The sequence below is a fragment of the Sciurus carolinensis genome, chromosome 15 (genome assembly GCF_902686445.1).
Source record: "Sciurus carolinensis chromosome 15, mSciCar1.2, whole genome shotgun sequence".
NCBI classification, from domain to species: Eukaryota; Metazoa; Chordata; class Mammalia; order Rodentia; family Sciuridae; genus Sciurus; species Sciurus carolinensis.
The window spans coordinates 54,683,726-54,805,621 of record NC_062227.1 but is presented as its reverse complement, the minus strand read 5'-3'; the positions used below and the strand labels follow the sequence as shown (position 1 = coordinate 54,805,621).

The 121,896-nt window shown below is 36.8% G+C and overlaps 1 protein-coding gene and 1 non-coding gene across 2 annotated transcripts; one reads left to right on the top strand and one right to left on the bottom strand.

Annotated features, from left to right (window-relative positions):
- The first annotated feature begins 17,103 nt into the window (after positions 1–17,103).
- Pias2 (protein inhibitor of activated STAT 2) lies at positions 17,104–106,892 on the top strand. The gene is given in 16 exon segments (XM_047526228.1): positions 17,104–17,281; positions 37,238–37,712; positions 55,292–55,376; positions 63,139–63,189; positions 63,337–63,427; positions 70,020–70,154; positions 71,731–71,836; positions 74,298–74,371; positions 80,700–80,860; positions 84,643–84,653; positions 84,656–84,760; positions 86,072–86,146; positions 86,149–86,242; positions 94,960–95,099; positions 100,283–100,320; positions 103,210–106,892. Coding segments are annotated over 16 exon segments (1,845 nt in total). The 5' UTR covers positions 17,104–17,257; the 3' UTR covers positions 103,390–106,892.
- On the bottom strand, positions 67,770–67,843 carry Trnag-ccc (transfer RNA glycine (anticodon CCC)). The gene has a single exon. It is a non-coding gene; the product is annotated as a tRNA-Gly (tRNA).
- Positions 106,893–121,896: the final 15,004 nt, after the last annotated feature.

Here is a 121,896-nt window from a genome sequence, read left to right as displayed (position 1 = left end):
GGCTGCATCACTGTAGTATGCTGATTTTAAGTCCTTTGGGTATAAACCGAGGAGTGGGATAGCTGGTCAAATGGTGGATCCATTCCAAGTTTTCAGAGGAATCTCCATACTGCTTTCCGAGGCTGATTTTAGAAGCAATGAACTTCTTAATCTGGCAGAAGAAAGGTCTAGTCAGCACAGCATTCAGGAAGTGGCATGGATATTGCTGGCGACTTTTAACCAAATTTATTGTGATAATCTGGAGCAGACAGCAGAGCAAAAAGATTTTAAAAAGGTGAACTTGAAAGGCAGGAGTAAAACTAGGGCTAAGGAAGTTGCAGCTGTTGAAGACTTTACCGCCACAAGAGGAATGCTAAAGACTCTGCCTAGAGACACTGAGGAAGATGGCTAGAGGGCATCTTAGGAGCTGGCAAGACCACACCCATCTCAAGCTCAAGGAGGTAAAGGTGAAGATTCTCTTGAGAAGAGATCAGTGGGGCACGCTTCTTGCACAAAGGAGCCTAGGAAGTTTTTTCAACATGCTTAGCCACCCAGACCCTCAGAGGCTGCTGCAGCCAGGGCCCCTGGAGGCTTGGCTACTGTTCCAGGTGGTGGCAGACTTTGGCATCAACCACGTGGTGCTGGTTCTTCTAGAATGCAGGATGCTGGAGTTGGGGGATCATGGAGGTTTCCACCAAGGTTTCAAAGGAAGGCCTGGGAGGCCAGGCAAGGTGCAGCAGGGTCGGTGTTCCTGGGGACCCCCCTGAGAAGTCAAAGTGTGGAGCTGTGAGGAGGAAGCGGAAGCTTAGTGGAGACCCCTGAGATTAAGAAATGTCGGTAACACGGGACATCGTCCTAGGAAAGCTGCAGGAAATGAGCAGAGACAAGCCAACAGGAAGGCCACTTGGGCTGCAACCAACAAGGGCACAGGGGCAGAGCTACAGAAACCCTTTGGAGAGAAAGTCACAATGCCATGTGCCCCAGATGCTGAACGTGGAGCTACAGACTTGTTTGCCCTGCTGGATTTTAATCTTGTATTGGTCCCGTCTCTTCTTTCTATGCCCCTATTGTTGTAAATGGAGATGTTTACTCAGTACCATTATATGTTGGATATTTGTAAATTGCTTTTAATTTTATAGGAGTTCACCATGCAAGATTGCCTTGAACCTCAAAGACTTTGGATTTGAACTTTGAGTCATCTTGGAACTGTTGAAACTATGGGGATTTGTGGAAATGGACAAAATTTATTTTAAATTGTGAGATGGTTGTGAGCTTTTGGGGACCAGGGGCGGAATGTTATTGTTTGGATGTGAGGTGTCCACCAATAGCTCACATGTGAGACAATGCAGGAAGGTTCAGAAGAGAACTGATTGGGTGGTCAAAATCTTAACCCAATCTATGAATTAATTCCTTTGGGATTTTTTGAAGTGTTAGGGTGTGACTGGAGGAGGTGGGAATTGGGGCGTGGCTATGTGGAATATATTTTGTATGTCTAGTGGAGTCTGCTTCTTGATCACTGTGATGTGAGCTGCTTCCCTCTGCCACTCTCTGCTGCCATGATGTTCAGCCTCACCTTGAGCCCCAAGGAATGGAGCCAGCCTTCTATGGACTAAGACCTCTGAAACCATGAGCGCTCTAAACCTTTTCATTTCTACAATTGTGCTGGTCCGATGATTTAGTCACAGCAGCGAAAAAGCTGACTAAGACGGGTGTAGCTCAGTGGTAGAGCACAAGGTTAGTATGCATGGGGCCAACACCAAAAAAAAAAAAAAAAAAAAAAGTAACAAAATTGTATCTGGTGTGAACATTTCAAAACTGCAGCATTTAATGTATGTGAAACCAAGCTCAAACTTTCTTTTTTTTTCAAAGTACATGATTTTATAAAGTTTTGAAAAGCAAAGTCCAGCTTCTGTTGGAAAAAATAAGGTGTTCCACATTTTCTTTCAGTTATAGCAATAATATTTTATAAGGCAATTTCTGAGGTTTTTCCCTTTTTTTTCCCCAGAAAATAATTTATTTGTTCTTATCAGTTATCCATGACAGTAGAATGTATTTTGACATATTATGTATTCATGGAGTATGACTTCCCATTGTTCTGGTTGTACATGATGTGGAATTATATTGGTGGAGGCTTTCCTTTTTAATCACAAGCATTTCCTGTCATTGGTTACACTCTTCAAATCACTCATTCATTCTTCAGTCCCCATCCCCCACTCCCTCCTAGGTAACCACCTCGGAAATCTGTGTTCAAACCTCATTTTTGTCAAACCAGAGCTTCTCTAGACATGCAAGAATGAAGAGAAATTTTCCAGAATGACAAGAAATATATCCTTCTAACTGCAAACTTGTGACAGTCAGTATAAGCATCTCTGAATATTTATTGTTCAAAGTTGATTTTTTTATGTTGCAGAAAACATGTATCCTGTCTTTCTTTTAAAACTGCCAAATGTGTTAAATGGGAAGAAAGAACATTTTAATCCTACATTCTGTGCTGCTATATATCTGTCTCTGCCTGCAGTCGTTGATAAATAAGACTAAAGAACTTTAACTGAATCTTAGTCACGCCCACCCCCATTACTGTGCCATTCTTTCTCTTTTTTTCCCTCCGTGTGTCATTTGCTAATTTAAACCACAGAACCAGTGCTGTTCTTGCAGTCACAGGTGGCAGTTCAGAGCTTCTCTCTGGAGTGACAGGCCAGAGTTGGAATGCTGTCCCAACACTTACAGCTCTGTGATTCTAGCAAAGCTGTTGAACCTGATCAAGTCTTTTCTCTACCTGTGTAAAATGGGAGCAGCAACACCCACCTCAGTGTCACAAGGATAAATGAGGCCATGTGGGGGAAGGGCAACCTTGGTCAAGTTTCCTTGACTGAGAGATTGTTCGCTTTTTTGTTTTGAGGAGAATGAATCATCAACAAAACAAAGAAACAACTATGCTAGCTTTTCAAATGCAGGGAGTTTATTTACTGTAAGGACAGTGGAATAACTTATGTCATTATGTCAAGGAAACACTGAATAAGAGTCAGGAAGGGCAGCCACTGGAGCAGCTTCAGGGGCCTCAGCAGCTGTTCCCTTCACTTCAAAGCGTCCTGCCATTTGCATGACTCATCTTCAAACTTCTTTGGCCCCCCACATCACTGAGCTCAATCTTTCAAGAAGAATGTTTGTTTCCCGTGGCTGACAGATGGGCTTTTCTCAGTTACTTTCAAATCAAATCAGTTGTGATGAGGGTGTAGGGTATATACAGATTGTCAAGGATCTATCAGAAGGAATGGAAGGCTCTGTGTACCCTCAAAAGTACTTGGTTCCCATGCTTGGAAATGCCTGGCACACTGAGAGTGTTAAGTGGGTCTTAGTGATTATTATTGCTATTGTTGATAGAGTTCTCTGTCATCTTCACCCTCCATATTTGATTATATCATGTTTACCACTGAAATGACATTCTCCCCTTTTTGAATGAAAATAAAAGCATTCATTTATTTATTCATTTAGAAAATGTTTATTTATTACCTGATAATGACCCAAATAATGTTCTTGGCAATGGGGATTCAGTAGATATCAGTATATTCAAGCTCCCTGCCTTGATTGACTTTATATCCCTCCCCTCACCTTCCCTCCTTGTTCCTACCCCCTCCCTCTTTTACCCTTCCTCTTTCCTTCCTGACTTGGTTTTACTGTTTCCAGATTGGTCTGAAACCCCTGGGCTCAAGTGATCCTTTTACCTGTCTCCCAAGTAATTGGGACTTCAGGCATGTGCCACTATTCCCAGTTAGATTTTTTTTTTTTTTTTTTTTTTTAATGAGAGACAACTTCATAAATGTAGTGGAAGTCCTTATAGATGCTATACCCTTCCCCTCAGAAGTATTCCCTGTCCTGGTTTTGATATAAATCAGTCATACTATGTTTTAAATTTTCTATCACAAATGTACATATCCATAAATATACAGCATTTACAATTCTGAAAACAGTTTATAAAGCGTTCAATAACTTTTTCCAATTTGATTTTTTTCTGTTGTCTTTTCTCCCCCCACCCCCAATATTGGAGATTGAACCCAGAGGCACTCTGCCACCAAGATACATTCCCAGTTCTTTTTAAATTTGATTTTTGAGATAGGGTCTTGCTAAATTGCCGAGGTTAGACTTCAACTTGTGATCCTGGTGTCTCAGCCTCTCAAGTGTTGGGATTCTGGGTGTGTAACACTGTGTCTGACCCAACGAGATTTTTTTCACTTAACATTGTTTTTCAGATTTGTCCATGTTTTTATACATAGATATGTTTTCTTTATTTTTTTCTTACTTAATATATAACTATCCGTTTGCAGGAATATATAACAATGTATAATATATAATCACTCTTCTTATGGATGAGTTCCTTTGTTTTCAGTTTTTCATTATTACAAACAGTAATGCAATAGACATTTTTGTATTTGTCTCCTATTGTACATACACAAGCGTGGATGTCTCTCTTCCTTTTTCAGGTCACAGCACTGATAAAAAATAATCAAATTTGTGTGGCATGTTGGTAAATTGGAGGGAATTTAGAAACATCTCTCTGGAGCTTGGTGAAAAAGATGGTTACTTTTTCCTCATAATTGTGAAAAAAAAATGAAACACTGAAGTATTAAGGAAATTAAAAATGTGAAAAACAATTTTTTTATTTTGTATTTTGGGTACTGGGAATTGAACCCAGGAGTGCTTAACAACAAAACTACATCCCCAGCCCTTTTTATTTATTTATTTATTTTTGAGACAAGGTCTTGCTAAGTTGCTGAGGGCTAGCCTTGAACTTGAGATCCTCCTGCCTCAGTCCTGAGTTACTGAAGTTTCAGGCATATGCCACCAAGGCTGGATAAATATGAACTTTGAAAACTTTCAGATGAAAAATTTCATAAGTTTTAGTGAAAGGTTTGAGTGCATTTCTGAAGCAAATTTAATAATTTAATGCTTGAAATGTCTTTATTTCCTGGTCAATCCATTTTAATGGCAATGTCTTTAATTTTTTATTTTTATATATTTTTTTGATACTAGGGTTTGATCCCAGGGATACTTTACCACTGAGCTACATCCTCAGTCCTTTTTATTTTGAGACTGAGTCCTGCTAAGTTGCTGAGGGTCTCAATATTTGCTGAGGCTGGTCTTTCAAATTGTGATCCTCATGTCTCCACCTCCTGAATTGATGGAATTATAGGCATATACCATGGTGCCTGGCCCAAATTCTTGATAGAAACAATTAACAAAAGAGATTTTATTTAAGCAAGTATTGAAAATGTCCAAAACTATTTTAATTCAAGAGTTGGAATTAGGGGCTGGGGAGATATCTCAGATGGTAGAGTGCTTGCCTTGTAAGCACAAGGCCCTGGGTTCAATCCCCAGCACCAAAAAAAAAAAAAACAATAGTTGGAATTATATTTTAAATATTGAAGAGATTTTTCTGTCACTGACAAATACAGTTTTGAAATTTCTTTTAATAAACAAGACAGGTTTATTTTTTATTTTGGGGCTAGGGATCAAACCCAGGTCCTCATGCATGCTGAGCACATACTCTACCACAGAGATATACTCCTGGTCCTAAACTATTGCAAATACTACGGTGTTCCCAAATGCCCCACCCTGTTCCCTGGTTTAATGCCTTATTTTAATATGGCATAGTTGTCACGACTAACAAGCAACTACCAATATATTATTATTATTATTATTAAATAAAGTCCGTACTTTTTCCAGATTTCCTTAGTTTGCAACTAATCTTCTTTTTTTTTTTTTTTTTTTCTGGTACTGGGGATTTAACCCAGATAGGCTTTTTTTTTTTTTTTTTTTTCTCTTCCCAATCCCGCGGCCCTGGGGATTCGAACCTGGCCCTTGTGCATGCTAGGCAAGCTCCCAAGGAGATAGGCTATATCGTCACACCCCAGATGGGCTTTTACCACTGAGCTACATGCCCAGTCATTATTTTTTTCTGAAAATTGTTTATCAGTTTTATGTTTAAAATTTATTTTTATTTCTACAGTCTGAATTTTGATTCATTGTACACAAATGGGGTACAACTTTTCATTTCTGTGGTTTTGCACAATGTAGAGTCATACCATTCATGTCATCATGTATGTACATAGGGTAATGACGTCTGTCTCATTTCATCATCTTTCATATCCCTCCCTGTCCTCCCTCTCATTTCCTTCTATGTAATCTAAAGTTCCTCCACTCTTCTCTTACCCTGCCCCCATTATGTATCATCATCCACTTATCAGGGAAAACATTTGGCCTTTGGTTTTTTAGGATTGGCTTATTTCACTTAGCATGGTATTCTCCAATTCTGTTCATTTACCTGCAATTGCCATAATATGATTATTCTTTATGACTGAGTAATAATCCATTGTATATATGTACCACAATTTCTTTATCCATTCATTTGTTGAAGGGCCTCTAGGTTGATTCCACAATCTAGCTATTGTGAATTGAGCTGCTATAAACATTGATGTGGCTGCGTTACTGTAGTATGCTGATTTTAAGTCCTTTGGGTATAAACCGAGGAGTGGGATAGCTGGGTCAAAAGGTGTGTCCATTCTGAGTTTTCTGAGGAATCTCCATACTACTTTCCAGAGTGGCTGCACCAATTTGCAACTCCACCAGCAATGTATGAGTGTACCTTTTTCCCCACATCCACGTCAACATCTATTATTTGTGTTCTTGATACTAGTCATTCTAATTGGAGTAAGATGAAATCTTAGAGTTGTCTTAATTTGCTTTTCTCTAATTACTAGAAATGTTGAACACTTTTTCATATACTTTTTTTTAATTATTATTTTTGGTGGTGGTTGCTCCTTAAGGGCAACTTTGTATGCCCAGAATATAGCACAATCAAGAATTTGATAACTGGGGCGGGGGGTGTGCTTCTGGGGTAGAATGCTTGCCTACCATGCATGAGGCCCTGGGTTTCATCCTCAGTACCACAAAAACATAAAACCCTGATTGTGGACTGGCCCTGCCCAGTCCACTGCAGGGCACATTCCTCGTCCCACCACCACAATTTGGTTCCTTCTCTGGACTTAGATGGGCATCCTAAGGATGGAAGGAAGAAAGAAAGAAAAAATATTTTAATAAACTGATTTATGTGTAGAAAAGAGCAAGAAGAACCAGGGAGGGAAACCCAGGAAAGGAAAACCAAAGAAAGGAAGCCAACACAATATATTGGTATGGAAGCCAGAAAGACAGCCTGAGACTTGGCGCACAACCCAATAACATAATACTCCAGGTCGGGACAACATTGCTGCCGTTGAACTTCTTGTGATGTAGGAACGGAAACCTGTTTCCTCATCAGAAAAGGCAAGGGCTTGGATTTTGGGTCTCAGGTTGCCTTTCAGCACCACCACTCTGCCTTGCCCATTCTGCATTGTTGTCCCCTAGGAGACCCCTTTTTATTAATTAATTTTATTTTGAGACAGGATCTCACTAAGTTACTTAGTTGCCCAGGCTGGACTTGAAGTTGAGGTCCTCCTGCCTCAGCCTCCTGAGCCGCTGGGATTACAAGGGAGCAACCACCTCGCCCAGGTGATTCTAATGTTCTTTTTCTGTTTCGGGATTCCAGGTGGGATACCTCATTACAATTAGTCTGTCTCCTTAGGTTGCTCTTGGCTATGACAATTTACTTTGTTTTTGTTAATCTTGACCCTTTTGAGGAATACTGGTTGGGTATTTTGTAGAATGCCCTGCAACAGGGATTTGTATATATTTTTCTCATGAAAAATTTGGGTTATGAGATTTGGGGAGGAAGTTCATGGAAGTAAAGCACCATTCTTATCAGATAATATTAAGGGCTCATATTATCATCATGGTTTGTTATACCTAGACAGTTCATCAGAACCTAGACAGTGGTGCAAGTTTCTCAAGACAACCTCCCTGATAGGGAGGTGAATGACCAATGATCTTGAAGAAGCTCCTCATAACCCTCCTGGGTTGGATTTACATCATTTAGTCTTGTTTTCTGTCATATGTGGTAATTTTTGAGTGAATATCATGCATTGTGTATGAATTATGTTAGCTTTCCCTTTCATTGTTTTTTTTCTTAAGTTTATTATTTCCTTGTTTTCCTTGAGTTAATTTTTCTGTTCTATTTATAGAAGTTGTCTGGATTAACTGATTGCCAATGCTTTTTCTTCTTTTCTAACACAATTTTAAGGCTTAAGTTTTCTTATAACTGTGATGTTAGGCAAAACCCACAAATTTCAGTATGTATTCAAGTAATTAAAATTTTTTTGTGGTTTCTTTTTCGACTTCTAAGTTATTTAGAAGAGTACTTAAGTTCAAAATAACATATGGTGGGTTTTGTTTGTTTGTTTGTTTGTTTTGTTTTGTTTTTTGGTACCAAGGATTAAACCCAGGAGCCACATATCCAGCCCTTCATATTTTTTCTTTTGAGACAGGATCTTGCTAAATTGCTGAGGCTGGCTTTGAACTTGTGATCCTCCTGCGTCAGCCTCCAGAGTCACTGGGATTACGGGCATGCACCACATAAATGATGATTATTACTCCCCCCCTTTTCTTTTTTTCCTTAACAAAACTGGAGATTAAACCGAGGGCCTCACACATACCAGGCAAGCACTCAACCATTGAGCCACATCCCAAATCTGTTTTTTAAAAGTTATCTATTTATTACAGATTTCTAGCTTAATATTACGTGGACAATACACTGTATGATTTCAATTATTTAAATTTATGAAGCCTTGCTCTATTGTCAGTGCATGTCTGATTTATGTAAGTAGCCCACCTATGATGGAAATAATGAATTTGTGCACATTAAATACATTGGGTCAAATTTGTTAATTATACTACTCAAAAAATCTGTATCTTTAATGATTTTTTTTTTCTTTTTGGGTCAATTGTGGAGATTGGTGTAATAAAATATTCTATATTTCCTGATTTATCTGTTTTTCATTGTAGTTCTGTATGCTACATTGAGGCCATGTCACTACATGCATACATACACATTTAAAATTACTATATTGTACAGGTGAATTTGAAATTATTCAAGGAAACCCCAATATGGCATCTCCATCAGATAATTATAGGTCATGTATAGTTTCTCCCACACCAAAGGAAAATTTCTGTTAGGTTTCTAGGCAAACAGCTAGAAAGTTAACTGAAGCTCAAATTTTCATGCAAAATGATAAAGAATTTTATTAACCCTTTAGTTTTTTCATCAGTCTGAAGAAGACTTAAACTTTTATCTCTTAGCTGGGTGTGGTGATGCACACCTGTAATCCCAGTAACTTGGGAAGCTGAGGCAAGAGAATTGCAAATTCAAAGTCAGTCTCAGGAATTTAGTGAGACCCTAAGCAACTTAATGAGACCCTGTTTCAAAATAAAAAATAAAAAGGGTTGGGCATGTGGCTCAGTGGTTAAGTACCCCTGGGCTCAATTCCTAGTACCAAAACAAACAAACAACAAAAAACTCAACCTCTATCTCTTTACTTCTGCCTTGTTTTCTTTTTCCATTGAGGACTCTGATTAAATGCTTGTTAGACCTTTTTAATGTTATCTTCTATGTCTCCATTGTTTTCTCATGTATTTTCCATTTTTTAATTTTCTGTGCTTCATTCTAGTCTTTTAACATGTTCTTGTTATTCAGTCTCTCTATAACCATGTGTAATATATTATTGCATTTATATATTGAGTTCTTTCTTAAACCTATTACTTCTCGAGTTTCTATTAGCTTATTTTTTCAAGCTTGTGTAAAATTTGTTCCTATATATGATCTGGGTTGTTTGTTTATTTGTAGTGCTGGGTGTCAATCCAGTGTGAAATGAATGCTAGGTAAATGCTGTACCACTGAGCCACATTCCAAGCCGATCTGGTCATTTTTGACTACATATGGGTAATTGTTTTAAAAAAATCATTCACAGGACATTTCTGATGTTTGAGCTATCTGTATCTGGTGAAGATTTTTGTTTGTTCTGCCTGATGCCTGTAGAATACCACTGTAGGACCAGTTTACTCAACATTCAAAGTTTGAGATTTTTTGAATTCTGTAAAACTAGATTGCAATTTGCGGAAGTGCTGATTTACTCCTCGTTTATTTTACCCTATGGGATTACATATTAAATATAAGGGATACTTATTAGGCTTTCCAACTTCTATTGTCACTAGCTTTAGATTCTTTTTCTCTTGCTGTCCAATACTGTAAAAACCACAGCTCAGTTTATAGATCTATTGTATTTTCATAATGGTAAATTCCTTCTGGAAAAATACTTGTCTTAACTCCCTGGAATCTTGTTATCTAGTTTTGGATGAATAATCCTTATGTTGTGTTCTGGTTTGGATACATGATATCCCTGAAAAGCTTGCATGTTAGACATTGCAAGAATGTTCAGAGGTGAAATGAAAATAGAATCACAACCTAATCAATGGCTTAATCCACTGATATCTATTAACTGCATGGTAACCGTAGGCAGGTAGGGTAAGGCCGAAGAGGGTAAGTCACTGGGGGCATGCCTTTAGGGTTTATATTTTGTCCCTCGTGGGCAGAGTACTCTCTGCTTCTTGGTACAATGTACTGAGCTGCTTCCTTCCCCAATGCCCTCCCGCCATGATGTTCTTACTCAACTTGAGCCTAGAGCCATGGAGTTGGCTGTCTATGGACTGAGGCCTCTGAAATGGTGAGCTCCAAATAAACTTTCCCTCCTCTATGTTGTTCCTGTCAGGTCTTTTGGTCACAGTAACAAAAAAGCTGACTAAAACATCGTGGGTATTGCTTCTGCTTTTCAAAAGCTAGGTTTTTATTTTTAGTCTTCAGCTGTTGAATTGAATCAAATTAAAAATATTATAAACATATGTGCTTTCCTGGGACGAAATTTACTGTTTGTAAGTGATATTAAAAAAACCCCTAACCTTTGTCTGGTTTTGGCATCAAGCTTATAATAGCATGGTGAAAGAAGTAGAGAATACTTCATTTCTTAATTCTCTTGAGTGGTTTGTATATATTTCTTTTATGTTCTTATACTTACTCAGATGAAAACTAAAGTATTTGTTTATTGTAAAATACCTGCAGGATCTATAATTGTGTCTATTTTCTAAATATAAGTATTTATGTCTTCTTTTTTTCCTTCAAAATCTGGTAAGAAATTTATATATTTTTATTAAAATTTTTATTTTTATGACTGCATTTTGATTCATTGTACACAAATGGGGTACAACTTTTCATTTCTATTGTTGTACACAATGTAGATTCACACCATTCATGTAATCATAAATATATGTAGGGTAATACTGTTTCATTCTACTAAAGAAATTTGTATTTTTTCAAGAGCAATACTTCAACTTTGCCTTCCTTATTGTATTGATTTTCCATTTCATTATTTTCTACTATTGTTATGATTTAGAAATAAGGCGTCCCTCAAAAGCTCATGTGTAAGACAATGAAAAAAAGCTTAGAGGTGAAATAATTGAGTTATGAGAGCCTTAACCTAAACATTGCATTAATCCATTAATCCCCTGACATGGGTTAACTGGGTGCTAACTATAGGCAAGTAGGGTGTGGCTAGAGGAGGTAGGTCATTGGGGGCATGCCTTTGGGGTGTGTTTTGTCCCTGGAGAGGGGAGTAGTCTCCCTTTGCTTCCTGGCCTGATGTCTTGAGCTGCTTTCCTTTGCCACACCCTTTCCGCTATGATGCTCTGCCTCACATTGAGTCCGAGGAATGGAACCAGCTCTCTGTGGTCTGAGAGCTCAGAAACCATGAGCACCAAACAAACTTTTCCTCCTTAAAATTGTTCTTGTCAGGTCTTTTGGTCACAGTGACAAAAAGCTGACTACAACAACTGTTATCTTTCTTTCATTCTAACTTCAAATTTGTGTTACCTTGATTTCTTTCTAACTTTATTCACTGGCTATAAATTTCCCTAAAAGCGTACTGTACATATGTTATACATTTATTTTGAAGAAGGTTCTAGAATATAGGTTATTAAACTCATAGTCAAAATCTATACATTTTAGTAGCAGTGATAGGTTAAAGTATGGGAAAGGAAGAGACTTTGCAAATAAATGCATTGAGATATGTAAAAAGAGGTATGTAAGGAGGAAAACAGCAAAATAGAAAAGAACTACAGAGCAATCAAACATTTCAGAGAAGGGTTGACAGTCAATATTATCAGATAATTTTAAAGTTAAAACATAGAGTAAAAATGACACTTAAATAGTTATTAACTAGCCAGTACACCAGTACAGGCATACACCAGTACCCACGTAATCCCAGTGACTTGGGATTCTGAGGCAGGAGGATCACAAATTCAAAGCCAGCATCAGTAACTTAGGCCTCAAGCAACTTAGTGAGTTCCTGTCTCAAAATAAAAAATGAAAAAAAGGCTGAGGATGTGGCTCAGTAGTTAAAAGCTCCTGGATTCAATCACTGTACCAAAAGAAAAAAAAATATTAACTACATTCATTGCAGGTAAGTCTGAAAAGTCAGATAACTGGAACTTTTGTAAAAAGTTAAATATGTGGTTTCTATATGTCCCATCAACTCCTTTCTTAAATAATTGAGAGAAATCAAATCATAGGCCAATAAAATGTCTTGTACAAAAATGTTTACAGCAACTTTATTTACAGTAGTGAAAACCTGGAAACAAGATGTTCATTAACAGAAGAACAGATAAACAGATTGGGATTTATTCATGCAAGAGTTAATACTACTCATCATTAAAGAGGAATGAATTGATGTGTGTAATGTATCAAATTCAAATATGATGCTGAATGAAAAAAATGGAAGAGTACACACTGTATGATTTCACTTGAGCTGTTAAAATAAGAAAAACTAGCCTGTAGTATCAGAAATCATATCAGTGTTTGTTTCTCATGGGAGGATTGACTGGGAAGAGGCAGCAGGGATCTTTCTAGGGTGATGGAAATGTTCTGTATCTTGATAAACATTCTAAACAGATTAAAAAGTTTACTTAAGGTCTGAGGATTTCACTATATGTAAACTATAATAAAAATTAATGGTCAAGATATTGTTGAATCTTGTTGGATGGTAACATGTCCAATGTATTATCCTTGCAACTCTTGTTTTGAGACTTTTAAGAGTATAATGCCGAGAATATAATTTTAAAAATTCAGTGTTTAATTTCCTCAATAATTAGTTTTAGTAAAGGTTAAGACCACACACCATCTACAAGGTACAAAAGAGTGAGGAAACGTGGTTAGAAATAGATGTGTGCCTGGCAGAAGAAGAAAGGTAGCTTGAAAACCATTTGGGAGGCTTAAGTGTGGTTTTAGGGGGAGAAAAAGTAAACGGGAAAAAAAATAGATGTCAAAATCAGTAAGTTCTGGGGCTGGGGTTGTAGTTCAGTGGTACAGTAATTGTCTGGCATAAGTGAGGCACTGGGTTCAAATCTCCGCACTGCATACAAAGAAATGAATAAAAAATAAAGGTCTGTCAACAACTAAAAAAAAAAAAAAAAACAAACAGTAAGTTCTGATGTATTCAGAGGTAGGGAGGGAAAAGATGAAGACAACTGGTGCTTGGAACCAAATTCAGTATTCCATGCTTGGTTCAACTTGGTTGCTCTCTTCTAATGTTACTCAGAATATCATATGGTTCCCAATAATTCTTCTCAAAAGAATGCTTTTTTCCTGTTTATCTGAATCAAAGTCAACTAGTTTAGACAAAGTTTAGATATAAACTCAGCTAGTTATTTAGATATAAAAAATATCTTTTACCAAGTTTATAAAGTAGGCTCACATAACTGATTTCATTTAATCCTCCAAAATCCTGAGATCAGCTATGATCATTTGTTTTAGAGATTAGAAAAAGCAGGATGAACCTGGGCTCAGTGTTGCACACCTGTAATTCCAGCTACTCAAGAGGCTGAAGCAGAAAAATTGATAGTTTGAGGTCAATCTGGGCATATTAAGACTCTGTCTCAAAACAAAAAAAGATGTAGCTCAGTGGTGGAGCTCTTGCCTAGCATGCCTGAGGCTCTGGGTTCAATCTCTGATACTGCAAAAAAAAAAAAAAATTTAAATTAAAAAATGATGATGAGACTGCTCAAGTTACATAGCTAGTAGATGGAAAAGCCACTTTTGATAACTTTTCATGCAGTATAATCTTAGGACACTTCAATCACAGGACTTAAAATGAGTCTTCTACTTGGATAGATTTTAAGCAGGTGGACTAGCTCAGTAACTGCCTAAAGATTCAATCCACAAAGTGTTAAAACATTCTATTACTGGAATTGTAAAGAGGAAAAAATTGTATCTAATGGGATTCCTCTGGTAGAAGAGTTCTACTTGTGGCTAGAAGTGGTACTTTCATATGAGGCCTATCCTGGGTGGTGAGACAACTGCCTGTTGCCCCTTTCCCATTTTCCTCCAAGGGTATGATGCCACATTCTAAAGAAACTGGACCTAACAAGTGCAGGTATTTTGTTCTGTTTTTGCAGCACTGGGAATCAGATATAGGAGTTCACGTATAAGCACTCCACCTCTAAGCTATATTGCCAGCTCTTTTGAGAGTCTTGCTAACTCATCCATGGTGGCCTTGAACTTGTGATTCTGCTTTAGCCTCCAGGGTAGCTGGCAATCTAGGCACACATCACAACACCGGGTCAGCATTTTTTTTTTTTATGCGTAGGATATAAAATCTGGATGGCGCTGAATTGCTCAATAGTGAAGAGAGGGTGTCCTATTTACCCTTTCCATTCAGGCTTTCCTTTAAAAACAACTAATGGGAATATGATCCAGAAAAGTTACCAAATTAATTAATAATCTGGTTTGGGGACACAAACTAGCACCCTGTATCAGATTTTTTTTTTTTTTTTTTTTTTTTTTTTTGTGGTATTGGAGATTGAATCTAGGCCCCAGGTATGCTAAGGCAAGAGCTCTATCACTGAGTTATAGACCCAGTCCTTTTTATTTTTTTATTTTGAAACAGGGTCTCACTACGTTGCTGTCGCTGGCTTTCAACTTCCAATCCTCCTACCTCAGTCACCTGAGGCATTATAGGCTGGAATTATAGGCCGGTGTCATTGCACCTGGTTGTCCAATGATTTTTGTCTGTTAAACAGTGTTAACTTGGGCCTAAGGAAAACAAACAAGAATAAGTCAAGCCAAGATCACAAAGTTAATGGTGAAGTCAGTATGAGAACCTAGACACTATTCATTCATTCCTGTATTCCTTAACAACTATTTCTTAGACATTTATCAGTCATTACAGTCTAGTGGGTTTAATTTTTGATAAGCATTTTAAAGAATTTTATTATACGTAATAATTGCACAAATATTTACATGCCTACATAGTTAACATGGAAACAAAAAGTTCATTATGGGAGGTCATAATGATGCTGGACACTAGGAACTTTGACTTGGTGACAACAGAAATGAAATCAAGTCACAGGAGTACAAATATATAGCCAAAGCCTTTATTGGAACCTTCACTTGGGAAAGGAGACAGAGCTCCCACAAGAAAGTGTCAGGGCAGCTCCCTGGAACAAAAGAGTTAATTAGTGGCAGGGGTGGGGTTTAGAGAAGTTAATTAGCTTTAAGGTGCACTTTCACTTGAGAAAGCACTTTAAGGCAACCATTTTTGCCCTATATGGATGAATTAAGTGAAAGCATCCTGGCTTTAATGATGTACCTGGTACTGTTTGAGGATGGATAAATGAGGCATGTTTGGTTATGTGACAAATTGTGAATTAAGTGGGACCTTTTAATTACTGTCAGACTAGAAGCTAAGGCCCAGGAGTGCATTTGCTCTTTGCCCCTATGGTGGTCTCTGATATAAGACTGTCAGTCTATGAAAAAATAAAATTACAAAAAATTTAGTTTAAAGATCTTAATTGGCTTTTCTCCATGATTTTCTAGGGCTGCACTGCAGTCAGCCATTCAAGTGTAGAAAACAAAAGTGATCTATGGACATTTTATTTGGTTATAGTATTTTTTGGTCTTACTGGAGTCAGCAGGTCCTTCCAGTGACTGAAGCTCAAAAGACTCAGCAATTGCAGAAGTATGCTCAGATCAGGCCTTACAGTTAGTTTATGTACTGGTAGTTCAGTGGTAAAGACTCAATAAGGAGGCATTCTAGGGCCTACATTTAATATAACAAGGGGGATTTTAATTAGAATTGGTAATGTGGGTGAAGGAAGGTCTCTCTCAAGAAGTGACACTTAAATAAAGTGAGACCTGAAGGATGAACAGGATCCAGAGAGCTGAAATAGAGTGGGAATTCTTGGCCCACGGACCGGACTGATATTGAGGTCTTCTTCAAACAGAAGGTAGAGGGGAAGTCTGTTGGAGGAACTGGAAGAAGTTCATGTTGCTGGAATGAGGGGCGTGGGAAGAGGCAGTCGGTAGGAGCCAGATTAAAGAGGGCCTTCTAAATCATACTGTCATACAGTCCTTTGGTGGGGGGGTTCCACCCACCTCATCCAGGGAATCTGAGCTGGACTGTCCAGCTTGACTCAGCATCTTCTTCATCCTTCATCAGCAGCTGGACCATCAAGCACCCTTGCATCCAGTTTGGTCGATGCCTTCTTTGCTGGCTCTCAGATTTCCCTGACCCCTTGACTTTTTATCAGGGCCCTCCCGGGCGCTCTCATTTCACTTCCCCCAGTTCCACCCCTCCACTCTCAACTTTGCAGTCCCTGACATTCAGGCGCCCTTCAAGGTCAGAAAAAAACCTGGCCAAGTTAATACTTGAAGGACATTAGCAATTTAAAGAGGCCTCACCCATCCTGCACCATTAGCTCGGAAGAATGGCTTACCCAACACCCCCACTTTAACTGTTCCGCCACGGCTGCTCTGGGGAAGGTTTTATTTGTGACTGCCTCCTCGGTGCATAGCCACCGTGGGAAGGGCACCGTTAGAATCTTCCCGAATGTTACTGTCACACGTCCCAGGCACCGCTCCTTTCTCGGCTTCATCCCCAGGCCGGGCCCTCCTCCGGGGCCCGTAGGTAACCCAGCAAACGCGACAGCGCCCTAGGGAGCCCGCGGGGGTCCGCGCGGTAGGAAGGCGACGCGCGGCCGAGCGAGACCAGGCCGCGGCCCCGACGCCGGAAGCGTGCGGGGCGGGAGCGGGAGGGCGCAGTCGGCGCACAGGGGGCGGGGCTCTCGCGCCGGTCACGTGACGGCCCGGCGGCGGCGGCGGCGGCGGCGGTGGCCGCGGCGTCTTTAGCGGCGCCCAGTGCAGGATGGTGCTGGAGGCGGCGGCGGCCGTGGTGGCGGCGGCGGCGTTGTTGGCGGCAGCGGGAGGGGGAACGGTGGCGGCAGCGGCGGCGGCGCCCGCGGGTGGTATAAAATGGCGGATTTCGAAGAGTTGAGGGTGAGCGGGGACGCGGGAGCGGGGACCGAAGGCCGCGGCGGAGGGTGGGGAGGGAGGCGGGGAAGCGCAGCGTCGACGGCCGCCGCCTTCTCGTTTCGGGGGGGCCGGTTGGCCGAGCCCCGCGGCCGGCGACGGAGCGGGCCCGAGCGCGCGGGGGAGGGGAGCGAGCGGGTGGAGGACGCGGGCTGCTGGCCTGGGCCGCGGGCGGCGGGCCGCACACCTGGCGCGGGGGCCGGGCGCCCTCGGGAGGCACGTGGACCCGACCCCGCGCCTCGAGGGCAGCGGCTTTTGGTCCCCACCTTGGCAAGGTTTGAAGGTGTCCGTGGCGATTCCGAAGCCCGCATACTTGCTACTCACTTGGTGGAGGACCGTTTTCTGCGACGTGAAGTTGGCGTTTAGGAATTTTGCTCTCTCCTGCTTTTATGGCTGATGCTACCGATTAGTCAGATCTGTCACGAGTAAAGGCCTCTTCCTCCCACCCGTGCTTCCCATTTAGTGGAGAGAAGCGTGATCTTTTGGGAACACTGCATTCATGATCGACCTTAAACCTTGGTATTAGTGTGGTGGTAAGAAATCTGCAAAGTCCGTGTATGTGGTCTGTGCACTCCTGCTCTTCAAAAAAATGTTTCCTCTTAGCCCTAGAATAAGGTCATACATTTATCGTTGATACCTCTATGTAGTAAGGGTTTGGAATTGGCTTGTGAGGGGTTAAATGGAAAAAGATTATTTTTCCCCACCGGACTGATAACCTTCAGAGAATCCGTAACTGAAACAAAACTCTGATAAAACTGTGATAAGTGAACTGGACGGATCTCTGAGTTATTGGCAATATTATGGGATATTTTCAGATAGAAGTCCTCATTTAAAAAAATTTCAAAGTAGAGATGAGTGTGAATTAAAATAAACTGCCACCAATTTGCATGAAACACGTGTGATGTTAGGGTTACTTTATAGAATCCAGCAAGATTCACTTTTATATGTTTTTTTTATTGTTATGGGGAGGGTGTGGGCGAAAGATGTGGCCTAGTCACCTGGTAGTTCATTGGAGCATCGTCAAAAGTACAATATCATTTTCCCTTCGGTTTCAAGAATTGCTTTCCATTGAAGAGAAAAGTATGTTGGTGTATGTTATCACCCACATAACCTCAACATGGTGAAGGATGTTCCTAGTTCATAAGTCTTAAGGGTTTTAAGTTGCTCAGAATTTCAGTTGTAGAGCTCTTAACACCTGTGGCAGGCCTTCGTCCTCACCTCTATAAACTCATGCATTAGCTTAGGAGGTTTGAGAATACTGAACTTTGAAGTTAAATTTATTTCTGTCTGCAGAATTGTCTTTTTGTCTTTTGTATAGTAACAGTAAGAGGTGGATGCAACTTTTTCCTCCAAGTTTTTTTTTTTTTTTTGGTGGGGGGAGGCAGGCAGGAGGGCAGGTGAAAACTTTCCAGGACTTGTGTTTGACTTTTTTTTTTGTACCTGGGATTGAACCCAGGGGTGCTTAACCACTACACCATATCCCCAGCCCTTTTTATTTTTTAGTCTCACTAAGTTGCTTTGGGCCTTGATAAGTTGCTGAACTTGTGGTCTTCCTTTCTCAGCCTCCCAAGCTGCTGAGATTACAGGCATTCACTGTCGGACCTAGCTCATGTTTGACTTTTATAAAAGTTTTGGTAAAAGCTTAATATAAAGTAGAGAATTAACTTCATCTGTATAGGGCAGAAAGGGCAGTCAGTGCTTAGGTTGGAGTGGAACTAGTATCAAGTGGCAGAAACCAGAGATAATTTTTTTCTCTTTGTGCCTCCCTTACTCCCTTTTTCTCTTTTGCTTTGTGGATTAACTTCAGCTTTTTCTATACATAAACTGTCTTTGCATGTCCCTGCATTTGATTGAAGATGGTCCCCTTCTTAATTGACATTAGGTTGTGCTAGTAGGAACAAAGGGCAATTGCACTCCTGGCTCACAACTGTCAAGAGGTCCCTCTAACTCCATATACCAAATGTGCCTCATTTATCAATCATCCTGAAACCATACCAGGTACATGAATAGAGTCAGGGTCCTGATTTAACAAAGATGGTTGCCCACACAGGTGGAAGCACGCCTAAAGCCTATTAACATATCTAAACTCCACTCCTGCAAGTAGGCTGTAAAGCTAGCTCCTTTCTCTTATTCCAGGGAGACAACCTGACACTTGGGAGCTGTCACTCCTTTCCCCAGTGAGGGCTTTGCCTGTATATTTCTATTTCTGTGGCTCAATTTTGTTTCTGTTACCATTGAGTCAGAGTTACCAGAGTTCAGCATCAAGACAACCAGCAGATTTAGGAGAGTTTTCAGGGAGAGGGGGAGGGCACTGACTGAGTAGAAGCAGAAAGTGTTATCTACTTCTCTTTGGGTTAGCTTCTCAGAATAGATTGGTGTTACTGTGTACTTAAACATGAGCTGTATCCCAGCTTTCCCCACTGTAAACAGTGATGATGATGGCTTATATTCATTATGATATAGTATTTATTACATACTTGGCTCTGGTTTAGGTACCTCATGTGTACATTCTTTTATTTTTATTTTTTTTGGTGCTGGGGAATCAAACCCAGGGCCTTGTGCTTGCAAGGCAAGCTCTCGACCGACTGAGCTATCTCCCCAACCCTGTACATTCTTATTCTCAGAATTCTAGGAAGAAATTGAGACACAGAGATTAAGTAACCTTAGTAAGTCACAGTTTGAGCCTGGAAATGCTAGAATTTTTAACCTCAGTCATCTAATTTTAGTGTCCTTACTCTTCAGAGACCCTGCTGTATTGCTTTGTTCAGGTACCTTGAGTCTAGGTGGAACTCCTAGCCATCATTCCACAATTTATGGACTAAATTAAATGATAAATCACATACTTCTTATGTGACATAATAGTAGAAGGAAGACAGGAGAGCTGACTAAAAAACTACTTAAAGGGGAAGAAATATCTAGGATTCTTAAAATGAAGGTCTCTGGTTCAGAATATATTCTGATGGTCAGAGTGATAGATAATTAATTTATAGAACCAGAACAAATTATGAGCAGTAATTGTTTAGCTATCTTGTTGGCAAGAAGTGGTCAGTTGATCTGGATGCCACATGTACGCTGCCGATATTGCTGCTGGGAGTATTTTGTTACCCTTCAGGGTCATTCCCTGCAAATCAGTAAAGGACTGGAATAATTGGAACTCATGCTGAATCTGTACTGGAGGTTGAGAATTTTGGGAAAGATTATTCAGTGTGTTTTAGTGACAACCGGGAGGCTTATTTGATGAAGCGATCCCTGAAGAACCTTTAGGGTTGCTTGACAATTTCAGTTTTTGAAATTTCTATGTGAGCCAATAGCAGATTGTCTGGTTACAGGTCAGTGTGGCAGCCCTACACTTTGTAGCCTTTCAGTCTTAGTGTCTAGTAGAGTACCAAGTCCACCTCTCTTCCTGTTCTTCTGGGAGAGAATCTGATCCACAGAGTTTGGTTAATAGACATAGCATACAAACCTGACTTAGGAGATCATCCTGATGGGTTGAGGGAAAGGAGGAGGAAGTTCTCTGGAAAGGGAAGTTGTGGCATGTGAAATCAAAGATGGTTATAATACTGTGTCATGCGTTAGAGACTTTCAAGGTGTCAGAGAAGCTGGATTGCAATGGAATATTCCTGCAATCCCAGCTCTGAAGGAGACTGAGGCAGGAGGATTCCAAGTTTGAAACTAACCTAGGCAATTTAGTAAGACCCTGTCTCAAAATTTTAAAAAGTGCCGGGTACGTAGCTCAGTGGTAGAACACATTCCCAGCAAGCATAAAGCCCTGGAGTCAATCCCCAGTGCTGCCAAAAAAAAACCCAGAGAAGAAATTTTTTAGTTCGCCAGCTTCTTGTTTACAGCTCTTGTGTTGTTAGAAGTTAAAGTGAGGGTTAGCTAGTTTGTGAATTGACAAGTTTGTCAGTTATCTAGTTGTGCATTAATGTGGCACAAGATTTTTTGGTCTGCACTTCTGTCATTGTTGCCTTGCTTCCTCCCCTCAAAATAGTATAGAAGAGCTAAGCCCAGGAGTTGTGGAGAGGCAGAACAGTTGTTTTTTTTTTGTTTTTTTGTTTTTGTGCTGCTGGGGATACAGGGCCTTGTGCTTAGGAGGCGAGGCGAGCACTCTACCAACTGAGCTATCTCCCCAGCCCCAACAGTTGGGTTTTGGAGCCTCAAAAACACCTCTTCAGCCGGAGCAAATTTTTTCTATCCTTGTCTTTCTCCTCCTGTTGTCATAATTTCAATACTGTGAGTTACTGGTAGCAGTCATTCTTATAAAGGTCCTTGCTATTGTTTAACCTGGTTAATTCACTCTCCCTGTTTCTTTACACTCAGCAGTGGGGATGGGGATCTTTTTTAGTGACTTTTTTTTTTCTTCCTGAAAGGATCTCCTGTATTATTTATCTTGTTCTTTCGTAGATTGAGAGCTTATTCTCTGTTTGTACTTGGAAAAGGAGTGTAAAGTTGCATGCCAGAGTCTGGGTGTGTAATTGAGTTGATGAAAGAGCAAATGATTATGACTTGCTTCATAGCTGTGGGTAAACCAATTTGCCAAAGTGGGTAAGTTTGCCGTTTTACCATAATTTCAGTATCAGAGTTGGGCCTTTTTGGTACTGGGGATTGAATTCAGGCCACTCTATCACTGAGCGATATCCCCAGTCATTTTTGCTTTTTATTTTGAGACAGTGTCTCTCATTGTACCATGCCCAGCTAGGTACTGAATTTTATGAAATTGAACAATTGAATAAAAGTGATGAGTGAAGTCAATTTGTATTGTAGTCCAAACTGTTTTATATTAATGCTCATTTTGAATCCACTAGAAACATAGCTTTTTCCTAGACATTTTGTAAATATGGTTTCAAATACAGATTTTTACAAATAAGATCTTTGTGACTTTGTAGAAAGTAATATAAACCTACCATAAACATTCAGAGCTCTCTATTTGGCTTTCTACAGATCAGCTTACCGATCTTAATTATGTCACAGGAAGTACCTTTTTTTTCAGCATCAAGAATTGATGATTATAAATTGTGTGAACATGGACAAACAAGTTGACTCTAATCTGGAAAAAAGATTTTAAGACTATTTTTAACTCTTTTCCTCTTCTGTATGTCTACATCTGTGAAAGAAATACTTGTGCAGACAGTATGGAAAGATTCAAAAAGCAAAGTTCCTCTTCCATTTAATTACCCTACTTCCTTTGTAACTGCTTTTAATCTTTTTTCCCCTGATAAATTTCAAAAGTAAAAAATACCAGGTATCTTTTCCTATTCTGATTGTTTTTTGATTTCTAAGCACTATTTCTTGAAGTAGATAAGAAATTTAGGTCATTTTCCACCTGCCCTACCACTTTGATTTTTGTCAGTTGCATTTTTATATCTAATCTTGTTACTGGTTATTTCTAACTTTTGTAATAGTTAATTATCTGTTTCTTAATCTATGAATTTGATAGTAGCTCTTCAGTTTCTAGCCTTTCTGGGAAAGATATAACACCCTTCCCTTTCCCATCATTTCTTCTCCCTTCACACATCTTCCCCCTTTGCGTTCTTGTGTCTACAGGAAGATTCTAGAAATTGGGTACTAATAATTGTTCTGTAAGTATGTATGTTGACATAAGTATTAGTCCCTATAGAACCAAGTACTATGGATCCATAAAGGAACTTAACTTACGTGCTATTAAGCCTATGGTCCTTAAAGGAACTCAGTAACAAGCTTGAGAGAGCTCAGTGAAATTATTTTTAAAATTTATTATTATAATGTGATATCATCTTGTAACAGCTCCACTTTATTTTGTAGACTTTCTGAAGTCTTGTCCTTTATTTTCTTACTGGGAAGTTTGCTTTCCAGACCTCTTATTAGCTGTCATCCTGGGATTACTTTACATTGTACTCCTGGATAAAGTCTGTTCTTATTTGGATCTCATGTCTTTTTATTACATGTCTTCTTTATTTTACTGAAATGTAGCCCTGAGTAGTTGTTTGAGGAAGTTATGCCAGTGATAAATTTCCTAAGTTCTTGAATGTTTGAAAATGACTTACCTTGGTTCCTCATTGAAGACTTAGATATAGGATTAGTCACATATTGCTTAACATTGGGATACATTCTGAGAAATGCATCCATAGGCGGTTTCATCTTTATGTAAACATTGTAGAATGTGCTTTCACAAGAATTTACTATACATCTAAGGTGTATGGTGTTTATACATACATATGGAATACCCTGTTGCTTTTAGGTCCACAGTGAACAGAACATGCGATTAAATCAAGCACAAGAGAAAATGGTGCAGTCAAGAGATGGAGAAGCAAGAGATGTATGTGTGACTGTTGCTGGCATAATACAATGTACTGTTGGAAGCACCTGTTTTAAAAAATAAGTAGAAGTGTACTCTAAAATAGTGATTAAGAAGTATCTGTATAAAAGGTGATGGGACAATTTGTTATTTTTGAGAAAAACATGCTTTTGGATCTTTACACTGTACAAAATCAGTTCCAGGTGAATTAAAACATCAAATGAAAAAGGTGGAAAAAAAAAAAAAAAACCCTGCAATTTTTATAAGATAATGGAAATATCTTCAGGCACTCTGAAAAATTTCAAGATTCAGAAGCACTATAAAAAAAGACTGATAACTGCAATAAGATTAAGAACTTCAGGGCTGGGGTTGTGGCTTAGTGGTGGAGCGTTTGCCTAGCATGTGTGAGGCACTGCATATAAATAAGTAAATAAAGTGAAGGTCCATCAACAAATAAAAATATTTAAAAAGAACTTCACATAATGATGAAGGGTATAGTTAAGTATAAAAAGAGTAACAGTTATTATCATTCTCAAGTAGTATGTACTGCACAAAATTGTGTGTGCTATACTTTCATACAGCTGATGGCCTGGCAGTGCAGTAGGTTTGTTTATACCAGCATCACCACAAACCTGAATAATACATTGTGCTGAAATGTTATCATGGCTTGAAGTCACCAGACAATGGGGATTTTTTAGCCCCTTCATAATCTTATGGACCACTCCTGTGTATGCTGTTCATTGTTGACTGTATTGTCCTTATGTGGAGCATGACTATATAAGTTGATAGTACAACAGTTTTTCTCTTCAGACATTCAAAAACTTTGCTTCAGGAATTTAACACACCCTTTTTTTTTTTTTTTTTTTTTTTTTTTTTTGTGGTACTGGGGATCCGGGCCTTGTGCTTGCGAGGCAAGCACTCTACCAGCTGAGCTATCTCCCCAGCCCTAAAACACCCATTGTTAATGAGAGGTCCCTTGCAGATCTGATGGTTATCCCTTTGTAGTAAACTCATTTACAATCTTTATGTTGACTTCCATTGTTTTTGGTGTTGTGGAATGCTTAGTGGTGGGCCTGTTTTCATTCTTTCTGGAATGTTTTCAGTTCTAAAAATCTTTAGGGCTGGAGATTACCTTATACTTTGATAATATTTCCCCTCTTTGTGTTTTTGGGAGAAGTGCAAGTGTGTACTGAGGATTGAACCCAGGGCCTTGGCACATGCTAAATATGCACTCTGCACTGATCTACACCCTGAGTCTTTCTGTGAGACTCCTAATAGGTGAACATTGGATAACTCGATAATGGAATATTGACATTTTGTTTACATCCTGGGAGATTTCCTTGACTTTGAAGTTTTCTGTGGAATTAATTTTAGTAGTTATATTTTTTCTTTGTTAAGAGTTCTACCTTTGTTTTTCTTGTTTTAAGAAATAGTAACTCATTCTAGATTTATGGGGCAAATACTTTGCTCAGTTGCTGAGTTTGACTTTGAACTCAGATCCTCCTGCCTCAAACTTCTGAGCTGCTGAGATTACAGGCATGTGTAAATTTCTTTATTTAGAGACAGGGTCTGGCAGAGTTGCTTAGGGCCTTGCTAAATTGCTGAGGATGGCCTTGAATTTGTAATCCTTCTGTCTCAGCTTCTGGAGTTGCTGGAATTGGAGGTGTGTGCCATTGTGCCCAGCCATTTTTTGAACTTAAATGATAGAATTGTGTAGTGTATAGATTTCAGTTTCTTCATATTGAAGTTCATTCTCTGTATCTGCTGGTTTTGCACCCACAGATACATCCCACGGTAGATTGAAAGTATTTGAAAATAAATTGTATATGTATGAATATATTGTTTTTCTTTTCTTGTCATTATTCTCTAAACAATACTATGTGGCAACTATTTGCATAGTATTTTTATTAAGTATTTTAAGTAATCAGTGTTGTAGATTACATCATGCAAATACTGTGCCATTGAACATAAGGATTGAGCATCTTTAGATTTTAATATCTACTGGTGTTCTGGAACCAATTCCCCATAGATACTGAAGGATGACTATATTCTGTAGTGTACTGTTGCTTCTAGCTTTTTAATATTTTTCCCTTCATTATTGGGATTAAATCTAAGGCCTTATACATATTAGACAAGTGCTATACTGCTGGATTGTATCCCCAGCCCTGTTTTTGACTTTTTTCCTGTTTGCAAGATTCATCCATTATCTGTATGAAGATGTTTCTTGACTTACTATGAAGCATTGATAAATGCATCATAAATTGAAAATATCATTTAAGTTAAACATTTATTGCATAGAAAATGCATTCAATACACCTAACCTGCTGAACATCGTAACTTAGCAAGACAATATACTGTAGAGTGTCAGTTCACCCTCAAGATTGAGCTGCTGACTGGGAGCTATAGCTCACTGCCCAGCATTGTATATTCATACAGCATATCCCTAGCCCAGGAAAAGATCAAAATTTGAAGTACAGTTTCTACTGAATGCTTATCTCTTGCATCACTGGAAAGGCAAAAATAGGAAATTGAGGTCTAGTAATTAAGGACCATCTGTGGTTGTAGTTTGTTCTTTCCCTTTCACAAGCTCTGTAGTAGAGTTCCAGTTGCTCCACATCTTTGTTCACTCTTAATTTTAGATACTCTTGTGGGTATGTAGTGGTTTTGAGTTCCCCTAATGGATAATGATAAGTCCCTATCATCATTTTTGGCCATTTAGATATCTTTGTAAAGTGGCTTCCCAAGTCTTTTGCTCATTTCTATATTGAATCATATGACTTTTTTATACTGATTTATGCTGTAGGAGTTGATTATATTTCCTGGATACCATCTGTCCCCCTCTGTCTCTCTTTTTGGGGTGCTGGGGGTTGAACCCAGGGCCTTATGTATGTTAGGTGGGCCCTCTACCACAGAACCACATCCCCAGTCCCGGGATACCATCTCTTGCTGGTTGTTTTGCAAATATCTTGTGTCCTCAACCCTGTGAGTCTATTCAGAGTTCTACTTGACTTCTCAACCTTCATTGTCTTTTTCCCATTTCCATATACCTTCAGGGGAAAAGAAGCAACAGGAGACTCAGCTCTTTGGGGCTTGCTTTCTTTGTGGTGTCTCAGGTCCTTGACTCACTTGTAGCACTTTATGCCTTCCAATGCTTTATATTATGTTCAGTTAAGTTCTCACAGGGACAGTTGGTCTGAAGTCAAGTTATTCAGTCACTGAGAGAGAGAAGCAGGAAAAGTCCTGTGGAACTTGTGGTGGTTCTTCAAGGAACTTTTTGGCTTATTGGTCCTCTCTCAACTTTTAGAATCATGTTTTCAAGTTTTTCTGTCTCTGTCTGCCTCCCATCCCTCCCTTGGAGTTTTGATGGGAAATGCATTGAATCTGTAAATTTTTTTTTTATTGTTGTAAATTTGTGAATGTGTAAATTTGTAAATTTTTTTAAACCATGAACATTGTAATCTCCATTTGTTTAGGTCTTTTATATCTTTCGGTGAAGTTCTATAATTTTCAATTAAACTGTTGCAAGTATTTTCTTGGGCTTTATTTCTAGGCACTTTATAGCAGATTATAAATATTGGCTTTTTATAATTATATTTCCTACATTGCTGGTGTATAGAAGTACAATTTGTATAACAACCTTGCTGCACTTCTGGTTATGGTAAATTTTCTATAGATTTTCTTTGGATTTTTCTATGCAGATAGTCCTGTTTGTGATTAATGACCTTTGTTTTCTCTTGTTTGATTCTTACGCCTCCCCCCTGCCCCCTTGTCTTAATGCGCTGGCTAGGATCTTCAGTACAGTGTTGAATAGAAGCTATGATGAGGGCTTCCTGATCTTGGTCCTGATTTTAAAAGGAATACTTTCAAAGTTTCACAGTTAAGTATGACGCTACCTATAGGTTTATTGTAGAGAATCTGTTTAGGCTGAGGATTTTTCTTCCTTGGTTTGCTAATTTTTTTTTTTTTTTTTCAATCACAGATTTTCTGCAGATTTTGAGATTATTTTTCTATAATCTGTTAATGTAGTGAATTACATTGGTTAATTTTCTGACTTACTTAAACCAACATTCTGTTTGAAGTATAAATTCAATCCTGATCTGTTTCTTTTTTTCATTATTGAATTAAATTTGAAGATGCTAAATTTAGGATTTTTATTTCTAATAATAAGTACCACTTGCCTGTATTTAAAACACATACCTTTTTCTCTTCTAGAAAAATTTATATTAAAGAGAATGATGTGTTTCTTAAATGTCTGATAGAACTTGCTTGTAAAATTGTTAGTAATGCTGGGCATGGTGTGGTACACTCCTGTAATCTGTGACTTAGGAGGCTGAGGTGGGAGTACTGCAAGTTCAAGGCCAGCCTCAGCAGTTTAGTGAGACTTTAAGCAACTTAATGAGACCCTGTCTCAAAATAAAAAGGGCTAGGCATGTGGCTCAGTGGTAAAGCACCCCTGGGCCTCAGTAACCACCTCGCTTCCTCTGCACCCTGGCAAAAAAAAAATAATTGTTAACTAGACCTTATGTGTGCCATGTAAGCCCTCTACCACTGAGTTACTTTCCTAGCCTCTGGTGGTTTCTTTGAAGGATGCTTCTTAACCACTCTAGTTGTTTTGATTATATAGTTCATATTTTCAATTTTCATACCTGTTTTGGTAGGTTATACTCATAAAACTTGGTTCATTTCATACACTCTTGAATTTATGGCATTAAGTTGTTAATCTCTTACTTTGTAGTACTTGTAAATAATATCCCCTTTATCTTTTTTTAAATACCTTCTTATTTTAAGCTAAGACCTTGCACATTTTCAAGACTTTTTGGAGAATATTTGGCTTTGATAATATTCTTTACTGTGTCCTTTTCCCATTTCATTAATTTATTTTTTATGATTCTTGTTTTCTAAAAAGTTAAACGCCACCTGTTAACTTCAGCATTTTAGTATAGACTTTTAAGATCAAAGATCTTTATATTGCTTCTGCATCACCCAAGTTTTGATATGTAGTAGTTTCACTTGTACTTTTGTTTTTCTCCTGTGAATTCTTTTGAGTTATTTAAAAATTTAATTTATAAGCATGGGGAGTTCTACTAGTAAATTTGGTTATTGATTTATACACGCATTGTGTCCAGGCAGCATGGTCTATATGATACCAAGTCTTTGAAATCAATTGAGACTACGGGGTCAATTTTTACTTTTTTTTTGTACTAAGGATTGAACTCTGCTGTGTTTAACCATGGAGCCACATCCCTAGCCCTTTTTTTGTATTTTATATGGAGACAAAATACTCAGGGACTCACTGAGTTGCTTATGGCCTCACTAAGTTGCTGAGGCTAACTTTGAACTCTTGATCCTCCTGCTTCAGTTTTTCGAGCTGCTGGGATTATAGACATGCCCCATTGCCCAGCTACTTTTTATAATTTTTGTTAGTATTTTAATTATGTCATTAAATTCTTATGTTTTTTTTTTTTTAAAGAGGTATGTTTGTCTTCTAATTGTTTTATTTAGTTATGTCTTGTAGTTTCAGCAACTGTTAAAAATGTTAAATTGTTACTAGGACTTGAAAATTTAAATTTATTATATTTTCCTACTGAATTAAACTTTTTTCTTTCTTCCTTTCTTTCTTTCTTTCCTTTTTTTTTTTTTTTTTTTGTACTGGATATTGAACCCAGGGCACTTAAGCACTTATCCACATCCCCAGCTCTTTTTAATATTTTATTTAGAGACAGGGTCTCTCTGAGTTTCTTAGGGCCTTGCTAAGTTGCTAAGGCTGGCTTTGAACTGAGATTCCACTGCCTTAGCTTCCCAAGCCTCTGGGATTATGGGCCTGTATCACCTTGTCCAGCCTGAAACTTTACTCTAAGTATTAAATATGTACCTAGAAATGCCTTTGTAATAAATACTGTTAGAAATTAACGTATCTAGATTATTTTTCTTTTGGACAGTTAATTTTATCTGATTTTGAAAATTCCCTCTCTCTACATTTGTGTTCTTTTACTTTGATTTTATCTCGTGAATATCATGCTGTTGAATTAAAAATTTAAGTCCGGATACTTTTGGTCTTTGTAATTTTAAATTATTTTAATTGATAATTGTCGGTTCACTTGCAGTTGTAAGAAATAGTAGAGCCATCCCATGTATTCTTTATCCTGGTGTCCCTGATTAGTAACATCTTGTAAAATTGTAGTACAATGTTAAAACTAGGATATTGGCATTGACAGAATCAAGATACTATTTTTATCCCCTTAATAATCCCTCATAGTGTATTTTAGTCACATGTATTTGCCTCCAGTACACTACCCCTCAACCCCTACTCTCTGCGAACCATGAATCTGTTCATGGCGTGGTGACACACACCTGTAGCTCTGGAGATTGAGGCAGGAGGATCGAAAGTTCAAAGCCAGCTTCAGCAACTTAGGGACCCTGATCAACTCATCAAGACTGTCTCTAAATAAAATCCAGGAAAGTGCTGGGGATGTGGCTCAGTGGTTAAGCACTCCTGAGTTCAATGTCTGGTACCAAAACAAAACGAATATTACATAAATTGAATCATGTAGTGTGTAGTCTTTTCATTTTCACTCTTTACATTCAGCAGAATTCTCTGGAAATTCTTCTGGACTGTTATGTGTGTATATACAGGTTGTTCCTTTTTATTGCTGAGTAGTAGTCTGTGGTATGAATTTACTATCATTCATCTATGGAAAGGCATCTGAGTTAATATAGTTTTTGGCTTAGTTATGAATACAAGTTTCATGCACAGTTTTTTTTTTTTTTAATAACCTTTCATTTCTCTGGGATAAATGCCTAGGAGTACAATTACTGCATTTTCTGATTGTTTTATGTATAGATTTTAAAGAACTTGCTAAATGTTTTCCAGAGTTGCTGTACCATTTTACATCCCTTCCAGCAATGTATGGAGTGAACCAGTTTCTCTACATCCTTGCCAGCATTTGGTGTTATCACTGTTTTTCATTTTAGCCATTCTGGTAGGTATCCAAGTGATAACTTAGTGAGGTTTTAATTTGCACTTCCCTAATGGCTAATGATGTTAAACATTTGTATATGCATATTTGCCATCTCTATATCCCCATTGATGAAGTGTCTCTTGCATGTCTTTTGTCCTTTTTAAAATTTTTGTTTTTTTCTGTTGAATTCTGAGAATTCTCAATATATTCTAGATACTCATCTCCATCAGTTATGTAGTTTGCAAATGTTCTCTGAGCCTCTTGACTGCCTTTTCATTTTTTAAAATGAGTTTTTTGCAGAGTACAAGTTTTAATTTTGATAAAGCCCAATATATCATTTTTCTGTTATTACTCTTATAGTGTTTAATCTGAGAACTCTTGGCCTAGACCTTCATCTTAAAGATATTTCCATTAAAATTTTTTTGTAGTTTTTTTTTTTTACATTTGTCTTTGATTCATTTGGAGTTAGTTTTTGTAGAAGATGAGATGTAGATGGAAGTTTGTTTTACATCTATAGATGTTTTCAGTACCATTTGTTGAAACCATCTTTACACATTTTATAACTTTGTCAAAAATTAGTTCGGCATACTTGAGTGGTTCAATTTCTGAACTTTCTATTTTGTTCCACTGAGCTATGTATGTATCTTTTCTCTAAAACTAAACAGCCTGATTACTGTAACTAAGTTGTAAAATAATGCATGTACTGATCCCCCCCACCTCCTCTGGGGCTTAAACCCAGAGCCTTGTGTCCTTTACCACTGAGCCACATCACCAGTCCTTTTTATTTTTTCAGACAGTGTCTTGCCAAGCTCAGTTTGGTCTCAAACTTGTGATCTTCCTGCCCTAGCCTCCTGAGTTGCTGGGATTGCCAGTGTTCACCACCACACCTGACACTTCCTAGGGTTTGGATAGGTACTATGTTAAACCTGTATATCAATTTGGGGAGAATTGATATCTTTAGGTTAAGTCTTCTAGTCCAAGAAGAAGAATTCATTTGTTTGGTTCTTAGATTTCTTTCACCAGTGTTTTGTGTTTTCAGCATGCAAGTTCTATACATGTTTTTAAAATTTTTACATACATATTTTAATTTTCTTTGGGGTGATTATGAATGGGGTTATGTTTTTAACTTGTTTCTACTCATGTTTACTGTTTGTTTATAAAGATGTGATGATGTGGCTAGTTTTAGTTTTGTGTTCCGTCACCTTGCTGAACTCACTTATTAGTTCTAGGAGTCATTTCGATTTGTTGGCATTTTCTATATAGACAGTCATGCCAAAAGTAAAGAGTTTTACTTTTTTTTTTTTTCTTTCCAACCTGTTGGACCTTTTATTTCCTTTTCTTGTCTTTTTTTTACTAGTTAGAACTTGTAGCACTATATTGAATAAGTGGTGAAAGTAGTCATCCTTGCCTCATTCCCAACATTAGTTATGGTGAAAGCATTAATTTCACCATTAACCATGGTAGGAGAGCTAACTTTTTCTTTTTCTTTTTTTCTTTTTGTCAATGCTGTTTATAAAGTTGAGAAAGTTCCCTTCTGTTTCTATTTTTCTGAGGGTTTTTGATCATGATTGGGTGCTGAATTTGTCAAATACCTTTTCTGCATTGATTGGTTTGATCATACATTTTTTTCTTTTTTAGCTGATAATATGTTGATTTCAAACAGCAAACCATTCTTTCCAACCCTGGCATAAACCCCATTGGTCACGTGCATTATTCTTTTTATATATTGCTGAATTTTATTTAATATTTTGTTAAGGATTTTAGTATCTGTATTTAGGAGGATGTTGGTGTGTGGCTTTATTTTTTGTACTGTCCATTTTGCTTTGGTTTTAGGGTAATACTGGGTTCAAAATGAATTTGGAAGTGTTTTAGCTCTTTTCTGAATTATACATAGATATTATGTAGAATTGGGGTTTATTTTTCTTTGATAGAATTCTCCAGTAAAATCACCTGGGGCTAGGAATTTCTCTTAGGAGTTTTAAAATTGTGAATTAAGTGTCTCCTTAATTACAAATTAGAAGTGTATTTAAAAGATCCGTTTTATCAACTGTGTTTTGGTAGTTTGTATTTTTCAGGAAATTGGTCCATATTACCTGTATTGTCCAATCAATGAGTATAGAGTTGTTCTTCATATTCCTGTATTATCTTTTTGATGTCTGCATTTTCTGTAATGATGCTCCTAATCTTGTTTTTTTAGTAGATAGTTTTATTTCTTTTGATTTGTTGGGGTTATCAAAAGATGCACTTACTTTAACCCATTTTATTTTGTGTTTTCCTAATTTGTGTTTTGTCTTTGTTTTCCTATGTATTGTTGGTTTCTTTTTCCTCATTGCCATGCTTTTCCCACTTAACTAGTTATGAAATTATGTTTTTGCTTTCTCACAGTCTCTTGATATTGTCTCAATTTATCTTAATTTTTTTTTTTTTTTTTTGGTGGGGAGGTACCGGGAATTGAACCCAGGGGTGCTTAACCACTGAGCAACATCCCCAGCCCTTTTTATATTTTACTAAGAGGCAGGATCTTGCTAAGTTGCTGAGTCTGGCCCTGAATTTGCTATCCTCCTGCCGCAGCTTCCTGAGCCACTGGGATTACAGGCATGTGCCACCATGCCTCATTTCTCTTAAAATTTTGATGTGTGTCAGTCTAAAATTTTCTTTTCTCACCTGTAGAACACTTTAAACTGCTTACTACCCTACTAGTTTACATTGTTGCCCAGAATTTTCATTCTTTCTGCAGCCTCATAAATTTGGTATTGTACAATAATTGTTTAGGCTAAATCCTCTCTCAGGTTTGTCATTTTCTTTGCTCTTCATGGACATTTCCCCTTTTGCACCTGTCCCCATCTCTGCCTCCCAGGGCCTTAGACGTGCTAGGCAGATGTTCTGCCAAGCCATATCCGTTTCCCCTCCCTTCTGCTATCTCATTATGCATTTTTCTAGCTTATTCTGGTTCATCAGTGGTTGGCTTTTTGCTTTACCCCCTGTGTGTTAGGTCTGCTTTTCTTCTGGGAACTTCTGCATCAGCTGTGTTCTGTGCTTGGGAATGTTTTTCCTCAGATATCCCTTGGGCATTTTCTTACTCTTTGTTCATTCAGTTACCCTTTCACTGTGATCCTCCTACTATAAAATTGCAAATCCCTTATCTGTTAATTTCCTATTTGCTTTCACTGTTTATTCATTGATCACCACCTGCTGTATTATACATGCTGTTTATTTTAAGTTTGGTCTCTTATGCTCTCCATCTACTAAGTCATTCATTGAAATTTTACTGATTTGTTTTTGTATTGGGGATTGAACCCAGAGGTGTTTTACCATTGAGCTACACCCAGTCCTTTTTGAGATATTGTGTGGCTAAATTGCTTAGGACTTGCTAAATTGCTGAAACTGGCCTCAAATTTGCAATCCTCCTGCCTCACCCTCCCAATTCTCTGGGATTATAGGTATGCACCACCATGCCCAGCAATACAATTGATTTTAAAATGATATGAAATCTGAAACAGTATTTAACAGAAGGGTTTTGTTGGTTTAATGCTATTGATCCTAAATTTCAGTGGATTCTCTATTTCCAATATAAACAGTCCTGTTTGTAAATGTGACTAAAAACCTTTTATTGATTGGTTGTATCACTTAGAATAATATTGAGTGATAAAACAATGTACATTTTAAAGACCTTGACTTTATGACAATGTTTATTTTTTGGGGGTGAGGAGGTGGGTACCAGAGAGTTAACCCAGGGGCACTTAACCACTGAGCCACATCCCCAGCCTTTTTAAATTTTTTGTTTTGAGGCAGGGCCTTGCTAAATTGCTGAGGCTGGCCTTGAACTCACATTCCTCTTGCCTAAGCATCAAGTCTCTGGGATTATAGATGTTTACATTCCTGGCTTAGTTTTCATTCCTCCCTCCCTCCCTTCTTCTCCTCCCCTCCCCTCCCCTTCCCTCCCCTTCCCTCCTTCCTTCCCCCCTCCCTCCCCTCCTCCCACTGAACCCAGGGGTACTTACCACTGAGCTACATCCCTAGCCCTTTTTATATTTTATTTAGAGGCAGGGTCTTACCAAGTTCTTCAGAGCCTCACTACATTGCTGAGACTGGTTTTGTACTTATGATCCTCCTGCTTCCCTCCTGAGCTGCTGGGATTACAGGTGTACCCCATTGCACTGGGCTTAATGTTTCTTTTTTTTTTTCTTTCTTTTTTTTTTTTTTTTTTGCGGTACAATGTTTCTTTTTTAATAGGATATTTGCTATTGATTCTGATAGCTACCATTATAGATACCATTAGTCATGTTAACAGTTTCCTATTATAGCTGTTTGAGAGGTTTATTAGAAATGAATAAAATTTTATCAAATGCCCTTCTAGCATTTATCTAAACAATTCGGACTTTTCTTTCTTGAACCAATGCATCTTTTTTTGTTGTTGTTATTTCCCCAATATTCTCTAAGGGCAATCAGTGAGTTTTTAAAATACTGTTATGAATACAGTTTATTACATATTTAGTATTTGAATCTAATGCAGTTATTTTTATTTATTTATTTTTGATGCTTATTTCAGATCTTAGACTGTTGGGATCACATTCTAGATTTTTTTCTTTGTTCTTCTGACAAGATCCTTGTACTCTTGGATAAATTTCTTGCCTTTTTTTTTTGTATGATAAAATAGTTTAGGTTGATTTTGTATGCATTTTCTACCCCTGTCCTCTAATCCAGCATTTCCCCCAAGGAGCCGGGTTCCTTTAATGGAAAATGTCACTTGGATCACAATCTTCCCACCCCACTCCCCACCTTTAAATAGACTGTCATATTTTGTTTAAGTCTATACTACTTTGAGATTTGTAGAAAAGCTTGGAAGGTAGAACAGAGAGTCATTGTATGACAGATACCTACTTTACCCTGTTGGTTACATTGTTACATTTCCAGAGATAAGAGAATTGCCCATGTACTCAGTACTGAACTTCAATAGTGATCAACTTGTCTTTTTTTCATGTAGATCCTTATCTATCTGCTTCCTACAAATTATTCAAAAGAAAATCACATGTTTTGTCCTGTGTGACTGCAAGGATAGCGATTACCCTGCCCAACTTGCTCTTGCTAGGCAAGTACTCTGCCACTGATCTCCTACCTGTGTAGAGATCATCTAAACCAAGAGCTTTACTCAATTTATGTTAAATCATTCTTATATTCCTTGCATAAACTGTATCAGGTATACATACAGAAAACATTGTTGATGTGTTAATATTGGTTTATAAATGATACCACACTCTTAAATAAAGATGTTTATTGTTTTAATATTGTAACAGTATAAGCAGTATTAATATGATTTGTCACCTTCCCTCAGTAGTTTCCCCTCCCCTGTATTATACCTTGTGTTAGTTAACTTGCCCTTGCCGTGATAAAATGCCTTAGATAATTAATTTATAAGGAGAAAATATTTATTTTGGCTCATGGTTTCAGAGGTTTTGGTCCATGTTCACTTGGCCCCATTGCTTTGGGCCTGTGATAAGGCAGAACATTGTAGCAGGGGAAGCACATGGTGGAACAGTTTTGTTGTACATGTGGCAGCCAGGAGCTAACAGAGGAAGGAGCCCAGGGCATCAGAGGCATGCCCTCAGTGACCTAATTTCTTTCTACTAGGTACTACCTCTGAAAGATTTCATCATCTCTCAGTAGTGCCACAGTAAGAGGAGGGTCTTCTGTGAGTAGGTTTCTGGAAGGACTTCGTTCAGCTACAGGTCTCTCTCTCTCTCACTGGATGGTATATGTGTGCTGTTGGTCAGTCTGACCCATGTGGTTTACCTCTAAATTCAGAGCTGACTGAAAATCACATTAGCAGGATTCATGAGGAATCAAGTGGTTAAAAATATTTATTAGATCTTTTTTTTTTCTTTTTTTGGGTGCTGGGGATTGAACCCAGGACCTCGTGCTTACAAGGCAAGCACCCTACCGACTGACCTATCTCCCCAGCCCCTATTAGATCTTGTTGAATAAATAGAAGATGAGATGTGAAGCAGGGACTGCCTTTATTTTATACCCAGGAGGAGTCAGTAGTTTGGGATGGAGGGTAATCTTGTCCTTTAGTCGACTACCCATTCCAAAGGTCTTTTTCTCATTTCAGTATCCAGCTGGGATTTTTAATCATTTTGGAAGTTTGACTGCTAAATAAAATGAATGTGATTTTAGCTTTAATACTTTAAAATGTCATTTTCTTATTATGTTGTCTGTATCCTGATGTTTGAGTTGGGGTCAAAAAGTCTGTTGGGTTTTGGATCATGGTTATGTCTTGATTTTGTAAATTTACTATTTATACATGTAACCACATCTAATTTTTTGTTAGGTTAATTAGTGATAATTTTGTGACCACATGCATTATTAGGCTAGGTTTTGAAATGAACATTTAATTGGATATAGAATCCATACTCGTAAATATGGATTTAGTTAAAGCATAATTAAATAATGAATAAGCTAATAGACACCAAAAGATTAGATTACCAGAATGAAGAGTATAACAAAATATATGTAACCTGAATAATTTTTATGGGAGAATGGGTTTATGGATATTAGTGATTATCATGTGAAAATGCTGGTTACTAGCACATGACAATAGAGGAAAAAATGAGATTTTATAGTATATTTTAGGTAGGATTTTTGTGTTTGAAGATGATGGTTGGCTAATTTTTTTTTCTCTTTCTTTTTTAGAATATGGTTTCTAGTTTTAGGGTTTCTGAACTACAAGTGTTACTAGGCTTTGCTGGGCGGAATAAAAGTGGACGCAAACATGACCTACTGATGAGGGCACTGCATTTATTGAAGAGTGGCTGCAGCCCTGCGGTTCAGATTAAAATCCGAGAATTGTATAGACGTCGATATCCACGGACTCTTGAAGGACTTTCTGACTTATCCACAATCAAATCATCGGTTTTTAATTTGGATGGTAACTCCTCACCTGTAGAACCTGACTTGGCTGTGGCAGGAATCCACTCATTACCCTCCACTTCAGTTACACCTCACTCTCCGTCCTCTCCTGTTGCTTCTGTGCTGCTTCAAGATACCAAGCCCACGTTTGAGATGCAGCAGCCATCTCCTCCAATTCCTCCTGTCCATCCTGATGTGCAGTTAAAAAACCTGCCCTTTTATGATGTCCTTGATGTTCTCATCAAGCCCACAAGTTTAGGTAAGTGTTTTTCTGGACAAGGAAGTGAACAAAACAAAGAGGCCTTCAACTACTGATTAGTGATTTGCTGTTAATACTACAAAATTGAGATATGAATGTCAAATGTTTAAATGTATGGGTAAAAAAAATTAGCAACCATAAGTGAAGTCTGACATAACTATTTGTATCATTCAAGTGTTTTTTTTTTCTTGTGATCTTTAAAATTGTGATAGACTACACATAATATAAAATCTACCATCTTGACTATTAGTAAATGCAGTTTAATGGTATTGAGTACGTTAGTAATCTTGTGCAGCTGTAACCAGCAGCCATATCCAGTACTCTTTATCTTGTAAAACTAAAACTGTACTCATTAAATGATAATTCACCATTCCCCTTTTTTCCACCTCCTGGCAGCCACTGTTCTGCTTTTTGCTCTTTTTTGGTGTTGGAGATTGAACTAGAGCCTTACGCCTGCTAAGTTTGTGCTTTTCCAGTAAGCTACTACCAGAACCCCAACAGTTCTACTTTCTATCCCTGATTTTGATTAGTCTGGCACTTCATATAAATGGAATCATGTAATATTTGTCTTCCTGTAACTACCTAATTTCATTTAATATGTGTCTTAAAGGTTCTTCATGTAGTAGTGTATGTCAGAATTCCCTTCCTTTTTAAGGCTGAATAATATAACACTATAACTTGCTTTTTGTTTTCCTTTTTGATACAGAGGATTGAACTCAGGGGCGCTTAATTACCAAGCCACATCCCAATCCTCTTTATTTTTTGAGATAGGGTCAGAGTGGCTTAGGACTTTGCTAAATTACTGATTTTGGTCTCAAACTTGGAATCCTCCTGCTTCAGCCTCCCGATTACAGGATTTATAGGCATGTACCACCACACCTGGCTACAGTACTATAACGTTTTACATGCCCCACTCCATTACCCACTCCTTCAATCTCACTCCCTTAAGCCTATTGTTCTAATGTTTACTTCCATTACCACATTCAGTTGCTTTTAATTTGAGCTGTTGTGAATAATACTGCTATGAATGTGAATTTACAAAAATCTCTTTGAGACCCTCCTTTGAATTCTTCTGGTTATATACTCAGAAGTAGAATTTCTGTATCATGATAATTTAATGTTTTGAGGAAATTGCCATGCTATTTTCCATAGCAGTTGTACCATTTTATATTTCTACCACCAGTGCACAGGGGTTCCATTTTCTACATCCTTGCCAACATTTCTTTTTCCTTTTTTCTTTTAATAGTAGCCATCCTAAGGTGACATCTTACAGTTTGATTTGCATTTGTGTAATGATTATGATGTTGAGCATCTTCATGTGCTTATTTACCATTTGTATATTTTTGGAGAAATGTCTGTTCAGGTCTTTTGCTCATTTTTGGACTGGATTGTTGTTTGTTGTTGAGTTTTAGGAGTTTTCTTTATATTGTGGATATATCCAGATATCAGAAATATAATTTGCAAATATTTTCTCACTTTCTGTGAATTACTGGGTTTTTTTTTTTGTCTTTTGATACAAAATTTAAAACATTTACATGATATCCAATTTATTCTTTTATTTTGTTGCCTATACCTTTGATGTCAGATCCAAGAAATCATTGCCAAATCTCATGTGGTGAAGATTTTGCCTTATGTTTTTCTCTGAAGTTTTATAGTTTTAGGTTTTACTGGGCTGATTTATTTTGAATTTTTATATGTAACATTAGGTAAGATCCAACTATTTTCTTCTGTGTGTGTATATATCCAATTTTCCCAAAATAATTTGTTGAAAAGACTACCTTTCCCCTTTTCAATGGACTTGGCAAATTTGTCAAAATTCATTTGACATAATGCAGAAGTTTTCTTTTTATTTTTAACTGTACCAGGGATTGAACCCAGAAGGGGCTTCACCACTGAGCCACATCCCTGACCTTTTGTATGTTTTTTTATTTTAAGACAGGGTCTCACTAAGTTGCTGAGGGTCTTGCTAAATTGCTGAACTGGCTTTGAACATGTGATCCTCCTGCCTTCCAGCCTCTTGAGTTGCTGGGATTACAGGTGTGCGCCACAGGCCTGGCATCAAGTTTTTATTTTTGTGTTTTCTGTTTGAGTGGTCTAGGTGTCTGTCTTCATGCCAGTACTAAACTGTTTGGATTACTGTAACTTTACAGTAAGTTTTGAAATACAAAGTGTGAGTTCTCTAACTTTGTTCTCTTTCAAGATTGTTTTGAGTGTTCAGGGTTTCTTGACATGCTGTGAACATGTTAGAACAGGTTTTTCTTTTTATGGAAAAATCTCACTGGGATTTTGAGATAGATAACATTGAGTTGCTTTGGTTGGTATTGGCATCTTTATAATATTGTATTGGCATCTTTATAATATTGTGTTCCAGTTCATGAATGTGGGGTATTTTTCCATTTATTTATGTCATCTTTAGTTTGTTTCATTAGTGCTTTGTACTTTTTGTCATGTAAGTTTTTCACCTCTGTGGTATTATGAAGTATTTTTTCTAATGCAAATATAAATGGAATTGTTTTCATAACTTTCCTTTTATATTGCTCATTGTTAGGAGTATAACTGATTTGTGTGTTGACTTTGTATATTGATACTTTTCTGTATTATATCTTTTTAAAAATGTGGAATTGTGGGGCTTAAATAAAAGATATCAGTAAACAGATAATTTTACTTCTTTCTAAATTGTATGCCTTTCATTTCTTTTGCTTGCTTAATTGCTCTGGCTAAAATTTCTTATAGCTCGTGATTTATTGTTCAATGTGAATTGCAACAGATATAGATCTCTTTGTGATTCGATGTTTTGATTTTTTTATTTTTATTTTTTTATCTTTATTTTATTTATTTATTTTTGGGTGCTGGGGATTGAACCCAGGGCCTTGTGCTTGCATGGCAAGCACTGTACCAACTGAGCTATCTCCCCAGCCCCTGATATATTTATAAATAAATCTAGTTTATGTTTAATATAGTTTTAAACTGCTTTCCAAAAAAAATAAAAATACCCTTTTATAATTGTTTTTTTCCCAAAGTAACACAGGGAGTTTGACACAAGTTTAATGTCATCAACTGCTCAGAAAACTTGAGAAATTTTACGTTGTTACTTAAGACTAACAATTTTTTCCCAGTTTATTGACTTCTGTGTTTCCAGAGCATAATTTTAGTGCCTAATGAAATTATTTATGGAGGTATTGGACTTATTGATGAAATAAATTGGGAAAAAGCATTTCGTGATTAACCTGGAAGATTGTTTTCATTTCTGTCCTGGGAAAACCCTTTTTGTTTCAGATAATTTGAAAACCTGCTTTCCCCTCTTTTAGTAGTATACACCTTGATTGAGTCAGAAGGAAGTTGTAAGGGGCAAGATTGGTTAATGGAGTTGGTATGACCTGATTGGTGGCAGAACAGGATGATGAGATAGATTTGTAGATATAGATGCACACACAAACGCACACACATTTTTCCTCTTTATTTCATATTTATTTTAGTAAAACTGAACCAAGTAAATAGAGTAATACATTTTGTTACTTCTTTATGTTCATTCTGAAATAAGGATTCATGATTTGTGCACATTTTATTATTGTACAAAGTTTTGTAAGAATTACTGGATTAGGGAGGAAGAACATTTTAGACTTTTGATAATATATTGCCAAGTTAGTTTCTAGAATACTGTACCAGTTTAGATTCCCACAAGTAAATAAGAAAATATTTCTCATTGCTCATTAATTCCTGCCTTTATTGGGAGCTATTAAAAACAAATATTTGCAAGTTTTAAACCAACACTTATATCTTGTTTAATTTTTTCATTTTTAAAATTAACAGCAAACAATTCAAATGTAATTACCTAGTTGTTTTCTTTATAATGGTATTTTCATTGTTAGCTTCTTTCAAAGTTTGGTTTATCTGATTAAAATACTTTTATAATCTATTTTCTTTTTTAAAAAATACTTTTAGTTATTGGTGGACCTTTTTTTTTTTTTTTTTTTGCGGTGCTGGGGATTGAACCCAGGGCCTTGTGCTTGCAAGGCAAGCACTCTACCAACCGAGCTATATCCCCAGCCCATATTGGTGGACCTTTTATTTTATTATTTGTGTTTGATGCTAAGAATCAAACCCAGGGCCTCACACATGCTAGGCAAGTGCTCTACCTCTGAGCCACAACCCTAGCGCAATAGTCTATTTTGCGTTTTTTCCTTTAACCTGATTTTTGGTAATAACAGTGGTTAATACCAGGGTTCATTCACGTGTTTCTTAGCACTTATTGCAAAAATTTTTGTGTATATTTTGAGAAAGAGTCAGACGAGAGTTATGGTTGGTGCTATGGTTTTGAGTCTGAATGTCCCCCTCAAAAATCCTTGCTTTGAAAGTCTTAGTCCCCAACTTGGCACTTATTGGGAGATTGTAGACCCTTTAAAAGGTGGAACGTAGTAGGGGGTCTTTAGGATATTGGGGGCATGCCCTCAAAGGCATCCATGGGACACCAGTCTATTCTTTTTTTCTCTCCTCAACTTCGTGTCATGAGGGTGATCTGTTTTGTTCTTTCTTGGGCTGGCTCAAAGTGACATGACCAGCCAATAATAGACTGAAACCTACAAAACTCTGAGAATAATCTTTTCTTTTTTTTTTTTTGGCGGGGGGGGGGGGGGTTGCTGGGGATCGCACCCAGGGCCCTGTGCTTGTAAGGCAAGCACTTTGCCAACTGAGCTATCTCCCCAGCCCCTGAGAATAATCTTTTTACAAGTTGATTTATCTCAGGAATTCATTATAGTGATAGAGAGTTGGCTAACACACTTAGATAACCTTACTCAATGGGACTTCCAAAGAATATATAGCTAAGGAGAGGACAGAGGATAAAAGGGTCTATAGGGTAGTGGTTACAACAGAAGGTATTACAGAAACGTTTGTCTGCCTGGAAAGAAGAAGACTGGGTACTAAAAGAAGATGTAGCAGTGTCTTTTCTCCACTTGCTGGAAGTACATTACTGCTCTGAGAGGTGAACTCTGGAAAGACCTCGTGCTTTTCTTCACTTTTTGGCTTTGTTCAGAAATAGGAATTTTAAGATATTTCTTGTATTCGTCGTGGAATTTCTCTTCATTAACCTCAGTAAGGTTAAAGGAAAGTAGTAGACTATGTACAAATTTAATGAAACATTCATATTGAGATATAACTTTTTGTTTGGCTTACATAAAACAATGGCCAGAGGTATTTTTTGTTGAAGAGTGGCTAAGAATAATCTACATTTGCTTATAGTTAAACTTAGGTTGCAAGAAATACATATAACCTCCTGGCTTATAAACTTCTTCCCCCCAAAACCAAAAATTATTTCTGTTTTTCATGATTCCCACCCATCGTTATTATTTTTTTTCCATCATTATTTTTATGAACATTTCTTACCTTTGTAAATAGACAATGAAGTAGTTTTCTTAATTACAGTATATAGTCTTATGATGTCAGATTAATAAAACAATGAGCAGTTTGCTCTTAAGTTGGGTTTGGTGGTGCACACCTATGATCCCAGATATGTGGGGGATCACTTGAATGTGAGTTTCAGAGCAGCCTGGGCAACATAGTGAGACTCTGTCTCAAGGGTAAGAAAAAAGAAATCATTTAGACTTTGAGGTAGAAAGCTAAAGTGTCAGTAGAATACCATGTATTTGGTGCCGTGGTTTGAATGTGGGTAGCATCCCTGATGGTGTCCATATCTTGAGGATTGTTCCTCAAAGTGGTATTGTGGACCTTTGAGAACTGGGGCCTTAGGTCATAGGGGTCATGCCTCAGAAGGGGATTCCAAGACTCATGCCATCCTCTTCCTCTTTTCCTTTCTGGCCATGAGGTGAGTGAGTGGTTTACTCCCACTTCCAGACCTCCCTCCGCCCATCTACCATGTGCTGCCTCACCACAGGCCCAAAATAATGGGGCCTATGATTTGTGGACTGGAGCCTCCAAAACTGTGAGCCAAAATAAACCCTTTTTCTTTGTAAGTGAATATCTCAGGTATTTCATCATAGTAACATGAAGCTGATTCATAATCTGCCAAAGAAAAATAGAAAAAAAATAAATTTCTAATAACATTTAGTTGAATATTTTTAGTATCATAACTTCTATAGCAATAATGTAAATAAGTTCAGAAGTTGCCTTAAGTTTTAATAGTTTGGCTTTGTAGTGTTGAAAATACCTATGAAAATATTTTTAACATTGGTATAAAATAACTTGTTGACATTTGGGAACTGAGAATTTAAAAGCCTTAGGGGTCAAGAAGGATTCTCAAATCCATGTTTCAAAGCACATATTCTTTCTTTTGCAGTGCTGGTTGTTGAACACAGGACCTCCTGCAGAAAGCCTGTGTTCTTGACATTGTCAGGCTAGGCTGTACAGACTTGGTTCATACAGTGAATTAGGTGATTACTGGAATTTTGTTGTTGTTGTTTGTGGTACCAAGAGTTGAGCATGCTACACAGATGCTCTACCATTAAGCCATATCCCAGCCCGTTTTATTTTATTTTGAGACCAGGGTCTAGCTAAGCTGTCCAGACTGGCTTCAAACTTGCAATCCTCCTGCCTCAGACTCTCAAGTTGCTAGGGTTACAGATGTGCACTACTGTGCCCATCTTTGTTATTGTTTTTTTTTTTTTTGCCTATCAGTTAAGGTGCTGTGCTTAACAGTGGCCAGTTAGGCAACTTAGCAAGACCCTTTCTTAAAAAATGAAACGACAACAACAAAAAACCATTATGGGCTGGCGATATAGCTCAGTTCGTAGACTGCTTGCCTTGCAAGCCCATGGTTCTGGGTTCAATCCCCAGTACTGCCAAAAAAAAAAAAAAAAAAAAAAAAAGAATATACATTGTTAGGGCTGGGTGCGTAGCTCAGTGGTAGAGCACTTGCCTAGCCTGTGTGAGGCACTGGGTTTGATCCTGAGCACATAAAATAAATAAAAGTATTGTGTCCTACAACTGAAAATATTTTTTAAAAAAGAATATACATTATTATATAGTTTTGCAGTTTGGAATGATTTATGTTCAAAATGGTAAAATAACCTGGCATTTAAAATGTGTGGTATCAAGAAAACTTGGGTGTGTCTAGTAATGTCTAAGTTCTTTGTAGCTGAAATTTTTCTATAAGAAATGGAAAATTTTCTAATACAAAAACAAACAAAAATCTTTTCTATTTTTCTCCCTTTAAGTAGCTATTCTGATTTTCTCTCAAAAGCAGTCTTTTTCTCTTCAGTTTTTCTTTTTAAAGATAATTATGTATGAAATCCTTAAGTATGTCTATACAGAAGAACAGATATAAAACCTGTTAAATTGAAAGAGTCAAGGTTTAAGAACTGTATGATGGGAGATGTTGTGGCCATCTTAGGAAAATAAGATCTACATTATGACAGGTTGTTGAAAACTGAAAGAATTTGAATAAAGCTTTATTTAGTTATTTAATTCATATCCTTGATCTGTGGTAGTTTTTCCCTCTTTTTCTGGGAGGGAGGTACTGGGGATTGAAGCCAAGGGTGCTTAACCATTGAGCCACATCCCCAGTTTTATATTTAGAGACAGGGTCTCCCTGAGTTGCTTAGGGCCTGGTTAAGTTGCAGAGGTTGGCTTTGAACTCTTGATATTCCTGCTTTAGCCTCCTGAGCTGCTGGAATCCCTCTGTTTTTATATGAAAGCATTTAAGAAGTTCATTGAATTAAGCAAAGGGGAATGAAGGAAAGGGAGGGGGAACGGGAATAGGAAAGACAGTAGAATGAATCGAATGTAACTTTCCTAAGTTCATACATGAATACACAACCAGTGTAACTCCACATCATATACAAGCACAAGAATGGGAAGTTATACTCCATGTATGTACGATATGACAAAATTACTGTCATGTATATTTAAAAAGAACAAATTAAAAAAGTGAAAAAATTATATATAAGAGTATTCATAGGATCTGTGCAGAATTGATTTCCCCGATCTCAAAATATAGATAATAGAAAATAAATAGAATTGTAAAATATGCATGCTATAGTTTACATTCTGCTTTTATTTCTCATGATCTGTATTAAAATTATAATTCAGTTAATAGATTTACTTTATGCTAAGTTTAGCAAGCTTTTGGCTGCCGTTTTGTCATAAAATTTAAAAATGTCAGCATTAATACAAATCAGATTTTATTTACATGCACTACTGTTGCTGTAAATTCTTAGAGTTCAGTTACAGTAGATATATGATGATAAAATACCCATTTTTCATAGGACCAGGAGGTAGTAAACTGGATTGAAAATTTGGTAGCAAAGAAATGATAGGTAAAGTAAAAAATATGCCAGAAAAATAAAAGAACACAATAAAGATAATGTCTATTTGATATAAACTACTCACATTAAGTTGTAAGTTTAAAAAGATTATATGTGTCACATGACTAAAACCTTCTAATTTAAATGTTAGTTTTCTTGATTGTGGGAAATTTTCTAGGTAGTTAACTGTAGTAATCCTGATGGAACCTCAAGTACTGGCATGTATCTTGGCAAATTCACTGAGGATGTTGTACCCAGCTTTGCAGGTGTAGATACCTGCTGATTTTGGCACAGTGGATCTGACTCTAGAGAGATTTATTTATGTTAATTAGGCTTATCAGACTGAAATGGGAAATGGCTCTTAGGCACAGAATTTTATTTATTCATTTTATCCTTTTTTGCGGTTGTCATATCTTTTTTTTTTAATTTATTTTATTGTAAACAAATGGGATACATGTTGTTTCTGTTTGTAGATGGAGTAACAGCATACCATTTGCGTAATCATACATTTACATAGGGTAATGATGTTTGATTCATTCTGTTGTTTTTTCCTCTCCCCCACCCCTCCCACCCCTCTTTTCCCTCTATACAGTCCCTCCTTCCTCCATTCTTGCCCCCTCCCACCCCCCATTATGTGTCATCATTAGCTTATTAGCGAGATCATTCGCCTTTGGATTTTTGAAATTGGCTTATCTCACTTAGCACGATATTCTCCATTTTCATCCATTTGCCTGCAAATGCCATAATTTTATTATTATTTATAGCTGAGTAATATTCCATTGTATATATATACCACAGTTTCTTTATCCCTTCATCCATTGAAGGACATCTAGGTTGGTTCCACAGTCTGGCTATTGTGAATTGAGCAGCTATGAACATTGATGTGGCTGTATCTCTGTAGTATGCTGATTTTAAGTCCTTTGGGTATAGGCCAAGGAGTGGGATAGCTGGGTCAAATGGTGGTTCCATTCCAAGTTTTCTAAGGAATCTCCACTCTGCTTTCCAGAGTGGCTGCACTAATTTGCAGCCCCACCAGCAATGTATGAGTGTACCTTTTTCCTCACATCCTCTATCACTATTGTTGCTTGTATTCTTGATAATTGCCATTCTAATTGGGGTGAGATGGAATCTTAGTGTAGTTTCGATTTGCATTTCTCTTATTACTAAAGATGGTGAACATTTTTTCATATGTTTGTTGATTGCTTGTAGATCTTCTGTGAAACCTCTGTTCATATCCTTAGCCCATTTGTCGATTGGGTTATTTGTATTCTTTGTGTAGAATTTTTGAGTTCTTTATATATTCTGGAAAATAGTGCTCTATCTGAAGTATGAGTGGCAAAGATATTCTCCCACTCTGTAGGCTCTCTCTTTGCATTACTGATAGTTTCCTTGCTGAGAGAAAGCTATTTAGTTTGAATCTATCCCAGTTGTTGATTCTTGCTTTTATTCTTGTGCTATGGGAGTCCTGTTAAGGAAGTCTGATCCTAAGCCAACAAGTTGAAGATTTGGACCTACTTTTCTTCTCTGGTCTGATTTCAAGGTCCTTGATCCATTGTGAGTTGATTTTTGTGCAGGGTGAGAGATAGGGGTTTAGTTTCATTCTGTTGCATATGGATTTCCAGTTTTCCCAGCACCATTTGTTGAAGAGGCTATCTTTTCTCCATTGCATATTTTTGGCACCTTTGTCTAGTATGAGAAAATTGTATTTATTTGGGTTTGTGTCTGTGTCCTCTATTCTGTACCATTGATCTACCTGTCTATTTTGGTGCCAATACCATGCCGTTTTGTCACTATTGCTTTGTAGTATAGTTGAAGTTCTGGTATTGCCATACTCCCTGTTTCATTCTTCCTGCTAAGGATTGCTTTAGCTATTCTGGGTTTCTTATTCTTCAGATGAATTTCATGAATGCTTGCTCTATTTCTGTAAGGTATGTCATTGGGATTTTAATTGGAATTGCATTGAATCTGTATAGCACTTTTGGTAGTATGGCCATTTTGACAATATTAATTCTGCTTATCCAAGAACATGGGAGATCTTTCCATCTTCTAAGGTCTTTCTCAATTTCTTTCTTCAATGTTTTGTAGTTTTCATTGTAGAGATCTTTTACCTCTTTGGTTAGATTGATTCCCAAGTATTTTATTTTTTTTGAGGCTATTGCAAATGGAGTTGTTTTCTTCATTTCCCTTTCAGCTGTTTTGTCGGTTGCGTATAAAAATGCTTCAGATTTATGCGTGTTGATTTTATAGCCTGCTATTTGCTGAATTCATTGATGAGGTCTAGAATTTTCTGGAGAAGGTTTTTGGATCCTCTAAATATAGAATCATGTCATCAGCAAATAGTGACAGCTTAAGTTCTTCTTTCCTATTCGTATCCCTTTAATTTCTTTGGTCTGCCTAATTGCTCTGGCTAGAGTTTCAAGGACAATGTTGAATAGAAGTGGTGAAAGAGGACGTCCCTGTCTTGTTCCCCTTTTAAAGGGAATGGTTTCAGTTTTTCTCCATTAAGAATGATGTTGGCCATGGGCTTAGCATAAATAGCCTTTACAATGTTCAGGTATGTTCCTACTATCCCTATTTTTCTAGTGTTTTGAGCATGAAGAGATGTTGTATTTTGTCGAACGCTTTTCTGCGTCAATTGAAATAATCATATGATTCTTATCCTTAAGTCTGTTGACATGATGGATTACGTTTATTGATTTACAGATGTTAAACCATTCTTGCATTCCAGGGATGAACCCCACTTGATCGTGGTGCATGATTTTCTTAATATGTTTTTGGATACGGTTTGCCAATATTTTGTTAAGGATCTTTGCATCTATATTCATCAAGGATATTGGTCTAAAATTTTCTTTCCTTGATGTGTCTTTGCCTGGTTTGGCTATGAGGGTAATATTAGCTTCATAGAATGAGTTTGGCAGGGTACCCTCCTTTTCTGTTTCCTGGAATACTTTGAGAAGTATTGGAATGAGTTCTTCTTTGAAGGTCTTGTAGAACTCGGCTGAGAATCCGTCTGGTCCTGGGCTTTTCTTGGATGGTAGGTTTTTAATGGCTTCTTCTATTTCATTGCTTGATATTGATCTGTTTAAATTGTGTATGTCCTCCTGGTTCAGTTTGGGAGGAGCATATGTCTCTAGAAATTTGTCAATGTCTTCGGTAGTTTCTATTTTGTTGGAATACAGATTTTCACAGTAGCTTCTCATTACGTTTTGTGTCTCAGTGGTGTCTGTCGTGATATTTCCTTTTTCATCACGAATTTTAGTAATTTGAGTTTCTCTCTCCTTCTCTTTATTAGTGTGGCCTAAGGGTTTGTCTATTTTGTTTACTTTCTCAAAGAACCAAGTTGTTTGTCAATTTTTTGAATTGTTTCTTTTGTTTCAATTTCATTGATTTGAACTCTGATTTTAATTATTTCCTGTTTTCTACTATTTTTGCTGTTATTCTGCTCTTTTTTTCTAGGGCTTTGAGCTGTAATGTTAGGTCATTTAGTTGTTGACTTTTCATTCTTTTCTGGAATGCGCTCCATGCAATGACTTTTCCTCTTAGTACTGCTTTCATAGTGTGCCAGAGATTTTGATATGTTGTATCGTCGATCTCATTGACCTCTAAGAATTTTTTTATCTCCTCTCTGATGTTTTTGTTATCCATGTTTCATTCAGTAGCATATTATTTAGTCTCCAGGTGTTGGAGTAATTTGTTTTTATTTGTCATTGATTTCTACTTTCAGTCCATTATGATCTGATAGAACACAAGGTAGTATCTCTATTTTTTTGCATTTCCTAAGGGCTGCTTCGTGGCATAACATATGGTCTATTTTCGAGAAGGTTCCATGTGCTGCTGAGAAGAAAGTGAATCCGCTCTTTGATGGATGGAATATTCTATATATGTCTATTAAGTCTGGGTTATTGATTGTGTTATTGAGTTCTATGGTTTCTTGGTTGGTTTTTGTTTGGAAGATCTATCTAGTGGTGACAGAGTGCATTAAAGTCACCCAGAATTATTGTGTTGTAGTCTATGTGATTCCTGAAATTGAGAAGGATTTGTTTGATGTACAAGGATGCACCATTGTTTGGGGCATAAATATTTACTATCGTTATGTCTTCCTGATTTATGGTTCCCTTAAGCAGTATGAAATGTCCTTCTTTATCCCTTCTGACTAACTTGGCTTGAAGTCCACTTCATCTGATATAAGGATAGAATCCTGCTTTCTTACTGAGTCCTTGTGCGTGGTAGGTTTTTTTTTCCATCCTTTCACACTTTAGTCTTTGGATGTCTTTTTCTATGAAATAGTCTCTTGCAGGCAGCATATTGTTGGGTCTTTCTTTTTAATCCATTCTGTCAGTCTGTCTTTTGATCGATGAGTTCAGGCATTAACGTTCAGGGTTATTATTGAGATATGATTTGTATTTCCAGTCATTTGGCTAATTTTGGTTTTTAAGTTGGCTTGGTTTCTCCTTTGAGTGGTTTTTCTCTAAGGTAGTTCCTCCCTTTGCTGACCTTCATTGTTTTTTGTTTCCTCCTCATGGAATATTTTGTTGAGAACATTCTGTAGCGCAGGCTTTCTATTTGTAATTCTTTTAACTTTGTTTATCATGGAAGGATTTTATTTCATCTTCAAATCTGCAAGGTTAGTTTTGCTGGGTGTAGGTTTCTTGGTTGGCAACCATGTTCTTTCAGAGCTTGAAATACGTTGTTCCAGGCCCTTCTAGCTTTTAGAGTCTGGGTTGAGAAGTCAGCTGCTATCCGTATTGGTCTCCCCCTATATGTAATCTGATGCTTTTCTCTCCTATCTTTATTTTGAATGTTAGGCATTTTCATTATAATGTGCCTTGGTGTGGATCTGTTGTGATTTTGTGCATTTGGTGTTCTGTAAGCCTCTTGTATTTGATTTTCCATTTCATTCTTCAGGTTTGGGAAATTTTCTGATATTATTTCATTGAATAGGTTGTTCATTCCTTAGGTTTGTATCTCTGTGTCTTCCTCAGTCCCAGTAATTCTTAAATTTGGTCTTTTCATGATGTCCCATAATTCTTGGAGATTCTGTTGATGATTTCTTACCATCTTCTCTGTTTGGGAAACTTTATTTTCAAGATTAAATATTTTGTCTTCATTGTCTGAGGTTCTGTCTTCCAAGTGGTCTAGTCTTTTGGTGATGCTTTCCATTGAGTTTTTTATTTGGTTTATTGTTTCCTTCATTTCAAGGATTTCTGTTTTTTTTTTTTTTTTTGAGAATCTCTTTCTCTTTTTTGAAATGATCTTTGTTTCCTGCAGTTGCTCTTTCAGCTTATTGGTATTATTATTCATTGCCAGCATTTGCTCTCTTATCTCATCCTTTGCTTCACGAATCATCTTAATCATGTATAATCTGAAGTCCTTTTCTGACATTTCTTCTAACATACTGTCATTGGATTCTGTTAATATAGAATCTAGATTTGTTTGGATCATTTTCTTCCCTTGTTTTTTCATGTTGTTCATGTATCTTCCCCTCTAGCAGTGCAGATCTGGGGTATTGCAGATTTCCCCCTATAGGCTTATGGTGGCCCTATAGGTTTCCAAAACCCTTTCTTTATGTGGAGATCAATATTAGCAGTGCCCAATTCAGACACTATGCAATCCTTTTCAAGTAGCCCCTATGAGGACAATAACAAAATTGACATAATAAACAGAATGAGTTCAAATATTATCTTTAGTAAAACAAACAGATTTGCAATAAGGTCTGCAGTTTCAAATAGAGGACAAAGAGGATGCAGAGGAATGTAGAATGTGGCTGTTAATGGGATAAGAAAAGAATATACAGAAGTTCTAGATAATAGAAAGGGTGAGAGTGTAATCAAAGAAATTGGATGTTAGCATGCAAAAAAGAGAGAAAGAGACTCTGAGGGAACAGGTAAACAAAAGGAAAAGAGAGCAAGAAAAGTAAAGAAATAAACACTTAAAATTTTTCAATAAGGAGAAAAAGAAAATCTACAGTATAACAGTCATATAGTAATGAAACCTCCCATAGTTCAGTAGCCTGATGCATTAGAGAGGTACCTGACAATGAGCTTCAAGCCTCCAGCAGGCGTCTCAGGATGGGTCTTGCCCCACCTAATGATCGGAGCTAGGGCTTCCAGGATTATCCAAGATGGCCGCTCTGGTTTCCAAATGTGTTGGCAAATGGGGAGCTGCATCTCAGGGTGTGGCCGTGGTCAGCAGGAGGTCCTGGAGGCTGGATGCAATTGGTCAGACAGGGGTCCTGGAGGTCGGGTGTGTTTGGTGTGGTTGTGGGATCCTGGAGGCTGGGTGCAATCAGTCGGTCTGGGGTCACCGTGATAGGGTGCAGTCAGTTGTCTGGGGGTCCTGGCGGCAGGGAGCAGTCAGTCGATGTGAGGGCCCAAGAGGCAGGGAGTTATAGATCGGGCTGAGGGATTCTGCAGGTACTGTAACAGTGAACTTCCAGGCAACCAATAGGCAGCTGGTGCTCCACTGGCGGTTGGCGATCAGTTTGCTGACTGTTGTGGGACGATCGGGAGGTGAACCTTGTGCGTTGGGTGATGAATAGGTGTAAGGCATGCAGTGGACAGGCAAGAGGCAGGCAAATGGTGGATGATAGGTGCCTGACAGTGAGCAATCTGCACTCAAAAAACGGGTTGATATGCTGGCAGACTGCAGGTGATCACAGCAGACAAATGGGGTGAACAGCAGTGGATTGATAAGCAGCAAAAACTGCCTTACCAAGAAACAGATATCCTCTGCTTGAAACCGGAGTTACGGAGTGACAAGGAACGCAGCCTCCCTCTGAGTTGGGGTAATTTATAACAAATAAAATGTATTTAACTCATGGTTCTAGAGACTGGGATGACCAAAAACGTGGCACTGACATCCGGTGAGTGCTGTTTTGCTGCCCGGTTGTCATATCTTTATGTCTACAATGCCATTATGTTTGCTTTAAATAGTTAAAATATCTTTTTAGAGTTTTTTTTGGGGGGGGGGTGTGGGTACCAGGGATTGAACTCAAGGGCATTCAACCATTGAGCCACATCCCTAGCACTATTTTTGTATTTTATTTAGAGAAAGGGTCTCACTGAGTGCTTAGCGCCTCATTTAGGTGAGGCTGGCTTTGAACTTGCAATTCTTCTTTCTGCCTTTGCCTCCCCAGCAGCTGGGATTATAGGCATGGGCCACTGAGCCCGGCTACAATATCTTTTTAGAAGATCCAAGAAATACCAAGCAGCATATTTTGCATACCACTTAACTTTCTGTGATTCTCATTGCCACAGATTGAATTTTGCATTTGTATCTTGTTTTAATCCTAATTTACTTTTTTATTTCTTATAATGTGTATCTGTTAACAGCAAGTTCTTATAACTTTTGTTTACCTTAAAAGTTATTTCACTATGTTTTGAAAAGATACTGAATTTTTATCAGTTGTTTCCTTTAACCACTTTTTTTGTTGTTGTTGTTGAGGGTACTAGGAATTGAACCCAGAGGGATCACTGAGCTACATTTCCAGCTCTTTTTATTTTTTACTTTTTTAGACATGGTGTCATTAGATTGTTTAGGGCCTCACTAAGTTGTCCAGACTGGCTTTGAGCTTGGCGATCCTCCTACCTCAGCCTCCTGAGCTGTTGGAATGACATGTGTGTGTCACCACGCTGGGCTCCTTTCACCACTTGAGAGAGGTCTTCTGCCTTACAATTCCTTCTGATGAGAAAGCAGATGTTATTTGTAATATTTCCTTTGTCTCTTTTTAAGATTTATGGTCATTGATTTTTAGTAGTTGGATTGTGATGTGACTAGGTAGTTTTTTCTTTGTATTATTTTTGCATGGGTTTGATTTGAAATCAAATCATTTTCTTCCTCCTTCAAATTTATGGTTATTCTTTAATTCTGCAAGTGTTTTTTTTTTTTTTTTTTCTGTTTATGTTTGTTGTTGTTGTTCAGCTGTTCATTTTTGCTTTCTTTTCTTTCTTTTTTTTTTTTTTTTGTGGTTCTGGGGATCGAACCCAGGCTTTGTGCTTTCAAAGCAAGCACTCTACCGACTGAGCTATCTCCCCAGCCCCATTTTTGCTTTCCAAGTACTTCATTTGTAGTTAGATCTTTTGAGGTTTCTGACTGGAGAGACTGGGCGCTTATGCCATGAACTAAAATAGGAAAGGCAGTGTGTGTTCACTTGTAGTCTCAAAATAAGTTATTGAATTTGACAGCTTACAGAGGTCATTGGTCACTTTAGCCATAGACTGAGAGTGACAATTGGGATCCATACCAGAAAGAAAGGATGAAGTGTGAGAACTGAAGAAATTGAGAGACTTAATAATGTGCTTATGTCTTTGTGTTTTATGCCCCACAATTGTGATGTGGCTTAAAATTGTTTTATTTTTAGGCCTTCATCATAAATAGCTATCCCTTTCTTCCCTCCTTTTAAGAGTAATCTGAGAAAATATGAATCACTTTATAATAATTTCTAGGGAGCATAATTGCTGCAGTAAACTTGTTATGCTAATATTTTTCTTCGATTAATATGACTTACAGTTGAACCCTCTGACATTGTTGAATATTCAGTCAGCATCCTGTTTATTGTCATGTTCTAGGAAAAGTTTGGCCAGTAATATGCAAGGAACCGTTTTGCCCATTTTCAAGTGGTATTGCAGTACGTGCTAGGGAGCAGAAGACTCGAAGTTTCTGTAATAGCTTTTTAAATTTGTTTTGTTTTGTTTTAATGGGTACTAGAATATCATTGGATAATTCATCACTATTAATCTGTTACACAAATATGTCATGAATCTCACTATGATAATTATAATGCAGCAGTAAAACATTTGAAAAATCTATTTCAGAACTTTGTGAAGTCATAAATACATTTCAGTTTTTAACAGTACAGTTAAGAGGGATGAATTCACTAGGTGACCTTTTTAACTAGGCAATCTGTAAGCAAATCATTATGACATACCTTCGAAATTTAATCTAAAATTTTGTCTTGTGTGTTCAGAGGTACCAAATATAAAGCACTGAATACAAAGCCCCCAGGGGAAGAGTTAATTCCTCTGATTTTATTAGATGGCAACTATAATAAGGATGAAATGTAATCTTGAAGGATTTTGGTATATTTTGATAGTATATTACAATCTATGTTTTAGAGTTAAAGAAGGGTTAAATGCTTAAAGTAATTGAAAGAGTGATTTTACTCAAAATTCCAAGATTAGTTCAGTTTAGTAATTGTTGATTTTTAGAGTATTTTCATCAGAAACATTGCAGAATTGGCAGGTACTTGATCAGAAGTAACTAGTTATTTCAGGTGCTGAGATCCTTTGATTTGTTATTGAAATGTTCTTTTTTCCCCCCCAGTTCAAAGCAGCATTCAACGATTTCAAGAGAAGTTTTTTATTTTTGCTTTGACACCTCAGCAAGTTAGAGAGATATGCATATCAAGGTAAGAGGAATGCTTGGAGTATGTTTCTCTGTGAGTGTTGTGTATTAGTCTGTTAGGGCTGTCATAACAAAAGAGCACAGACAGGATGACTTAAACAGCAGAAATTTGCTCCTCTAAATTCTGGAGGTTTCTGTTCGAGAGCAAGGTGTTGACAGGTTTGGTTTCTTCTGAAGCCTTTATTTTTGGCTTACCCATTTTGCTGTATCTCCTGGCATGACCTTTTCTTTGTGCCAGGTGTATCCCTGGAGTCTTTTCCTTTTCTTCTGACCACCAGCCTTATTGGTTTAGGGACTCACTCTTAGGACCTCATTTAGCCTTAATTGCATCTTAATTGGATCTTGTCTTCAAATGCTCACATTGGTAGGGCTTCAACATGACAATTTGGGGGGCATACTGTCCAGTCCATAATAACAGTTGAACTATTTCTCTTTAAGGGGAATATACTTCGAGATTAGTCAAATATTTAATAAACTCTGTATATTAGGGAAAATTTTAACCTTTCAATTTTGAATTGAAACCTTAGTATCTCTTAGGTTGTTTAAGTCACGTTTGGCAATACATGTTTTTTCCTGTTTTGTCAGTGCTGTGAATCAGACAACAGGGCCTTTTGCATATAGGCAAGCATTTTACCACTGAACTACACCTCAACCTGGCAGTAATATTTTTAAGTGAAAATGTTTTCCAAATACAAAACAAACATTTGTGATAATAACCCAAAGATCAGATGACTGTAAACTTCATCAAATCCAACTGAAGCATTTTTTAAAGTGGAAGTGAACATAATTAATATTTACTCTTCAATAAGAAAAAAAATTAGAAGTTTAGAGCAAAGCTAAAAAAAATTACTAACCAAAAATTTACTTGAAATATGAAAGCAATTATGAAAAGTACTGTTAACCCTTGCTTAGTTTGGAAAATAGGAGAAACTTAAAAGAACATGTTTGTAAAGAGTAAGTGAACTAAGAGATGTAAAAGGAAAGAGAAGGAAATCTGTAGGGTGAACTTTTTAAATTAAAAATATAGTCATCTTGAAAACTGGAAACTATATGTACACCTCTTCCCATTTGCAGTCATTGCTGAAGCAGCAGCAGCCAAAATAAAGTTATCTTTTTACATTCAAAGGTGTTTTAATGCCCCTTGCCACATTCATCAGAAGATTATGTCCTCCCTCTTTCCAAAGAGCTGAGACAGAAGTAAAACTTTCCATCTGTGCCTATCCAAAAGGATAATGAAGTTCAATTTGTGTGAGCATATGTAAAGGTCAGCAGTTTGGCAATGTAGTTTAGATTTATAGGAACAAATGTGTCATCTACATTGAATGGGGCGACAGGAAAAGGCTAATGGCACAGAGCTGTTCATGTGGGCATTCAACCCAGTGTGGTGATTATCACCAAGCTAAATCTATACAAAGACAACAAAAAGATCCTGAAGGTCAAATCTCACCAAGTAGGAAAGGAAAAGGGTAAGTATAAAGAAGAAACAGTCGAGAAGATGTAGGAGTGAAGTCATCTTTTACAATTTTCACTTAAAAATTGCTAAAATGGAAAAAAGTCATGTTTATCTTCTTTATATGATGCTTTAAAAATCACCTTATTAAAAGATTCAGTATAAGGGCTGGGGAGATAACTCAGTCGGTAGAGCACTTACCTTGTAAACACAAGGCCCTGGGTTCGATCCCCAGCACCCAAAATAAAAGATTCAGTATAAGAAAACTGAAGTTCCTGGAGTTTGAACAATTTCCTGAGACTGTAGAGTTAAATGTAGAGTGAAGAAGAGTCAAACAAACTAGAGGTCTTCACCTCCTTTTGACTATTCATTAGAAAAAAAACATTTAGATAAGACTTCTTTTTTAAAATAAGGGTGCTGTGGTTTAGCAACTTTGGGGGAATTCTGTATTTAATGTAATTTTTAAGTTTTTACAACCAGACTTGGCTATCTTTAATTTGTAAGTTGCATATTAAGTCTCCAAGGTGATGGATTCAGATTTATGGACCATGCAACTCTTAAACATGTAACATCTTAAAAATGCAGTGTTGTTATGTAGAAGACTCTGGGACACAACTTTAGATTCTTTGACTAATTTTATCACTTTTATTAAAATTATGTGTCTTAGCAAAATTCTCAATGATTTTATAATCTGTCTCTGGAAAGTTTGAGGTCTCAAAGAGTAGGCACACAATGGTAGAGTGACTTGTAGTGATCTTGGGGGACATTAATAAATCCAATAATGAATAAAACAGACAAAATTAAAAATATTTTATATCATCCGTTCTTAATTTTGTTATCTTTTGATAAACCCTTGCTTGGGAGCAGCATTTAAGTGTCCATTAGGCATAAGGCATATTTTATATGACACGATCCTTTTCTACAAGTTACTTGCAATCTTATAGGAGGAAACCAGCTCATTTGCATAAAGTGTTCATTGCAAGGTGTCATATGAAAAGAACCCATTTAGTAATGACAGATGGGCTGATTTATAGGAGGGAGGAGAAGATAACTGTTACCCTTGGTGGTTTGGGAAAACTTTACTGGGATGTTGACTGGCTTTGAAAAAAGGCAGGAGGATTCCAAGTTCAAGGCCAGCCTCAGCAACTTACTGAGACCATCTCAAAATAAAAAAATGTAAAGGCTTTGGGATGTAACTCAGTGTTAAATTGCCCCATGGGTTAAAGTTCCAGTTTCCACCCTAATGCCCCCCTAAATCCCTATAATAAATGGAAGTGTAAGCTTGCTGCCTATTACCATGCTTTGATAATTATCAGTAGTTTGGCCCTCTGTATCTCCTCCCCTCTCTTTTTTTCCTGAAGTATTTTAAAAAAGATCACAGGCATTATATAATTTGATCCAAAAATATTTCAAGATGTAGCTCTAATTTTCAACATGATTACTGAAATGAATAATTCCTTAATACAAATAATACTCAGTTCATATTCAGATTTTCTCAGTTGTTTTAGTTTCTGAACAAGGTTCATATATTACTTTTGACGTTAATTTCTCCTAAAGGATTTTTACAATTATTTTGAAGTAATTTTGATTTATAAAGAAAATTTATAAAAATCTTACTTGTACCCTTTCCCAGATTCCCTTAATGTCAACCTTGTATAACCATAATACAATTCTCAAAACCAAGAAATTAACATTGATGCAATAATATTAACTGAACTGTAGACCGTTCAGATTTTGGCCAGTTTTTCTACTAATGAACTCTGTTCTTGGATCTAATTTGAAATCACATTAATTGTGATATCATCTTGGTTTCCTTTTTACTCAGTAGTAGTTTCTTAGGTTTTCCTTGTCTTTTTGTCTTCTGACTTCTGAAGAGTAGTGGTCGGGTATTTTGTAGACTGCCCTTCAGTTTGGGTATGTCTGCTATTTTGTTACTTTCAGATTGCAGTTATGCGTTTTTGATAATACCTCAAAGTTATATTCCCTTCCCAGTGTACCATACCAGGGACTACATAATAGTGATAGGTCTTATTTATAGTGGTAATAACTTTGGTTGTTGGTTAAGGTACTGTGTACCAGATTTCTGCACTGTAGTTACTGATTATTCTTATTAATAACTACCTTGGGGGAGATACTTTGAGAGTAGGCGTATACTGTTGCTCCTCAGACTTTTGCTCTATCTAGTTCATCATTTGTGAACCTTGTCTTCAGCAAAATAGTTGTGTTCCAGTGATGATTTTCTATTCTTATTCTTTTCTACATTTGAGCTTTTCTTTTGTAAGGAAGAACTGTCCCTTCTCCCTTATTATGTATGTTGTATTCATATTAGCATGGAATCATAGGTGGTTCTATGGATTTAACTCAGAGCCGTAGGGATTTATATTGTGCCTTAGATTGTTCTACCTTTGCCTATTGGAGTTCTTTCAAATTGGCTTCAATGCCCTTTTCATGTTCCTCTCCCTCCCAGATCCACTTTCAAGCACTTCTGTACTTTCTGGCATCCTAAGATGCTCCAGGCTTATCTTCTGGCTTTGTTTTGTTTTCCCCCTGGAATTGGGAATCGATCACTTCTCCATAGCCATGGTTCCCATCATAATTAAGATTGTCACACTTTCTACTTTTCAAAAAACAACAACAAAAATATGGTTCATTTGTAGCATATTATGCATTTTGGATTTGCATGATTGCTTCTTGTGGTGTCATTTAACTGTTCCTATCTCCATGGTTCTCAAACTTGCTGCATATTAGAGTCAAATGGGGAGCTTTAAAATATCCAGTCCATGCCAAATACCCAAGTTTCATCTCAAACCAATTAAATTAGAACCTCCAAGGATGGAACCCCAACTCCAAGGATGGACAGTGATTTTTGTGGTGCTGGAGATCAGACCCATACACATGCATACTGTGTGTGTGCTGTACCCCATCCCCAAAGCAGTGATTGTTAAAGCTCTCTAGGGGTTTCTAGTGTGAGCAAATGTGAAAACCACTGTGTGTCTGACTCTTCCTCTTTGCCTGTAGAGATAGCAAGGTCTAGTATTAGGGTTTGAATATATTCAGGTTCAACTTGCTTGGTTCCTTCCGTCCTTCTGTCCATCCGTCCGTCCGTCCATCCATCCATCCATCCATCCATCCATCCATCTGTGAGTGGCCTCAGCCCTCTTCTTGACTTCAGGACTACTTCTTCCATCTGTCACTACCACATTTCTAACCATTCTTTCTCAGGTCCTCCCATTGACTTATCTTACACATTCTCAGAAATCAATTTGTGATTCTCTTCTTGATACTCTATGGTAGTTTCTTTTTATGTGCTTTGTTATTTTTATATTGGAAGTGGAAAATGGCCACTCTTTCTCTCCAGTGTCCTTTCTCATTGAACCTACTTTAATGACCCACAAGCACATCAAACAAAGCACATCTAAAATTGAACTTTCCTATCTTTTTAGACTTGCTTATCTTCTTTTCATGCATCGCATATTTATTGACTTTCTGCTATGGTCCAGACTATACTCCATACACCAAGTATGTAAACTTGAAAAGTAAATTGTCTTCAAGTACATTTTTGCTTGGTGTATTTCCTGCCATAGTCCCCATTATTGGTAGCATTGGGATCTGCCAGGACAGAAGGCCTCTTGGTATTGTCCCACTGTTTATTGACCATATCCCGTTAATTTGACATGCTGTGTTGATTTTTCTCCATCACTTTCCAGACTTATAACTTAATTATGGAACTCTCCTTTTGAGGAAGGTATTAGAATTTTTAGAGTAATACCAACTAGAAAGTGAATTCTGGCCAGGTTCCGTGGTACATGCCTGTAATTCCAGTGATTCGGAAGACTGAGTTAGGAGGATCACAAGTTCAAGGGATAATTTAGCAGGACTCTAGGCAACTTAGTGAGACTCTGTCACACACACCCACACACAAAAGTGTGGGGTGAAACTCAGTGGTAAAATACCATTGGGTTCAGTCTCCAGTACCAAAAACCAAAACAAACAAACCAAAAAAAACAAAAAGTAAATTTTGACCTAACCACCTAGGTCTGTATGCTCCTCGGCTAGTGACTGAATCTCATTCATTCTTATTTACCTAATATGTAAAATTGAAATAACAGTCACCACCACCTCATTGGGTGGTTTGAAGAGGGGTGCTGCAACTTCTCCTTACCCTAGTGAGTAGCATCACCAACTATCCTGTTGTACCATTCCAAAACCTAAAAATGCCTCTCCTCTTATTTACTCCCTGTGTCTAGTCAGGCTTTGAGGTCTGCCAGTTTTTATGCTGAAGTATCTCTTAGTAGTATTTGTGTTTAGATAGCTTTAAAGTTCTCATCTTTTGCCTGCATAATTGAAATAGTCTCCTAACTCTTCCTCTCCTACCTGGTCATGCAATCTTTCTAAAGCCTGTCTGTTTTTTCTTTTTGTTCAGAAACCTGTAGTGCTGCCTCATGAAGTCCACACTTCATTGCCTGTCTGCTTTGCCCAACTTTTTTTTTTTTTTTTTTTTTTTAAATCATCTTACCTCCTGTTACCTTTCTCTAGCAATCTGTATTCTGGCCAGGCTTTCCACTTTTCTAGGCTCATCTCTTGTCATTTCTTTTTTCTTTTCTTTTTTTTTTTTTTTTTTTTTTCAGATTATGTTCTCCAACCTAACAAGATTCTGATAGGCATTTCTAGTTGACCCTCATCTTTTTGTTGAGAATCACAATACCAGTGGGGTCACTAAACAGAAATAGGCAGAACCACTGTTATACAGATCCTATTTGATTGGTTTTCTGATAACTGCCTTGAACTTTCATGACAAAAATTAAATTTCCCCATTTTCTATAGCACTTATCACACTTCAGTTTGGTTGTATATGTCTGTTACCTACTGTCATGAATCCATTGAAGCAAATACTGTGTTTTATTTATCTTTGACGCTTCAGTGCCCAGACTGAAATGTTTCTTGATTTGAATGAGTAGAATGATATGCGTTGCTCAGAAGATGTCAGTATTGTCTAGGATATGGGAATGTTTTAAAGAGATACTTGAGAACAGTGGAGCCTTTTAGTGGGAGGAAAGGAAACAGTGGCACCCAGCTGCTCACACTTAACTGAGCACAGCTCTTTACTTGTGTTTAATCATCACCATAACTTTACATGTTTAATCATCACCCTAACTTAATGAGGTAGATGCAGTAGTTTTCTGTCTTTACAGATAGAGAAACCAAGACAGAAGGTTAAGTAATTTGTCCAAGGTCATTTAGCTCAGGACCATAATGCTCTTGTGGTCATTGCTGTGCTTCACTGCCTTCCAGCAAACCTGGAGAGTTGGAAGCAGTGAACAGACTGCCTCAGTTAGAACAAGGTGAGGGCCAAACTTTAGGTTTCTTAGGACATGACTACTCTCTAATGATCATCTCCATGACGGAGTGCAAGATTTGGGTTTATGGCTAAGGATGCCTCATTAACTACAAGGTATATAATGTCACCTGGGGATCTTGTTAAAATGAAGATTCGAATTCCATAGATTTGGGATGGAGCCTGAGAGTCTTCATTTCTGACAAGCCCCTAAAAAATAATGGTGTTACTTTGCTATGGATTCCATTTTGAATGGCAAGGGTTTAGAGGGTTTGGTGTCAGAGGTATTTTATATGGGACTCTGTTTCTCATCTATAAAGTGCAAGAGGTTATATGTATGTAATATGGATACACAATTACGAAGTTGCCATTGTATAGAGAAGCTGATATTGTAAGCACTGGTTCTATGTTAGAATAACCTGGGTAGCTGAAAAATGTAATGAGAGAACAATACTCAAATCAGTAAGAATATCTGGTGAATGGAATTTTATGTTAAATAGACAAATTTCCAAGTGTTTAGAGTCTTAGATTGAAGAACCACTAAGTGTATAGATTAATTTGTTAAATTCTTCGAACCTAGGATAGTCCTTTTCATGTTAACAAATTTGTTGTCTGTTGAAGTAAATACTGCATTGTCAGAGTTCTTATGACTTGAAAATACCTTAAAATTGCTGTAAATACTTACCTAGAAGTAAACAGGGGTTGTTTTCATTAGAGTATTTGGTTAAGTCTTATGCTATTGGCAAGCTAGTTTTCATATTTGAAGGAGTAAGAATAAAAATGGTCAATACTTTTTTTCCCCCCCTGGTGAAAGTATTTCTGTGGAATCTTAGTCTATATTCTTAACCCTTTTGTTTTGTTTTGTTTTGTTTTTCGGTACTGGGGATCAAACCCAGGGTCTTGTGCTTACAAGTCAAGCACTCTACCAGATGAGCTATCTCCCCAGCCCTCTTAACCCATTATTATTTCTCTTTCCAACAGGGATTTTTTGCCAGGTGGTAGGAGAGATTATACAGTCCAAGTTCAGCTGAGGTGAGTTTGAAATTTTGTTACTATAATTTTACATTTGTTACCTTTGTATATGTGGCCCTGAATTTTAAAACACATTAGCATGTTTGGGTTCATTGTTTAAGGGTTTTTTTTTTTTTTTTTTTTTTTCCTTCCTTTTTTTAAATGCAGACTTTGCCTGGCGGAGACGAGTTGTCCTCAAGAAGATAACTATCCCAATAGTCTATGTATAAAAGTAAATGGGAAGCTGTTTCCTTTGCCTGTAAGTTGCTTTTTATTCATGAGATTTTCATGTAAATGTAATATACACTGAAAAGGTCTAGAAACAGTGATAGATAGCTACATACCAATGAATAGTTCTAACATCCAGATTAAATATTGTTTTATCATTGAGAGGTCCATGGCTCCTTGGAGAAACAAGTGACTGATTTTAGGTCTTGGAGAGATGGAAAAAAATGAGCCTGGAATTTCTTGTTCTAGAATTTTAGGAAACTCTGAAAGACTCTTGGGATCATATTAAACAACAGGACTTGGGCACTTAAATATATAGGACGGCATGTTGTGGTGGCTATATGGATTAGCTGAGACTAGCCAGTGGACATGTGGTAGAAAGCAGAGTCTGTTGAGAGTGGCTAGCCACAGAGGTCTAGAGTTCCAAGCCTGGGACTTGATGAACACACTAGAGGGTTAGGGGAGTGCAATGATATTTCATTGACAACCTGTTATTTAACAGAGAAGCAACATATGGACTTACCTGGAATATATGCCCTGTGAATGTGTGCAGCCTGTTCCTGACTTCATAGATAGCTTTGGAATCTTTAAACACTTAGTCAAGTCTTAAAAACAACACTTCAGTTGGTGAACTGTACTATAGTTCCCATTGAGGCCTGAAGTGTATTATTAAACTGGTCAGTTGTGTAGAAGGCCAACAAAACCATTAGGGGAATTGGGAGGAAGAGTATGGTCTCTTTGTCAAGCACTACAAAGTGTTTGCTCTCACTGAAGTGAGAACAGAGACCCCTACTAGTGTGCCGAGGTGCCATTTCAGCAGATCAGACACCACTGCAGTTATTGAGGAGATGGGGAAACTGTTTAGCATTCTTGCTGAGCATGTGACTTGGCTCTGGAGTAAGTATGTGAATAATACCTATGAGCTGCTAAATAAGTCACACAGTCTAGGACTCTGGGTTCTACCAGAGCCAAGTGCTTAAAATTGAGCTCCCAATTGAAGATAATCCGTGACTCAAGCTGACCCCAGTAGCTGAAGGAGTCTGACTTTTCTTAGTTGTTAGGAATCTCCTTTGTCTCATTCACAGCCTGTGAATTTAGAAATGTGAGAAAACTTATTCCATGAATTTTACAGAGCTCGAAGACCACTGTGTCACCGACTCTGTGTGAAGATACCTATGAGACTGAAATCAATTGAGACAGTCCTCTGGGGATACAAGGGGAAAAAGAGACTGAGTAGATATGCTCAGGAAGAATTGCTTACATGGTCCCATATGTGTTGAAAGCCAGTTGGGACGTGTTGCCTCTCAGGTTTCTAGCCTTCAGCAGTATGATTCTTAGGAGCTGTCTTTTTTCTGAATGAATTGGACAGAGATCTGAACTAAGGAAAGAAGCAGCTTTATTTGGACCTGAAGGATTTGAATCTGAAGGATTCCAGGGAATGGACAAATAATGTGTCACAGAATGTTTGACTCTGTGTACTTTCTGTGGCCTTTTCATATTCATTTTTCTTTGTCCAGAATATGCTAAGATTTCTTTGACCTCTCTCTTTCATTGCTATTTTTCTCCACTATCCTTGAAGAAAGATATCACTGGAGTTCTTGGTGGTGTCTACATACTTACCCTTGAAGACCTATCCAGAGTCATTATATGACTGTGCCAGTGATGCTGTGTCTGAAATATGTGAGGTTCTATTTAAACTCTTTGGCATTGCTTCAGAAAATATGGAGGCTGCATATGTGTACACACATAAATTCCACAAAATTTCCAGATGGGACTAGTCAGTGTCATGTTTTGGGATGATAACCCTATGAATGAGGTCCTTACCACTACAGCTCTGATTTTGTCACTCTTCCAGTTCTTTTGAGAGAAAGAAAATTAGGCAGCTGATTATTTCCTCTTTACATTGTTAGTTATTGCTGATTTATGCCCTGCAGCGCCAGTTAACCCTTGAATGCTTATCCTAGCCTATTTGTGAATACACTGACTACTATTTGAAGCACTCTTTGTCTGATGAATTTGTACTTAGTCCAGGGTACTTGTGAAGAAGAGGAAGTACAGCACTGGGAAAAAGGCAGAGACATATTTCAGAATTTAAAGGTAGTGGGGAAGCCTTGCTTGACCTGGCTAGGGCCATCCCCCAGAAAATCAATTCCAGACTTTTCTGAAGAGGCTTTTTGCCTCAACCCCATGAACTCCTATGGAACAACTGACATAAATTCACATGCAATTGATGGAAAACTTCTTGGAGTGCCTTTCAATCACACATGCTATTCATTAAGGTAATGAAATTCATAAAGAGCATGAAACAGGATTGTAAGGTTTATGAGAATCATGTGAGTATACTGCAGCTTCAAAAGAAGAAAGCAATAGTGACAGTATGGGAGTGACATTGAACTTTTGAGCCTCAGGGATCTTGTTCTTGTTGTAAGAACCATGAACAAGTCACAAAGAAGTAGTAGTCCTTGCCTGTGACCCTGGTTTATTAAACAACAGATCCTGGAGGGATAAGCTTGACATGATCATGGAATTTCTCATCAGAGCTCCAAACATATTCAAGTTTGTCTATATCCTGAAGCAAGTCTTTATGTGTATGACCTTATTATAATGTCTAGTTATTATGATCCCATGGCACTTGTCCTCTGTTTTGCATATACAAAGTAAATGGAATGGGAAATAGTAGGATAATCCTAAGAATCAGATAATGATGAAAATAGCTTGTTTATATTTTACCTATTTTAAGATGATGATTTTCACCAAATACTTTGATGCATTGATTTTCCAGATTCTCTTGATTCAGGGAGGAAGTATGCAGCTCATAGTGGGGCTTGCAGGGTGATGGCCTGCAACTTGCAAAGACAAGAAGCTACTTTAGATGCTGCCCCCATCTTTGACTCCAAGGACTGCCAGTATACAGACGGATAGCTAGATCAGAAAGTTCATGGGTTTTTTTGGTCATAAAAAGGACAAAGGCTTTTGCGTAGGGAGTTGTTTTGAGTAGCTGAATTATTATTCGTTTTAAACAAATTATAAGAAATTTCTGTGAAACCTTCAGAACTGTAAGATTGGATGGGGAAGGGTTGACAGGGAGGAGGATTTCTTTGAAAGATTCCAAAGAATGGAGATGATGTGTGTTATAGCTCAGCTGGCAAAAATCTTCACTTCCTCTTGGTGTAGTCAGAAAACTTACCAGTGCTGACCTCCTTTTCCTAATAAATTCTGAGTTTATGGATTTCTCTTATTTTTTTTGGTACTGGGGATCAAACCTGGGGGTGCGTAACCACTGCATGTATATGGTGGGTGTGTTTTGGGGCAAGCTTGGGTTGAGGCTAGAAACAAAAGCAACAAGATTAGAAGTAAGTTAGTAATTATTGAAGCTGGTTGGTGGGTACCTACTGTTCTCTCTGCTTTTGTGTATGTTTGATAATTTCCAAAATATAAACTAAAAAGTAAATGAGTATTGATAGTATTAATATATAGTGATAATTAGAAAATTTGGGAGGTGATAAAGGAACACAGCATTGTGGAGTTTGTCACAATTGAAAGTAGGGTAAGATGTCATTATAGCATGTAACATGAAAAGTTCTTTGAGTATCTTTTCTGAAAGTGTGAGGCTAAGATCCACACAGTCTTCGACCAGTGTTCTCTAGTAGCCTTTATTGAGAAAACTTGTGGATTTGCTCATCAGATCACCTATAAATAAACTTGATTTTATTCTTGCTTTAAATATGAAAAGTTATTAAAAATTTGTGAAGGCTGTACATTTGTATTTTACAAAGTTTCAACTATAATCAGGTCTTGGATGCTTGGGTGGGTAGAAGGTTGCTGCTGATTAGAGGGGAATACAATTTGATAACTTAGAATTACCATGGAAATCAAACTACTCAAATGGGGTAGAGAACAGACTGCCTTAGGCAATTAAGGCTCGTATCATACATAATTTTGAGTTTGCTTAACAGTCATACTTACATTCACTGTTGCCCTATTCATCCTTTTTTTTTTTTTTTTTTAAATACATTTTTTATACCTTTATTTTATTTTTATGTGGTGCTGAGGATCAAACCCAGGGCCTCAGACATGCTAGGCAAGTGCTCTGCCACTGAGCCACAACCCCAGCCCCCTGTTTTTTTTTTTTTTTTCCCCCTCGGTACTGGGGATCGAACTCAGGGCCTTGTGCTTGTGAGGCAAGCACTCTACCCAGCTGAGCGCTCTCCCCAGCCCTCCCCTACCTGTTCTTATTGCTCCCTTCCATGCTGTAAAGATGTGACACAAAATTCCATTTTACAGACTTCACATAGAGTTAGTTAGGTCATGAGTTATTTTTATCATTTATTTATTTATTTATTTTAAATTTATTTTATTTTATTTTATTTTTTTGTGGTGCTGGGGATTGAACCCAGGGCCTTGTGCATGGGAGGCAAGCACTCTACCAACTGAGCTATATCCCCACCCTATTTTTATCATCTTGAGAGACCCTGTGCCATTGTTTTTATTTGGCTAACATACCAGTAGATACACCAAAGGACAGAATTATCTTCTAGGCCCAAAATAGGCAAGTCAAAAGTTTGCATTCATAATTGCCTAAATACTGGTATTGTTATTCCTTGTGTTCGTTGCTTACTGAATCTGTTTCTAGAATTTTTATAAGAGGACTTTTTAATTATCCTTTTTTCCTGTTGTATTTTACATGAGTAAATTTAGATGTATGTACCCTTCCTATTCACACTCACACTCACACTTAAGTTCTCAGTCTTTTATTCTGTTCCGCAGTTTTTGTTTTTGTTTTAGTACTGGGAATTAAACCCAGGGGCACTGAACCACAGAGCCACATCCCCTGCCCTTTTCATTTTTAAATTTTGTGATAGGGGCTGCTAAGTTGCTGAGACTGGCCTTGAACTTGCAATATTAGCCTCCTGAGTCACTGTACTCAGCTGCTCAATCAGTTTTGATGATATTCAAAATTTTGTTGCATGTTGTAGAGTAAGAGTTATGATGTAGATTCCCAGTTAATTACTATTCTTCCTCTATAAGACAGTGAAGGATTTTCCTAAGTTGTAGTAGACAACTGGGATGTGTTCCTTAGTTCTACTCTATAATATCACCAGTACAGAGTTCTTTGTAAGGTATTCAATTCAACATTGCTGAAATACTCAAAGGTCTTATGGTTGCTGATGTGGCAGCTGTGAGGTTATGTCATTGCCTGCCTTTACTTTTACAACTTTGGTGCTATTCCTCTGGCTTGATTGATTAGCTGCGTGCCCTCAGCTTCTCAGTCAACAGGCAGTTAAAAGGTATTTTAAGGAAGGAGGGTGAATTCTGGTTGTTGTCTGAAAGCCTTTTGTCGTCATTCTCATAAGATCCAGATTGTATTAGCATAACTCATGTAGTAAATGATGTTAGAGACTTGCAAGGAAATCTGAGGTGTTAGCAAAAAGAAAAGCAGTTTTAAGAGATTGTTTTATCTCTACAGCTCTCGTTCACATGTAAGAGAATATCATTTGGAAAAACATGCTTTGATGACTGTGTGAAAATTGATTCAGAAGATTCATCTCTATGTCCTAAAATAATATGTTAGTCAATTCATTTTGCTTATATTTCCTTGCTATGTGTACAAAAATAAGTGATAACACTCAGTTGCATCATTAACTTAGTGTTTTTTCCTTTTCAGTGGTACATAATTAAACTACATGAAAGGTATCAGACCATTAATGAAATGTAATGCCTGCTTTTCAATACATAGATGTTACTGAAGCTAAGAAACTTTGATTTTATGCAATATGTATTTGAAAATATATAACCTGAAAATCATAACGTATAAACTCTTTCAGTAATTGCAAATTGAATATACATGAATCAAAGTGCTTATGTTGCCAGGCACGGTGGTGCACACCTCTAAATCTAGCCACTCAGAAGGTTGAGTCAGGAGGATCACAAGTTTGAGGCCAGCCTCCACAATTTAGACCTTATCTCAAAATTAAAAAGGGTGTTGGGGATGTCAGACCCTTGAGTTCAGTTCCTATTGCCATTAAAACACAACAAAAATGAATTATGTTTATTGTTAAGAGAAAATCCAGTTTGATGCCAACTGAAATAGTGATGAATTTTGTTCATTGGCTTGACCTGTTTTTTTCTCCCCTGCTGTGTTTTATTTTGTGGTGCTGGGGATTTGACCCAGAGCCTCATGCTTGCTGTACTACTGATTTACATGTCTAGCTCTTTTTAGTTTTTGAGATGGGATCAGAGTTGCACAGGGAGGCAACTTGATGATCTTCCTGCTTCAGCCTCTCAAGTAGCTGGAATTACAGGTGTGCACTTGACCTGGTTTAAGTTTCCAAAGTTTGTCCTCCCTCTTTCCCCACCCATTAAAACATTTTGAATGGGATCTTCTACGGTGACTTATTATAAAGAGGTGGGATTTTATCTGTAAAATTTGGTTTCTTGTAAAAAGGAAGAAGATTTGTATTAGCATCTTTAATTTTAATTAGGAAACATTGATTTTTATTATTCTATTTTTCTGGATCATGTGATTTCCAGTTTAAAATTGTAACTGAAATTAGACAAGATTCTGTGTCTATTTTGGAGAAAATGTTTACAGAGAATTTAAAATAAATTTCTTATGGTTACAGGGCTATGCACCACCACCTAAAAATGGGATTGAACAGAAGCGCCCTGGACGTCCCTTGAATATTACATCATTAGTTAGGTTGTCTTCAGCTGTGCCAAACCAGATTTCCATTTCTTGGGCATCTGAAATTGGAAAGGTAAATATTCTCTCATCCCCTGGAAGTTGCTGTTTTTTGTTTTTTCTTAGGTTAAACTAGCTCCACTTTTCTGATTGTAATCTCTAAAAAGCAATCATTTTCAATTCAAGGATGGTAGTATAGATATTTTTAAGGTTAAAACCTTTTAACTCTGAGGTTTCTTTAGTATCATCTCTATTTTCTGGGTAAGAAATATATATGTTTATAGTCCTTATGGTAATGATTTAATCACAGTTTGTATGTGTGTAGTAGTATCTTAAAATCCTGGAAGCTTTGGATGATTAGTATCCATGAAGGAGAAGCAAAGGACAGAGCATGATCAGTCTTTGGTGGAAACAATTGAATGTACTTATGTGATCAGAAACAATATGTTCCTGCCTTTACATAAACAGCCACATAACATGACCATCTTTTAGACAAGTGTTCACTTAAAATTATTTTCTCTATACCTTCACATTGATAAATGTGACTTTGTGCTGATTTTGTCTCAAAATGAATTATATCAATTATAAGAATGGTTAATACAACAGGGAATATACATTTTAGAAGTACTTGTTAACAAATAAAGAGATTTCAGTTAATATCTAAGTATCACTTTAGTTCCTGTTTCATGGAAGTAAAGTGTAATGTTTTGTGGGTGAAAAGTTGAGGCACTTGTTTATATTAGGAATTTTGTTTCACTACCAGGGTAGTTATAGAACTGGAAATAACTTACAGATTTTTAAATAAATTATTATTGACATTGAAGACTATAGATTTGCCATATAATGGGAATGGTATTTGTTCTTTGTAATTAAAGTGATTAATGAACCTAAAATTTGCATAGCATATTGAGTATTAGGTATTTAAAAGAACACTGAAATGAATTTAAAATATTTTGTTTGGCATTATCAAAAGTATTTTATTTACTGTGGAATCAATTGCATGAATGTGGGTATGTGGGCGAAATGTTAAAGTAGAATTATTGAGCATTTGGTAATAGAATTAAAACATTGGAACTCTTGATTGTGAAGTGTTAATTCATACCACTATTTGAACTCATTTCTGCATTTTTAAATGAAAATATGAGAGCCTCATTATATAAATAGATAAAAGGATTCTGACTGTAATTAATTTTTCATAGTGGCCTCTAAGGTACAAGTTCTGTAAACAGTTTGAAAACCACTAATTCATGCTATTTACCATCTCATACCATCCCATACCAACCCATGGATGTTTTAAAGTGATAAGAGAAATACCTTTAGAATAAGTGAGGCATTATCTTCCCTGAAGTAGTCTAGTTGATTTTGCTCTCTTCCCAGTAATTGACTTTTTTTTTTAGAAGTTACTTTTTAAAAATAGTTTTTAGTTGTAGACGAACACAATACCTATATTTTATTTATTTATTTTTAATGTGGTGCTGAGAATTGAGCCCAGTGCCTCACACATGCTAGGGAAGCACTCTACCACAGAGCCACAACCCCAGCCCTAGAAGTTATTTTGAATGTTATTTTTAGAAACATAGTTTCTTAGATAAGCATTTTATGTAAAGAGAATATTATCTGTAGCCTTTAACACAGATTATCTTTCTTTGTAGAATTATTCCATGTCTGTGTATCTTGTACGGCAACTCACATCAGCCATGTTACTACAGAGATTAAAAATGAAAGGTATTAGAAACCCTGATCATTCCAGAGCACTAAGTAAGTAATGCTTGAAAGACCAAGCACATGAGATATGGTAATGGGATTCAAAACAAAAAGTCACATACTTATCAGTATTTATAATATTTATTACATTTGTGTAGTTATTAGCTTGCATATACAGTAACTCGTATTCTTTACCTCGTTGAAAAAAATTAAACATATTACCTGAGACAGTAATTTTTAGTTGTCAAATGAGATAATAATAATTTTTCCATGTTTTTATTGGTGTATAATAGTTGTACATAATAATGATTTGTTACATATTCATACATGAACACAATATAACAATATAATTTGGCCAATATCATTCCCTAATACTTGCCTCCTCCCATCTCATCTCCCATCCCTCGTCCTTTTTCTCTACTCATCTCCCTTGGATTTTCCTGAGATTCCCAGCCACCTTTTCCTTTTTCCTCTAACTTCCACACAGGAGAAAACACAATGAACCTTGACCTTCTGAATTTGTCTTGTTTTGCATAATATGGCCCTGAGTTCTGTCCGTTTTCCTGCAAATGACATATTTCATTTTTCTTTATGGCTGAATAAAACTCCAATCTGTCTATATACCACATTTTTTTTTTTATCCGCCCATTCATTGGTGGGCTCCTGGGCTGGTTCCATAGTTTGGCTGTTGTGACTTGTGCAGCTGTAAACATGGATAAGCATGTATCACTATAGTTTGATAACTTTGATTCTTTAGGATAAATACTAAGGTGTGGTATAGCTGGGTCCTATGTTCCATTCCTGTACTTTTGAGGAACCTCCATACTGATTTCCATAGTGGTTGTAACAATTTACAATCCCACCAATGGTGTAAAGTGTTTCTTTTTCTCCACATCTTCTCCAGCATTTCATTTATTATTATTTATATTCTTTTTTTTTTTAATATTTGTAGTCATAGATGAACACAATGTTTGTTTTATGTGGTGCTGAGGATCATACCCAGTACCTCACATGTACTAGGCAAGTGCTCTACCACTGAGCCATAACCCCAGCCCCTATTATTGATGATCGTTATTCTGACTGGTGTGAGATGAAATCTCTGTAATTTTAATTTGAATTTCCCTAAATGCTAATGATGTTGAATGTTTTGTCATGTATTTCTTGGCCATTTGTATTTCTTCTTTTGAGACTTGTTTAGTTCATTTGCCCATTTATTAATTGGGTTATTTGATTTTGAGTTCTTTATGTTTTCTAGCTATTAATGCTCTTTCAGTAGCAATATTTTTTTTCTTTCTGTAGGTTCTCTCTTCACATTCATAATTGTTTTCTTTGCTCTGCAGAAGCTTTTAAACTTGATGCCATCCCATTTGTTAACTCTTGGCATTATTTCCTGAGCTTTAGGGGTCTTGTTGAGAAAGTTATTGCTTGTGCTTACAAGCTGGAGTGTTGACCCTACATTTTCTTCTAGAAGCTGCATAATTTCTGGTTTAATTCTTAGATCTTTGATTCATTTTGAGTTGATTTTTGTCTAGGGTGAGAGATAAGGATCTATTTCATTCCTCTGCATATGGATAACCAGTTTTCTGAGCACCATTTGTTGAAGAGCCTGCTTCCCCCTCACCTCCTGTATATTTTTGGCACTTTTGTCAAGGATCAGATGACTATAGATGTGTGTATTTGTGTCTTCTATTCTGTACCATTGGTCTGTGTTTGTGTTTTATGCCAGTACCATGCAGTTTTTGTTACTATAGCTCTGTAATATAATTTGAAGTCAGGATTACAATGCCTCTAGCATTGCTTTTTTAGCTTAGAATTGCTTTAACTATTCTAGATTTTTTATTATTCCAAACCAATTTTAGGACTGTTTTTCTAGTTCTGTGAAGAATGTTACTGGTATTTTGATGGGGATTGCATTGAATCTGTGTACTGCTTTTGGTAGTAGGGCCATTTTAACAATACTAATTCTGCCTGTCAATGAACATGGGAGGTCTTTCCATCTTCTGAGGTCTTCTTCAGTTTCTTTTTTCAATGTTCTAAAGTTTTCGTTGTACAGGTTCTTCAGCAAGGAGCTATAAGAAGTTTTATATCTTTTTACAAATTTAGTAATTGTTAGAAATAACTAGGGTAGCCTAATAAAATTAGTAATGAGTATTTGTTAGGAAAGCATTGAAGCTCAGTGTACAGCTGCATTCCAGGTTCCTCTGCTAGTTGTTTTGTTCTTAAGTCTTAGAACAACTTTCTATTTTGTAACTCTTCTTTACCATCAGTTTTAGTTTTTAAAAGAAATCCTAAAAATTCACTTAAACACGTGATCTAAAGTTTGTGTGTTCATTAATCTTTAACCTAATACCAAAGTATGGTTATATATTTAATACATTAGTATTTTAACATTTTGTATTTCTTGACCTATTTGAAGTGTTTGGGAAATTGTTAAAATAAGATATTTTTATGTTTCAGCTCATATTCACCATTATTTAAAAACTTTTCATTGTATCCCCCCATTTTTTTTTTAAAGTTAAAGAAAAACTTACTGCAGATCCAGATAGTGAAATTGCTACAACTAGTCTTCGAGTATCCTTGATGTGTCCTGTAAGTAAACTGGCAAAATATTCTAGGGAATTTTACTTTGTATAAATGATTAATTTCCCTATAAAATAATTGTGGTAATGAATGATGTAATTTGATAGAATTCTGAACTTATTTTTACTACTTGGAAATCTTCATGATTAAGCATTATAATTCTTTGTATTCTTCAGGTAGTGACAGAGGAAGAAGAGATTTAAAGGCTGTTGTATCAAAGAAGAAAGATAGCATTAGGCTCATAATAATCTGTCATACTTAATACTGTAGATAATCCACAGCTGCTAATAAACATATAGTAGGACTGGGGCTGTAGCTCAGTGGCAGAGCACTTGCCTACCATGTGTGAGGCACTGGGTTCTATCCTTAGCACTGCATAAAAAGATAAGCAAATAAAATAGAGGGATGCCCATATAGTAAAAACTGGCTCCTTTTGTCAGAATACATGTGGTATTGAAAAAAATATCAATAAAATAAGGGCTTGATAAATGCTAATTGATGGTATTGGTTTATTGTTAGGTTGTCTTTGCAATGTTCTTTGAATTATATAATTTTATTTTGTGTATCCTTATGTAGAAATTTAGGTAAGAAATCACTCAACAATTCTGAGATCCTGCTGTTTGGCGCTGAGCTAATTCAGGAAGAAAATACTGAGGACTTGCCATGAATTGTTGGAAACCTAAAGTTTAACTGTAGTTTGAGAGATAAACCAACTCACATGAAAAAAAACTGCAGATTGTACTTACCAAATACGAGGAGATGGGAGAGGATAGGGATAGTGGGATGAAGGCTTCTCTGAAGTTTGTATAGTGGAAGGAAGACCTTTCAATAAGAAGATATTTAGGGAGAAAATGCATAGACTCAGGAATCTGTAATATAGTTTTGGGGGCATTTGATGACTCCTCACCGCTGTGAGAAAAGTCCAGTTTTTTAAAAAAATGGACATAAAGTTGTGTCAGACGTGAGTTCCTATTCTGTGCTCCTTATTTAGCGGTTTTAGCGAGCCAATATTGAGTAGTTGTCTTGACTGTGTGCGATTGTATGTGTGTGTGGGGAGGTGTATGGGATTGAAGCCAAGGCTTCACACATGCTAAGCAAGCACTATACCACTGAACTGCACCCCCAGCTCAGTTGTAGTGATTTCGTAGATGAGGAAACCAAGAATGATACAGGTTGGTCAACCTAAAGCACACATTTAGTTGTACATGTCTTGATTATAAATGTACCTCCTGTTAACCTAGAATATGGTGTTTACAGTTATTTTTTTCCTGAAATTTTTATTTTTTATCATCATTGATTTAAAATAATTTCCCTTTATTGAAAAATAGTAGTAGTAGAGTTTAGTGAAATGGGGATTGCTTAGCCTCTGTGGCTATCAAACTCAGAAGTTGTGCACCCCCAGCAGAGGTGGACATTAATATCTTGGGGTTTCTAGGAGACAGTTGCTTGAACCCATAACCTCCTCCACTTACAAGCTCTGCATAAGCTTCTGACGTGCGTTTGAGGATCTCCATGTTACCTTTTGTTCCCTCTCATATTTAAATTAAAATTGATAACAGATTGACACAAATGAAATTAGTTTTTGGATTAAGAAGAATTGTAGTTTGATAGTTTTTTAAATGATCATTAATAACCCCAGTATATTCAGCATTAATTGCAGACTATATTGTAAGTGTTCAGTCATGGCGTGGAGAGGGAACTCATATAACCTTTATGTTTTAGTATATTGAGCTATTTTATCAGGAAGAAAGCTGCTGCACAATTTACTTGTGTAGTTCTACAGTGTTACAATGCTATTTTCTGTAAGTCTTATTTTCTTAGAACCTTACTCTCCTTTAAACAGACTGCCCATTCTGTATAAGAACATCCAAAACACAATGGCAAACATACTGAAGGATTCTCAAACTTTTAATTTTAGCAGTAGTAGTATATCAGAGTGGTTAGCATTCCTTTGATGTAAGAATAGGGAGCAGTTCATTTCAAACGCATCAGTTTTAATAAAGTTGACAATTTTAAGAAAATTAACTTTTCAATTATTAGAAGAAGTTAAATCGCCTAATTATTTACGTATTTTTGTGGTGCTGGGGATTGAAGCCAAGGCTTCACTCATGCTAAGCATATGCTCTGACCTATATCCCTGGCCTCTTTATCCTGTGTTAAGTTCATTAAATGTTTCCTTTTCTCTGCTAGTAAGTGACAACAGGTCTATTTCTGAACTACTTTTCCTCAGAATTTGTCTTACTTGATTTTGTCAGAGCACTTTATAAGAGAGGGACTCTTTAGGCCAAAGTGATAAAATAGGTTGGGTAGCTAAATTGTAAATATGGGATAAATCAAAATCAAAATCAAACACAGGTGTCCTGATAAGATTCAGTGGGTAGATAACTGACAGACATTTGCAGATTAAGGTAGTTTTTGAAGAAGAGAAGGTTCTAGCTTCAATTAGAGAAAGCAGAGTGGAGTCCCAGACAGCTAACTGGAAATAACATGGGATTTAATACAGTAATGGGAGATAGAGAAGGGGTTGGGGGAGAGGATTCCAGGCACTCAGAAAGGTTAAGAAGTGAACCCTGGCTTTATTTGGGAAAAACAAAAGAAAAGATAGCTCAGCATGATGGAAGAAATGTTTGTTGTATTTCATAAGATGTTCATAAAATGATTTAGAGTAGATATGAGTGTGGGAAATGAGAAGAAGTCTTAAAACCTCTGCCCTTAGGACTTGCAGGAGGTCATTTCACAGTAGTGATTGAAGAGGGATCTGATTGAGCATGCATAGTTTTATTTGTGGACACAATATTTTGCCTTTTTTTTTTTTTTTTTTTTTGCGGTACTGGGGATCAAACTCAGGGCCTTGTGCTTGTGAGGCAAGCACTCTACCAGCTGAGCTCTCCCCCCAGCCCAATATTTTACTTTTGCATGGGAGTTTTACCTTGTGTTATCAGCTACTGATATTCAGTGTGTCCTGCAGAGTAGGCGTGCTGGGGAATTGAGGGATAGGGAAGATAGATTTGATTTTTATCTCTTGAGCTTTTTAATTATAGAATTATTTTACTAGAATAAAAACAGGAAAAAGTGAAAAATTTAAATTATCAAGGCCTACTATTTGAAGTAATGTTACTAATGGAATGATATATTTGTAAGTTTAACCTTATGTTCATAATCATATGCATGTTAGAAAAAAATGTGCTTATATATACTGTGTGGCTTGCTATTGTTAAATTAACACTATATCCTAAATACATTGCTGTGTGTAGATATGTCTTATTTTAATCATTGTAGGCATTTTGTTGAATGGGTTAGTGTAACTTATTCAACCTCTTTTAGTGATTATTTGCCTATATTGATTGAAAAGTCATAAGTAAAATATTTATGCTAATACTGTTTAATAAGTGATAACAAAGGGTATCTACCAGGAATGCAGAGATAGTTTGGGTTTAGAAAATCTATTAAAACTATTCATTTTATATTTGAAAGATTAAAAGAAAAGCTCATGATTATCTCAGACTGCCAAATAGGCATTTAGTTAGCATCTATTCCTAATAAATCAGAAGCTTAGCAAAATAGGAAAAATGGATGATTAAATTCCCAAACTAATACCGTGTGTAATGTTATAAAGCTAGGGGCATCTAAAGGCATGAGGAGCATTAGGATATGTGTTACAATTCTACCAACTGTGTCTCAGAGAGTGAGTTGCTTTAGCCTTTGAGCTTCTGTATCTTCAACACAAGTTAGAAATAGAGGTGCCAGTTTCTCTGGGTTTAGGGTTATGAGGATTATAGGAGGCTTCCATAAAAACTCACAGCATATTGTAAGATTCTAGGTAACTTAAGAAACAATCTGTTTTAAAGAAGGAAAAATATGGGAGTACATACTTAGTATTTATTTAAGAGGGGAAGTTTTCTCAGGTTTTATTCTGACCTTTTTCTGTTCTTGATGATGAGTTATAGTGCACTGCATGCTTGCTTGAACACTTAACTTCTAATATGCCTTTTAGAATTCTAGATGAATGTATAGCTAGAGGCAGTATAGCACAGTGCTTGGTCTAGATCTTAGCTCTGCCGTATTTCTAACTTCATGTAGTGTTAGATTGATTCTTTGTGCCTTTTTCTCTTAAAATGGGGACTGTTTTGTATTTATAAATGTAAAAGGTGTAATTGTTTAAATGTGTTACTGGATGCAGTGGTACCCACTTGTAAACAGCTACACAGAGGCAGGAGAATCTCAAGTTCAGGGCCAGCCTGGGCAGTATAGTGAGATCCTGTCTGGAAGTAAAACTGAAGGGGGAAAAAGGCATTGGGGATGTAGCACTGTGGTAGAGTACTTCCCTGGCATGTGTGAGGCCCTGGATTCAGTTTCCAGTACCATAAATAAATGATAGTAAATAAAAGTGATTGGAATTAGTGGAAAGTACTCAATGCTTTAACTTGCATGTAGGTAAATTCTGTAAGCATTAGTAATTGTCATGTTAATTTGGCTAAATTGTTTCCTTTTTAAATTACAAAATAACTTAGTATTTATTTAAGAACACTTAGACAATTACAGATGAACCAAAGCGGGGGAGGCATCCTAAAAATTCTACTGTCCAGGCAGTATTAAGAATGTTCTGATTTTGTTATGAAATTTTCCAAACTTTATAGTGCATAAGAGTTCTTCCCTCTTCCTTTAATATCTCTTTGCCATTTTCCAGTCATTCATTCTGCTGCCCAATCAGCAAATATTGAGCACATACTATGAGCTAGTTTAGTGCTAGGACAGTGAAATTACAGTGGGCAGCAGATGTAGAACCTGTCCTTGTGGAGCTTAGGATCTAGTAGAAGAAATACTTTGAACCAAATTACCAGAGCTGATTATAAGTGGAGATATTTTTGGTAAAGAAACTATATGGGGAGATTTTAAGGGTTATGTAGAAAATATGATCTGATCTCAATTGAGGATTATGTATATGTTGATGCAGTATAGCTAAACCAATTAAAATAGCTGTTGAACAAAACATTTTAATTATAGAAAAGTACATTGAAAATTGACATTTGATTATGCAATAGTAAAAAATTGTCATAAACGAAAAGTGTGCTTCAGCTTATATCAAACACACCACACTGATGTGTCTCATGTAAAGAAATCCTTTAAATATATAACAAAAGATTAATGACCAAATGAAAACTGAGGAAAGGCTATATATGAATCAATAGTTCTTAGAAACACAGGTGACTCTTAGAAGTAGAAGAGGCTCTACTACCTCTTAACAGAAATGTAGTTTACAACTCTTGGAATATTTCTCACCTCATAAAGATCAAATAATTCAATAACTATCGACAAGGTCACATGGAACTAAAAACATTTAAACATGTAAATGTGTGTATAAGTGAGTAGGTACCTCTGTGGAAGGTGTCATTGGGACTGAGATCATACATGTTCTTTCCCTTTGACCTCAAAATTTAATTCCTAGGTATTTAACTTTTCTCACTACAAAGATTGGAAGCAACCAGGCCCAGTGGCGCACGCCTGTAATGCCAGTGACTCTGGAAGCTGAGGCAGGAGGATCTTGACTTCAAAGCCAGCCTTAGCAAAAGCGAGGCACTAAGCAACTCAGTGAGATCCTGTCTCTAAACAAAATAAAATAGGACTGGGACTGGGGATGTGACTCAATGTCTAGTGCCCTGAGTTCAATCCCCAGTGTACTGCCTCTCCTCCACCCCAAGGAAAAAAAGATAGATTGGACACAATTTACATGTCCATCACTAGTATACTTACCTATTAAATAAATTTTGCCTTTGTATAATGGGAGCTTTATATATACTGACTTGTGTATAATAGCCACCAAATTATGCAACTGGTTAAGGTGCAGAATTGTGTGTAAAATATGCCATCATTTGTGGGGAAATAATTTCCTTAAATATTTGTGATTTATGCATTGGACATCTATGAAAAAAACATTGTTTCCTTAAATAGGAAAACTGGGGACCAGTTGAGAAGAAGTATTGTTTTCATTGTGTCTTTTTGTACCAGTGCATTTATGCATTGCTTATTTTGAAAAAGTGAAATGCTCTTTCAAAAACCTTTAGGCAGGGCTGGGGAGATAGCTCAGTTGGTGGAGTGCTTCCATTGCAAGCACAAGTCCCTGAGTTCAATCCCCAGCACCGCAAAAAAAAAAAAAAAAAAAACTTTAGGCAATTTGGAATTAAAAAAAAAAATAGTAATGGTAATAAACTTAGGTTTGAATTTCTTTTTTCATTTTGATCAATTTTATAGCTTCAGACTGTTTTGATTGTCTCTGCTCCCTTTGAGGTTTTTTTCTCCTTATAAAACTACTTTCCATGTTGTATTACCTGTTCTGTAGTTAGGAAAAATGAGGCTGACAATCCCGTGCCGTGCTGTGACTTGTACACATCTACAGTGCTTTGATGCTGCCCTTTATCTACAAATGAATGAGAAGAAGCCCACCTGGATTTGTCCTGTGTGTGACAAAAAAGCTGCCTATGAAAGTCTAATATTAGATGGGTAAGTATGTGGTACCCTCTTTTTTTGTGCTTAGGGATCCAACCTATGACCTCTTGAATGCTAAGCACAAGCTCTACCACTGATCTCTATCCCCCAGCCCAGTGTATCTCTCTGAATAGTTACTGGCTATGTCTTTCTTCAGTACAGTCTTATAAATTTTGCTCTAGCATAAAATTCAGGTGTTTGTCTATTTTCCATTTAATTATACATAGTCTTCTTTTTAAACAGGTTACTGGCTCCTTGTTTTTTTTTTACAGGTCGAGTATCCATTAACTGAAATGCTTGGGACCAAAGTGTTTTACAGTTTAGAGTATTTCAGACTTGGGATACTCAGATTTTGCCAGTTGAGCATTCCTAATCTGAATATCCCAAATCCAAAATGCTCCAAAACCTGAAAGTTTTTGAATGTCCTTTTATTCCTCAAAATAGTTTCAGATTTTTGGATCAGGGATGCCAAACCTGTAATATAATTTGTATCAGGGAAAGTAGGTTTGCAGTTTCCTTTTATCTTTGCCTCCCAAGATCGTATTTTATAAAAGCCCATAGGAAAAAGGGAAATCTACTTAGTGATATCATTTTCTTTCCCTAAAATATCTTATAATAGCAATTAGGGTCTTTGAAATAAACCACAAAGTGGTAGGATAGATAGTTACATTACAGAGCTGGTAGTTTCATTCTGGAATTCATTCTCAGGTTATTCTGATGCTGGAGCCCAAATTCTAAACGTTTAAATGTCAGAATTTTGAAAATTATAGGAAATAATATTGAATAAGTGAGTTGTCCTTTTTTTTGAGTGACTTTTTTTTTTAATAATACATCATCCATGTACCACTGTAAGATTTAGAAAATACAATTAATAAAATTAATAAGGTGATTGAAATAATTAGTAATCCCTTCTGATGGTATTGACTTTGTAATTGACATTAAAAATATTTAAATCATACTTTCCTTACATGATTTTCACTCAATATATGGTGAAAACTTTTCTTTCTGGAAGAGTTTTACTTGGGAGTAACAGGACAATTCAGAGAGAATGTGATTTTTACTTTTTCCTCTAAACTTCTTTTTTGCTGGAATATTTTTGTGATATTTATAGCTTATTTTGAAAGAATTTCAAATTGCAGAGAAATCGTAACAGTAGGGCAGCCTCCAGTATCACCTTGACCCAGATGCAGTAGTTGTTAACCTTCTGTGGAAGTTTCTTCTTTACATTCTGTCTGTATATGTGTTGCATGAGTGGGTGCAGACAGAATTATTATTATTTATAGATTTGTTTTGAACCATCTGAGAGAGTTTCATATTTCCTGTCTTTTTGTACCTTAATATTTTAGGATACTCTTTATTTCTATTTTTTCTGTTTTAAGTTGCCTTATGATTTGAACATTTTGGAAGGTAACATTTTGTGTATATTTATGGAGTTCTTAAGATCTTAGAAATGTTGATTCAAAAAAAGTGTATAGTTTTAGATAGTCTTATTATGGTGCCTTGCAGCAGTAAATTGTTTATTCTAGTAGTAAAATGGTCTCCTCCCAACAGGTATATCGCCCACTTCTTAGTCCCTCTTACCATTCTTACATATTAAATCTTAAAAAAAAAAGTCTACCATTTCCTGATTGAAAATCTTGACTCATTGATTGGATTTCTACTTCTTATTTCGTTAGAATTATCAGATATCTATTTATTCCATGTGTTGATCATTATAATATCTTTTGTGAATAACCTGCTAGTGTTTCCTTTTTCTATGGCATTGTTCATCTTTTTTCTTACTGATTTGTAAGTGGTCATTAAATAGTAAGGGTATTAATTTAATTGTCCACATGTGTCAAATTCGTTTTCCTGGTGTGTTTGCCCCCCCCCCCCCCCCCCCGCCCCTTTTTTTTTGGTGGTGGTGCTGGGTATTGAACCCAGGGCCTTGTATATGAGAGGTAGGCACTCTTATCAACTGAGCTATATCCCCAGCCCTTGTGTGCCTTTTAATTGTACTTGTAACTTCTTTTTCATTAAAAAGTTTCACATTTTTGTTTCATTAGGGGTCTGTTCCTTTTAAATTTCTGCCCTTAGTGCTTTTAAGAAGTTGTAAAGGTTTTCTGTATACATTCACTTGTTTTTCATCAGATATATTTATCAATTGTTTTTCAGTCTTGCAGTTCTTCATTCTGTCATGCATTCCTTCAAGAATTCATTAAACATAATATTTACAAATACCTTGTTATCTGTCAGATGTTGCATATTAAGTGCTGTGGAGGCAAAGAAATATACTGTGTGAGAAATATTGGGATGGGAAAGAAACTTTTTAGGGTAGAAAGTAGGCAATTCCATTAAGGTTAAGTATTCTACCACTTTGCCACTCATTGTTAATAGTCTCAACATTTATTGAATAGCTCATCTTTGAACTTGAGATACTACCTGTATCATTGCTCTATTCTTGTAAGTTTAGTATGATTAGGGTAAATAAATGCCTCATAAAGGAGGCATTTTTTCCCTCCTTTATCTGTATCAGCTATATAGAGGTATAAATGCTGCATATATATAACATATACAGTTTGATAAATTTGGACACATATATATGTAAACTCCTCATCCCAATTAAGATAATGAGCATGTCTATCACACTCATTTTATATGTGTCTTTCTGATCTTTCCCTTTTACTCAGTCCTCAGGCAGACACAGATGTGCTTTGTTTTTGTAGATTAATTTGCATTTTCTAGAATTTTATATGAATAGAATGGTAAAGTATGTGCTTCCTTTGTCTCGTTTTTTTTACTCAGCATACTTATTGGAAATTTATCCTCTTTGCTGTGTGTACCAGCTTCTCAGGCTACTATTGCTTCTTGAGTGAATTCAGATAAATCTGATAAAAGTTTGTCAGTTTTACTGATCTGTTCTGAGAACTAGCCTTTTACTTTAATTGATTTTTTTTTCTATTTCATTTTTTCCTGCTCTGTTCTTTTATTTCCCTTTTAAAATATTTATTTTATGTTTAACTATAATTTGCTCTTTATCTAATTTCATAGTTATTGGTCTGAGACCTTTTCTAAAAAGGGGAGTATTAGTGCTATTTTCTATTTATTACTGCTTTAGCTATAATTCACAAATTTTATTGTATTTTCCATTTTCATTCTGTTCATAATGCTTTCTGATTTTTGTTTTTATTTTTTCTTACGAAGCATTTAATTTCTAGATATTTTTTCTAATTCTGACTTCAAATTTATTTCCATTTTGGTCACAAAATATATATGATTTGAGTTATTTAAAATTTATTAAGACTTTATTGCTCTTTCTTCCCACTTGTTTTCCTATTTTTCTCAATATTAAAGCTTTTAAATTATTTTATTGTATAATAACCTTTGTCTACTTATGTTTGTTTTTTATGAACTGTATTTGAGGTTGTTCTTAAATGCCACTCATGGCTTGGAGACTCCAGATGTGTATTTCTGTTTTAGTCACTGATGCTGTAGATTATACTCAGTGAATCACTTAACCTTTACATTGCCTGTTACACACCTAAAACTTGACTCATGAGTTAGCTGAGTGGTAGAGCATTTGCCTAGCATGAATGAGACCCTAGGCCCAATCCCCAGTTACACAAAAATAAATGAATAAAAGTAAACAAATATTTAAAACTACAAATAAGTAAATAATCAGTCCTAGGAGGAAGCGGGCTGTGAAGTGTTTGGTATTGAAATATCAAAAAAAGTCAGAAGACATTACTTTTGTCTCTCTTGTACACTTCTTCATATTTGAATAAGCCTTTGATATGTGTAACTTAATTGGTTTTCAGGCTTTTTATGGAAATCTCAATGACTGTTCTGATGTGGATGAAATCAAATTCCAAGAAGATGGTTCTTGGTGTCCAATGAGACCGAAGAAAGAAGCTATGAAAGTATCCAGCCCAACCTGTGCAAAATAGAAGTATGTGCAGAAAGGCACCTGAGAGCAAAGCCAGGAGATTTGTATAATGTTATCTTTATAATGAACCTTGGCCACTAGAACTCTTTTGGATTTCATTTCGCTAAGTTTGATCTTTTGATCATCTGTCACAAATGTAATTTCTTATGAAATATGCAGAAGTTTTAATAACATCTTACAACTTTTCATGGTATAGTTGTCATATGTAAAATAAACGAGTCACCCAAATAATTTTAATAGATGATGTTGACTATAAAATGAAAAGTTAGAAATGACATATAGGTAGTTTTTTAGAATTTTGTTGAGAGTTTCTTTCTTTTTTTTTTTTTTTTGCGGTGCTGGGGATTGAACCCAGGGCCTTGTGCTTGCAAGGCGAGCACTCTACCAACTGAGCTATATCCCCAGCCCTTGAGAGTTTCTGTAGGCAAAACCCCAGGTGGAATAGAGGGGTTGCACCGAAGTAAAAAAGAGAAGAAAAACTAAAAGATTTTTACTAATATTAGTTATTTCCCTGTTAATAGTGCAGTTGCCAAGGTTTCCCTTTTCTTTGAGAAGAGTGGGGAGTGATTTAATTGATAGTTACTGCTTCTTTTCCCTTTATCAACTAGCATTAATTTTTGACTAGAGTATAAGAATAATACATTTTTATATTAAATGTGAGTTGATATATAACATATGAGACTGTCTTAATGGGCAGAAAGAACCTTGGTGATTAGTAGATGATTCATAAGAAAAAGCTATAAATGTCTAAATAACTTGGTGAGAAGGTTCAGATTTTTTTTTTAGTTTATCAAGTTGAAAATTTTTATCAGGTTTTTGCTCATGGTGAGGAGTCTATAAATTGGTTGTAAACATGATTACTAGAATGGAAACACCTTATTCTGACTTAACTGGGCCACATATTTGTGAGAATGTGCAACTGGTGAAGCACACACTCTTTATTTACCCTGTGAACAGTTTTCCTAACCCCTGAGATATCTCTATGCAGTAACTGCTAACCTGAGAAGATTGCATGAGTAGTAGCAGGATCTAACGGAGTTCAGTGACATGCTAGAGAGAATTAAGAGCATGCTGTCTAAAGAGGCTTTTGACCTCTGTCAAAAAGTGATGCTCATGTTGCCTCTCCAAGTTAGCAGCTATTTATAGACATCTGGAGTTAGGGAGCTGAACTCCATCAGTGGCATAGAGTAATTGCTTCCTTGGCTGTGTTTTACTATCATATGCTACGTAGTTAAGACTGTCATGGATAGAGTTTGTATTATACCTTTGATTGATTTTTCCTTCTGTTTTTCTGCATCCAGCTTCAAGTGTACTCAGTAAGCCTTGTTCAGTGACTGTAGCCAGTGAGGCAAGCAAGAAGAAAGTGGATGTTATTGACCTACAATAGAAAGCTCTTCTGATGAAGAGGAAGACCCTCCTGCCAAGAGGAAATGCATCTTTATGTCAGAAACACAAAGCAGCCCAACCAAAGGGTTTGTTAATTTATAGTTCACTATTGTTCATTACCTTGCAACTGATTGTTCTTAGGATAGATTTGTAAATATCTCTTTGAGAAGTTGCATAACCATAGAAGGCAATTTTAATTTGCTTTTGTTCTGATGAATTATTTTCAAGAAAGTACATTATTATAGGAAAACAAATTTTGATGAAAATAGTCACATGTCTGGCAAGTAAGGGTTTGAGGTATTTATTTCATATATGATACCCTTTGTTATTTTTTAATTTTTAAATTTTTTTTATTTTTAATTTATTTGTATTGTAAACAATGGGATACATCTTGTTCTCTGTACATGAAGTAGAGGCATACCATTTGTTTGAAATTTTTTAACTACCAATTTTTTTCTTTCATTTTTATTTTTATTGTTGCATTATAGTTGTATGTAATGATAGGATTTGTTGTTACATATTCATACATGTATACTATATAACAGTATAATTTGGCCAGTATCACTCCCAAGCACTTCCTCCTCCCTTCCCTCTCTCCTACCCACTGATCCCTTTCCTCTACTCATCTCCCTTTGATTTTCATGAGTTCACTGCCCCCCCACACCATGCTTTTTTTGTTTGTCCTCTTGACCTTCCATATATGAGAAAACATATGACCCATGACCTTCTGACTTTGGCTTATTTCATTTAACATAATGGTCTTGAGTTCCATCCATTTTTCTACAAATGACATATTTCATTTTCCTTTATGACTGAATGAAACTCCATTATGTCTGTATACCACATATTTTTTTTATCTATCTATTCATTGATGGGCATTTAGGCTGGTTCCATAGTTTGGCTGTTGTGACTTGTGCAGCTATAAACATGGATAAGCACATATCACTACAGTGTGATGACTTTAATTCTTCAGGATAAATGCTGAGGAGTGGTATAGCTGGGTCCTGTGGTGGTTCCATTCTTAGTCTTTTTTGGAACCTCCATACTGGTACTCCATAGCGGTTGTACCATTCACCAATTGCACCAATAATTTAAAAGTGTTCCTTTTTCTCCACACCCTCTTCAGTATTCATTCATTATTTATATTCTTTTTAACTTTTTTTTGCGGTGCTGGGGATTGAACCCAGGGCCTTGTGCTTGTGAGGCAAGCACTCTACCAACTATTCTTGATGATTGCCATTCTGGTTGCTGTGAGTTTTGATTTACATTTCCCTAATTGCTAATGTTTTTGAGCATTTCTTCATGTATTGTTGGCTGTTTATATTTCTTCTTTTGAAAAGTGTTTGTGTAGTTCATTTGCCCATTTATTAATTGGGTTATTTGATTTTTTTTGTATGTGTGTGTGTGTGTTTTGAAACTCAAAAACCTTTTGAGTTTTTTGAAACTCTAATATTTTTAGATAACAATGCTTGTCAGAGAGTAGCTAGCAAGATTGTCTCCCATTCTGTAGGTTCTCTCTTTACATTTCTAATTATTTCTTTTCTGCTGTGCAGAGCTTTTAAATTTGATGCTATTCCATTTGTTAACTCATGGTGTTATTTCCTGAGCTTTAGTGGTCCTTTGAGAAAGTGGTTTCTTAAATTTTTTGTGTGTGAGGAACCTTTTTTCATGCATCTCAGATCAGTGTGAGGAAGTCTGGTGTAATAGAATGTGGAATAGATGAGTATCAGTTCTGGCACTTGCTTCTTTACTCTGTGGTTTTGGTTGAAATCCTTAAGTTGGTTCAGCCACCTTTTTCTGTTCTGTAAAATGGGATGAGATAATGCCTATCTAATAGGACTGCTGTCAGGTTTCAATGAGCTAATAAAAGAACTTAGCTTTTTGTTATCAGGCACATAGTAGTTACTCAATGAGAATTGATTCCCCTGCCTTTTCTCCCCCTACAGGGCAAAATAAGAGCAAATAGTGCATTTTACCTGCACTGGTTATGACTCCTTTGACAGAAACCATTCCAATCTGTTGGAAAAATGGGTCTGAGTGTTTAATGACAGGTGCTTCTCAAAGATTTTGGAATGTGTAATGTTTTGACCAAGCCATTAACACATTCTTTCAGATTTTAAAGTGCTAGTCTCATCTCTGGCTTCTCAGTCCATTTATTTTTGTCTAATTTTTTTTTTACATCCCTTAAAATTCACTCATCCTAATTTTGGAACACCACAATTCATTCCTTTTTATTAAATTTATAATAGTCATATAACCAATTATTACAAGTCAGTTACAGTTATTTCCAAACCCAAAAACATCATATTTCTTTTTGCCAGTTATTCCTATGTACTTTCCAGATCTAGGCACCCATTGATCTTCTTTTTATCCCCTAATTTGCCTGTTTTAGACATTTTATATAAATGGAATTATACTTGGTATACTTCAGCAGCATTCTTTTTTGTAACTTTTAAAAAACTTACAATTTTTATAGTTACTCCTAAGAATTAAACCTGCATTCTTCCTTGTAAAATACATATATTTTAGATATGATTTATATATCTAAGGACTTATATTTTCTTTTACCTATAAGAAAGAGGTTTTAGTGGAATAGAAAAAGATGAATGTAATTAGTGTGGGTTCTTCTGATATACTGATCATTTATTTCTCCTTGAGGCATTTTGTTTGGCATTTCTACAATTTGACAAAAAGGAAAATATAATTTTGAAGTGCTTATTGAAGTATGGAATCAGAAAAATAATTGCTTAGATATGGTATTTCTACATATTACTTTCTGATATCATTTAGAATTTTCTGAAAAGATGAGTTGCAAATACTGTATTTAGCTGAATCCATTCCTTGTTAAAAGATATGCATAGTGCCTCTGGCTCAGGAGTCAATGTGATATTAGAGAGTTGCTGGTGGCATGCCACAAGATCTAATCCTTTGAGTGTCCTATACCATATTTTATCAATTCCTGATGGGTACATGATACTGGAGGAATGGCATATACATTGGGTAACAAAATCGGAAGTAACCACAGAATGCAGAGAAATAAGAGTAGTTTATATCTGTGGTAAGCTAGTATAGAAGTAAATGTTAAGACCCCTCATCTAAGTTGAAAAGAAAGGAAAAACTAACTCTGGTAAGTATAATGTGAAAATGTGTGATTAAATCAACACATGACAGTTTAAGAATTCTGTATGAATTCCAGCTACCCATCTGCTTCCATGAAATCAACATAAACCTCAGTACCCAAACTAGATTATCATCCTTATATAAGAATAGGTTTACATGGAAAGATAAATGAAAATTCTGAACTTAATCTTAGGAGTCTTATAATTATGTATTAAAATGATATCCACTGTGACCAAGGAGAGCTTATTCCAGGAGTGCTTTAATATTAGGAATAATAAAATGAATTTTGTCATAAGATGTTTGAAAGGCATTTAATAAATGCTATTCCTTTAAGATGTCAGAATTCACTTAATGGTTTAAAGAACTTACTGCTTAAACTGATTGGTTCTTAGGTGGCATTAATAAAAGTAGTATCCAGGATATGTTCTATGGCAGTTTTATTCCAATTAGGTAGTGCAGCTCTCCTTAAGAGAATTTTAGTGGTGATCATCTAGAAGTGTGTTATGGAATGAAGGCAGCCAGGCAGGATGAACAGGAAGGTGTGGGTTGTGAAATCTGGAGTGCAGTGATGAATGGTTCTCAGCATTGATGCTATTAAACTAGGAGAAGAGTATATGTTACAGCCACTTACTAGTTTTTAAAAGGGAACCATTTTTATTCTTTTTTATAACATTCAGTGGATTTAGTTAAATGAAAGATGCGTGGAAAAACTTTGTATTGAAGCTTTCTAAACACAAATAGTTGGCGTTTTGTGCTATCACATTTTTCTGTGTTAAGACTGCATATCAGCTGTCAAAATGTCAGAGAGTAGGCTTACACTATGGTTATATCCTCTCTGTAATCCTTTACTACTCTTGGACTTATGGGATTTTGTACCTCATCATCATTTTTTTTTTCATGTCTTCTCTTGCGTCTCAATTTAGAATTTCTGTGGTTTTCTTCAGCTGTGTTAGTTTATCTTAGGAGTTCATAATCAATGACAATAAGCAAATGAATGAGTAGATGAGAGATCCAGAAAACTATTTGACTTAAAATCCAGAAATCATATGTGAGCAACTATTTTAAAGGCATATTGTTTTAGTAAAAATTAATTCTTATAAACAGTTTTATAGAGCACTAAGAAGAAAGTAACAGTTCTCTCATGTAGAAAGAACTTCTGTTATCATTTTGATGGTATCCTAACCCCTTTTCTTGCTTACCTAGTGGAGTTTTACTTATTTATTTATTTTTTGTTACCAGGGATTGAACCCAGAGGAATTTAACAACTGAGTTCATCCACAGACTGTTTTTTTGTGTGTGTGTGTTTTTTTTTTTTTTTTTGAGACAGAGTCTTGCTAAGTTGCTTACGGTCTCCTAAGTTGCTGAGGTCAGCTTTGAACTTGTAGTCCTCCTGCCTCAGCCTCCCGAGCTTCTGGGATTACAGGCGTGAGCCACCATGTCAAGCCCTAGCAGAGTTTTAAGATTTAAGTTTTAAGAGTTTTATAATTCTTGTTGGAAGAAACTGGTACCATCTGAAACACTTAGAAAACTTAACATTCTTCTGTATTGATATATTTTACATTGGATGACTCTTGCCCCACTCTTCAAAATCAAATGGTTAATTTGGTTTTAATAAGGAGACAGGAAACAGTAGGAAATAAATATGTATGTCTCAGGCTTACGCATTAAGAATTAGTGGCAAATTTAAATCTTTATTCTTTCATGATCATGAAGTGGGAGCACATGGTGAGCTTCAGGTATATGAATAAAAATCAACTTAGCAGCCAGGCTTGGTGGCACATGCCTATAATTCCAGCACTTGGGAGACTGAGGCAGGAGGATCCCCAATTTGATGCCAAGTCTTGACAACTTAGTGAGACCTTTCTAAAAATAAAAAGGGCTAGATATGTTACTTAGTGGTAAGCAGTCTTGGGTTCAACCCTACTATCACCAAAAAACCCCCAAACAAACCAGAAACTCATTTTCAGGCATCTGTGTCTGAGACTGGTATAAATTCCCTGTATGTAATATGTGATCCAGAATTCTAGTATTTGCTATCTGGAAGCATTCTAGCAATTTGCTTTTGTGCTGTGATATTATGGATAAAGTTACAAAAATTTAAAGTGTATATGTACACTTGAATAATTAATACTGTGCCTGTATGTGTTATTACCAATCCCATGAGGAGTCCATAACAAATTTTAAAGGCTGTTTTAAAAATCTTTATTACTTTATAGAATCACATTTTTATACCCATAATTTCATAAGACATAGCCATTTACATATTTCCGTGGATCCTATTATTAATATGTATAAATCATCTATTTTTTTACATAGGTTTTAGAATCATATTTGTGAGTGTAGTCCTCGTAAAGATTTGATTAAAAACAAGAATCTGTTACCAATCTGTAATTGACAACTCTAATAACTACACCCATTCTATATAAAGTTGAATTTGTAGTAATGCTTACAAAGTTCATGTAATAGGAATTAGTCAACAGTAAAATGGTTTAGCTTTTCAGGTGATGTTATAAGTTGATTTAATACTTTGTACCTCCATTCGATTTTTTACATTTTGACGGTCAACATTTTGTTATGGCAGAAGCATGAATAGTTTTTTAATTATTTGAGGTTTCATGTTATGTAAATAAGATATATGCAATAATTAGTGTTCTGTGATGACAGAGTACAGGGACGTTGACTTCTCTGTTCTTTAGAAATAAGTCAGTGGATTTGGGAAGGAAAGAGTTTGGTTTGCTGATTTCTATAAATCAGATATAAGGTCAAAGTAGAATCAAGACAAAAGAAAATCTCCAGTGACATCTCAAAGGAAGAAAAGGGTAAGTGTTAGGAAGAAAGGCATTATCTTTTTCTTATAAAACTGAAACTTTTTTTTTTTTTTTTGGTGGGACCTGCTGGGAATTAAACCCAGAACCTAGCATATGCTAAGCTGGAGCTTTACCACTGAACTATACTAGCCCTTGACATTTTCCTTTTAGTTTTTTCCAGTGGCAGAGAAAAGATAATAGTTTAAGTGTACTTTTAAGTAGGAATTTTCAAAACTAAATGAAACTTTTTTATATATATGCATTTGTTGGGTCTTTGAAAATTTTCCTCTTACATTTTGAGAAAAAGTAGAATTAAGATATTAGTGCTGATGAGGCTGGGGATATAGCTCTGTTGGTAGAGTGCTTGCCTCACATGCAAAAAGCCCTGGGTTCAATCCCCAGCGCTACCAAAAAACAAAATAAAACAAAACAAAACAAAACAAAATAAAACAAACAAAATATATATATATATATATATATATATATATATATATATATATATATATATATATATAAAAATTAATAATACTGAGAGGCAACCATAATAATCAGAACCCCATGTTTTAAGATCCCTCCCTAAGACATACCTGGTCTCTTCCTCCTCTTTACCCTCTGTGTTCCTCCTTCTGATTTGAACTCCTGGGAGTTGGGTGGGTAGGCTCATGTGTGAAAACACTTTTGGTTATTTTCTCTTATTTCTTGCCAAATTTTCCATTTACTCCTTCAGATTTTCCCTTTTCTAATATTATTCATATCCTGCTTGTGATTTTAGATCTTCAGATTCCATTGGAGACCAAGGAGTCTCTTGATTCTTTCCTAGGCAGATTATCTTTGGAAGATGACTTTCTTTTAACTCTGGAAAATGTGTTTTGAAATGCCAGGCTTATGTTTTCATGTCAAGCATATTATATTCCATATGCCTCCTGAATTGATGAGGTTTTAATCTAAGGTTTCTGAACTGTGACCTCTGATTATTTACTTTTCTGAGGCTAGTGTAGGTTTGCCAGCACAACCATATGTGTGCTCTCAAGATGACTTTGATTTCCTTATTTCCAGTCTGTTTTCAATAAGTAGTATGGAATAACAGCTAGACAAGGTCCTCATGGTGTAACACAAACCAGTCTTAGAAGGACCTGTTTCTATAGATTCTGATTATTTAAGTAGTTAAATAATCATGTTAGGACGTAGTTTATCAAGAGTATGAAGAATATCATACAAATAGGTGATCATGTCTCATTACCAGCATTTAGTAATTAGATAACAGAAAATGTTTAAACCAAGAGAATGGACATCTAAAGGTCCCAAGTTGTCATCCCAGCTAACTTTTTCACCCTGGTCCTACTTTAAGTTTCTAAGAAAGTTGCACTTTATTCATCTTTGTAATGCTTCCTTTCAGCCTTCATGAAGCTTACAGTAGTCAACCAGTGGTGCTTTGGGGTGCTCACCTTAAATGTTTTGCACACTTTTTGAATCTGGTTGTTTGTTGGTGAGATGGCTGACAGGATCAGTAATGATGCTTAGCTTCTCATATACATTCAAAATGTTTTTCTTAGGAAGTTCTAGTTGTTCACCCTGGGTTAAGAGAAAATGCAGGTTAAATAGAGTACGGTCATCTTTCTTCAAGTCTCAACTTTTTCAACAATATGTTTAATTTTGGGGAGGGTACTGGAGATTGAACTCAGGAACGTTGACCACTGAGTCACATCCCCAGCCCTGTTTGTTATTTTATTTAGAGACAGGGTCACACTGAGTTGCTTAGTGCCTCACTTTTGCCGAGGCTGACTTTGAACTCGTGATCCTCCTGTCTTTGCTTCCTGAGCAGCTGGGATTACAGGCGTGTGCCACCATGCCCAGTTATGTTTAATTTTTAATTATACTGTTTCTTGAAATTACAAAACTTTAATTATGTACTGTGTATTTATTTTTTTTTGTACTATGTATTTATAATACTAAATTACAGAATTTTTTTGATGAACCTTTATTTTTTTATATGTGGTGCTGAGGATCGAACCCAGTGCCTTACACATGCTGCAAGTGCTCTGCCACTGAGCCACAACCCCAGCCCTATAAAATATTTTTATTGTTTTATTTGTTTTTTTTTTTTGGGGGTGCTGGGGATCGAACCCAGGGCCTTGTGCTTACAAGGCAAGCACTCTACTGACTGAGCTATCTCCCAGCCCCTTATTTGTATTTTTAGTAGCATGAACAGCTTCTTGAAAAGACAAAAACTCTCATAGAATAGATAGCATCATAATAGCCAGCTTTTTTATTTCTGGATATTGTATCCTAAATCCTCAATACTGGTCATCTTATCCTGATTTTGAATTCTGCCCTCCTGTTACCTGGTTGGCTGTCTTTGGGATGGACCAGCTTTGCTCAAAGCATTCCCAGATAAGATTTGAAATAAATTAATACAAGTTAGAATTGAAGAAATTTTGACTGAGCTACTATGAGTTGCTTTGCTCATAAACGTGTACTGATTTAAGTCAGATCTTTTGAGTCTTCTATTTTATTTTTAAATTTATTTATAAAGTTACTAATAACCACATGCATGTCACATATACATTAATAAAAGCCTATGTAAAACACATTTGTTTGTGGAATGAAAGTGTTATGTCTTATTCCAACACTGCATCATGTTTTAATGCCAGCTTGCTCTTACCTCATAGCTGCTGTTAAGAGCCAGGGTGCATTCATGCTAAAATGAAGACTGTTATGAAAGAGGAGAGTAGAGTGTGGAGTACTGTGAGTGAGTAGCTGCCAGAGTTGTGCTGAGACTTAGTGAATGTACATCTGAGAATGCCCAGTGGTTCAGCTCTTCTCTCCTGTGAACTAACAGCCAGATTGTTTGTAATTTCCCATGCTATTTAAAACAGGGTTCTCATGTATCAGCCATCTTCTGTAAGGGTGCCCAGTGTGACTTCGGTTGATCCTGCTGCTATTCCGCCTTCATTAACAGACTACTCAGTACCATTCCACCACACGCCAATATCAAGCATGTCATCAGACTTGCCAGGTATGTGGAGAGTTTTTGTTGTTTTCCTTTTTTTATTTTTTATTTATTTATTTTTTTAAATCAAATTTTATCATTTTTTATCTTTATTAGTGGAACAAATAAATTACAAAATTTTAAATAGAAGTGGTAAAGAAATTTGAAGCATTCATGTCAAAGTAGTACCTGTTTTACCTCATATGTAGTTGTTGTCATTGTAATTACCAAGCAATCTACAGATTTCTGATGATAGGGAATGTAGGAGAATAGAAGAAAAATTGTATAGACTGTATTCTCCCTTTTAGAGAATTTATACTTTAACTTCTTGGTTTATTTATCATAGAAGCTTCACAGTTTAGGGAGAGTGTTTTCTTATACTTTTCTTGGTAGCCTATTCCTTCTCAGTAACCTATCAACTCCCCAGTTTACTGGTGTAGTTTGGGGCCAATTTTGCCTACTAGCTATACCCTGTGGATTTCCCCCCAAAAGGATAGGCTCTCCCTTGTGTTTCTCTAGATCTTAATATTTGGGGATGTCTTTTATATGTGTAATAACTCGACATTTAAAAAATATTGAAGGTTGCTTGAATTACCTTAATATTAGAACTTATGCAAACAAGGGCATATTATGAGATTTAAAGGTTTCTCCCTTTACTCTTCTTTCTTCTCTCCATAGCCATTGTTTTTGCTTACATTTTTGTCAGTTAAAAGCAAGTTAGACTGGGTGCAGTGGTGCATGCCTGTAATCCCTGCAGCTAGGGAGGCTGAGGCAGGAGGATCATGACTTCAAAACCAGCCTCAGCAGTAAAAGCAAGGTGCTAAGCAACTCAGTGAGACCCCGTCTCTAAATAAAATACAAAATAGGACTGGAGATGTGGCTCAGGGATTGAGTGCTCCTGAGTTCAATCCCAGGTACTCCAAAAATAAATAAATAAAAGAATCAGTGCCTGTCATATTCATGACTTTGCTTTTCTCTGAAGGCCCTTCTAGTGGAATACACTTTGTCCTTCTGTTATTTCTTTTCTTTTCTAGAATTATAAAATTGATTTTGACATGTGGTTTATTTTTCTTCTTGCCCTTTATTTTAAGCACAGTGCTTATTTTGTTGGGCAAAATTTGTGTTACTGAAACAGTTGATAGCTGTGTTACCTAGTCAAGTATTATTTTGCCACTTTAAATTAGATTATTTGAATAAATTTTAGTGGTAAAGAATAAATTAATATAGTACCCATCAAGAGGAGTTTAAAAAAAAAGCAAAAAACTTTTTGCTTCTTAAATATGTTTACTAGATTGTAATTGGGAATTAGAATTTGTAAAGCAGCACCAGTTAAAAAGCATTCATTGTATATAAAGGTTGATGCTAATAAGGTATGGTAAGGGTTTATGGACTATGACAAAGATGGAGACGCCAATATTAATTCCTCATGGTCTTCTGTTGCTTTCACCTTGGCTGGATCAAAGAGTTTCCATGTATCATCTTAGTATATGTTATATATAAGCATTCCAAAAGGACTTGTTTCCTTCAGATCTTGAATTAGAAACTAATCCTGAAAAAAGATAGTGAACATTTCTGTTTGTTGAAGTGGCTCTGGTCATTTAGCAATAGTACAGACACAATTTGCAAATCCCTTGCCCTGCTAATTTTCAAATAATGTGGGTCTGGATGAATTTTTTTTTAACTTGGGAGAATTTACATTTCATAATTTGAGTTTTATAAAATGATGTTTTACATCCTTAAAAAAATATGTGTGTTTGAGAAAAATGTAGTAAAATAAGTCTGATCTATGTATTTGGTAAAATGCTTTCCACGCTGGTGTTGAGGATATAATACTAATATATAGGATTGATGTTCAACCAATAAAAACCAATATCTGGTTGCTAAAATGTTGAGAAACTTTTCTTAGCAGTTGATAAACTAAATAGAATAGGTTCAATTATCCTTTAGAAGAATGGATAGTTGATTGTCAAGTGTGAATTATGTAGCAGTTATTACATCTAAATAGTTTAATTTTCACTTTGTTTTTATTGTTACCTTACTCCTTAATAATTAGTAGTCACTTGTTTTATTCTTGTGTATGATTTTTTATGTAATTAGTCATAATGTAGTGTTTGGGTATTGACAAAATTTAATAATTTTATAATAAAATATTAAATAGAACACCAAGAATGGAGGGATAAGAAAGTTTTAATACATTTCTTAACATTCTTTTAAACATCATAAATATGAATCTTCTGAATCTGCAGGAATACAAAGAAGAAATGATATTAATAATGAACTGCAGCTTGGAACATCTTCTGATACTGTGCAACAGTGAATACAAAATAAAACATAATTTGTATTTATGGAATGGAAAACAGCTTGATTATTACAAGACAAAAATAATGACTGCCTTATTATTGCTAGTGCCATATTGTCAGGTGCGAATGGTGCTCAACAGTTGTATCATTAAAATTTGAAAGTGCTAAACCTTTACATATTTAATCTTTTAGCAATCATGTTTTGTGAAAGTTCATGGCTCAAGTAAGAAAATTATGTTGTCATCAATGAGGGAAAAAAACTCATGAGTCAGTTTCATTTAATATGAAGCATTTAAAATTCAAAAATTGCTATTTTATCAGTGTTAATAAAGCAAAATCAGAATGTACCATCAGAATTTTTCACAGCACTTTTTAGTTAAAAATAATAGATTATTTGAACCATCAAATATTTAAGAGGGCAAAACATATATTAGTATATATTACAATTGATATGGTGAAATAAGGAAATAACATTGTACTAAATTTATAAAACAAGACAGTATAATTTTCATTGGTATCAATAAAACTTTATTTCATATGAATTTTAATCTACTTAAAATGTAAAAATAAGAGATTTTCTTATGTGTGTGTGTATTGAACCCAAGGCCTTGTGTATGCTAGGAAACTAAGTGCTCTACCTCAGAGCTAAGTTCCCAGCCTTTTTTTTTTTTTTTTTTTTTTTTTTTTTTAAAGATTCTCTCACTGTGCTGCCCAAACTGCCCAAACTGCCCTCAGACTTGGGGAGCCTTCTGCCTCAACCTCCCAAGTAGCTGGGATTACAGGTGTGTGCCACTGCACCTGACCAAAATGCAAGATTTTGATGATAGTTTAACTTATTAGAAGGAATAACATGAAACATACCACAGTTTATCACCTTTCACTGTTAAATGCTTAAGACAGAATGGTTTCATTAAGAAATATTCACATTAAAACCCTATTGGATTTTGTATTAATAGCACCTATGTAATGCTTAGAAGACAATCTAGGATTTCAACCCAATTTTTAGAAGAATGTGTAGATATTTTATTTGGGCATTATGTAAGTCACCATATTTCAGTTACCTTTGGATAGAGTACCAAAAGATATAGATCAAGTAAATCTCTTAATTCTTTTCTAAATTGACTTTATATTTGCTGGCAAATAAAAAATCACCAAAGAGACGAGCTGGATATTGAAATACTGAAAATAGGTAGAATCTTTGGATCTCAATGGGCATCTTCTAGTGATGATAGAACTGTAGAAACAGAATATTATGTCAAGCCTGTGAATTTATGTAAATTGAAATTATGAAATGGAAGATGTTAAACATTTAGAAAATAAGCATTTTTGAGTGATTTTGTTTCAGTACACAATTCCATAAGAGATGCGGATACTTTCTGTAGCTTTAATTTTAAAAAGTTAAAAGTGGACTCAGTAATATACATTAAGTGGAGAACATATAAACTAAGAAACTATTAAAAAGTAGAAACTATTATAAAAATCAGGAATATGTACCACTTGAAGCAATACAAAAATTTAATATAATTAGTCCAATTAATTATATTTCAATGAACTTTTTGTGACTTAGAAATATTATTGTATATATAAAGCTCTCAGAAGGTATGTAAATTTAGGCTAAATTTGAATTACTATTCAGAAGCAGGATTTACTGAACAATATCTTAATGTGAAAACTCTTATTGAGATATGTTGTTTACTGATTTCAGTTTTATGGGGAAGTCATGGGAAAAATTATTTGTGATTTCCTTTGTCCATCATTGTCTCAGACTGCTGTATTATATAGCTAGTAACCAGTATATGAAATGAAAAATTATAGCAACACTTACAAAAATGCTTTTTTGGAATTGTTTCATTTTAGGTAACTGGTGCTATAGTTTGTATCACTTGCTTAAAATAGATTTCAAGATTATAAGGGAGTAAATATACTTTAAAATTCTTGAGTCAAAATTATTCATAGGGGATATTAAATATTTTAAATATAATCCTCAGTGATAGTCTTTGTTTTAAGTATTAGTGTATATAGTATCATACTTTGACTCTGGTTGTTGCATTTGGGGTGACATTGAATGCCGGCATATAAAAAGTCATGATATTGAATAGAGACCTATCTTAGTGGCTATGCCTAGTATGATTTCTTTTGTATTTTGAAATAATTGAATAATTGAAAAGAATTCAGTCACACAGTGAGTTCTTGGGGAACTGACTTCAAAGTTCATCACTTGACTTTTCAGATCTCAAGTTTTATTATTCTGTAACTTTAGTCCTTTAAAATGATATTACTGAGCAACTTTTTTCACATTCCTGTTTCTAAAACATAAGTGGAGAATCCTAGGTCTTTGGTTTAGAACCCAGTAAACTTTTATTAATTTTTGCTTGTTAGTGAGCAGCAGTTAGCAACTGCTTGCTTTGTGCAGAGTTTGGGATTGTGTACTACTCTTGATGTGGCAACAAGGGGACAGAGAAGTATCACTGAAATAGACATCTGTTTAAGAAGCAATATTTTGGATGAACCTCAGTGTGTATTTCTGAAAAATAAATGTGAAGTATCTTAAGAGCCCAAGTATGTTTTTTTTTAAATCTGAAGATCGTTATCTCATCATTTTGATTGCCCTCTCATTCTGTTAAGTGATAAAGGAAAAACATATGATTAGTCCTATTTATCTGAAAATATTTAGATTACTGACGTTGAAATGATGGGAGGTGGTTTTTCCAGTTACTTTGTCAGGCTTTTGTACACATTAAATATCACTGATATGTCACTGATATGTGATATGGTATAGAAATTCTGTGACAGAGTGGTAAGCATTTAACCCAATTGTTTTGTGATTTATGATAAATATGGAATCATTTTGGGAAATAATTCTAGTCTCCAAAATATGAGTCAACTATTAACAAAGCATTTTTGTTTTAGGTTTGGATTTTCTTTCCCTTATTCCAGTTGATCCCCAGGTATGTATCCTGAATTTAAGCAACTAATTTGTATTTGATTGTTATGTTATACTAACTAAAAATGACCAGTTGCGTAAAATCAGGACAGTCAACTATCAGTTATTTACATTGATGGAAAGAAAGTACTGTATAAATATTTCACAGTTTTATTTGGAGAAATAAAGTTATTATTTTTCAATTTATAATTTTTTTGTCTTTAATACTTAAACTTTTAATCATACTTTATTGAGCTTAATCAGTTGGTATTTCTTATAAGTGTTTGATTAGAGTAAGTGGAAGCAGTGCTAGGTGGCTGTAGAATAAGGTTTTACAGGTAAAATTTTATATATAAAAACTTTACTCTTGCTGGGCACAGTGGCTCATGGTTGTAATCCCAGCAGCTTGGGGTGTTGAGGCAGCAGGATCACAAGTTCAAAGATAGCCTCAACAACTTGGCAAGACCTTGTCCCTAAATAAGAAAACAGGCTGGGTATGTGGCTAAATGGTAAAAGTGCTCCTAGGTTCAGTCCCCAGTCCCAAAAAAGAAACACTCTATACATAGACAACAGCTAAAGCTTGTTAAACAGACTTGACTCGCCAACTTAATTTTCCCTTGTTTGAAGGACAACCATCAGACATTAAGGAATACCCCAATTGAAAGTTATGATATTCCTGTTTTCTCTGTCAAAGATAAGCAATTCTAGAAGCCCAGAGTTCCAACCTTCAGACTGTGCAGTGAGCATGGATTCCATTCACAGACTTAGAATAGGGGCAGAGCTGAGGAAGAATAGGAAAGAAAACAGCTAGAAAAAGTCTTCGAGAGCAGGTATGGTGATTAGTGGGGCAAAGGATGAACCATGGACTCCTGTTTCATGGGCTTCTCAGAATGTCTGTTTTGAGCCTCCTGTCACTTATCAATCTGAACACATAAACAGCACTGAGAATTTGGACCCAAGGTAACATACAGACTGAGGAATTTCTTGTTACCTTTAGTTGACTTTGTTGCCTCAGTACGTTGTATAGTAAAAGTATCTATTTTTCTAGGATATGGATTTTTCAGGCTTAAAGGTTACCAATGTTGTGAACAGTCCTTTAGAGAAAATGATCTTAGAGCCAGATTTTTATTCCATAGCTCTGTTTGGCACAGGTAGCGGCAGACTGATTTGGTAAGTTAGTAGATGGATGAGATTGTACTTTCCATTTACCATAGAATCCTTGGGTTTTCCTACTTTAGCTCCATATTGCCTCTTAATACCTATTATCCTTATGCAGATATATGGATAAAGGTTAGAAGTGAAATGGTTACAACTGGAGTATAAGAATTCAAGGCAATGGAGTACATCGAGGGCCATACTATAGCGTCCTCTCATTGTATAAATGAAGAGGGGTGTGTTTTTACTGTGAGCCAGTAAAAACCAGCCTGAAAGGTAGCAAGAATAAAATTATAAGTTTCTGGACTTTCCTCCAGATTTTCCCCTGACTTTTAGTAACGATTGACTTTTTAGAGAAGTTAGCAATTGATTTGAATTTTTAATATCTGATGATTCGGCTATCTGCAGAGCTTCTTAGAAACTTTTTTAAATGACTTTCTCCCCTTTATAATGTCCCTTGAATCTCTTTGTGTGTGGCGTTCATTTTATTGATGGATCAAGAGTTTTCCATACAAAACTTTAAATAACTTCCTCTGTCGAAAGGTAGCCTGAACCTGGTGCTGTCATAACCATTTTATTTATGGGCTTCGAAGATCATGTAGTCTAAAGAATTTCAGTTTTTTTTGTTTGTTTGTTTGGTTTTTGGTTTTTGGTTTTTTTGCTATACTGGGGATCGAACTCAGGGCCTTGTGCTTGCGAGGCAAGCACTCTACCAGCTGAGCTATCTCACCAGCCCCAAGAATTTCAGTTTTAAATTACCATTTCATAATTTAGTGTTTTAAGGATGAGTTGAATGATGTATAGAATGTATGATATCAGTTATATATCCTTACTGATCTTTCAGTCTGTATACAGACAAACTTAGGACAGTGTATTGCTAAATATTTTGCTAAAGTTAGTACAGTTGTTTCATAACATATTCTGTGATCATTTAAATGTTTACCCCTTGTTTCTCCATTCCTCTTGGTTAATATTATGGACTGTCACACCTTAGGTTTGCATTTTTTGGGGAATTAGTAGCCTGAATGGTAAAGTGACTTGAAATATGAACATTTGTGAGGGATGTCAAGCAAGCATTTTAAGATTAGATTAGGTCTCCTTTAAGATTTATTCCAAAAATTTTATGATTATATGATTCCCTGTCTGAGCATCCCGTGGTAGATAACTACCTTATAGTCTTCATTGTAGAACGAATGTTGGCATTCTTATACTAGTAGTAGTGTATATGTATGTACAAAGGAGTCAGCACCATCGTTCTCCTGCTCACTTTTAATATTCACTCACTCATAAAGGGTCTATTTGATACAAAATTTTGGAAAATTGTTTCATTAGCATTCTTGCATAACTTGAAAAATGAGTGCTTATCAGCCTTTTATATTGTGATTTAAACCATGTCTAAATACACTAGTGACCAGTTATTTTTGAGATTAAGTATGAGTCATAATTGTGGGCTACTATTTAATACTAAATTACTTCAGTTATTGTTGACATTACTTGTACTTATACCTCTGTATATGGTCAACAACAAGTTTCACCTGTTCTAAGAGAATCAAGAATATGATGCATTCACTAAAGAATGTAAACTAGCTAAATTCATGCCACTTTCCACTCAAAGATGTGAAGTTTAAAAGTATTTTTTAAAATTCCAGGGCAATTTAATTACGTGACTATCACTTGTGCATATCTAACAGTTTCTAGTCTCTTTATTTAAAACCAATGTAGCCTCTTCCTCATCGGCATCATTGTTTGTTTCAAGCAGTACTGTCCTCCTATGTTTTTGGATAGTCTCACCTCACCCTTAACAGCAAGCAGTACGTCCGTCACCACCACCAGCCCCCATGAAAGCAGTACTCATGTTAGTTCATCCAGCAGCAGAAGTGAGACAGGGGTCATAACCAGCAGTGGAAGTAACATTCCTGACATCATCTCATTGGACTAAAGGCGGACTCATTTGATTCTGGGAATCATTCATCAAAACTGCTCTTTCTTGGATCTCTGGTCCATGGATGCTATTTTTTTGGCAATTTGATATTTATTGAAACGTCAAATGGATTCTTTTGCTTTCTGAGAGATGAACACAGATGACTGAAGCAAGAACCAAATGACACACAAGAACTTATCTTACTCATGCTGTATGCTGAGCATCAGATACATTTCAGCCATAACGGTGTCTTCTTGAGCTGTGGATTTCAATTTCATACATTACTGGATGGATTCTACAAGGCAGTTTAAAGTTTTTTGTTATATTAAACAGCAATAAAAATTATGTAAATATTTAAACTTTTCTAATTGAAAAAAGATGTAATCACTGATTCTAAAATGATAGCAACTTCTGTTTAATCTAATGTGAAAGAAAAAATATATGGAAAGAAGTCATGTTTGCTGAATGAGTCTTTTCCACGGAGAGTTGTTCTATTTTGTTGAAGTAATGAAGTTTTGAGAAGTGGCCAAAGCTTGGGTTCCACTATTCTTGCAATTTCGCTCTTCATGATTCCATCAAAGAAAAATGACCTTTGTGGTGTTCGTTTTTCCCTGGTTGCCATTTACATTTTGATACTGTTTGCTATTGAATGCAGAGGAAGTTCTAGGATTTGGCTGCTCTTTATTAGTGATTATGTCTAAGAACACTATGCACATTCTGCCCTGACATGATGTATTATTTTTGGTAATTGTACATTCTCATTCTAGAATTTTCTATAAATTTAGGGTTTGCCTTCTTAAATTCTATGCAGCCTTTGAATGAAATGTTTTTGAGGTAAGGTGTGGCTGGAGAGTTTGTTAGAATTTCTTTGCAATGTCTAGACATATTGATAGTTTGGAGGCAGTGGAAGGACAGATTTAGGGAAGGTGAAAATAACAAAATTTAGTTTCTTCCTAAGAACTTAATTTGCTCATTGATTTTATAGGAAAATATCCAAATCTTTGTTGAAACTTCACATTTTAATGGCAGTGACATAGAAATCATGTTTTAGGTCTCCAATCATGTTTTTGCCAATGTAATTTCTGTTTCATGCAGCGATTTTCAAAAGGAAAAGACAATTGGAAGGGAAGGGGACATTGTCAATTTCTTTTTCCTTTTTTTCAGTCTTTCTTGAAACCACAAAAGATGAGGGGCATAAAGCCCACTTCATGTCTCACTCCATGGTGCCCAGAAACACTCCACCCCTCTGTCTCTTTGAAAACCACTGTCCTATATCATTTGTTTAACTTTAAACCACTCATAAACTGGGTTTTCCTTGTAGAAAAACATTTTTATCCAAGTTTTATATTTTATTTCATTTGACTTCTTAAATTATTTGAGTTCTTAAGGAGCTAGTATTTTCTTGATGTGCAGCTTTCTCTCCCTAGGCTGTGTTCGCTTGTAACAGCTAGTCTGACGAATGGGCTTCTCAGGCAGAAGTGCCCAGATGAGGACTGTCCACTTGCAGTTATAGCAGGGACACATTGCTTCAGAATTGGTGCAACTCCAGGGAGCTCCCTGCTTGGATTTTGATGCTTTCTCAAGTTTCCATGGTGTTTGTTGGCTCTCAATGTGTTGATGTAATGTGTGATTTTCCACATATACCTTCTTTGGCTCCATCATCCACTTATTTAATGTGGTATCCCTTTGTGAGGGCTGAGTGTTACAGACAGACGTGGCGAGGCAAGGCATCCCTGACTCTTAAACAGCAGTAGTTGCACCATAGTTGCCAGTTTCATCTCTCAACCATTAGATTTCAATCCAGATTACAGTCTTATTTTTGGTTCAGATACAGAGAATTTCTTCCTGGTAGGATTTCATGTTGCTGCTCTAAGTACAGATGCAATTTCTGTTAACTCTGTAATCAGAAAAAGTAACTTGATTTGTGTCATATAATTTGTTAATAAAGAAATGATGCATATTTGTTATCATTTTGTGACCCTTTAGGTTCTCAGAGACTCCTTTTTTCCCAATTTAATCAGCAAAGTTTTATAAAGTAATGAGAATATTAATAGAAATTAATTAACTTGGTTCTTATAACTGATACCTCTGCTTTTCTAGTTGTGATGTTTCCTTGTCACTGTTTTATGTGAACAGTTTTAGTGTTCATTTTGGTGCTTTACACTGAACTCACAAATACGTTTTTATTTTACCTCAGGCAACTAACACTTTTAAAAATACACTTTTAAGTTTTTAATGTTGGGCTTACCTTTTGTAGATGTCTTTGAAGATACTTTTTGGTGTGCATTTGGCACTATGACAGCATCATGATTTTTAAGCTATTACCTTTGATTTAATATGGTCACTTTAATTATTTTTACAAAGATCCTGACTTTTCAGCAGTGTATTTTGCTAACCCAGATTCTGCTTAATCAAGTTTAATGGAATAAAAAGCTGTTACAGCCAGTCATTATCTGGAGTATCTTGTTTAAGGAAAGAAACTGCAGTTACTACTTTTATAGTCTCTTAACCAACTTGTATTTTTACCTTTCTTAGAAACGTGAAGGGCTTCTCTTGCTTTGGTACCTCCTGGCAGAATAACTGGTGCTGCCTGTAGCTGCATGCCTAAAGCCACTATGCTCACCTACTTTCTCACCCTCAGGGGAGCCATTTTAGGATCTTATTTCCATTTCTGCCCTGAAGTTATAAATACTTGGCATCTGTTCTAGAATAAATGTAAAGACCAGATGAAACAGCTGTGATAATTCAGATGTGTGGCATCTGTCTGATCACATGTTCCAGGAAAGCTAGAATAAAAATACAATACATAGGTAAGAGATAACAAGTACAATCAGTTGATCCATAACTCTTAGTGTAAACAAGTTTCTTTAAGAATAGTATTAATAAATTTGAAGAAAGGTAAGATGTTGAATTTTAAATAAAGTAATGTTGAACAGAGACTCTTCACACCAGTCCTGGAAATTCACCATCCAGTAATCTTTTTTTCTTTTGCCAGTAAAGTATTCATTAGTTACATTCGTGTTTTTAACTATGAAGTTAAACAGAGCATTGGTTTAGTTGTCAGGTGTTCTTTTCTCTCCAGCCTTCAATGGGTGAAAAGTAATTATTTCCATTTCTTTTTAGTGAACACTTTTTTTCTGCAAGTTTTTCTGTAGTTCTATGGAATGTCATAGTGAATCATTTCCTAGCTGATTTCATCTTAGAGAATGTAAAGCAGTACCCCCATTTTAACTTGAATCTGACATCGGACTTAGTGGCACTGGGTTCATATGACGTGGAAGCTTGGTGCTGTCGTTTTGATGGGTGATTGATGGTTCTGCCTGATTCCCATCTTTCCTGCTACAGTTCTACATGCATACAGTGAAACTTGTAGAAGAGAATTTAAGAATTTTTCTGCTTTTTAAGAGTGTCATGCCTCCTATCAAATAAATGACTGGTTTGTATGACCCCTGCTCCTCCCCCCTCTTGTTAGGAACCACACTGCAGTTCCTAGAAGAAACAAATAAAGTTTTTGAAAGTTTTCCCATTCTTCTTTTAATGATTGTCTGGTTCACTGATGTTTTTTCTTGTTTGTTTATATCAGGGGCAAATGTACTCATTTTAAAAAATGCAGACAGTCCAGAAAAGTATAAAGAATATCAAAAATTGCCCCTAAGCCCATCACCAGGGAGAAGAGGTTCACATTAAATATTTTTGCATATTTCTTGCCAGTCTCGCTGCTTGTACATATTTTTATGTAGTTTTATTCATTCTCAATATAATTTGTACCTTGGTTTTTCCCTCATTCTACTCTGCAGGCATTTTTCCTTGTCATTAAACCTGTCAACCATTATTAAGTCCATGATACTCCATTGTGTGAATATGTCACGATACATGTAACCTTTCCCCATGGTACATTTTAGATTGTCTCTCATAATACTACAGTTACTGTCTTTGTACAAAAATTCTTAGGATAAATTCCTAGAGGTGTGATTTCTGGGTCAAGGATATGAACGTTTTTGTGGTTCTTGGTTGATACCTCCTTTCCAAACAGAGGCATTTACACTCCAGCTCCACCAGGTGGCATGAGAAAGGCTGTGTAGTGTATTTTCCAAGAATACATATATCTTTATGCAGCCATCTGTACTCAGATCCTCAGCTCTTCTGGGCCTGGTGAACTGGGCTGAGGATAATTGGAAAATACTTTCCAGACTTTCTCAGTTTTACATATACAGTCATCCCTAATTATCTGTGGGGGATTGCTTCCAGAGCTGTCCTACCCAGTACTAAAATGCACAGATGCTTAGGTCTTATATAAAAGGGCACTGTATTAACAATTATGTACATCCTCCCATATACTAAATCATTTCTAGATTATTTATAATACCAAATTAATATATAAGCTGTATAAATAGCTATGTTCTTTTTAAAGAATAATGGTAAGAAAAAGCCTGTATATGGGCTCAGTACAGATGCAGCCCCACCTCCCCCAAATGTTTTCATCATCCAGTTGGAGCCATAGATGTAGGACCCATGGGTACAGAAGGCTAACTGAATTTTATCTGGCAAGTTCCAGAAATGTCTACATGTGGATATCCAACTTATTTTTCACATGATTTTACTTGCACTGTGCAGTAGCAAAAATATTGGTCAGACTACACTTTGGTGTTTTGGGGGGGGGTTTGTTTTGTTTCTTTTTTAAAACAATTTGTGCCTAGGGCCAGCCCTTAGTAGCAGCTTTCTTTTTCCTCTTGTAGGCTCCATTGTGGCCTTTCTGATCTCCCTAAAGCCAGTAGGATCTGCTGAGACAAAGGCAGTCCAACCCAAACTGGAAAAGTGGTAAGGCTAAAACAAAAACAGGGCCAGCTCTTCCTGTTTCACTTTGCATTCTTTATGTTGCCAACCAGATTTTATTCTTGGTGTTCAAGGGTGGCTATGGAGAAAGAAAACAGATTGCTATGTTCATGTTAGAAGTATAAGTAGCATTTTCTCAATTGGCATAGTACATTCATTATTTCCCAAACTGCTTTTCATTTCTGAATGGTTTGAAAGCTTCTTTTATTCTGTGTTCTAGAAGCTTAACTATCCTAAAGACTTGTTTCAGAATGGAATATCTCTCTTATTTTGGCCTTCATCAGTCTGTTCAACAGATGTTTAATGTTTTTCTTGTGCCTGGGATAAAGTAATTATTAAAGATCTTGTCACGCCTTTCAAAGGGCTTATCTAGTTTCTAGAAACCAAGGATTCTTACCTAGTAATAGGTATTGTGTGGGAACAAGAGCCTCTCATTCTTTCCAACAGCCTTTCCGAGTTGTGTTCCCACTACCAGTGAACAAACAGAGGTAGTAAGTTCACCAACATCATAGTGAGAAGTGGACTTGGGATTCTGGCCAGATCTACCTCAAAAGCCCTCTGACTAAACTGAAGTGACATTAATTAGCTATGGTTTTTAGGAAACTCACATGGAAATCTAGACAAAACTAGTTTTCAGATCACGGCCACAGTAATCAGGAACAAGTAGACTCTGGAGTTGAAGACAATTCATTGAAGAGAAGCAGGAGTGAGGGCTGAGTCCGTTCTCAAGACTGGAGAGAATGGGCTGTTCTGCTTCTGTCCTATCACAAGTTGAAGAATGATAGTGCAGCTTACCCCGTCAGGAGGCAGTTGTCCTTTAGGGAGACAGCGATGAGTTCATAGGATTGCCCGTGCAGCTTGTCCCTGGGTGTTCTGCCTGCCCTTGTCATCCACCTCACCTTCGCTCACCTCTGGTCTGTGCATGCTGTAGCCTCTGGCAGTGGTCCATTCACTGCTTCCTGCCTGCTGGGCTGGTGCAGCCTTTCCTTTCCTTCTGTTCACCGCCTTACCATGACGAATTTGCCTCTCTTTTGCGTTGCTGCCGTCCCCTGTGGTTCTCACTAGTGTGGGCAACAGCCACATTCTCCAGAGGTAGTGTTGGCCGCCTCTTCTCCTTGTGGAAATTCCTTTGTCTATAATCTCTGCCTGGGAAGAACCTTGTGAAACCAGGCATTGGAATTTGCCTGATAACAGTAATGAGAATTTGTTGGAATTACCTCCATTTTACAAATGTGGAAACAGATTCTAAGAGGGTAAGGGATTTGTCTATGGCCAACTGCTAAGTGGGGAGTTAGGTTCAAACCCAGTTTTAACCACCTTCTTTGGCCCTTCCTGATGATTTTATTTTATTGTTGGTTGTTTTGGTGATGGGAATTGAACCCAGTTCATTGCACATGCTAAGCATGTACTTTACCACTGGGCCATACCCCCAGCTCCCAATTATTCTATTTTAAAAGTAGGTATTTCCTAGATATCTTCTATCATGTCATGCTGTTTATATCCTATGTGTACTTATCACACCTATGATTTTATGTATTGGTTTACCGTGTATTGTCTCTACTAGATTGTAAGCTCCATGAGAGCAGAGGTGATATTTCACTGCACCCCATATTCTAATGTGGTATATGGTGCATCGTAGATGCTCAATAAATACTTGTGAATGAAGAAATTATGGATACCCATTTGCATTTGACTTGTGCTCCTTGTGGAAATTTCATACCTGTTGAAAATACAACATCCAAGCAGGAGATACTCACCAAGATAGGAAAGCTGAGAGGAGGTATCTATTTGGAGTAGGCCATAGTGGTGGTAGGTGCTGAAGAGTCAAAGGAAGCCTTTACTTTTTAGATTGGAGCAGCTTACAGGGGCAAAAGCTGTTAATGAGTGCAGGTTGCACAGTACAGATAATGTACAAGTAGATGTTAGAGCAAACCCAAGAGTCTTAAGTGACCCCTTGTGGACCCAACCTGTATGTATAAGACTGGGGAAATTCTGCATGTAGTCTACTCTAGATTATGTATTGGGAACCACCTCACCTGCATCGGGTACACCATGCTGGGTCACACAGTATAATTGTTGAAGCCAGAAGCAGTGTGGTGGCACATGCCTATAATCCCAGTGACTCCAGAGGCTTCACTCCTCCAGGAGGTTTGCAAGTTGAAGGCTTGCCTCATCATTTTAGGAAGACCCTATCTCAGAAAATAAAAAGGAGTAGGGATGTCCTCCAGTGGTGAAGCACCCCTGGGTTTAATCCCCAGTGTCCACCCCCCAAAAAACCAATGTAATTATAAATATTTATTCTCAGTCTCTTGAGGCTAGCAACCTGACCCAAATTATTGAATTTGATACTTAGTAACTGAAACAAGAATTGGTTAACCTGATGCCACTGGAATCCATTTCTATATGCTATTGGATGAACTATAAGCATATGCTATAATACCATAAAAAGAACCCCCCCATTAAAAGTCACTACCCATTCCCCCATCACACTACACTGCCCAGCACTAGGTAACCACTAATACACTTATACGCGTGTCTTTCTAAACATTTCATTACGTTGAATCATGTCCTATGTGGTTTTTGTCACCAGTTTCTTTCATTTGAGCTAGGGCTTCAACGTTCATTCATTCTGTGTAGCATGGACCCCAGCCTCCCTTATTCCTTTTTATGGCCAAATAATGACATTTTATGGATATGCCATGCTTTGTTCAGCCATTCAGTGGTGCAGAGACATTTGGGTGGTTCCCATCTTTTGGCTGTTTCGAATAATGCTGCTGTGGTCATTCATGCGCATGTGTTTGTGTGGACATGATTGTTTGGTTTCTTTTAGGTATATACGTAGGAGTGGAATTGCTGGGTCATATGCTAACTCCATATTTAACATTTTGAGGAACTTCCAGACTTTTCCAGAGTTGCTGCACCATTTAAAATTCCTACCATCAATGTATGATTCAAATCCTCATCAATATTTGTTACTGTTACTTACTATAAGCGTCTTAGTGGGCTTGAAATGTTAACTGATAATGGTTTTGATTTGCATTTCTCTAATGATTAATGGATGCTAGCCATCATTTTATGTGCTTATTGGTTATTTTGTATTTTCTTTGGAGAAATAATTACTCCTTTGCTCATGTTTTAATTGGGGTTGTCTTTATTATTGAGTTGTAAAAATTATGTAGATACAAGTCCTTTTGAAGATATATAATTGGCAAATATTTTTTTCTGTGGATTGTCTTTCACTTTCTTCATATGTCCCTTGAAGCATTTTAAATTTTAAATTTTGATGAAGCCTCATTTCTCTCCTGTGTTGCTCATGATTTTGTTTTCACCTAAAAATCCATTGCCAAGTCCAAGATCATGAAGACTTACCCATATTTCTTCTTGTAAGAATATTATAGTTTTTATTCACATTTAGGACTTGGATTCATTTTGAGTTAATTTTTTATATGGTATAATGGTTCATTTTCATTCTTTCCTGTGTGGCTGTCCAGTTGTTCTGTATTCATTGTTGAAAAAGTCTGTTCTTTCCCTATTGAATGGCCTTGGTGGTCCCTCTGTTAAAAATCAGTTGTCTGTAAACACATGACTTTCCGTGCACTTATCCTAACCAGCACCACCCTGCCTTGATTACCGTTGCTTTGTAATATATTTTGAAATTGAAAAGTGTAAGTCTACAAGTTTATTCCTTTTCAAGATTATTTTGCTGTTCTGGGGTCCTGACAGTTTCACATGAGTTTTAGAATCACCTTATAAATGTCTAGGAGGAAGCCAGTTGGGATTCTGATGAAGATTGCTTTGCATCTGTAGATCAGTTTGGGAACTATTTCCATCTTGACAGTAGAGTGCTTCTTACTTATGAACATAGGATGTTTTCTCAGTTATTTACATCTCTAATTTCTTTTAATTTTGTAGTTTTACATTTTGTAGTTTTACAGTGTAAGTTTATGCTGCTTTTGTTAAAATGTATTTATACATATTTTATTATTTTTGATGCTGTTGTAAATGGAATTGTATCTTTCATTTTGAATTTATAAAAATACAGTTGATTTTTTTAAAAAAGAGTGATAGACTTTATTTTTTAGAGTAATTTTAAATTCACAGCAATCTTAAGCAGAACATAGAGTTCTCACATGTTCCCACTTAGCCCTGCCATCCTCTCCCACTGACAGTATACTTCTACAGTATAGCATATTTTTTACAATTGATGAATCAACATTGACACATTATCAACTAAAGTCTGTAGTTTAACATTGGGGTTCACTCTTGGTGATTCTGTGAATTTTCACAGATATATATAATGACATATATATACACACACCATGACAGTATTGCAACAAAGATGAATCACTGCCCTAAGAATCCTGTGTTCCACTTGTTCATCCTTCCCCTTCCTGAACCCCTGGAAACCTTGTTCTTTTGGTTATCTTCATAGTTTTGCCCTTTTCAGAATGTCATGTAGTTGAATTATACAGTATGTAGCTTTTTCAAGCTTCCTCTATCATATGGAAACAGTGGTAAACTGTTTTCCAAAAAGTGAGTATACCATTTTGCATTCCTATGCTGGCAAAGAGAGCTTTTTATTCCACATCCTCTCCACCATTTTGTGGTGTCCATGTTTTGGGTTTTGACTGTCCTGATACATGTGATATTATTGGTGTTTTGATTTGCAATTCCATAATGATGTGGTATTAAGCATCTTTTCATATGCTTATTTTCCAATTGTATATCTTCACTGTGGTGTCTATTCATATCTTTTGGCCATTTTTAGTCAGTTTGTTTATTGAGTTTTAATAGTTCTTTGTATATGTTCAATAGAAGTCCTTTATCAGGTATGTGTGTAGCAAATACTTTTTTCCTAGTCTGTGACTCTTCTTATATTCATGATGTTCTCCTTTGCAGAGCAGAATTTTTAAATTTTAATTATGTCCAGTTCATCAGTTCTTTCTTTCATGGGTTATATCTTCAGTGTTCTAAAAAGTCCTTGCTATGCTAAAGCTCCTTTGAATTTTCATTTGTCTTCCAGGAACTTTATAGCATTTTACATTTTGATGTATGACCCACTTCTAGTTAATTTTATTAAGGTGTAAGTTCTGTGTCTGGATTCTTTTTTTCTAGTTTTTTGCATGTGGCTGCCCACTTATACCAGTACTGTTGAAAAGTCTGTTTTCTGCTGTATTGCCTTTGTTCCATAGTCAAAGATCAGTTGACAGTAGTTATATGTTGGTTTATTTCTGGACCCATTATTCTATTTGATTGATCTCTTGGTCTATTCTTTTGCCAATACTACACTCTCTTGATTACTATCATTGTGTAGTAAGTCTTGAAGTTGGGTAGAATCTGTCCTTAGATTTTGTTTTCCTTCATTTTTGTATTAGCCATTCTGGGTCTCTGCCTCTCCACAAAGTTGATTTGTCAATATCCACAAAATAACTTCCTGAATTTTGGCTAGAGTTGTGTTGATTATACAGATCAAGTTGGCAAAAATGGACATCTTGATAGTCTTGTCTGTCTTCCTATCCATGAACATGGAATATCTCTTCATTTATTTCTTTGATTTTTTTCATTGGAGACTTGCGATTTTCCTTATATAGATCTTGACACATATTTGTTAGACTTATACCTAAATATTTCATTTTTTTTTCTTTTGGTGCTACTGTAAATGACATCATGTTTATTTCAGATTCCAGTTGTTCATGCTGATGAATAAAAACCCATTATTTTCTTACTTATCAACCATATCCCACATCCTTGCTGTAATCACTTATTAGTTCCAGGAGGTTTTGTCCATTCTTTGGGATTTTCTACATACTCATGTCATTTGCAAGCAGAGACAGATTGGTTTCTCTCTTCCCAGTATATATACCTTTTCTTTACTTAAGCACATTAACTAGATCTTCCAGTGTAACACTTAAATGTTTCATTCCTCTCTTACTGCTTACATGGTTTCTGAAGAGAAATACAATATTATCCTTATATTTACTGCTCTACAGGTATTTTGTTCCTCTGAATTCTTTCAAATTTTTTCTCTTCTGTCTTAAACTTTCTGTAGTTTGGGTATAATATGCCTAATGAAGTTTTGTTGTTAGTGGTATTTATCCTTCTTGCTATTTTCAGAACTTCTTGGATCTGTGGTTTTGTGTCTATCAGTAATTTTAAGTAATTGTTATCATTTCAGATATTTTTCTGCCTTCCCCTTGTTTTTCCATTATATGTATGCTGTACCTTTTGTAACTGTTCTTGGATGATATGCTGGCTTTTATTTTTCATCTTTGCATTTCAGTTTTGATAGTTTTCACTGATTTATATTCAGACCCGTGGGTCCTTGCCTCAGCTGTGTCCACCCTGCTGCTGCCATCAACCTTCACTTCTGTGATGGTATTTTTAACTTCTAGAGTTTCTTTTTGGTTCTTAGGATGTTCTCTCTTTTTGCATCACCCACCTATTGTTGCATGTTGTTCACTTTTATACTAACTGAAAATGGACTAAATCCTTCAGTCACATAACAGAGATAATCAGATATCAAAGAATATGTTGTTTACAAAAGACATCTAAAACATGAAAGTGCAGAATTGTTGAAAATAAAAAGCTAGCAAAAGGTACAGGGATATGCAGTTAAGGTATTACGGAATTTTGTAACCTCAGTGGTATTAGAACAACTAGGCTGAAAATGGAGGAGATAAACATCCATATTAGGTTAGAATAGAACAGTGACACATGCCTGTAAGCCCAGTGACTTGGGAACCTGAGGCAGGATTGCAGGTTTGAAGCCAGCTCCAGCCATCTAGGCCCTAAGCAACTTAGACCCTGTCTCAAAAAATAAATATGTATAATCATAAAAAGGATTGAAGGACTGGAGATGCAGCTTTATGGTAAAGCAACCAAAATTTTTTGTTGTTAAAAGGAAAAAATAAGTAGAAATAAATGAAATTAAAAAATACACTACAGAGGTCAATGTTTGAAAGTGGCTCTTTGAAAAGACTAATAATACTCTTGAACTGATGGAAGGAACAAATATTAAAATCAATAAAGGAGGCATAGCTACCAAAGATGTGCATAGCTTTATTGCAATAAACTTGAAATTGTAGTTGCAGTGAAAAATAGGTATGAATAACCCTAAATTTACTCAAGAAGAGATTGAAAACCTGAATTTAAATGATCAAAGAAATTGAGTAGATGTCTCTTCCTACAAGATACCTCCAGGCTCAGTTGCAGTGAGCTTACCAAACATTTCAAAGAAACCCCAATTTTACACAAACCATTCCTAAATATAGGGAGAAGAAAAACCTCACAGTTCATTTTAAAATGCTCATGTAATCTTTTTTTTTTTTTTTTTTTTTTTTGCTGTGCTGGGGATCGAACTCAGGGCCTTGTGCTTGCAAGGTAAGCACTCTACCAACTGAGCTATCTCCCCCAGCCCGCTCATGTAATCTTGATGCCAAACTGGACAAGGATAGCGTGCAGTCACGGAAGCAAGAATTTTAAATGAAAAGTTGGCAAACCGGAGTGTTTAAAAAGGATAAATCATGAAATAGTTGAATTTGTCCCTGGAATTCCATGATGGTGTTAACAGTAGAAAAACAGTGAATTCTCATTCCATTATCAGAGTAAAAGAGGGTAATACTACAATTATCTCAATAGATTCATACAAATTTAAAATTCACCATCTGTTTTACTAGAAACGGAGGGGAGTTTCCTGGCCCTAAAAAGGTATAAATGGTCTATGCTGAAGTTAAGAGTGTCCATCCAGATATATCAGCAAAAAGACACTGAGGAGATACTTCCTGCTACACAAAGGACTTAAATATAGAAAATATAAATTTTTCCTGTAAGTTAAGAAGAAATGGACCGTCCCGGTGTGATGGCATGTCTGTAATCCCAGCGACCGGGGAGGCTGAGGCAAGAAGATCCCAAGTTCAGGGCCAACCTTGACAACTTTAGCGAGACGCAATCTCAAAAAGGACTGGGAAAGTAATTCGGCTGCAAAGTACCCCCTGGATTCAGTCCCCAGTACAAAAAATTAAAGATGAACCAAAATATTAAATGGGTGAAAGACTGAACAGGTAACTCATAGACGAGGTACCTGAAAATCCCGAAAACATAGAAAGGTATTTATTCTCAGTGTTCAGGGCAATACAAAATAAAGGAATAATTGCATGCCGCGGTATGCTTTTTTGTGTATGAACTGTAAAATACACAAAATTTACCATCATAACCATTTTGAAGGACATCGTTCAGTTGTTAAACTTGACAATTTCAAAGTACTGAGAATGTGAAGCGAAGGGAACTTTGACTATGGTAGAATCAGTTGGCAGCCAGACTGACGCAGGGAAGCACACGTAGGTGATGCATCCATAGAACAACGCTAGGGAAGTCAGCAGTTGCTGTGGGGCAGGGAAGAGGATGCACACAGGCACAGGGAGCTTTGAGGTCCCGGTGGCATTTGCTTGCTTTTCCTCAGCCGTGGTTACGCAGATGTTTGCCTTGTTCCTAAAAATGGACATGCTCATGCCCATTCTTGTATGTATAAACTGTTTTTTTGTTTTGTTTTTGTTTTTTTTTTACTTTAAACGAACTTCAAATGAAAACTTCATGATCTGAACAGGCCCCCTCTCCAACAATACCTCCCTGTCCTTCCTTCTTCACCTCCTCCCTCCATTCCAGTCACTCCAGCTCCCTTGCTATTCCTAAAATGCTCTGAGCATGACTACAAGGGACTGTCACCCTTGCTAGTTTTTCCTCTTGGGGTGCTTTTGCCTCCAGATGCCTACGTGATTTGCCCCCTCCTTTTAAAGCTCTACCTGAAAGTCACTGAATTAGCTCGGCATGGTGGTGCACACCTGGTATCCAAGCAATTTGGGAGGCTGATGCAGGAGGATTGCCAGTTCAAGGTCAGCCTCAGCAATCTAGGAAGGCATTAAGCAACTTGACCCTGTCTCAAATAGGGCTGGGGATGTAGCTCAGTGGTAAAGCACCCTGGGGTTCAATCCTCAGTATCAAACAGTGCTACCCAACACACCCCCAAAAAAGCCTAATTAGTATTATATTCAGCTTCTAACATTAAGACTTCCCAGGATATCAGTGGCTTAAATCAACAGACACATTTCTCCAGACCTTTGCTACCCAGGACTGGTATATGGTCTGCACTGTGGTTTTATGGGACCCAGGTTCCTTTTGGCTGCCACTCCGCCAGTCCCAGGGCATGACCCTTGTCTTCATGGTCTTATGACTTCAACAGCTGCACGTGAGGCTGGGGAATGTAGTTTATTCTGAATCACGTACACCCTGCCAACATTCTGCCTGTAAGTTGGGAAAATGGCACTGTGGGACAAGCCCATGGCTGTCTTCTCAGAGAGCCCTTCCCTGGCGGAAGACCTGTCTGAAAGGGCCTCTCACACACCACTCTCTCCCTCTCACATGGCTTTATTTTTCTTCATTGTCTTGGTCACTTTCAGTGCCTGCTTGTTACTGTCCCATCTCACCCAGAAGGCCAGCTCCCACGAGCGGGACTTCACTGTGCTCCCTCCTGAGTCCCTAGTACTTAGAGTGGCACCTGGCATGTAGTTGGCACTCAAGTGTCATCTACAGAGTAAGGGCTTTGTATCCACGCCCCACACCCTTCTGCTTGCTAACTCCTGCCCTTCAGATTCCAGTCTGGCCTTATATTCCACAGCCCTCCCGGGACGCTAATGCCTATCCGAGAGTCACTGCGCAACCTTGAGTTTCCTCAGAGTCTCTCAGGTGGCTGACTTAGTAACCCTGGGAGGGCCTTCTCATGAGGTTCCCAGGGACCACTGCTGGTAGTGATCAGTGCTGCAGGGGCTCTAAGGAAATGTTCAAGAGATTCTCATTTAATTAGTCTGGTGTATGACCTGGGCTTGGCGGTCTTTTAAAATCTCTCCAAGTGTTTCTATTATGGAGTCAGGGGTAAGAGCACCTCCCAGGAATGCTGCCCCGCCCCCGTCGGTCCCTCACCTTCTCCCCCAGGGCCTCTCCTGGCACTCTGTGCTTCCCTCCTCTGTATCGAGAATCCTGCTGCCCAGGAAAGACAGCTGTCTGCTTACCTAGTGCGACCCTCTCGTAAGCACCTTACCACCTCCACTGGTACGTCAACCCCTGCTCCTTGCTGGATGGTTTATATGTGAGATGCTTCCAGTTACTGGCAGCAGGCTTCTCCAGGAGCAGTTGACGATGTTACCAGCTTGAGGACGATGTTCTCCTTTGACAGGATAAAAAGGAAGGCGAGTACTCTGGAGGAAGGGACAAGGCTTCTGAAAGAGGAATCAACAGAAACTGAATCAGATGTTCCCCATCACTTGGGTGGAGATTAAGTTGCCTCGAGCAACAGAAGAGTGTGGCCATGGTCAAGGTGTAGACTTGGTGGCCACACTGCCTGGATTCCAATTCTGCCTCCTCTGCCACCTGTGATCTTGGCAAAGTTACTTAATTATGCCATGATCCAGTTTCCTCTTGTGTGAAATGAGGTTAATAAGATTACCTTCCTTTGAGGTTTGTCATTCTTTGAGGATTAAAATACATGTAAAGCTATCAGAACAGTAACCAGCATTTATTAAGTGCTATTATTCCACTCTTTCAATTTATGGAAGTGGTCAGAAATTAACTGATGATTAAGTCTCATGACTCTCATTTGCCAAGCCCCCAATTAAACCTAAACATAATTTTCCCCCTTACATGAGGACTGTGAATGCCATAGACACAAAAAATCAAGTAGCAGCGAAGCTGTGCAAGCTGAGAAATGACTGAACCAAAGGCGTGGAGGTGTTTCAGCATGAGTTCACAGATTGCACTCAGTTCGAGTCTCTAGTTCAAAATCAATATGGTTTTAAATTCTCATTAGTGTATTTTCTAATTGGATATAATTTGCATTTAATAAACTTACTACATTTTACTAATTTTGTAATTAGTACCAGGTTACATTTTAATTGATCTTAATAACTTGGCAAGACCCCCACCCGTTTCTTTCTTCTTGAACATTTACCCTCTAGACCTTAGAGATGAAAGTGCTGCAAGCTCTGAAAGAGTTAAAGATGTTAGAACATTTTGCTGCTGGGCATGTGGCTCAGTGGTAGAGCGCTCACCTAACGTGTAGGAGGCCCTGGGTTCGAGCCCCGGTATCTTTCTCACAGACACACAGAATTGCTTGTATTAGGGTGCTGAACATTAGAGATATTAAGAAATAACTTTTTAGCTACTTGCCACCCCCCAAAAGCTATTTCCCATTATCCTGTGAGGAACATAGACCAGAAATCCTTTCCCCTTCTGAAGACAAAGCAAGTCACATACTGTTCACCAATTCAGACAATTAAGACTGCAAACTAATTTCCCATCCAAGATATTTCCCCTCAGGCCCTGCCATGTCCAGGAAGGGCAGTAACCAAACCATGTAAGGCTTGGGAGGTGGTGGTGGTGGGCTCCTAAGAACATTAGAAGGTCCCTCTGTCATATGCCCATTTCATCCAAACTCACGAAGTAACCTGTGATTTCCGTCCTAGACTGCGTACCAGTCACCCAGGGAGCTTTTGAAATTAATCCATGACTGGGCCACACCTCAGTCTGATGAGTCAGTTTTTTTCTGGAGGAGGTGGTCCCCATGTGGGCATTTTTTTAAAGCTCTCCTGGGGATTCTAAGGTACAGCCAGGGCTAAGAACCATATGCTTGCCTTCGATCAGTAATCCGGAGTGAACAGGTAGGGGAATGAATCTATAGGGCAGGAGGAGGTCTCAGCTCAGTCGCTGCTGCTCCAAAGGGGTCAGTGATTCCAGAGGCTCCTGTTTATGGGACAGAATCCCAGCCTCAGTGGAAAACCTTTTAAGTAAAAAATAGGAGTAGCAGGAGAAATACACGTTGAAGCTCCCTTCGCTTTTCCTGTCCCCAACTCCTCTGACATCCCCTCACACCCCAGTCTGGCTGTGCATGGAGTGGGTGCCAGACTCAGGAATTCTTATTAATAGAAAGCTACCCTGGCACTCCCAGTCGCCCTTGGAGGGATTATTGCTGGAGGTCCTGTGCAGTCTGAGAGAGGGATGATCCTCCCCACCCAGATCAAGGCCATCTTCCAACCTGGGAGGGAGGACAGTAGATTTCAAACAACCACCCAGACACCCCCACAGAGTGACCACAGAAGCTGATGACCAATACCTGGGACCTGCCTCAGCTCCTCTTGGGTGTGGTGGTGGGAGAGGAGGAACTCTCCCCTGCTTTGGGAGCCTGCTTTGGCTCTGGGTCTAGGGTAAAGGTTCAAGCAGGAAGATGTTTATTTAAAGATATTTACCAGAAAATAAACACAGAAGGCTGAATCTATGACCAGATTCATGCCTGCTACATAAGCCACAAAACAGTTAGCCCCCACTGAATGTCTAATACTCGCTAGTATTTATTGACTGCTTACTATGTGCCAAGCACTGGTCGGCTCCTTCAATCCTCACCATGGCCCTGTGAAGTAGGGTACTGTTGTCTATGTTACACTGTAGAGAACTATAGAGAAACTGAAGAAGACAGCCAAAATAACTTGCCCAGAGTCACACAGGAGCAACTGAGGAAAACAAGATTCAAATTCAGGGTGCCTCTCAGCTTCTACCCAATCTGGTGACCAGATCTTTCTACCAACATCTTCTCATCCTGCAAGGCAAGTGGTTATTTCACCCACTTTGCAACAGGGAAACTGAATGCACGGAGGGGTACACGTGCCCAACGTCTCAGCTGGTGAACGGTGGACTTATCAGTTCTGTCTGCTGAAGAGCAAATTCTTCCTCCTTTTTTAAAAATTATTTTTTGTGTGCCAGGGATTAAACCCAGGGGTGCTTAACCACTAAGCCACATCCCCAACCCTTTTTATATTTTATTTAGAGGCAGGGTCTCGCTGAGTTGCTTAGGGCCTTGCTAAGTTACTAGGCCTGACTTTGAACTTGCAATCTTCGTGCCTCAGCCTCCCAGGCTGTTGGATTACAGGTGTGCCCCACTGCACCCAGTTTAGCAAATTCTTCCCAGTCTTCGGTGTTGCCTTTATCTCCCTCCCTTCCCGAGGGAATCCAGATGATAGAGCCGTGCAACTGTATTGTAAGATAATTGCACTATATTGAGGCAAGTACCGAAACAATTCTGTGTCAAGTGTCGTGGGCAGTGGGGACCACGGAGCTGCTCTGCCTTGGAGGAGAGAAGGCAGAGTCCTGGCAGAGAACCAAGGGAAGAGGGGAACTACCATGGGGTCAGCTCTGCAAACTCACTCCAGGCGGAGGTGTTACCATGTGCGAAGGTTCAAGATGTGAGAACATGCGCGTGACAGGGTGGAACTTGGAAATTATATAATTTGGGGGTCTCTCTTTAAGAAAATACAATATTAAGAATACAAGATTAAGTATGAAAGTAAATGTGTATTAAAAATGAGAACAATGCCAGGCGTGGTGGTGCACACCTATAATCCCAGCTGCTTGGGAGGCTGAGGCAGGAGGATCATGAGTTCAAAGCCAGCCTCAGCAACTTAGCAAGGCACTAAGCAACTCAATGAGAAACTGTCAAAAAAAAGAAAAAAAAAAAAAGTAAAAAAAGAAAAGGAAAAAGGAGAAGGCTGGGGATGTGGCAACCCTGGGTTCAATCTCAGGTACAAAAAAGGAAGGAAGGAGGGAGGGAGGGAGGCGGGAAGATGGCATTTCACAAACCATGAGCTATTTCAGGGG